The sequence below is a fragment of the Cyprinodon tularosa genome, unplaced genomic scaffold (genome assembly GCF_016077235.1).
Source record: "Cyprinodon tularosa strain WSP-4 unplaced genomic scaffold, ASM1607723v1 ctg399, whole genome shotgun sequence".
NCBI lineage: Eukaryota > Metazoa > Chordata > Actinopteri > Cyprinodontiformes > Cyprinodontidae > Cyprinodon > Cyprinodon tularosa.
Window position 1 is genome coordinate 568,363 of NW_024039117.1, and position 144,179 is coordinate 712,541.

The 144,179-nt window shown below is 43.0% G+C and overlaps 4 protein-coding genes across 7 annotated transcripts; 2 read left to right on the plus strand and 2 right to left on the minus strand.

Moving 5' to 3' along the window:
* The first annotated feature begins 529 nt into the window (after positions 1–529).
* On the plus strand, positions 530–35,798 carry fez1 (fasciculation and elongation protein zeta 1 (zygin I)). Of its 3 annotated transcripts, none has more exons than XM_038297834.1 (10): positions 530–721; positions 2,664–3,015; positions 18,477–18,564; positions 19,900–19,986; positions 21,266–21,431; positions 27,358–27,641; positions 28,935–29,015; positions 32,165–32,240; positions 32,318–32,383; positions 34,902–35,798. In XM_038297834.1, exons 2-10 carry the CDS (start codon positions 2,693–2,695, stop codon positions 34,916–34,918), a joined length of 1,188 nt encoding a protein of 395 aa, XP_038153762.1. In that variant the 5' UTR covers positions 530–721; positions 2,664–2,692; the 3' UTR covers positions 34,919–35,798. The 3 variants fall into 3 exon arrangements, with proteins under 3 accessions (XP_038153762.1, XP_038153761.1, XP_038153763.1); XM_038297833.1 differs by having other exon boundaries at positions 34,920–35,798; XM_038297835.1 differs by lacking the exons at positions 530–721; positions 2,664–3,015 and adding an exon at positions 18,158–18,354 and having other exon boundaries at positions 34,920–35,798.
* On the plus strand, positions 29,328–32,152 carry LOC119791625 (spidroin-2-like). Of its 2 annotated transcripts, XM_038297831.1 has the most exons (6): positions 29,328–29,506; positions 29,653–30,432; positions 30,501–30,627; positions 30,774–31,085; positions 31,144–31,260; positions 31,933–32,152. In XM_038297831.1, exons 1-5 carry the CDS (start codon positions 29,335–29,337, stop codon positions 31,148–31,150), a joined length of 1,398 nt encoding a protein of 465 aa, XP_038153759.1. In that variant the 5' UTR covers positions 29,328–29,334; the 3' UTR covers positions 31,151–31,260; positions 31,933–32,152. The 2 variants fall into 2 exon arrangements, with proteins under 2 accessions (XP_038153759.1, XP_038153760.1); XM_038297832.1 differs by lacking the exons at positions 30,774–31,085; positions 31,144–31,260; positions 31,933–32,152 and having other exon boundaries at positions 29,653–30,471; positions 30,530–30,637.
* A 7,442-nt stretch (positions 35,799–43,240) lies between the features above and the next one.
* On the minus strand, positions 43,241–114,752 carry esama (endothelial cell adhesion molecule a). The gene is made up of 7 exons (XM_038297838.1): positions 114,570–114,752; positions 52,047–52,174; positions 48,272–48,473; positions 48,023–48,178; positions 45,519–45,641; positions 45,304–45,442; positions 43,241–44,393 (listed from the first exon to the last, which is right to left on the minus strand). The coding sequence occupies exons 1-7, from the start codon at positions 114,616–114,618 to the stop codon at positions 43,877–43,879; spliced, it is 1,314 nt and encodes a 437-aa protein (XP_038153766.1). The 5' UTR covers positions 114,619–114,752; the 3' UTR covers positions 43,241–43,876.
* Positions 114,753–123,199: 8,447 nt separating this feature from the next.
* Positions 123,200–129,328, minus strand: LOC119791629 (myb/SANT-like DNA-binding domain-containing protein 2). The gene is made up of 4 exons (XM_038297837.1): positions 128,882–129,328; positions 125,908–126,163; positions 125,753–125,816; positions 123,200–124,358 (listed from the first exon to the last, which is right to left on the minus strand). The coding sequence occupies exons 1-4, from the start codon at positions 129,308–129,310 to the stop codon at positions 123,488–123,490; spliced, it is 1,620 nt and encodes a 539-aa protein (XP_038153765.1). The 5' UTR covers positions 129,311–129,328; the 3' UTR covers positions 123,200–123,487.
* Between the last annotated feature and the right edge of the window lie 14,851 nt (positions 129,329–144,179).

Genomic DNA, 144,179 nt, shown 5'->3' on the forward strand with positions numbered 1-144,179 from the left:
CGACATGCTGCTGATTTATTTGATCCCATTGAACTGAATAGAAAGATAGCTAAGGAGGCGAGCACGTAGGACGGCCTTACGTAAACATATCCCCAGAATGATTGACAGTTAGGAGGACCACTGATTGAGATGATCCACCCGGAAATAAAAGATCCTCCACTGAAACCTTTAACATGTAAAATTATGGCTGCGAATGAGCAGATTCAGGTCTAAGGGGAACCTTTCTGTCTCCCAGCAATCTTTGTATCTGAGGAGGAGCTCCTCACTCTAAACACACACATCTTCAGAGAATATGCTGCCAACATCATCTCCCCCCTTCTTCCTTCATGAATCTTAGACTGAATCAGGAACAAAGGGAGGAAGGGGGAGAGAAAGTGGGGAGGGAGGGAGGGATGGGGGACTGATGTCGTCAGAGGCCCAGCAGTGCGCAGGCTCTGTTGGAGCGGGGCTGGCTGCCTATTGACTGGAAAACAACGGGCTGTGGGAGGACGGATCAGGGCGGTTGTGGACTAACGGGTTAGAGAAGGAGCACAGATCCAGCCTCTCCACGCCGCTGTCTTTCCATCAGATTTTCTCCTTCTCTTTCTTTCACACTGGAATGAATGTGACGGCTGCCTCTCATCACTGGCTGTTACTGCGAGGAGAAGAAGGGATCCTCCTGGTCTGAGAGGACCTCTCTCAAACACAAAGCCAGGATAACTAGCGGCTCACCAGAGTTCAGGTAATCAGAGTTTTTCCTGAACCTCATCCATCACCCTGCTGTGCCTTCATCCAGCCCTGACCTCTGTGTGCATCCTTTTTGTCGTCATCATTGTGTTGTAACCATGGTTGCCTTCCTCTCTCCTCACTGCTCCTTTTTCCCTCCCCCACTGCCTCCTTCTCTCCTGTGAGCTAGACATGCTCCTGCTTCTGTCTAATTTCTGTCTCTGCTTTGAGAATGAGAGCCAACCGGGTCGATTCTTTAGACAGGAGCTCTGAGCATTAAAAGGCCGCTGCTTTAGGAAATTAAAGCAAATTTTTTAAAGGTCAAATTAAAAATTCAAATTAAAAACAAAAATTCCTTCAGCCTTTCAGCTCCCAATTAAAGAAAATGTTAAAATCTTGCAAGTTTAAGCAATGAAGTTGAATACAGATAGAAATCAGAGGATGGAAATAGAAAAGGTTTCTTTGTGAAAACAGGGAAAGAAGAAGCTGCTGCAGAGCAAATGGTTCGAAGCCTAAAGCTGTCGATCATACCTGCAGGCTGAGACACACCTGAGATCGTCACTCTTTACCCAAAACCCCCAGAAATCCTCCTAAATATGTTGCATCATGGTGGAGGAACATCATGGATGCTCAGCCTGACTGAAGAGGAAATAAAGAAATGACAGCAAAACCACAGAGAAAGGCCTTTAGGATTCTTTCTTTCATATCAACTATGCAACATGAATGAAAAAGCATTAGAATCTCGTAGAACCAGTTTATTGTTCAGAAACAGAAACTAAAACCTGAACTTCATTGTTTATCCTTATCTGAACAAATTTCCCAAACTGGTTGAACCAGCAGTCAGATTTCTTTATACTTCATCTGCGGTTAAACTATTTGGTTTGAGGTAAAAATTAGGAAATAAACAATTCTTAGCCAAACGTGAACGATTTTTTGACTATCGGACACAAACAAACCAGCAGCGCAGCGTGAAGCAGCCAGGGAGACGCTGTAAGACGATATCTGGCTGCTGGCGGAGCAGCACTTTGCTGAGTGGGGTGATGAGGAAGAGGAGGCTTGCACCAGCTTGTTTTTAAATGGACTGCCCTGCGCTCAGCCACTTAGGCCAGGCCACGGTCCAGGCCTTTCTACTGACACTGCGTCAAACAAACCGGCCAAGCCTCACAGTCTGAGTCTCTTCTAATGGACTTAAAAAAGATTTAAATACGTCTTCTTTAAATGGTTTTATCTCTAATAATGATCTAACATCTATGCCACGCTTTGGCTGAAACTGAGGAGGAACACTGGATCCTGAATAATGCACGGTTTGCCATTTGACTATAATTTATGGTGGACCTTTGATAAAATCGTATAATTTATCGCCCCAGTATCTTTGACACCTTATCAGTTAATTCCCAGTTGGAGGACTTAATTAGCTGTATTTTGCCAGTAAAGCCAACTGGTTCATGTCCCTTTGGGACCTGGTCCCCTTCTGGCACACCTACATCCATCTTTCTTTGTCCGGGCATCATGGTGCCAGCCCAGATGAGGCAAGGCAGACATGATTTAGGAGACAGAGAATAAATCCTCAGGGAGTCATGGATAACCTTCAAGCTCTGCTTGATCTTCTCTTTTGTCCCGAAGGCTCCTTAAGGTCTCCAATTGAACCCCAGTCGGCCTCAGTAGATGGCCGCTCACACTGAGCCTGGTTCTGCTGGAGGTTTCTTCCTGTTCAAAGGGAGTTTTTCCTCTCCACTGTCGCTACAAGCATGCTATCAGCTGGTTTTCCTTAGATAGAAAACTTTGAATCAATCTGACTGGATGATCTGGTGAACTGGAAAGTGACCTGAGATGACATGATGTGAATTGGAGCCATAGAACTAAACTGAATTGAATTAAATCAGGGACTGGAACCAAATAGGAGCTAATTTCTGACAATTCTGAGCAATAAACTTTATTTTACGTCTGTTTGTTGTTAGGAAAACCCACCAACCTACCGGGGGACACCATGGAAGCCCCTCTTGTGTGTTTGGATGAAGAGTTTGAAGACCTCCGGCCCTGCCGGTTGGAAGAGCAGGACCATTTAGGTCTGAACCACTCCTCCTACTCCACCACCACCGTCCCGCTGGCGTCCATCACCCGCGAGGACTTTTCTGAGCTGGAGAACTTCTCTGAGATGATGAGCTTCAAGTCAATGGAGGACCTGGTCAATGAGTTTGATGAGAAACTCAACGTCTGCTTCCACAACTACAACACAAAAACCGAAGGCTTGGCGCCGATTCGTAACCAGTCCCACAACCAGGAGGATGAGGAACGGCTGCAGGATGAAGAGTAAGTTACTGACACTAAACGTCCAGCCAGTGGTCCACCTCTGATGTTTCTCTAAGTTTTTGCTGGTGAATTTTAAAATCTGCTGTCAGTGATGAAGGTTTGCTTGAAGGAAAGTTGAAAAAACAAAATAAAGGAAAAAATACAACATAAATGAAATAAAAGGGGCTGTTAGAGCTCCTATATCTATCCAGATAAATTATCTACCATAAATGTCTTAACTCATAATGGATGGAAAATGACAGAATGACAACATTATAAAAACAGACCACATCTTTATAAAAATATGAATATAAAAATATACATTTATTATATATTATATATATTTTATAACTACGCTGGACCAGCTCTACAACCTCAGCAGGGTCCTGGAGGGTGCATGAGAGTTCGCCCAACCAGTCTACATGTGCTTTGTGGACTTGGAGAAGGCGTTCGACCGTCTCCCTCGGGGGGCCCTGTGGGGGGTTCTCCGGGAGTACGGGGTGCCGGGCCCTTTGATACGGGCTGTCAGGTCCCTGTATGACCGATGTCAGAGTCTGGTCCGCATTGCCGGCAGTAAGTCGGGCTCGTTTCCAGTGAGAGTTGGACTCCGCCAGGGCTGACCTTTGTCACCGATTCTGTTCATTACCTTCACCCACAGAATTTCTAGGCGCAGCCAAGGTGTTGAGGGGATCCGTTTTGGTGGCCTTAGGATTGCGTCTCTGCTTTTTGCAGATGATGTGGTCCTGTTGGCTTCATCAGGTCGTGATCTGCAGCTCTCGCTGGATCGGTTTGCAGCCAAGTGTGAAGCGGCCGGGATGAGGATCAGTGCCTCCAATCCGAGGCCATGGTCTTGAGCCGGAAAAGGGTAGAGTGCCTTCTCTGGGTCGGGGGGGTGTCCTGCCCCAAGTGGAGGAGTTTAAGTATCTCGGGATCTTGTTCACGAATGAGGGACGAAGGGAGCGGGAGATCGACAGGCGGATTGGCGCAGCGTCTGCCGTGAAGCGGGCACTGTACCGGTCCGTCGTGGTGAAGAGAGAGCTGAGTCAAAAAGCGAAGCTCTCGATGCTTATCTGTTCTCCATTTTTCATTTGGATGAAATAATAGCTGCATGAATCATGACAGCAGACAAGATAGAGGAGAGCAGGAGGCGGGGTTACCAATCTACTCGCTCTGGAGAGCAGAGTTCGCTGCTTTTAGATGTTGTCTCCAAAGTCTCCAGTAGCAGAAAAAAGTCTCTAGATTTGGCGCTAGGAGCTTTTTAGAAATCAAAGTGCTAGAGGGGTCTGAAAAGTGGCTAAATATAGCGACTAAAGCGCTAAGTTGGCAACACTGCATGATGGCATTTTAGCCAAAGGATTTTTATCAAAAACATAATTAATGTGCACAAACAAGGAATAGTTGCATTAACCATACATGTAAACAGAGTTTTATGAGGCCCTAGGCAACCACCTGGTATTGCCTAATGGTAAATCCCCCCCTGGCCTTAGGAACTGATCATCGCATCACCTGCTCTGGATGCTCTAGATCTATGCCAACAGGACCAACAGCTGGGGTGGGGTGGAGAGGTGGGGTGGATGGGGGTTTTGGATGAATGATGGTGGAGGGGAGGATGTGGATGGAGGATGGATGGATTGATGGAAATGATAAAGGATGGAGGAAGGGGGAAAGGGGAAAATGGTGGTGGATGGTGGAGAATGGTGTTGGATAGGGGATGGATGGGATGGTGGAAAGGGGTAAAGGGGATGGTTTGGAATGGAGGGAAAGGAAGGAAGGAAGGTGGGGGGGGGGGGGAAGGGTGGAAAGGAAATGGAAGGGATGGATGGTGGAGAGGAGGGAGGAGGAGGTTTGGGAGGTGGTGGGAGGATGGTGTGGGTGGAGGGAATGGATTGAGGGAGATATGGAGGGATAGATTATGGAGAAAATGGAGGATGGATTTGGGTGGAGGAGGGGTGGAGGGGGAATGGAGGATGGAGAATGGTGGGGGGGAGGATGGAAAAAGTGGAAAAGGAGGGGATGGATTTTGGGGAATAAAAATATAGGGAAAAAGATGGAAAAAGGGAGGATGGAATGGAAAAGGATGAAGGAAATGGTAGGAGGGGGTATAAAATTATGGAGGATATGGAAAGGATGATATAAAATAGGAGGAAATGGGATGGAGAGGGATTAGGATATAATGGGGAAATGGAAAGGTTTTGGTGGGAAAAATATGGGGGAAAGGATGATGGATAAAAATTTTGGGGGATGTGAAATATGGGAATTTTTATGGAAGGGGGAAAGGGGGAAATAAAGGATATGGAAAATGGATAAAGGAGGATGGTTTTGGGATGGAAAGGGAATATAGGGGGGGATAGGGATGGGGGAGGGGAAAAGGGAGGAGAAAAGGGGAAAGAGGAGGGGAAAAGGTGGGTGGAGGATGGATAAAGGATAAGGATAAAGGGGGGGGGAAAGGATTTTAATTTATGGATGGGGTGGTGGATTTGGATAAGGAATGGATGGAATGGATAAGGGTTTTGGAAAAGGAAATAGGAAGATGGAGAGGAGGAGGGGAGGGAGGAGGAGGAGGTGGAAGGATGGATGGGGGGATGGATGATGGATGGATGGGGGAAAGGGGAAGGAGGAGGAGGATGGAGGGATGGATGGAGGGAAGATGGATGGATGGATGGAGGGAGGATGATGGGAAGGAGGAAGGATGGGGGGAGGAGAGGATGGGGGGAAAAGGATGGGGGAGGAGGAGGGGAAAGGAAAAAAGGGGATGGGGATGGAGGAGGGAGGGGGGGGTTGGATGGATGGATGAGGAGGGAGGATGGATGGGAGGAAAGGAAGGATGGAGGGAGGTGGAGGGATGGATGAGGATGGGGGATGGAGATGGATGGAGGATGGAGGAGGGATGGGGAGGAGGATGGAGGAAAGGGGGAGGGAAAAGGGGGGGAGGATGGAGGGGAAAGGGATGGAGGAGGAAATGATGGAAGGAGGAGGAGGAGGAGGATGGTGGAGGAAAGGATGGAGGAGGATGGATGGAAGGGTTTGGAGGGAGGAGGGATGAGGAGGGTTTGGATGGGGAGGAGGATGGATGGAGGATGGAGGGAATGGATGGATGGGGGAAGGATGGATGGGGGGATAAGGATGGATGGTGGAAAAAGGGGGAATGGATGGTGGGGAGGATGGAGGGATAAAAGGAGGGATGGATGGATAATGGATGAGGATGATGGATGGAAGGGGGGGGATGGATGGATGGAGGGTGGAGGATGAATGGATGGATGATGATGATGGGGATGGTGGATGGATAAAAGGAGGGGAGGGAAAATTTGGATGGAGGGGAAAAATGGGGGATGGATGGATGGGGGGATGGATGGAAGGAAAATGGGGAAGGATGGAGGAAAGGATGGAGGAGGATGGATGGGGGAATGGAAGGAAGGATGGGAGGAAAGGGATGGGAGGAAGGGATGGATGGGGATGGATGAGGGATAAAATGATGAAGGATGGAGGGAAATTGGGGTTTGGAGGGAATGGTGGATGAAAATGGAGGATGAGGGTTGAAGGAAAGGAAAAGATGGAAGAGGGAGGGGGATGAAGGGATGGGGGTGGAGGGGAAAGGGGATGGTGGTGGAGGGATGGAGGGGGTGGAGGAAGATTGGTTGGAGGGTGGGGGATTTTTGGGTGATGGAGGGGGGGGATGGATGGAAAGGGGGGGAGGGAAGGGGGTTAAGGGATGGGGATGGAGTTGGGTGAGGGAAGGGGAAAGGTGTTTTTGGAATGGTTGGGGAAAGGAAGGGGGTTGGGTTGGTTGGAAAATGGGGATGGATGAAGGGGGGGGAAATGGGGAGGAGGATTAATTTTGGGGAAAGGGATTGGAGGGTTTTGGGGGGGTGGATGGATGGTTGGTGGTGGGGAAATTGATTTATGGGGTAGGTGAATTGGTTAAGGGGGATTATAGGAAATTGGGGATGGTTGTTTGGGGTGGAGGGTTGTTTGGGGGTGGAAAAGGTGGGGGGGTTGGGGGGGGTGGGGGGTGGGGATGGTTGGATGGGGGGAATGGTTGGTGGGGTGGTGGGTGGGGGGGGTGGGTTGTGGAGGGGTGGGTTTTGGGGGGATTGGTGGTTGATGGTTTGGTGGTTTATAGGGGGGTTTGGGGGTTTGGTGGGGGGGAGGTTTTTTATGGATTGATGGAATGGAGGGTTTTAAGGGGGAAGGAATGGGGAATGTGGGGATTGGTTGGGGGGAAGGTGGTGGAGGGTGGTTGGATTAAAGGATGGGGATGGATGGAGGGATTATTGGGGGGAAATTTGGGGTTTGGGGGGTGGTGGGGGGGGGGGGAAGGGGGGGGGGAGGGGGGTTTTGGGGGGGAGGGGGGGGTTTTGGGGGGTGGTGGTTGGGGGTTTTGGGGTTGGGGAGGTGGTTGGAGGGGGTGGGGGGGTTTTGGTGGGGGGGTGGTTTGGGGGTGGGGGAATGGTTGGTGGGGGGTGGATGGTGGGTTGGGGGGTGGTGGGTTGGGGGGGTGGGGGTGGGGGTTTTGGTGGGGGGTTTGGAGGGGGATGGAAGGTAGGGTAAGGAGGGAAAGGAAATGGAAGGATGGATGGATGGTGGAATGGTTTAAGGGAAGGGGTGGTTTTTGAAGGTTGGGGGGAGGTTGGTGGATAGGTGGGGAGTTGGTGGATTTTTTTGTTGGTGTGAGGGGGGGGGTTTGGGGGGGGGGATGGTTTGGGAGGGGGGTTTTTGGATGGAAGGATGGTTGAGGGAATGGTGGGGTGGAAGGATGGGGGGGATTGGATAATGGTGGTGGTGGAGGAGGGTGGGGGAATGGAGGATGGAGGATTAAATGGAGGGAATGGATGGGATGGATGGATGGATGGTGGATGGGATGGAAGGAGGAGGGATGGGGGAATGGTTGGATGGAGGGAAAGGATGGTGGATGATGTTGATGGGGAGGGATGGATGGGGGTGGAGGAAAGGGGTGGGGGTTAAGGAGGAAGGATGGGGTTGTTATTAGGTGGGTAAAGGGGGGGTGAAGGGGGGGGATGTTATGGAGGAGGAGGGGGGGGAAAGGGGGGGTTTTTTGGGGAGGTGTTGGGGGATTATGTGAGGTTTTGGGGGGGAAGGGAGGAGGGGAAATGGGGGGGTTTTTGGGGGAATTTGAATTTTGGAGGAAAATTGGGGGTGTGGATGGTTTTAAAGGAAAGGAAGGAGGATGGATGGGGGATGGAGGATGTGGAGGATGATGGATGATGATGAGGGAAGGGGGAAGGAAGGATGGATGATGGAAAGGGAGAATGGATGGGATGGATGATAGGTATGGAGGGAAATGAATGGAGGTTTGGGGAGGATGGAAAAGGTGGAGGGAGGGGTTGGATGAGGGATGAGGGGAAGGGATGGAGGAAGGTAAGGGATGGTGAGGAGTGGATGGGAAGGGGTAAATGGGGGGATGGTTTTTTTGGGGAGGGAAAAGGATGGGAAAAATGGTGGATGTGGGTGGATGGTGGTGTGGGGGAAAGGGGGGTTGGAGGTAAAGGGTGGTGGGGTGGGATGGGGTGGTTGGATGGGGGGGGGGGGGGAGTGTGGAGGAAGGTTGGATGGGTGGAGGATGGATGGGGGATGGATGAATTTGTGGATGTTGAGGAGTGGTGGGTGGTGGTGGGGGATTGGTGGTGGTGTGGGGGGTGGTGTGGGGGATTTGTGGGGGATGGTGTGGGAGGTGTATGGATGGTGGTGGTGGGGGGTGTGGTTGTGGGGTGGATGATGGATGGATGGTGAGGATGGAGGGATGATGGTGGATGGTGGAGGGAGGATGGAGGGATGGATGGGGATGGATGGTGGCTGAGGATGAAGGAGGGATGATGGAGGATGGATGGATGGGGGAAATGGAGGGATGGAATGGATGGTTTGTGATGGAGGATGGAGGGATGATGGTTTGGTGGATGGATGGATGGGGGGGATGGAGGGTGGTGAGGGGATGAATCATGGGCGTAGGTTTGGATGGGGACCATGGGGACAGTCCCACCAAAATTTTGAACCGACCAAAATTGCCCCACCAAAAATTGGATTGACAACATGTTTATAATTTACACATAGTTTTTGCAGCAGTGGCTTCTTTCCTCTCGCAGCTCTCTGCCTGCCCTCCCCGTCCCTTAATGTAGCAGCGCATGGGAAATTGCTGCGCTGTTTAACTCCACCTCATTGTTTTCGCCTTAGGTCCCGCCTTCTCTCCCTTGATAGGCTGTTTTCTAGTCCGTCTGTGCTTGGAGCACAAAATTGAAAATGTATTCACACTAGAATGCTGCGGTTACTACAATTAATATTAGGTTGCAAAACTAGTCCCAATAAAAAAAGGAATATTATGTACACTAAAAAACAAAAACCTTTTTTTTTTTTCTTTTTTAAAACGAAATATTCTGAGTCAGCCAGGAGTTCTGAAGACTGCTGGAAAAATTGGCAAATAAAGGCTGTAAGCCATCAACATTTCTGATTCTTAGCCACAGCCAACTAAGAAAGAAAATGTGAGGGTTTCCTTTTTACCGATATTTAGTTGCTATTACTGTTTTCATTTTTTGATGACTCTTTCAGGTATAATTATTAGCAGGTGTTATTTCTTTTATAGAGTAGCCTATAACAACAAGAAATGGAGCCTAAACATCTGCTATTTTTTGTTTAAAAAGCATAATTAGGGTTCCACATAATAATAATAATTTAATTGACTATTTATACTTCTAGAAATAGGATAAAGACAAGAACAAACAGAGGAAGAATATTAACATTGATTTTATCTTACATAGATTTCCACAGTCTATAAGTAAATTAGTACAAACATTAATGTCTGGTAAAAATGCTTGAATCTGACTGTTTATTTTGGATATTATTGAATTACAGATAAGATAGTGTTATATTGTCTTTTATAATTGTTAAAAGTGATTTTATATTTTAATAAACTTAGGCTCATGCTCAGTGTTGTGTTTGTAGATGATGCCACTAAAAAAGAAAATAGACATAAGGAGCTATTTAAACAGTCAGACAGTAAGCAATATAGGACAATGATAAAAGGTTGTGTTACATTTAATCCTTTACTATTAAAAATGCACTTATACATTATATGATTATAGGAAACACAGATATCCAGTAATAATGATCCAGGGCAGCTTGTAGGTGAAGCAGCTGCCCTTCAGTGCTTCAGGTGATGTCTAAATAAACCAGGTGATACTAAAATATTTCCTCTTGATGAGTTCTGGATGGAGAATATTGACAGACAAAAACATTTTTTTTAAATCTTATATATTATATATATATATATGTTGTATTTTAAAAATTTTGGTATAATTACTGATCTAAGTGGGTTGCTCTGTCGGAGAAAGGCATATTTTACATTTTTATTATGTTTTAGAGTCTCTATTCTTCAGTTAATGATGAATCACTCACTAAATTAGTTGACGATTATTGAAATAATCAATGAATACGATTCATTTTTTCAGTCCCAGATAAAATACATGAAATGGGCGACACAGAGTAACTACAGCCCAGATGTTCCACTTTTATAGTGAAGTTAATATTTTAATGAATGTATTATTTTGCTTGATACAGAGAGAGCATAGTAGGTAAAAAAATATAAGAGTGGGGTTTAACTCTGCACAATTCTATATCTTCAGAAGACCTTCTCTCTTAGTCGTTCAAATGAAACCATTTTCAAAGTGGAAAACAGTCCTAATTTCACATTGATCAGAGCCGGTGATACTTCAAACATTGATAAACAGCATCTAATGAGTGTAGAGCTTATAACATTTTTATTAATGTAGCAAAATGATGCTTTTCTCTTTTAACAATGAATTCCTCTTATCAGTACGGATGCTCACACCGTGCATAAAAAAGGACATGCATATTGCATAGCACCAATGACAACCGACTGATAGTGTCCCTACCAAAGTTCAAATCAAACCTACGCCCTTGGGATGAATGGATGGATGGATGGATGGATGATGGATGGATGGATGATGGATGGATGGATGGATGGTGGATGGATGGATGGATGGAAGGATGGTGGATGATGGATGGATGGATGGATGGATGGATGGATGGATGGATGGATGATGGATGGATGGTGGATGGATGGATGGATGGATGGATGGATGATGGATGGATGGTGGATGGATGGATGAATGGATGGATGGATGGATGGATGATGGATGGATGGATGGTGGCTGGATGGATGAATGGATGGATGGATGGATGGATGATGGATGGATGGATGGATGGATGGATGGATGGTGGATGGATGGATGGATGGATGGATGGTGGATGGATGGATGCATGGATGGATGGTGGATGGATGGATGAATGGATGGTGGATGGATGGATGGATGGATGGATGGTGGATGGATGGATGGATGGATGAATGGATGGATGGATGGATGGATGAATGGATGGATGGATGGATGGTGGATGGATGGATGGATGGATGGTGGATGATGGATGGATGGATGGATGGATGGATGATGGATGGATGGTGGATGGATGGATGAATGGATGGATGGATGGATGGATGGATGGATGGATGGATGATGGATGAATGGATGGATGGATGGATGGATGGATGGTGGATGGATGGATGGATGGATGGATGGATGGATGGTGGATGGATGGATGGATGGATGAATGGACGGTGGATGGATGGATGGATGGATGGTGGATGGATGGATGGATGGATGGATGATGGATGATGGATGGATGGATGGATGGATGGATGGTGGATGGATGGATGGATGGATGGTTGATGGATGGATGGATGAATGGATGGATGGATGGATGGATGGATGGATGGATGGTGGATGGATGGATGGATGGATGGATGGATGGATGGATGAGGTTGGTTTAAAATAATAATTTATAAACCAAACTTGTATTTCTTAAATTAATGAATATCTGATATAAAAACTCGTCTGTTTTTCTCTGAGGGGAAAACTGAGACGGTTCCTCCAGATCATCCTGCCAGTCTGACCCAGGGAGCTCTGAGCGGGTCTCTGCCTTTAAACAGGGAATCATCTGAACATTTCCATGTATTACATGATGAAATATGGATAAATCACACACTCAGTGATAGCAATAGAGATCCATTCCTGTCTTTTTGAGGCTAATCACTTAGCAACGCACAGACCAAGCTGCTATCCAGTCCTTTCATTCCCTGCAGAGGACTGAAGCAGTGGCTCAGAGGCATCGAACAAAGACCACCATGTACCCAAACAATCAGTCAGTCAGCTCCAAACGCCTTCCGCCACCTTCTTTGGCTGCATGTTGAATTATTCAGCGAGCGCTTTCCTACGCCTCGGTTAACTTTGGCTCTGCTTCAGTCACGGCCTCTCCACCAGCTGACTGCCACATCCTCCTGCGTGGAGTGTGAGCTTTCTGAGGCACAAACACAGACGCCGCTGCTCTCCCTGGAGCCAGAGACGACTAAAAATAGACTGACTTTCATGTTAGAAGGAGAGACTCAGGAAATGAAAAAAAATAACCAGGAGGAGATGAATGTTCATCGACAAACGCATAACAATGTGAATAATAAATCTGCCTGATTACATTACATTTATGATAAAGAGAGAAGGAAGGACTGGTGGGAGACCCAGACACTGGGCAGAGTCACAATTTGATATTTTTATGAAACCACAGTTTATGCAGCAGAGTAAAGCATTAAAAACTCTCCATCGGTTGTGTATTTAGTCCCATCCGTGGTACTTGGAGACAGGAAACAAGCATTTATTAACAGAAACGGAGGCAGGATGGTATGACATACAGGAAACATTTCCAGTTTGTCTGATTCAACAGAATATCAGCAGGTACTCAGAGCAGCAGGAATCTTTTGCATCAATCTGCAGCTTGGCTCAGAACCCAGCCTGGCACTTTCTGACCTAATCCATGCAGTTTCTGCCTGGTACAGGATAAAGCAGAGTCCAACATGCTGATGGAGAGGAGAGTATTAAACAGAATGATTACTCTTCGGTGGCAACTAGCCAATAGACACATAACATGGAGCTCCAAACCCTGCAGGATTGACCACAGCATCCCAGTGCTGTCATCAAAGCTCCTACAGTTTTGGATTAGCTAAAGGCTGTTACCTGCAGCTTTGGGCTTCAGATAGTAGAGAATTTAAAAAGGAATCAAGCCTTTGCATAACCTGTGAATAGTTTTTGAGCATCAATCTGAGAGAGGGTGTTTTTTATATTAATATTATGAAGGTGAGAGAATGAAGTTGAAAATTCCTGTTTGATTTGGGGTTTAAATTACACATCCTGCTCTACGATAACATCAAGGTTCTTTACTTTACTACTGACTCTAATTAAAGGCAAAATTAAGAGACTAACTAAACAGTTTTCTTACCTATTTAAAATTAAAAGCTAACATTGTAGAGTTTTTAGACACACCTGTTACAACCTTATGTTTGGATTCCCTAAGATCTACAGTATAGACATATATAGGTGAGTATCATCAGCGTAACAGTGGACATTTATCCTATGCTGTGTGATGATTTCAGCAAGTAAAATGATGCATTTGGCTGCTAACGATAACTGGCCTGCACACTAAACCCTGTGGTTCCACAGTTCATATAGAGCCAACTGGACCCGGTCAGACAGAAAGGATCTGAACCGGCGTTATAGAGAACATTTCAATCAGTTTTGCTGCAGTTTTTATACCGTTGTGCCAGAGGTCTAGCCAGAATATTTTAATAAGGGTGTCCATGCAATAACCAATGTTCACTGAGGGGTGGCAGAATCAATCTACACTGTTCCAACATGAAAATGAACGAGCAAAACATCCATGTTTTTTGAATAAAGAACAACTTTCCTTCAGCCTTTGCTAACAAACAGACGCATGTATTTAAACATCCATTTTGTCTACATTAAAGTGGACAAAATTCTTTTAGGTTTTAGTTTTGGGGGAAATATCTTATTCATTGTCATTACTTACCTTTTTTATCAATAACCATTCTGCATAAAATTAATATTTACCTGTACTAATATCTACATTAAATGGATTATTTATTATTAAAGTAGTTATTTATCTCTGATTTCACTGAAGACTCAGAGATGACTTGCAGAGACGTAATTTTCTCTTTACCCCACATTAGACAAAATCTAGTTCTGAAAAGAGCAGGAATTCTGTGTTTATCATCTTTATTGTTAGTATATTGATGAGCATAATTAACCACAGAGGTTTTGTTGTCAAGTCATTGTTAATATATGAAGAATTAAAATGTTAAATAAGTTACAACATTTCACTTAAGAGTATTTCTGCTGCCACCATCTGTATTAGAGGGAAAAAACAGTAGGGGTGGCCAATGATTGGCAGGGCGGGCCATGGCCACCCCTGGCCCCCCATCTAGCTCCGCCCCTGAGTTGTGCCACTAAGGTCTTAACAGAATCATGTTCTGCAGCTATATTTTTTGGTTTATGAATATTTATTAATTAAATTAAAAATCCATATTTTGTTATCTAATAAAAATAAATCCTCGACAAACATATTTTAGATAATTGTGATCAAGCCTACCAGCTTTTATGGTTTTAATTGACAATTTGGATTATCAGTGAAAAAAATTTACTCAATTAACCAAATGTGGATTTTCAGCCAGCTGGGAACATGGGTTTTATTTCACCACAGTGAAATGTTAACAATTCTGATTTATAACTCCAGTTATTAATCATTATTCATTAACTTCAAACTCTAAATTCAGAAGAATGATTCTAGCCTGAAGAGACAGCGGATCGCTTATATAAAAGCACCACAGAGACATCCACTTTATCTGTGCTGGAATGGATTAAATCCACTAATTCACTGAAACAAGTTCTGAAAGTATTCTGTTTATTACTACAAAACAACAATTACCAAAGAAGAAACTACTGCAAAGAAAGAAATGGATCTTAGCCAATTAATCAAGCTTAAACTTAATAACTCTACTCTTGTTTTCCCAGGATTCTACATTCTTTTAAAAGGTTTATTTTTTCTGTAAATATACAAAAAAAGCATTCTTTAACTTTAACAAGTGCATTTCTTAGCACCACCACTGACTATTTGTCCAAACCATCTAGGTTTTCATTTGTGTATTTGACCCTATTGTGCAGTTTCAGATACATTTCTATGATTGTTTAGAATTATGTGATAAAATGCTCCTACCAGATGCAGCAACTTCAGGATATTCTAATAAGGCCCAAAAAAGCTGACACAGGAAGTAAGAGTGGAAAGACATAAAACATAGGAACAGGAAGTGACTGTGAATGTGGGGAGCAGAACAGGCATGAGAACATTTAGTGATGTTGATCTGGAGGATCTGGATTTTAGATTAATCTTGAGGGTGCTATACAGCGCTAAAGCTAGCAGGGTTGTCATAGTCAGTCCAGGGGTCATGCACATAGAGACAGTCCACGGGGCAGAAGGGCTAGACGAGAGGGGAATCTCAAATCTAGATCTGGTAACAGGAGGCACACTAAGCAGTCAGAGGTTTCCAGAGGCAGGAGGCAAAGCTGAGGTCCAGGCTTGGATCCTACGTGATTGACAGAACAATTCATAAGAGAGCAGAGGCAAACAGACTCGATTGAGAGGCAAGGCAGGTCAATCTCAAAACTAGGGATGCTGGATGATGTATTAACAGGAATGGCTTTCAATAATCTGGCGACTGCCTACTGGGAAAGACAGGAATAAATAGTTCCTTCCCGGTGCAGCAACTTTAGGATATTCAATTCAATTCAGTTCAATTCAGTTTATCTATATAGCATTAATTCACAACACATGTCATCTCAAGGCACTTTACTGTTCAACCAGATCATACAGTCATATATATATATATATATAGGAGGATATAGGAGCTGCCTCAGGTGTGCTGCTCACCTGATTATCAGTGCAGCAGAGGAAGAAGGAAGTGACGCTGTGAGACTGAAAACTTCAGCTTCTCAGGCAGAAAAACAGGAATCATTACAGATGAGCTTCCTATGAGTGGTCAGTGGAACTGGAGAAGAACTCTATAAATTAGTCCATCTACTGTTTGCTGTATTTCGGTCACATTGCTGCTTATAAAGCTGAATTCTTTTCTAATGCTGCAAGAATCTTTGACCTCCAGGTGGTCCCTATCGTTACCCTGTTTTAAATGTAATACTTATTGAATATTTCTTTCTCCTTTTAATTGTACTATTTTGACCCATTTGGCCTTCTGTATGGCTTTCCCTCACTATGCATTGCTGCAGTTGATTAGCTGGACCTTTAAAGTCCTTCTCACTCCTGATTCACATCCAGCACGCTAGTCTTAGTTTCATCGCTTTAATTCTACCTTTGATTACTCATGCCCTGCTGTTAATTTCAGCAAAAAGCTAAAAAAAAACATATGTAAGCATCTACTTCTGGATTACAGTGAGGGTCACATGTGACTAATACGTTCCCAAAATGGTCAGTATGAAAGTTAGTTTTGTTTCAATTAAGCTGATTTTTCATTCTGGCCTCTTGGTATTTAAAAAAATAATCAGTTTCATCCAGACAATTAATTTCTTTGTGGTTGGACTCAGTGCTGCCCCAACTTGTTGCTCACCACAAACCAAAATAAATAGTTTTTAAGATGATGCAAAGTTAAATGTGACGCTGTTAGCATTAATTATAAAACTAAGAAAATTAAGTCTAAGGAAGTTATCATCCAGAATAGTAGAAAAATGTTCCTTTAATAGGGTAGAGCAGTAAAGCTTCTGTTCTTAATTTTTCCTGCATTACTTTTACTTTTATATTTTAAGTAGTTTTTAAAATGGTACTTTTACACTTTTACTGAAGTAAAAGGCTGAAGTTGATCCGCTAACTTCTAAAAAGTGTTTTTAAACAGCAGGATTTAAACTTATACTGCAGTAATAAACATGAATTATTTAGACAGCTCTGTTAACATAATAACATAATAAAGGATGTTTTATTTAGATATTTTACATGTCTAAAAAAAAAAAAAACAGACCAGGGAAGAAGGACAATTACGAGCACATATACCTAAAGACTTTAAACCTATAGCCCTGCAAACATATTCAACTTATATTACAAAATGAATGTAAAGCATAAAGAATGATATATGTGCTTTAAACTGTCTTCTTTTAATGAATGCTTGCCCATTAGCTTTGTTTCTGCTTGTTATATAACTGATCTTCAACACTTTATAATCATCAAAACTGGCCAGTATGAAATCAAACCAGTTGTGGAACCAATTCACACTTCATCTCAGGTGATTTTCCAGAGACAATTCAACACGATCATCCAGTCAGGTTAAAGGTTTCTATCTGAGGATAACCTGCTGATTGCATCCATTCATCGACTTTGCTGGATTCTCTCCTCCTGGATGAGCAGGTAGAGACAGTAGATATTGGCTCTGCAGCAATCCCTCACACCAAGCATGCATGCAGCAACAGTGGAGAGGAAAACAGTCCTTTTTTCCCAGGAGGGAACCTCTAGCAGAGCCAGAAACAAAACCATGCTCAGTGTGAGCAGCCATCTGCCCATGACACACTGAGGTTTGTCCACCCTTCCACTCTGAGGTCCAATAGTGACAGCTTTGGTCTTCCTCTGCAAATGTTCCACAATCTCCTGAAAATGTACAGATTGAACTGACACGCGTTGTGACAAACCGAAAGGCGTTTAATTGAACTGGATGAACTGGCCTATCAGCACAAGTGTAACTTTCTGAAGGACTGGTGGGGACAGCGCCCACCAATAATTTCCTCTCTGTTTTCCTCTTTCCGCTTATTTATTTTAGCCAAATGTATCTGAGTTGGGTGCGGCTAACTGTGTTCAGAGTGTTTTAAGTCCATGTTTTTTTTCCTCTCTCCCGATGGTAACATCGTCGGATCTGTTGCTTTGAGACATCTGATTTGTTGCATTTCACTGACGTACAGAGTCGCTACATGGTTGGAGGAGAGACACACGGCAGCACCATCCTTAGAGCGCCCCCACCATCTTTCATCACAAAGTTACACGCTTGCCTATCAGGCCCATTAGGATCCGGACCATTTATCTGGAGTGATAAGAAGAAGAACATGCATGGCTCTGGCAACATCTAAAGCATGGACCCAGTGACATCCTCATCATCATCATGGTTAAACTACAAAAACATTTTTTCTAAAGCAAAAGGCAAATAAAAAGATAAGAATAACTTGCACCCTTTTTGTTGAATGCAGAGTATAGAATGTGGGCAGGAATGAGTGGTGAGGTAATCTGCTGGCTGAAAGGACCCACTGTGCTCTGTGTGCCAGTGGGAGCAGAGCAGCAGGCCCACAGCATCGTCTGTAGGCACGGCCCAAACAAAAACACTAAAACGTTTTCTCCCAGTTCTATTGTTCCTCCTCCAGGCTGCAGACGCTGGCTGCTCTGCACAATGCTGTGAGAAGCTTTACCTCAGAGACAACCTTTGGGTTGTTTGCACTGAAATACTTTTATACGGTTGTTTTTTTTTTTTTTTTCAATCTTACCACGGCTGAAAGTTTGTGTGTTTTGCGTTGCAGCGTGTGGGACGCTCTAACTGACAACTACATCTCCAGCTGGGACGGCCCAAACTCAGAGGGGCTGAACGGAAACCTCTCTGACCACGAGGTACCTGCCTTTTCTCTTCACTTTATATCTATGTCACTGCTGGAAGGGATTCCTATCAGATCTCTACTCGTGTTTATTTTTTCTAACTTCTTTGGGATGTACTTAGCCGTAAATGTACATAAATATGAGAAAGGTTGTGGGAAACCCAGAGCAGCATTTTAACAACCAGAGGCATCAGGTTACAAAGTAAAGTACAAACTTTTTACTTCTACTCCTTACATTTCAAAAATAGACTCGTTAGTTTAGTTTTATTTAAGCTCATTTTCATTATGGCCTGAAACGTTTTGTTCACCACAAACCAAAATAAATAGTTTCCAAGATGATGCAAAGTTAACTTTCACAACTTTTACCATTAGTTATAAAATCAAGAAATGAAGCATAAGGAAGTTATCATCCAGAATTATAGAAAAATGTTCCTTTAATCGGGTAGAGCAGTAAAGCTTCTGGCCTTTATATTTTTTCCTGCATTACTTTTACTTTAATACTTTTATGTAGTTTTAAAAATGGTACTTTTACACTTTTACTGCAATAAAAATCTTGTTGATCCTCTAACTTCTACAAAAGTGTTATTAAACAGCAGGATTTATAGTTCTACTTAATAAATATTAATACTTTGGACCCGTCTGTTAATATCCCACATAATGTGGAGATGCAAACCAAAAATTAAGGGTGTTTTAATAGATAATTTCATACAATTTATTCATTTGTGCAGGTTTCTTTACGATAAGAAAGCTGCGTATTATAAACCTGAAATAAGATAATTGAATCAAATGTTCCTTTTTTTAAGTAAATCATCTTATTCAATTTGAAAATTATAATTCTGTCTTTAATAAATGGAAAATAAACTTATTTCAAAAGTAGTTGATTTAGTTATATTTCATTTTTTACAGCGATCTTCCAGTAAAATCAACATTTTGCCCCCAAAAAGATAATTATATAAACTGGACTTTAATAACACAATGGAGGGTAAATAACATAACTGTCAGATTATTTTACTAACCTTCTTAAATCATATGCAAACACACTTATTTAAAGGAAAAATATTTCTTAATTTGTTCCCTTTTTACAGTGTGTCCATTTAACTGTTACTGGACGCGCAGTGAGAATGCATTAATCGTTTCCAGAGGTCATTAAATCTGTTTTCTGGCTTCATTTGAATCCAGCATCAGTGAATGAATGGAAGTCAGAACTGATTCTGTTTGGAAACCAACATGGCGGAGCATTTTCCCAACCTGGAACACAATCCTTGGATTAGTGGTTCTGTATTAATCCTGACGTTCTACAGAAATGTGGAAAAGCCTTTAATCGTTGGAGCATTTTTCTCCTGATCTTCAGATCCATGAAAAAGAGGAGGAGGAAATGAATGAGAAGAACGAGAACGCCAACTGCTTGAATGAGGAGCCTCTGATTACTGCAGATCAGGTCAGGGATGCATTTCTTTCTTTCTGATTTAAATTTTTTTTGGTTTATTTACTTGTTGTTTGCATAACTAATGAGGAGAAAACATGTATGCAGTTTTTCTCCAAAGCATGAAAATGATTTCTGAGGTTAGACTGATCCAAATGCTGTGACTTCATTAGACGTGTCCATTTGCAGCAGAGCTGGGCAGACCAGAACATTTGGATTCATGGTGAGCTTTTCATTCAGAGGGAGCTGCTGAGTCAGGTCCAGGTTCAGCACTTAGCAAAGCGCCCATTTCTCCTCGTGCACACTCTGTTTAAAATGTGCTGTTCTCATCATTCCACAGCGGGGAATATATAGTGAACTTTATGGTGAACTCAGTTAACTGACCGTTCAGACAGATGATCACTGCTTTTTGCTCCATTGGTCACGTAAATCCTCCTCTACCGCGCAGTGCCTGCGCCATCTTTGTTATTAAACAACGCTGTCGCTACCCGACAGCGGGTCGCTGTGACGGCAAATCCTATAATGCTTTGTGTGCAAAGCATTCTGGGATATATCTGCCTCTTCTGAGGCTATTCTTTTCTTCTTATCCACTTCGTAGACTCTTTTCACTTCCGACCCTCGGCTTTTTAAAGAACCGCGGTGAGAAAGGTGAGCTCACCACAGATATACGTCTGAAAGAAAAAGATAGCTAACGGGACAAGCACGTAAGACGACCTATGTAAACACATCACCAGAATGATTGACAGTTAGGAGGACCAATGATTTAGATGATCCACCTGGAAATAAGATCTTCCTCTATACCTGTACATTAAGTGTATTTACCCTTAATTTGAGCAGGTTTGATGATCTGCCAATGGAATTAATATTTTTACCCTTAAAATAAGATAAATAGATATGCACTTGAAATGAGACAATACAATTATTTATTCACATTTTAAATGTAAATTGTCTTGTTCCAGTGTCTCACTTTCCTCCTCAAATCAAGAAAAATTTGTTTAGATTAGTTATTTAGATGTAGATGTTTTGCAGTGCTCTGGCTGCAGAGTGCTCAGCATCAGACATCCCAATTAAAAGCAGGCAGGGTGGAGCGTCAGGCTGCTCAGTAAGCTGTCCATCCATCTAACACCGCAGCGTTCTTCCTGGCTGCAGTCCATTAATAATGGACAACATTCATGCATACAGAGGAGACGTTTGGCTCCTAAATGGAAACCATAAAGCCGTGTGCACTTAACCGTGTCCAAATCTCCTTCCTCACCCGTCTCCCCCCCCCCACCTTCTTCTTTCCGTCTCTCAGGTAATCGAGGAAATCGTTGAGATGATGGAGAACTCTCCAGATCCTGGTGAAACGGAGGAGGAGGATGAGGAGGAGAGCAGCCTCTGCTCCTCCAGGACCAACCCCTCCCTGCTGGAGGAGATCAGGCAGCTGTCTCTGGCCTCCAACAGCAACTGCTCCTATGAAGGTAGAGTAGAAACTGATCCAGGATCCTGATGGTGGAGAGATTTCTCTTTTAGGTCAAAGCTTTAATGTATAAATCAGGTAATTTAAATAATCACTGATTTATTATCAATTTAACAAAAAGGAAAAGTCTGTAAAAAGCTTCAAATCTCTTGTTTTACTAAAGCTGTAGATTATCTACATGAACCGAACTGTCAGCTGCTCTAATAAGCTAATTTATTGTTTTTATGACGAATGAATTAACTTTCCAAAACTATTTCTATTAAAATCCTTCAAGGCCGAATCATTCTCTGTTCTGGAACATTTCAGAGTTTCAGAAGAATCAATAAACTTTTATTATCACTAAAAAATGTGTAAACTGTGTGTAAATTATGAGAACATTCAGAGCAGCTGCCAAAAATAATCTGAAATCTTCCAAAAAAGTTAAAATCAATCCACTGGACTTTTTTTCCAAGTTTGAAGACGTTTCTCTTCCATCCAGGAAGCTTTTTCAATTCAAAATGTCAGAAATAGCGTTGAGTTCCAGGTTTTATCCAGCAGCCCAACAAAGCCTGGTTTTTGTTCAGAAAACATGCAAATAGAAACGGATGAACGGGTCCCCCCCTTTAGAATGGGGGTCGTTTGGCTTCCTTGTTTGCCTGCAATGCCCCATACCTGTCTATGTCTCTGAAAGGGGGTCGTTAGAGGGAATTACTGGCCTCACTGAATAGGCGAGGTCTTTTTTTCCCCCTGTAAAGGGGTTGAGGTTGCAATGATAGCACTATCATTCGTTCATCCGTTTCAATTTCTGACATTTTGAATTGAAAAAGCTTCCTGGATGGGAAGAGAAACATCTTCAAACTTGGAAACAAAGTTTAGTGGATTGCTTAACATCTCACAAAATTAGCATATCATGATATCATGAAAAAGGTCTCTAAAGGAGCTATGCACCTAATCATCTGGAAAAACTAATTAACTCTAAACACCTGCAGAGGATTCCTGAGGCCTTTAAAACTCCCAGCCTGGTTCATCACTCAGAACCCCAATCATGGGTCAGACTGCCGACCTGACTGCGTCCAGAAGGCCATCATTGACCCCCTCAAGCCAGAGGCTATGACACAGAAAGATGTTTCTGAACCAATAGGCTGTTCCCAGAGTGCTGCTGCATCAAGGCGCCTCAGTGGGAAGGAAAAAGTGGCAGAAAACGCTGCACAACCAGAAGAGGTGACCGGACCCTGAGGAAGACTGGGGAGAAGGTTCGATTCCAGAGCTTGAGGGACCTGAAGCAGTGGACTGAGTCTGGAGTAGAAACATCCAGAGCCACCGTGAACAGGCGTGTGCAGGAAATGGGCTACAGGTGCCGCATTCCCCAGGTCAGCCACTTTAGAACTAGAAACAGCAGCAGAGGCACCTGACCTGGGCTACAGAGAAGCAGCGCTGGACTGTTGCTCAGTTTTTCATGTCATCTGGAAATCAAGGTGCCAGAGTCTGGAGGAAGACTGGGGAGAAGGAAATGCCAAAATGCCAGAAGTCCAGTGACAAGTCCCCACAGTCAGTGATGGTCTGGGGCGCCATGTCAGCTGCTGGTGTTGGTCCACTGGGTTTTATCAAGGCCAGGGTCAATGCAGCTACCAGGAGATTTTGGAGCACTTCATGCTTCCATTTGCTGAAAAGCTTTATGGAGATGAAGATTTCATGTTTCAGCACCACCTGGCAGCTGCTCACAGAGCCAAAACCACTGGTAAATGGTCTACTGACCATCATTGGGCTCATTGGCCTGCCAACCTCCTGACCTGAACCCCATAGAGGATCTGTGGGATATTGTGAAGAGAAAGTAGAGAGACTCAAGACCCAACACTGTGGATGAGCTAAAGGCTAAACGCTATGGAAGCATCCTGGGCCTCCATGACACCTCAGCAGACTGATAGCCTCCATGCCACGCCGCACTGAAGCAGTCATTGAGTGCATAACTGTACATAATTATTTGAAGGATGACTTTTTTTTTATTGGTTGGATGAAATCTGCTAATTTTGTGAGATAGGAATTTTGGGTTTTCATGAGGTGTGTGCCAAAATAATCTGTATTAAAACAATAAAAGACCTGAAATATTTCAGTTAGCCTGCAATGAATCTAAAATATATGAATGTTCGTTTTATCATTACATTATGGAAAATAACGAACTTTATCACAATATGCTAATATTTTGAGAAGGACCTGTAAGTGCAGATCAGTAATGTGGACGTTTCTATAACCAAACTGTTGCTTCTATCTTCAGGGACACATTTATGTCATTTCCATTTAGAAACAAATTAGAACTGGCTGAAAACCAGTTTGCATGTAAATCCGCCCAGTGTATGAAAACATTTCCATCAGTATAACTGGTTATAACTTAGTTCCAGCTGAAATAAATGAGTGCAGACACATATTAATCTGTAGATCACCGCTGCATGAGGTCATTGGATCTCTACCGTTACATTGATAAGATCCAGTGGTTGTTATGGCGACCGCAGGACATCCTGCTCTCTGGGCTGCTGTGCCACATGACACCGCAGGAAAACAAAGATTTCAAAGTTTCAATTAACTCTGATCAAAGCAGACCAATAATAAAAAAATCTTCTCTCTTCCATTTAGAATAAATGGAATAAACATTTAATATTGTTTAAAATAGACATTTCTTTCATTTATCTCCTGTTTCAATTAATGTCCTTGAATTAAATATATGATGTTCTCCCTGTGATGATCATTTCTGTCACAGTTTATTTAGTTAAAGGACCCAATATGGCAGACAGTGGTACTTTAATGAAGAGATTTAATGAAGGTTTAAACAACAGAAGCATAAATCCAGGAACAACAAACCAGGAAAAACAGGAACCAGAGCAGAGAGCGACACATGAGGAACTTACAGAAGGGAATGGAGACAAACCCGCAATGACCAGCTGCAGAAAAGAATGAAGAGAGTGATAAGCTAACTGGGAGCAGGTGTGGACAGAAAGAGCTGAATGGGATCTGAGGAGTATTTGCACAATGAAGAGCAACCGAAAATACCATGGGCGTAGGTTTGGATAGGGACCATAGGGACATGTCCCTACCAAAATTTTGAACCGACCTAATTGTCCCTACCAATAATTGGATGTGAGCAACATGTTTATAATTTACAGCAGTAGTTGTTGCAGCAGTGGCTTCTTTTCCTCTCGCAGCTCCTCTGCCTGCTCTCTCCTGTCCCTTTAATGTAGCAGCGCATGGAACTGTGCTGCGCTGTTTAACTCCACTCTCATTGGTTGTTCTGCCTTAGGTCCCGCCTTCTCTCCCTTGATAGGCTGTTTTCTAGTCCGTCTGTGCTTGGAGCACAAAATTGAAAATGTATTCACACTAGAATGCTGCGGTTACTACAATTAATATTAGGTTGCAAAACTAGTCCCAATAAAAAAAGGAATATTATGTACACTAAAAAACAAAAACCTTTTTTTTTTTTCTTTTTTAAAACGAAATATTCTGAGTCAGCCAGGAGTTCTGAAGACTGCTGGAAAAATTGGCAAATAAAGGCTGTAAGCCATCAACATTTCTGATTCTTAGCCACAGCCAATTAAGAAAGAAAATGTGAGGGTTTCCTTTTTACCGATATTTAGTTGCTATTACTGTTTTCATTTTTTGATGACTCTTTCAGGTATAATTATTAGCAGGTGTTATTTCTTTTATAGAGTAGCCTATAACAACAAGAAATGGAGCCTAAACATCTGCTATTTTTTGTTTAAAAAGCATAATTAGGGTTCCACATAATAATAATAATTTAATTGACTATTTATACTTCTAGAAATAGGATAAAGACAAGAACAAACAGAGGAAGAATATTAACATTGATTTTATCTTACATAGATTTCCACAGTCTATAAGTAAATTATTACAAACATTAATGTCTGGTAAAAATGCTTGAATCTGACTGTTTATTTTGGATATTATTGAATTACAGATAAGATAGTGTTATATTGTCTTTTATAATTGTTAAAAGTGATTTTATATTTTAATAAACTTAGGCTCATGCTCAGTGTTGTGTTTGTAGATGATGCCACTAAAAAAGAAAATAGACATAAGGAGCTATTTAAACAGTCAGACAGTAAGCAATATAGGACAATGATAAAAGGTTGTGTTACATTTAATCCTTTACTATTAAAAATGCACTTATACATTATATGATTATAGGAAACACAGATATCCAGTAATAATGATCCAGGGCAGCTTGTAGGTGAAGCAGCTGCCCTTCAGTGCTTCAGGTGATGTCTAAATAAACCAGGTGATACTAAAATATTTCCTCTTGATGAGTTCTGGATGGAGAATATTGACAGACAAAAACATTTTTTTTAAATCTTATATATTATATATATATATGTTGTATTTTAAAAATTTTGGTATAATTACTGATCTAAGTGGGTTGCTCTGTCGGAGAAAGGCATATTTTACATTTTTATTATGTTTTAGAGTCTCTATTCTTCAGTTAATGATGAATCACTCACTAAATTAGTTGACGATTATTGAAATAATCAATGAATACGATTCATTTTTTCAGTCCCAGATAAAATACATGAAATGGGCGACACAGAGTAACTACAGCCCAGATGTTCCACTTTTATAGTGAAGTTAATATTTTAATGAATGTATTATTTTGCTTGATACAGAGAGAGCATAGTAGGTAAAAAAATATAAGAGTGGGGTTTAACTCTGCACAATTCTATATCTTCAGAAGACCTTCTCTCTTAGTCGTTCAAATGAAACCATTTTCAAAGTGGAAAACAGTCCTAATTTCACATTGATCAGAGCCGGTGATACTTCAAACATTGATAAACAGCATCTAATGAGTGTAGAGCTTATAACATTTTTATTAATGTAGCAAAATGATGCTTTTCTCTTTTAACAATGAATTCCTCTTATCAGTACGGATGCTCACACCGTGCATAAAAAAGGACATGCATATTGCATAGCACCAATGACAACCGACTGATAGTGTCCCTACCAAAGTTCAAATCAAACCTACGCCCTTGGAAAATACAACAGGCCCTAGAATTGAGAGAACAGAAAAAGGAAAGGATACTAATGAGTTAGAACCACAACTGCTGAGTTATAATCCAGCCGCTGTGTCCTCTAAAGACCAGATTCGTTAACTGGCTACGTCATAGCGCGACGCCGAGGCCTGTTCTGATTGGAAGACTCCTCATTATGCAGCTGACAAATGCAGCCTTATTTTTGAGAGGGGAAGGGTCCGCTGTATCCTCTGTAGCCTTGGGTATCCCATAATTCATTGCGACTCCAAGCAACCCAGAATAAACATCTTCCAGGATTAACTTAAAATTAAACAAATACAAAAAGAAAATCTCCAAAACGGAGCAGAAAGTGGCCAAACAAGTTTCAGCGCAGGATAATAAATGAAAACACAGGATAACATTAAACACCAAAAGTAAAACATAAAAGTCCAGATCAGAGGGCCATGATAAAATCACAGCTTTTCATTCCTCTTTAGGGGCATTGCAAAAAAAATTCTCTACATCTGAACTGAGCTAGACCTTTTCCTCTTGTAGCAAACTTTGCATCTTTTATTGCATCGATGAATCTTCTTCTCAGCTCCTGGTTGATCATGTAGAGGCAGAGCAGAACCAGAACCAGGCTCAGTGTGAACAGCCTCCTGCAGCGGCTTCATCTAGCAGAGAAACGGCTTCAGAGTCAAATCTGCTGCCAGTAAATCTCAGCCGACAGCTAAAGGAGATAGACAGAGTTAATTACTGAGACAGAACCAGGTGGATCCTCTCTGGAAGAGCAGGACGTCCATCAGCAGCTCCCTCCTGAAGCGCAGTTCTGTTCGCACAGCTGTCAGAGTTCTGGTTCTCCCTGTAACTTGGTGTGTGTAGTTTGCGGACATGTCCTTCCTGGTAGAATCCAGCCTCACCCTTCATTTTCTGCCGCAGGCCTCAGCTGCATGCCGAGCTCCGCTCTTGTTGAACTGCTGCACCGCGTGGAAGCCGCCATCCGCGAGTTCTCCGAGGAGCTGGTCAACCAGCTGGCTCGGCGGGATGAGCTGGAGTTTGAGAAGGAGGTGAAGAATACGTTCATCACGGCTCTGATGGAGGTGCAGAACCGGCAGAAGGAGCAGCGGGACAACAGCAAACGCAAACGCCGTGACAAGGCCCTGAGTCTGCAGGGGGGGGCGGTGTCCTCCAACGGGGGGAACACCGGCACCATGCCGGCCAAGGTCAGTGGTTAGGATTATTGACAGGAAGGAAAAACGATCAATCTGTTACCGAGGACAGAAACTGAAAATTTATAAAAACCAGATAAATAAAATATAGAATTTATATTATTATTGAAGTTATTGAAAAAATGACATTTAAGATTAATTCAATTCAACTTATTTCTATAGTGCCAATCCACAACACATTTAATCTCAAGGCACTTTACTTTACAGTCAGATTGATTCAAAGTTTTCTATTGAAGTAAAACCAGTTAATTGCATTGACTCACTAAGCATGCATGTAGCGACAGTGGAGAGGAAAAACTCCCTTTGAATAGGAAGAAACCTCCAGCAGAACCAGGCTCAGTGTGAGCGGCCATCTGCTGAGGCCCACTGGGGTTCAAGGAGACAGAAGCAGACATAGAAAAAGAAGCATAGATACAAAAGGCAACTGTCAACCAGCTCCACAGGCGGCCCCGTCCAGGAAACACACAGCCAGGCAGACGAGCTCCGAGCCAGCTCCCATGTCAGAGGATGAAGAGAGCACATCCAGTTAGTCACAGTCAGAGAAACAGGACTACACTGGAAAACAGGCCAAGCTCCAACATCTAGAAACAAAGGTGTTGATGGCAGCAGCACAGCTGATATTTCTCTCCAGGATGGAGTCACAGCCAAACAGGAACAGACCAGATGAAGCTACTATGAGAAAAAGCAGAGAGAGCAGAACGTTAGAGATTGAACTAACAGATTCTGCAGAGTGGGAGAATAGAGATAGAATGAAGCAGAATGATGAAAAAGGGGTCCCTATGTCCTCCAGCAGTCTAAGCCTATAGCAGCAGAACTATAGAGATAGCTCAGGATAATTTTAATTCAGGATGATTTTAAATTCTATTCTGGATTTAACAGGAAGCCAATGAAGAGAAGCCAGGATAGGAGAGATATGTCACTAGATTAGAATGAGGACAACAGGCCCCTCATTCATGATTCAAAATATGGGAAATATGTTTTTCTCTTACCTTCTAAAAGGTTGTTCTGTTCAATTATACTGTATTATAACAGAAAGGTGACATCACAGCTTCCAGCAGCTCTTCCTCTTCCCATCATGGATCTGTAGTCCATTAGACCAAATTATCTGCGTCCAGTAACAGCCCAGTTCAGTCCGCTCCAGTAACAGCCTAATGGATTTCACTGCATCAGTTTATCTGGGCTACCTGATGATGTCAGGTCAAAATGCAAAGTGGTGTTTATGATGAACATCAGCTGCTCGCTCAGTTGGTCTCTAACAGTCCCTCGCTCTGTGTGTGTGTCCTGCAGCGGTTCAGCATGGAGGGCCTTTCCAACATCCTGCAGACGGGCATCAGACAGACGTTTGGAAGCACAGGAAATGAGAAGCAGGTAAAACTGGTCATGTTTGATCTGCTGAATCTCTTCAGCTTCATGCTTAAAGAACGCCACCCTGAGGAACTCCTTAAAGCAAACTGATCATCTTTTACTCCCATGTTTATGAAATAATCAATATACCTTAAAAAGAAAAAAGAAAATATGAACCAAAGATGTCAAAGGTTTTAGCTCCAGACCAGGAGCTTTAGAAGCATCACTGGTCCAGCAGCCCTCAGTGAGATGGTTCCTCAGCAGACAGGAGGTCCTGAAAGGTCCTGGAAGGTTCCTCAGCAGACAGGAGGTCCTGAAAGGTCCTGAAAGGTTCCTCAGCAGAATGGAGGTTCTGAAAGGTCCTGGAAGGTTCCTCAGCAGACAGGAGGTTCTGAAAGGTCCTGGAAGGTTCCTCAGCAGACAGGAGGTCCTGAAAGGTCCTGGAAGGTTCCTCAGCAGACAGGAGGTCCTGAAAGGTCCTGGAAGGTTCCTCAGCAGACAGGAGGTTCTGAAAGGTCCTGGAAGGTTCCTCAGCAGACAGGAGGTCCTGAAAGGTCCTGAAAGGTTCCTCAGTAGACAGGAGGTCCTGAAAGGTCCTGGAAGGTTCCTCAGCAGACAGAAGGTCCTGAAAGGTTCCTCAGCAGACAGGAGGTCCTGAAAGGTCCTGGAAGGTTCCTCAGCAGACAGGAGGTCCTGAAAGGTCCTGGAAGGTTCCTCAGCAGACAGGAGGTCCTGAAAGGTCCTGAAAGGTTCCTCAGCAGACAGGAGGTCCTGAAAGGTCCTGGAAGGTTCCTCAGCAGACAGGAGGTCCTGAAAGGTCCTGAAAGGTTCCTCAGCAGACAGGAGGTCCTGAAAGGTCCTGGAAGGTTCCTCAGCAGACAGGAGGTCCTGAAAGGTCCTGAAAGGTTCCTCAGCAGACAGGAGGTCCTGAAAGGTCCTGAAAGGTTCCTCAGCAGACAGGAGGTCCTGAAAGGTCCTGGAAGGTTCCTCAGCAGACAGGAGGTCCTGAAAGGTCCTGGAAGGTTCCTCAGCAGACAGGAGGTCCTGAAAGGTCCTGAAAGGTTCCTCAGCAGACAGGAGGTCCTGAAAGGTCCTGAAAGGTTCCTCAGCAGACAGGAGGTCCTGAAAGGTCCTGAAAGGTTCCTCAGCAGACAGGAGGTCCTGAAAGGTCCTGAAAGGTTCCTCAGCAGACAGGAGGTCCTGAAAGGTCCTGAAAGGTTCCTCAGCAGACAGGAGGTCCTGAAAGGTCCTGGAAGGTTCCTCAGCAGACAGGAGGTCCTGAAAGGTCCTGAAAGGTTCCTCAGCAGACAGGAGGTCCTGAAAGGTCCTGGAAGGTTCCTCAGCAGACAGGAGGTCCTGAAAGGTCCTGGAAGGTTCCTCAGCAGACAGGAGGTCCTGAAAGGTCCTGGAAGGTTCCTCAGCAGACAGGAGGTTCTGAAAGGTCCTGAAAGGTTCCTCAGCAGACAGGAGGTCCTGAAAGGTCCTGGAAGGTTCCTCAGCAGACAGAAGGTCCTGAAAGGTTCCTCAGCAGACAGGAGGTCCTGAAAGGTCCTGGAAGGTTCCTCAGCAGACAGGAGGTTCTGAAAGGTCCTGGAAGGTTCCTCAGCAGACAGGAGGTCCTGAAAGGTCCTGAAAGGTTCCTCAGCAGACAGAAGGTCCTGAAAGGTTCCTCAGCAGACAGGAGGTCCTGAAAGGTCCTGGAAGGTTCCTCAGCAGACAGGAGGTCCTGAAAGGTCCTGGAAGGTTCCTCAGCAGACAGGAGGTCCTGAAAGGTCCTGGAAGGTTCCTCAGCAGACAGGAGGTCCTGAAAGGTCCTGAAAGGTTCCTCAGCAGACAGGAGGTCCTGAAAGGTCCTGGAAGGTTCCTCAGCAGACAGGGGGTCCTGAAAGGTCCTGAAAGGTTCCTCAGCAGACTGGAGGTCCTGAAAGGTCCTGGAAGGTTCCTCAGCAGACAGGAGGTCCTGAAAGGTCCTGGAAGGTTCCTCAGCAGACAGGAGGTCCTGAAAGGTCCTGGAAGGTTCCTCAGCAGACAGGAGGTCCTGAAAGGTCCTGGAAGGTTCCTCAGCAGACAGGAGGTCCTGAAAGGTCCTGAAAGGTTCCTCAGTAGACAGGAGGTCCTGAAAGGTCCTGGAAGGTTCCTCAGCAGACAGAAGGTCCTGAAAGGTTCCTCAGCAGACAGGAGGTCCTGAAAGGTCCTGGAAGGTTCCTCAGCAGACAGGAGGTCCTGAAAGGTCCTGGAAGGTTCCTCAGCAGACAGGAGGTCCTGAAAGGTCCTGAAAGGTTCCTCAGTAGACAGGAGGTCCTGAAAGGTCCTGAAAGGTTCCTCAGCAGACAGGAGGTCCTGAAAGGTCCTGAAAGGTTCCTCAGCAGACAGGAGGTCCTGAAAGGTCCTGAAAGGTTCCTCAGCAGACAGGAGGTCCTGAAAGGTCCTGAAAGGTTCCTCAGCAGACAGGAGGTCCTGAAAGGTCCTGGAAGGTTCCTCAGCAGACAGGAGGTCCTGAAAGGTCCTGGAAGGTTCCTCAGCAGACAGGAGGTCCTGAAAGGTCCTGAAAGGTTCCTCAGCAGACAGGAGGTCCTGAAAGGTCCTGGAAGGTTCCTCAGCAGACAGGAGGTCCTGAAAGGTCCTGGAAGGTTCCTCAGCAGACAGGAGGTCCTGAAAGGTCCTGAAAGGTTCCTCAGCAGACAGGAGGTCCTGAAAGGTCCTGAAAGGTTCCTCAGCAGACAGAAGGTCCTGAAAGGTTCCTCAGCAGACAGGAGGTCCTGAAAGGTTCCTCAGCAGACAGGAGGTTCTGAAAGGTCCTGGAAGGTTCCTCAGCAGACAGGAGGTCCTGAAAGGTCCTGGAAGGTTCCTCAGCAGACAGGAGGTCCTGAAAGGTCCTGAAAGGTTCCTCAGCAGACAGGAGGTTCTGAAAGGTCCTGGAAGGTTCCTCAGCAGACAGGAGGTCCTGAAAGGTTCCTCAGCAGACAGGAGGTCCTGAAAGGTCCTGGAAGGTTCCTCAGCAGACAGGAGGTTCTAAAAGGCGCGGTACTGAGAGGTTTGGCTGCATCATTTGGCCTTTTCTGCATTAATAAGAATGATGAACAAAAGGTTCTGATCTGAAGCTCCAGTTTTCCTCAGCTGCTGTTGTTCTGTGATGGGACTGATAAATCCTCTGATCTTCTCCTTGGCTTCAGTATCTGAACACCGTGATTCCGTATGAGAAGAAGACCACCCCTCCATCTGTGGACGACCTCCAGATGCTCACAAAGAGTAAGCATCCTAGCAGCTGATGATGAGGATGATTCAGAAAGCTCTAAATGATGAAGGACTCTCATCTTTTCCCACAGTTCTCTACGCCATGAAGGAGGACAGTGAGAAGGTACCGACTCTCCTCACTGACTACATACTGAAAGGTAAATACACCTGAATTCCAGTGGCGGCTGGTGGAGTTTTCTCCAGGGGGGGGGGCTATAAATTCAAAATAGACATTTACCAAAAACCAATCAAACATATACCAAGTTATCACACCAGTATATTTATATGGATGCCAATAAACTAAAACATTATATAAAAACAGGACATAATTTCACAAACAAGTTTACTTTTTGCACGTAAATCTTGCCCTTCTGACTCTTTCTGAGGGTAAATCTGTGTTTTGGTCCAATATTGTGTCACAAACCTAAGATAATAATGTACCAGTTTAATAATAAAAACTTTCTATTAGTCAGCTTTATATTTTTTTTAATATAAAACATCTATTTATTTTTTGAGAATGTGTTTATTTATGAGCAACTATGCAAATGATCAAACATCTAGAAAAAGTAGATTATATTCTATTTTTTTCCATGTGAATCCCAGATTGTTCATTCTTCTTTACCTTTTCTACAAACTGCTTTGAATCACTCCTAGCTGTCTTTATCCATGCTGGGTCAGATCCTGATGTTTGAAAAAGGAGGCAGAAAAGCAGGATAAAGCCCTAGCCTCGCTGCATGCAGTTAGCCTCGCTGCATGCAGTTAGCCTCGCTGCATGCAGTTAGCCTAGCTGCATGCAGTTAGCCTAGCTGTATGCAGTTAGCCTCGCTGCATGCAGTTAGCCTCGCTGCATGCAGTTAGCTTCGCTGTATGCAGTTAGCCTCGCTGTACGCAGTTAGCCTAGCTGTATGCAGTTAGCCTCGATGTACGCAGTTAGCCTAGCTGTATGCAGTTAGCCTCGCTGCATGCAGTTAGCCTAGCTGCATGCAGTTAGCCTAGCTGTATGCAGTTAGCTTCGCTGTATGCAGTTAGCCTCGCTGCATGCAGTTAGCTTCGCTGTATGCAGTTAGCCTCGCTGCATGCAGTTAGCTTCGCTGTATGCAGTTAGCCTCGCTGCATGCAGTTAGCCTTGCTGCATGCAGTTAGCCTCGCTGCATGCAGTTAGCTTCGCTGTATGCAGTTAGCCTCGCTGTACGCAGTTAGCCTAGCTGTATGCAGTTAGCCTCGATGTACGCAGTTAGCCTAGCTGTATGCAGTTATCCTCGCTGCATGCAGTTAGCCGCGCTGCATGCAGTTAGCCTAGCTGTATGCAGTTAGCTTTGCTGTATGCAGTTAGCCTCGCTGTATGCAGTTAGCTTTGCTGTATGCAGTTAGCCTTGCTGCATGCAGTTAGCCTAGCTGCATGCAGTTAGCCTCGCTGTACGCAGTTAGCCTAGCTGTATGCAGTTAGCCTCGCTGCATGCAGTTAGCTTCGCTGCATGCAGTTAGCCTAGCTGTATGCAGTTAGCCTCGCTGTACGCAGTTAGCTTCGCTGCATGCAGTTATCCTAGCTGTATGCAGTTAGCCTCGCTGCACGTAGTTAGCCTTGCTGCATGGAGTTAACCTCGCTGCATGCGGTTAGCCTCGCTGCATGCAGTTAGCCTAGCTGTATGCAGTTAGCCTCGCTGCATGCAGCAAAGCTAACTGCATACAGCTAAGCAGTAAGCCTAGCCTTCTTGCTGAATATATTTTTTCTTGCACCATTTCTCTCTCTCTCCAATGCGTCTCCAACTCCCGCATCACATGCTGTCAATCACTCGCAAATTGTCTGTTGCTGATGCGCAAGTACACTTCCTGTCACTTTAGGTCGCTGCTTAGCTGCGCTTGTCACTACCCGATCCGTCCTGCGTGAACAGAATAACTTCCTGCTAGGCAATACTTTGTTTTTCTTACTTTTAAACTCTTTTCTATTTTTCTGGTGGGGGGTTCCTTTTGACTTTCATTTGTGTAAATATCGCATATTCTAAAAATGAAAAAAAGCATAACCGTTAAATAGCCTTTGGAACGTTACCGTGACTCCTCTGAGCGTGTCCCATGATGAAGTCACGCAATACAATAGAGAGAATGGAAAACGTATCCATTTCTTCAAGAAAAGTCTTCAATATTTTCTATATGATGTAGTTTAGCATCATTTAATGTTTTAATTATATAAATAAGTATTGTCAGTACCGTTATTACGTAGTTTTTCTGCGATCCAGATCTTATTATTCTGTTTGCGTAGGACGGATGGTGCTTCCGGGACGAATCAGGAAGGTACATGCGCCCTGGGCCGTCCTCTCCTTCTGTATTGCAGAGGAGCTGCTGCGCATGTACAACTTTAACGAGTCAATGTGTAAACATTTCTGTGCCCTATGGCGGAAATACGTCACCAATCCATCAAAAAGTGACGCTTTACTCGATATTGAAGATTGAATATTTATCTTGCACATCTAAAATATATATATATTAAAATGTGAATTTTTTATTTAAAATTAAATCTTAAAAAAATATATTTTTTATTATGCCCTAATCAGAGTCATTGGTTGGGTGGGTCAGCGCTCTAGCGCCCTCTATTGGCCAGCCGCCACTGATAGATTTCCGTTGGACAGTCTTTAGCTGCTTCAGAGAATGCATCAGTGTTGGTTTTATCATCCGTTTCAGTCCTCTGTCCCACCTAAGGAACCATCCATCCAGGCACCATGGTGTGACCCGGAAATCAGCCCCAGAACCTTCCTCCCGTCTGGCCCAGTCTGCATGAGCTCCCCTCGTTTTCAGCCATGGATCGCCACCATCCTCATTATCGCCTCCATCTAAACTACAACTACTGCCTCCTGCTGAGCTCACCTCCTCCTTTCCTGCACATTGTTTTCCGGCCGGACACCAAGATGGCCGCCGCCTGGCTAGCAGCTGGGATGGCCTAATCCCACTTTTACAGGACTTCACTAACGGAGCATGACGTTCTGGTTAACGATCACAAAGATCACTTTGGTGCAGGGATCCAGCTCCAGATTTCACTTGTCTTAACTTCATATCTAGTATTTTATTTATTATGTGTTGATAGTTTTTCACTGACTTCATTAACAAGCAATGATTGTTCTGTTGGCCACAGATCTTCTGTCATCCGTATGAAACTCAGTGTAAAAGTGATTCATAAGAATCTGAAAGCCATGCACCTCCTTCTGCCAGCTCAGTACTGTAGGATGAGAAGAACACACTACTATTACGGGTGCAGTGCATTACTAGGCTTCTGTCTCAATGAATATCCAGTGCTCTTCAAACCTTTTTTTATTGTATTTATTTCATTTATTTTGAAATATTAATATATCTATTCTGTTGTACATGTTTTTCTTTTGTTCACTGTAACATCAGAGCGTGTTGTTTCCGCTCTCCACAGGGACGAGTAAATCTGTGATTCTTTTTTTATTTTGTTGACTGAAGAAAACAATTTTAATAACACTGTATGGATTTACATATTGGCCTATTTCTTACTTCTATTGCCCCCATGTAGATGAATGTTACATTGCTTAATTGCTAATTCTAATAAACTTCTACCCTTAATCTGTTTTACTCCTTTTATGTTACAGAAATGCACCTGAAAGAAGGTCAGTTAACAAATGAAATCAATGAAAATAATCACGGTTACAGTTTGATTATTGATCCTATAAGAATGAGAACAAACAGAGAAACATTCAGTTCCCATGTTTCGGCCGGCCTGTTATTGTCTGACAGTGATGTGCTGACTTTTTCTACCTATTTTCACAGCTGAAGGTTCAATTCTATTCAGTTTATTTCTATAGCGCCAATTCACCTCATGTAATCTCAAGGCACTTTAAGGAGACAATTCAACCAGATTATCAAGTCAGATTGGTTCAAAGTTTTCTATCTAAGGTAAACGACAGTGGAGCTGAAAGACTTATTTTTAACAGGAAGAAACCTCCAGCAGAACCAGGCTCAGTGTGAGCGGCCATCTCCTAAGGCTGACTGGAGTTCAAGGAGACAGAAGCAGACATAGAAAAAGAAGCATAGATACAAAAAGCAACTGTCAACCAGCTCCACAGGCGGCCCCGTCCAGGAAACACACAGCCAGGCAGATGAGCTCCGAGCCAGCTCCCATGTCAGAGGATGAAGAGAGCACATCCAGTTAGTCCCGGTCAGAGAAACAGGACCACACTGGAAAACAGGCCAAGCTCCAACATCTAGAAACAAAGGTGTTGATGGCAGCAGCACAGCTGATATTTCTCTCCAGGATGGAGTCACAGCCAAACAGGAACAGACCAGATGAAGCTACTATGAGAAAAAGCAGAGAGAGCATAACGTTAGAGATTGAACTAACAGATTCTGCAGAGTGGGAGAATAGAGATAGAATGAAGCAGAATGATGAAAAGGGGTCCCTATGTCCTCCAGCAGTCTAAGCCTATAGCAGCAGAACTATAGAGATAGCTCAGGATAACCTGAGTCACTCTAACTAGAAGCTTTATCAAAAAGGAAAGTTTTAAGCCTAGCCTTAAAAGTAGACAGGGTGTCTGCCTCACGGACTAAAACTGGTAGTTGGTTCCACAGGAGAGGAGCCTGAGAACTAAAAGATCTGCCTCCCATTCTACTTTTAGAAATTCTAGGAACCACTAGTAAACCTGCAGATTGAGAGCGAAGTGCTCTGTTAGGAACATAAGGAACAATCAGATCTCTGATATCAGATGGAGCTTGGCCATTTAAGGCTTTATATGTGAGAAGGAGGATTTTAAATTCTATTCTTGATTTAACAGGAAGCCAATGAAGAGAAGCCAGGATAGGAGAGATATGATCTCTCTTTTTCATTTTCATCAGAACTCTGGCTGCAGCATTTTGGATCAGCTGGAGGCTTTTAACTACAGTTTGTGGACTTCCTGATAGTAAAGAATTACAATAGTCCAGCCTTGAAGTAACAAATGCATGGACTAGTTTCTCAGCATTACCCCCTATGGTGTTTTCTAAGAATTGGATGCTGTTTAGTGTGTCTCTGTGTGGTGGACTCCCAAACTCTCCAGCATACAGGACTCTAAGTGCTGGACACATGTACCAGCCGTGACATAGATGGAGGCAGGGAGACGCATAGAGCTTAAAACTAAATCACAAACCGAAAACATTGTAGAAATATGAGGGTCTGTCATTTGGTGACACTCAAGAAAAATTTAAGCATACCGGTGCAGAAATAGATATATAAATACATATATGTTTTTTAATTTCTTTCATTCTGATTTTTGTGGTCCAATTGATTTACTACTGTTTTTCTTGTATATTTTCTCTGTTTTATTATCTAATTTATGTAAAGCCCTTTGAAATGCCCGTGTAAATTGACTCCCCATAAATACAGGTCCTTTTCAAAATATTAGCATATTGTTTGGGTTTTCATGAGCTGTATGTCAAAATCATCCATATTAAGACAATAAAAGACCTGAAATATTTCAGTTAGTGTGCAGTGAATCTAAAATATATGGATTTTCAAGTTTTATCATTACATTATGGAAAACAATTAACTTTATCACATTATGCTAATATTTTGAGAAGGACCTGAAGTTTTTCATCTCATTCTTAAATTCTCGTTTAGAAATTGAGCTGCTTTGTCGCCATCTGGTGGCCATCTGCAGCTTGGATTGTACATTTTCTCTTTGTCCAAAAACCTGCAGCATGTTTCATCCATTCAAACATGTTTGTTTTATGTTGAAATCAACTCATATTTTCTCACTTATACCTTCAGCCTTTATCTAAGTAAAACTCACACAGTTATAACAGTTTAATACTTTTTTGAGAATCTTCATCAGCAACAGTTTAATACAATGCTCTGTGTGTCTGGATATAACTTAAACGATACGTATAAGAAAAACATTAAAAACATTAACCAAGCAGTTTGTTTGCATTTTATTTTAAAATCAGATGAACTTAAATATGAAGTATAGAAGAGCACGTTGATGTCAGCAGTTTAGGCTCTCTGCATAAATATAATGTTCCTGGTGTAAAAACGATCATTCAGTAAAATCACTGTATAAAGAAACTCTGTTTCTGTGCTCTTAGATTTGCTGTATAAAAATAAAGGCTTGTCTTAATAATACATTAAAATCATCAATGTACACATTAAAATGACTCATTCATACTTAAAGGCTGATAACTAAGAAATTTAAACATTTTCCAGTTTATGTGCTATTAATATTGCAATGCTTTGCTGTAAAGCTAAAAAACAAACATTTCCATCAGATTATCTCAGAACAGAGTTTTTTTTACATAAATGTTCCCAGTGTATGAAAGTACAGCAGAAAAGGGACATTTTATCACCACGTTTGTAAAACTTAGAAAAGACAAATATAAAAAGAAAGAAATCTAAATATCTCATTAAAAAAGAAGAGTATACATGGGGTCACGTGGCAGGTTTGTAAAGAGGAGCTTTTATCTCGATCAACATGGCGTTTTAAACTCTTTATAATTTTAAGCTAAACTCTGGAGTTAAAGGTTGCTTCTGTAAACCAACAAATTTTCCGTCAGTTTCTGATTTGTTACGTTTGCCACGGTGTTGATGAATCAGCTCAGCGTGTTTCAGAACGCTTGGTCCTGATTCTGGTTCCGTGCAGAGGAGCAAAGGTGGCCTTTCAGGGTCATCCACTCAGCAGGATCAGAGATTTAAGGTGGAAACAGGAAGCAGACGCTCATCTCACTGCTTGGATTTTTTATTTAGTTGTAGGATTAGTTTTGTTTTTTCTGTTTCTACTGTTTTCTACCAGATCACTTTGAACACAAGAGGAACATAAACTGCTTTTCATTTCTTTTGAACTGCGGCTCCAAAATGAAGACTTTTTTTGGAAATATGTTCATGTGTTCCTACTAACATAAATTATCCTAACATGAGCTCACTGCAAAAAAGAATCTAAAATTAGTCAACATTTCTTAGATTAAGCGTATTAACTCTTAATTTGAGCAGGTAAATAAGATGATCTGCCAATGGAATCAGTATGTATACTCTTAGAATAAAATAATTTTATAATATGCACTTAAAATAAAACAATGAAATTGTTTTTTTCTTATTTTAAATGTAAATGGTCTTCTTCCATTAGCAAAGTGTCTTTCTTATGCACTTATTTAGACAAAAATGACTTATTTAGATTCCAGGTTTTTGCAGTGAGATCATACTTTTTCTATTAATTGTTAAAAATAAAAATATGAATACACTTTAGTTTCCTCCTGTCAGATGTAATGACACCTCGCCCCAAACAGGCAGGAACCTCGTAGCTTTCCTTACTGACTGTTTTGGAGCGTCTGCAGCTCTGAGGTCATTCAGCAGTTTTCCTTCAGCCTCAACAGACCCAGAGAGAATTTCTGATTAAAACTGAGCAGATTTAGAATGAAGCAGAAGCTCTGCAGGAATGATTCATTTTACTTAAAGTTTCCATATAAATGGAGCAAACAGGAAGAGGTTTGCATTTTGACTTTCAAAATAAAATGCCTTCCATAATAACAGGTTGGAATACTTAAAACTTACAAAGTCGTTGTGCTTGAAATAATGATTGAATGCATTAATTGTGAATGTATTATCTTATTTCTTGTGCATTAATATCTAATTCTCTCACTTTAGTAGTAAAAATATTCATTGTATTGCAGATCACCTTGTTAACATGCTCAAAATAAGGGGTAATACACTTAATTTGAGAAATTGTTACTTATTTCTCGTTGGTTTTTGCAGTGTTAACGGGTTATGGAAACTTTTAACTTAAAATATGATTGAATGAAATAATAAGTGAAGCCAAGCCTTCAACATCGCTGTGATTCCTGCAGCGTTGGTCTGCTGTGATCGCTGATAGAAAAGCTGAGGTGGATAAATTTCTGGAACAATCAGCTTTAACAGCGTTTATAGAGGAGGCCAATATAATCTGATACTAGTTTATAGCGGATATTGAACTGATATCTGATATCAGATTAGGGCATCATTTGTTCTTGATGTTCTGTTAATCCAACAATAAAGGTAATTCTGTGTCTGAACGTCATCACTCACCTACTGAAAGCATCCTAACCAGCTGCATGATGGGGCGGAAGCTGCACGGACTTTAGCAGCTTATTGAGAAAACAGACACCCGCCCTGCGAAACATAAACACGCCTCACCCACTAAGCAATCACCCTCCTGTCCTCTGGGGGGAGCTACAGGAGCCTCTGTTCCTGCACCAGCAGCTGTGAGGAAGATGAATTCTGTCCCATCAGAGCTGTCAGGAAGCTAAGAAAACCCTCCAGCATAGAGGCTTCACTATCTGCACTATTGTCACTTTGTCCTGTTATCACTGTGGGACGGTGAGGAACGTAACTTTGATCCCTTTGTATGTCTGGTAAAGAAATCTACAAATACTTTTTTTAACTTTAAACTTAGTTATGTAAAAATATATGAAAAGACTTAAAAAATAAAAAAAAATAAAAGCAAAGCTGAATGCAGTCTGGAAGACATTTCACAGCCGACAAACGTCACATGTAGAAATTGGTCCTGAAGGAAACCTGATGATGTTCATGAAGGAAAATAAGCACAATGAAGAAAAAAACAGAATCAGTTTAACTTTGACTCCAATCAGGACCTCAGTCAGGCCCCCACTGGTTCAACACCTGTTCACTAGAACACAATTACGGACCTGTGTTCTCACCAAGTCCGTTCTAGAAAAGAACCTAGGACTCTGGGAGAACGGGAGCACGCAGCATGAATCTGGGTCAATTGGAACAGATGCGTACTGATGACATCATCACACGCTCAGCTTGTTTGGAGATGCATTTCACCTGGCTAGCCTTGGCTGCCACAGACGGGCTAATGTTAGCTCCGGCTGCAACAGACGGGCAAACGTTAGCTCCATCTGTCGCAGACAGGCTAACGTTAGATCCGGCTGCCGCAGACGGGCTAATGTTAGCTCCGGCTGCCGCAGACCGTCTAACGTTAGCTCCAGCTGCTGCAGACGGGCTAACGTTAGCTCCGGCTGCCGGAGACGGGCTAACGTTAGCTCCGGCTGCCGCAGACGGGCTAACGTTAGCTCCGGCTGCCGCAGACGGGCTAACGTTAGCTCCGGCTGCCGCAGACCGTCTAACGTTAGCTCCGGCTGCTGCAGACGGGCTAATGTTAGCTCCAGCTGCCGCAGACCGTCTAACGTTAGCTCCGGCTGCAACAGACGGGCAAACGTTAGCTCCATCTGTCGCAGACAGGCTAACGTTAGATCCGGCTGCCGCAGACGGGCTAATGTTAGCTCCGGCTGCCGCAGACGGGCTAACGTTAGCTCCGGCTGCCGCAGACCGTCTAACGTTAGCTCCAGCTGCTGCAGACGGGCTAACGTTAGCTCCGGCTGCCGGAGACGGGCTAACGTTAGCTCCGGCTGCCGGAGATGGGCTAATGTTAGCTCCGGCTGCCGCAGACCGTCTAACGTTAGCTCCGGCTGCCGCAGACCGTCTAACGTTAGCTCCGGCTGCCGCAGACCGTCTAACGTTAGCTCCAGCTGCTGCAGACGGGCTAATGTTAGCTCCAGCTGCCGCAGACCGTCTAACGTTAGCTCCGGCTGCCGCAGACCGTCTAACGTTAGCTCCAGCTGCTGCAGACGGGCTAACGTTAGATCCGGCTGCCGCAGACGGGCTAATGTTAGCTCCGGCTGCCGCAGACGGGCTAATGTTAGCTCCGGCTGCCGCAGACCGTCTAACGTTAGCTCCAGCTGCTGCAGACGGGCTAACGTTAGCTCCGGCTGCCGGAGACGGGCTAACGTTAGCTCCGGCTGCCGGAGATGGGCTAATGTTAGCTCCGGCTGCCGCAGACCGTCTAACGTTAGCTCCAGCTGCTGCAGACGGGCTAACGTTAGCTCCGGCTGCCGCAGCCGGAGCTAACGTTAGCTCCGGCTGCCGCAGACCGTCTAACGTTAGCTCCAGCTGCTGCAGACGGGCTAACGTTAGCTCCGGCTGCCGGAGACGGGCTAACGTTAGCTCCGGCTGCCGGAGATGGGCTAATGTTAGCTCCGGCTGCCGCAGACCGTCTAACGTTAGCTCCGGCTGCCGCAGACCGTCTAACGTTAGCTCCGGCTGCCGCAGACCGTCTAACGTTAGCTCCAGCTGCTGCAGACGGGCTAACGTTAGCTCCGGCTGCCGGAGACGGGCTAACGTTAGCTCCGGCTGCCGGAGATGGGCTAATGTTAGCTCCGGCTGCCACAGACCGTCTAACGTTAGCTCCAGCTGCTGCAGACGGGCTAATGTTAGCTCCAGCTGCCGCAGACCGTCTAACGTTAGCTCCAGCTGCTGCAGACGGGCTAATGTTAGCTCCAGCTGCCGCAGACCGTCTAACGTTAGCTCCGGCTGCCGCAGACCGTCTAACGTTAGCTCCAGCTGCTGCAGACGGGCTAACGTTAGCTCCGGCTGCCGGAGACGGGCTAACGTTAGCTCCGGCTGCCGGAGATGGGCTAATGTTAGCTCCGGCTGCCACAGACCGTCTAACGTTAGCTCCAGCTGCCGCAGACCGTCTAACGTTAGCTCCAGCTGCTGCAGACGGGCTAATGTTAGCTCCAGCTGCCGCAGACCGTCTAACGTTAGCTCCAGCTGCTGCAGACCGTCTAACGTTAGCTCCAGCTGCTGCAGACGGGCTAATGTTAGCTCCGGCTGCCGGAGATGGGCTAATGTTAGCTCCGGCTGCCGGAGATGGGCTAATGTTAGCTCCGGCTGCCGCAGACCGTCTAACGTTAGCTCCAGCTGCCGCAGACGGGCTAATGTTAGCTCCAGCTGCCGCAGACGGGCTAACGTTAGCTCCAGCTGCCGCAGACGGGCTAATGTTAGCTCCAGCTGCCGCAGACGGGCTAATGTTAGCTCCAGCTGCCGCAGATGGGCTAACATTAGATCCAGCTGCCGCAGACGTGCTAACGTTAGCTCCAGCTGCCGCAGACGGGCTAATGTTAGCTCCAGCTGCCGCAGACGGGCTAATGTTAGCTCCAGCTGCCGCAGATGGGCTAACATTAGATCCAGCTGCCGCAGACGTGCTAACGTTAGCTCCAGCTGCCGCAGACGGGCTAACGTTAGCTCCAGCTGCCGCAGACGGGCTAATGTTAGCTCCGGCTGCCGCAGATGGCCTTAGATGATGAGACTCACTGTTCAATCAGTTTCCCTTCCTTCTCAGCACCGAAGAAGATTCTTCCCCTAAGAAGAATTTCTTCTATTGAGAAAAAACCTGCTTTGTGGCTCAGGAGTTTCTCCACCCCTCCCCAGCAGGGGGCATCGTTCCAGCAGGAGCCAAGCTTCAACCAATCCAGACCCTGCAGGGATGATTCATAACCATCCTCTTTTTTAAGGTTGCATCAGGTGACGGCGGTCGGTGGAGTCTCTCCACTTCCTGTTTCATCTTTAAGGAGATTTGGAAAAAATAAACTCTTCTAAAAAACAACATGGCTGCTGTTTGAAGAAAGCAGAAAACTTATAGAATCATAATAAAAAAAGTAAAAAAAGGATCATATCAAAATAATTAGTGGGAACAGAATATATAAAAGAGTGAAACCAAAGCGAGTAAACAGCGCATCAGGGCAGCCTGCTGTTCTTCTTCTTCTCCTCCTATCTGCTAATTCATTAAAACATAAAGAGTCCAGCGCAGAGCGACTGTAACAGTCCAACATTTATGGCACTTCTTCTAGACCAGAGAGCCGGCTTGGTTTTGTGCAGGCACCATAATGGGCACCCCTCCCATGCGGTTGATGTTGGAGGCTGTGATGGTGGAGGTGGGCAGCGGTGGGGGGGACGGAGCGGGCTGGAACTGCCTCTGCAGCTGGCTGTAGGCCTGCGCCAGCTCCTGGGCCTGGGGCAGATGGCCGTAGCGCTCCTGAACCCCGTTGGCGGCCTGGGAGGAGGTGGGCTGTCCGTGGGGCAGCGTGCTGCTGTGGTTGTAGCTGAAATGAGTGGGAGTGGCCGCCCCCTGGTGGCGGGGCGGCCTGTAGCCGGCCGCGCTGCCTGTAGCGGTGATGATGGAGGCGGTGTCTGAGGCAGGGTGCTGGGGGTATTGCTGCAGGTGGTGGTTGTTCAGGTGGGCGGAGGGCTCCCTGTGGCGGGAGCTGGAGGCGATGGAGGACAGCGTGCCGTTCTTGGAGATGACATCAGAGCCGATGCCGCTCTTTGCCCAGGAAACTCGTTTGGGAGCCTGAGCGTCTTCCCTGCAGGGGGTTTTAAAAAAAAAAACGTGAAAAACACTGAAGCATTTCATCTTCCTTGGTTCTTCCTCCTGCTTCCCTGCTGACTTCATCTTATGTTTCATTTTTTCGTCTGTTTCAGACGCTTTCATCTTCATGTTTCTGCAAATCCATGAACAGGCCAGCTGACAGCTTTGCTAGGACCAGGGACAACACAGTTTGTTGCAAAAGATCAAGTATTTCTATAAAATAAAATGTGTCTTTGCCCCTACACCAGCTAGCAGATGCTATATATTAAAATCCCATTGATAAACAAATTACTTATTTGGCTCTGGCTCTGAATGGGCATCATTGTTCTGCAGTTCTGTTCCTGGACCTGTTCCTGACTCATCCTCAGTTTATTTTTAATATTTGCTCATAAAATCCCTGCAGCCTTTGGTGTCATCTTTCCTTTTTCTCTTTTTTTCTGTGCGCCGGACTTCTGTAAACCTGAAGCTTTTTTATTCAGCAAAACAAACTTTAAAAGTTGCAGCCCGTTGTCCTGGTCAAACCATTTTATGTTGGGGTGGGGGGAGTTCTAATGGCCCCTTATTTAAAGAAAGCATATTATATAATCCTAATGTGTATATATATATATACATATATATATATATGTATATATATATATAGCTATGTAATAGCTAACTGTTTCTTTTTCAGAGCAGATTCAAATCCTCATCATAGAGAAGTAGAAGAAATTTAAAGTCCCTCAGTGTTTTTGATCAAAGCCCTTTAAACCCAGAGGCCTCACTGTCTCCTCCCCTCAGTCCTGCTAATCTTTACTGACCTTCAACAGCAAATGTTTCATCTGACCTGATGTAATAAATGTGCTTTATTACCTAAACTCTGATAAATTGGTGAAATGTAACGTTGGGCTGTTTCTCCATGAACTCACTTGATGTCGTTGGCCATGTCGTCCTCTCTGTCTCTTCTCCTCTTGAAGACGAACAGAAACCCGGCGCAGACACAGAGGAGGAAGATGAACCCGAGGACGGATCCAACTGTGGCGCCAACGATCACTCCAACCTTATTGTCTGAAATGGATGCAGAAGGATGTCAGCTTTGCTTCCAGAGTGGCAGCAGAGGGAAAGAGATTTCAGAGCTACGTACTGTCAATGATGTCCAGGCTGATGGAGCAGTTCTCGCTGCCTGCCGAGTTGCTGGCGACGCACACGTACTTCCCCGACATGTTGCCGCTCAGGTTGCTCAGCTTCAGAGTCCCAGTGTTCTCATCTACGACATCAGCCAAAGGTTAAAAAGGTTAAAAACAGGATCTCAGCAGTGGTTTACATCCTGTACAACCACCCAGTTAGTCTAAATAAATCCCAGTTCACCAGTTTGTAATTTTATTAATACCAGAAAGAAAGCAATGAATGAAAACCTGGAGATGTTTATATAAACAACTAAATGATTTAAATTAACTTTTTAAACCTGTAAATTCCTTCCTAAAACTTTTACATTTTCATTATACTGCAAATATAATTAATTGCCATACAAAACAATCTAGAAATTAGTATAATAACTCTTAATTTTAGAAGGTAAATCAGATGATTTGCCAATGGGAATGATTAGCTTTACTCCTAAAATAAGATAGTTAGAGAGCATGCAGGTTTTTTTTTCATTCTTAATGTAAATTGTCTTGTTCCATTGGCAAAATGTCTCACTTACCTCCTCAACTTAAGAAAAGATGCACTTAATCTAAAGCTCCTGTCACACCTTGATGATTTAGACCAGCGTATGTCTGATGTATGTTGCTATGGTTATGGGTAAGTTATGAGCACGCTGAAACACGTCGACATACAGCAAACATCAAGACATTTTCAGCAAGCTCAAAATGTCCCGCCCTATGCCAGCGTCTGCCATCAGTTCCAGGTCAGTTATCTGATGGTTGACATCCGTTCAGTCTGAGTTCCTCATCAGTCGTGGCGTCTAGCTGATCCTAAACCTCTGAGTAACTTCTGCGTAACTTATCCAGAACTTCTCTCAAAGCATATCAAAGTATCTGACGTGTTCCAGACGAGCGCTGAACGTGTTTCTAACTTCCAGCTACTGTATAATGGCGTATTGGCACACTGGAAAAAATCGAAATCTAGATAAGTAATTTTTTCTTAAAATAAGTGAATTTGTTCTCGAATTGAGGAGGTGAAAGATACATTTTGCCAATGGAACCATACAATTTACACTCAAAATTAGAAAACACTATTGCATTGTCTTATTTCAAGTGCCTTTTGTGTAAATAGTTAATTTTAAGAGTAAAAATACTCATTCCATTGTCAAATCATCTCATTTACCTACTCAAATTAAGGGTAAATACACTTAATTCAAGAACTTTTTACTTATTTCTAGGTCGATTTTCCAGTTTTGGTATAAAGGGGGTTCACAGGAGGAAACCGTCAGTTTTCCTCCAGACTTCATCCCCATCATAGGGTGAGCCAGAAGGTGAGTGATGGATCCTCCCTGCGTTCACGCCCACCACCAACAAACTTCCCAGCAGACATGACGTTCAATCTGCTGCCACCAAAAACCGTCCTTCTTTCTTTTCGTTTTTTTGGGAGGGCGGTAAACAGCAGCTAGGTTAATACTGTGATCAAAGAAATCTTTTGAAATTTTCTGCAGGCGGGCGCATCCGGGTGCACTGCTGCTCCCCTCAGGACACTGGCTTGTGCATCACTTCCTGGGCATTACGCTGCCGTGCATTATGCAGAAGTTAGGCTGTCATTGGACAGAAGTTCTGGACTCGTTATGAATGCTCTATGTTTACGCCCAGAATAGAAAGAATCCATAGAGAGTTGAGCGTATGCCAGAGTTTAGGAGATTCTGGGACGTCAGGCAGATGCTGGATAAATCAGCAAGGTGTGAAAGGACCCTAAGCAAAAATCACTTATTGGGATTTAATTTTTTTGCAGTGTGCACTGCCCCACAGCCAGAGGCTTTAATTGGAACCTGTCGCTGCTTTTAATGAGGTTGAGGGTTTCACGCTTAAAGGCAGCACTTGTCCCTGATGAATGAGACGTCCCGCTGAGGTGTTCCAGGCACGTCCCACAGGGACGCGGCCCAGGGGACGACCCAGGACACCATGGAGGGACTATGTCTCTCTGCTGGCCTGGAGCGCCTCAAGCTTTTCTGCAGAGAGGGAAGTCTGGTCAGTCCCAGATGAAGCGGGAGAAGACGAGGAAGCTTCTGCTAGTGTGAACAAGTCAACCAAAGGCTTTACAAGGAGTCATTTCAATCTAATCATTCAGACAGTTTGGTTCAAAATGTTCAGTTTTTATCATAAGGAAACCCAGCAGATTAAGGTTGAATCATTGATGAGCAGAATAAGCTCCTCCTGGCCAGTAGTGGACAGATGTGTGCACGCTGCATTTTTGTTCACTTCTCTGGAATGCACTCTTTGTGCGGCGAGATGTTTTGGTTCTCTCTGCACCTCGGCTTCAGATAAAGGATCCAGAAGTTAAACTAGAGAGAACCTGGCGATATGTCTGAAATGATGTCATGGTTTCATCACAGGCTCGCGTTTTAGTAGTATTGTGGAGATGTTTTTTTTTTTTTATTCACTCTTCCTGCAGAGTTAGATCAAAGGCATCTGTTTTAAGGTTTGATTCGGCTCTACTCACTGAGCATCGGTGCAAAGAAGACTTCAGAGGTTGGACTGGTTCTCCTCCACTTGTACAGTGGGACTGGCTTCCCAGCACTCGACTTGCAGGTCAGAGTCACATTTCCTTTCAGCACAGGCTTCCCAGAGAGGGAGCAGGTGGGAACAGCGGGGGGGACTGGGGAGAAACAGAAAATTTCAGACGTCTGGCTATGTAGCCATCTCCATAGATGTCTCCATTTAGACTTTACTAATGAGAGGTTCTCCTCACCTTTCACATCCAGCAAGATCTCAGCAGGCTTAGCAGAACCACCGGGACTGATGACCTGACACACAAAGCGCCCGGAGTCAGACTCCCGGGTGTTGTTGATGAACAGCGACACATCACTTGAGGGCATGTCCTTGACAAAGCCAACGCGGCCCCTGAACTGGTCACTGCCCTCATTGATAGAGCCTTTGGTGTAGCTGATGACCTGAGGAGCAGGACAGACAAAAACATAACAAGAATGTCTTTATCCCGCTGGAAACACAGCCCTACAGACGGCTTAAAACAGGTCTGCCTCCACTGTCCGAGGCAGAGAGGCAGACTGACCAACCGGCGGGCTCCTGTGGGGTCAGAGGACTGCTGATAATCCCTAAATCTTTGGCTCATGAAAATGAAAATGTGGGGGATTTCTTATAATCATGTTACAGTTACAAGAATGAAGATTTGTTTGTGTTGATAAAGCCTCCCTGCAGGTACTGAGTCACGTCAAACAATCCCGGGTTGGAAAAGCTTGGCTCTCACCCAAAAAACAAACAGCAATAACAAAAGACAAGATTTATCCTCTGGTTTGTGGATTTCAGTTTGAAACATGATCGAATCTCTAAGATGATCAACAGATGAGCCAAAAAAAAAAACCAATAGTTTTCCTGGTCTTCGTTTCTCACCTCTTCTCAATAAGTGTACTTGTGCGTTTTTGTGTCGTTGTGAAATGTCATGAGCCTCAGCACAGTTCCAGTTCACAAGAACAGCAGACAGAGGACGGAAACAGTCCCCGGATACTGTTCTGGCCCCTCCCTCTTTACCCAGCATGCATCAGAGCAGACTTGTGCTTCCTCCAGATTGACAGCTGTCCCAGCATGCACTGCGGCAGCAGCAGCTTCCAGGTTAGCGCTCACAGAGTATTAAGTTAAAAGTTCTCTTTTCTGTTGTTGTTATTCTAGAAAACTGCATTTTAAGATAATTTGAGGCAAGAACATTATACTTTAAGTGTCATTATATATGGCCCATTTACTGATTTAGAGAGTAATTTAGAAAAAGCTCTGATGTTGAGAGGACCGTGTCAACCAGTGGAACTCCGAAGCTAACCACAGCCAGGGCTAACGTTAGCCCGTCTGCAGCAGCTGCCAGGGCTAACGTTAGCCTGTCTGCAGCAGGCAGGGCTAACTTTAGCCGTCTGCGGCAGCCAGGGCTAACATTAGCCCGTCTGCAGCAGGCAGGGCTAACATTAGCCCGTCTGCAGCAGCAGCCAGGGCTAACTTTAGCCGTCTGCAGCAGGCAGGGCTAACATTAGCCCGTCTGCAGCAGGCAGGGCTAACATTAGCCCGTCTGCAGCAGCTGCCAGGGCTAACATTAGCCCGTCTGCAGCAGCAGCCAGGGCTAACTTTAGCCGTCTGCGGCAGCCAGGGCTAACATTAGCCCGTCTGCAGCAGCTGCCAGGGCTAACATTAGCCCGTCTGCAGCAGCAGCCAGGTCTAACTTTAGCCATCTGCGGCAGCCAGGGCTAACATTAGCCCGTCTGCAGCAGGCAGGGCTAACATTAGCCCGTCTGCAGCAGCTGCCAGGGCTAACATTAGCCCGTCTGCAGCAGCAGCCAGGTCTAACTTTAGCCATCTGCGGCAGCCAGGGCTAACATTAGCCCGTCTGCAGCAGCTGCCAGGGCTAACGTTAGCCTGTCTGCAGCAGGCAGGGCTAACATTAGCCCGTCTGCAGCAGCTGCCAGGGCTAACTTTAGCCGTCTGCAGCAGGCAGGGCTAACATTAGCCCGTCTGCATCAGCAGCCAGGGCTAACTTTAGCCGTCTGCGGAAGCCAGGGCTAACGTTAGACCGTCTTTTATTGATCTGTGTGTAATGCATAATTCATAGTAGATCAGGAAGTGTTTGCTTTTGGATGGAAAGTATGTCTAAAACCATTCCTTTATTTAACATTTTGTTAGCTTGTCTGTCTGTTGTGCCATTTGCTATGATCATGGTTTTTGGACCAGTGTCCGTATTTCATTTTGACATGATGACCAGAGAAGAAGATAAAAGTTTGGTGTGACCAACCGCCCCCCTCTGTGTGAGGACAGAATAAACCATCGAAAACACAGGATTCTCTCTTTTCCCTTCTTTCTTTCCCATGAAGCTACCTGGGTGCGAGCCAAGGAGGCAGCAAAAATGGAAATCCAGGCCCAAAAAGACCCACATCTCCAGGATGATGAAGGATAAGTCATCATGGTGACCATTCAGAAACAGACTGCTGCAAAAAAGGACCTTTTGCAACACATTTCGCTTGAGTTTCAGAACTAACAGAGCCAGACTGGAGGAGAAGACCGCCCTGCTGGGAGCCTGAGACAAAGCCGCCGCTGCCTTGCTATAACCTGACTGCAAAGCTGCTGCTGGATGAAACTCAACCTTTCCAAATGAACATTGAAAACAAAAAGGTTTGCAGGTCTGGCACAATTAGGGACAGAACAAACATTATGCCTTTTAGTGATATTGATCATTTCACTCATCATTACTGATGAGTAAAGTCAAGCTAACAGGATGGACTGCATGCTACGCTATGCTACAGTAATATGTGTTGAGCTGTTGCTAAAGCTTAGACAAGCTTTATTCACTAAGGGTTAAACACTGATATAACATTAGTATTCATGTGTTCCTCAGATGCTCATTACATTTCCATTACCAAGTCTGACCAAGAGTCATTTAGTGGAATCCTGATGTCTATTTGCTGCTAGCTATTTCAAAGATGGTAAAGAATCATTAACTAAAGGTTATTGGTTCTTGATTAAGCAAATCATTTAATAAAACATTATTTGGCCAAATAATCAGAAATATAAATTTCCAGCTGGCTGGGAATAGAATAGAATATAAATCCACAACATTAATATGGCATTAATATGGATGGGCATTGAACATAAAATCACAACATTGCTATATTAACCAACATGATGTGTTGAACTAGATATGCTATCTTCACAAATTTTCTGAGACACTTTTTTATAAACTAGGGCATTAATTCATAAAAATGTTTATTTTAATTCTATAAAATAAAGTTTTCTGTCCAACAGCAATAATGAACTGCACGGCAGCATTCTATACCTATAGCTATTGTAGCATCTAGGATAGAGCTGTCAGTCTGGGAAAGAATCTGTTGTTATTCCAAATTATAAAGGTTAGCTTTTTTTTTGCAACATAGAACTAGACTAAAACCTTTTTAAGGGTTAGTTGACTCAAACCAACTAAAACCTTCACATATCATAATGACTAAAATGCAACTAAAACTAATAATAGTTAAGCTTAAACTAAATCTAAGATGCCTGCCAGAAATAATCCTGTTGTTGCTGATTAACATGTTGTGTTAAACCAGAGAGAATCTTATCAATAGTTAACCCCCGGTAGCTGAAACTAAAGATAAATTATTAGCAATGATGAGAATCTTTTTCACATTCATTAGGGTGATGACTTTTTTAACAACCTCATATCCCTGTATTGTAATTTGATGAACCTTTATTAAAGTTTACATAAAATCTTACTTTTAAGATTATTTTTAATGATAGAAAAACCTCATGCACAAAATGATATAAACATTTTTATAATTATCAGCTTTTTTGGCAAGTTCAATGGAAGATTAGTAAAAATTTAACCCAATTTTAAGAGTCACGTGTATAACATTAAAAGGGTTAGAAAACACTAAAGTCAGTTGGCAATGCTGATGTCATTGGATGAATCTCAGTGGGAGGTCGTCTTTGTTTCGGCAGGACTCATTTAAATATTGCATAACTTTGATCCGCCCTCTTACCGTATCGATGCTGTCCGTCATAAAGTTCCAGACCACAGTACCATCGGTCAGGTCTTCATTGTAGGAGGCCTGTAGCGTCACCAGCTTCCCTTTGACCACCTCCATGTTCTGAGTCTGAGCCCATGTGCCTGAAGGGAGGAAACAAAGGAGGATGATGAGGAAGACTTCCTGTTTTTGTCTTGTGTCTGGAAGCGGCTCTGAACCTATAGCTCTACAAAAAGAAAACAGAGGCAATCATCCCCATGCTTTGTTTTTAACTTAAATAGAAATTGAGAGTTCAATTCAATTCTATTCAGTTCACATGCCATCTCAAGGCACTTTCCAGTTCACCAGATCATCCAGTCAGATTGATCCAAAGTTTCAATCTAAGGAAAACCAGTTGATTGCATCGACTCATTGACTCTTCAGCAATCCCTCACACTAAGCATGCTTGTAGTGACAGTGGAGAGGAAAAACTCCCTTTGAACAGGAAGAAACCTCCAGCAGAACCAGGCTCAGTGTGAGCGGCCATCTGCTGAGGCCCACTGGGGTTCAAGGAGACAGAAGCAGACATAGAAAAAGAAGCATAGATACAAAAAGCAGCTGTAAAAGGTGGCCCCGTCCAGGAAAGACACAGCCAGGCAGACGAGCTCCGAGCCAGCTCCCATGTCAGAGGATGGAGAGAGCACATCCAGTTAGTCACAGTCAGAGAAACAGGACTACACTGGAAAACAGGCCAAGCTCCAACATCTAGAAACAAAGGTGTTGATGGCAGCAGCACAGCTGATATTTCTCTCCAGGATGGAGTCACAGCCAAACAGGAACAGACCAGATGAAGCTACTATGAGAAAAAGCAGAGAGAGCAGAACGTTAGAGATTGAACTAACAGATTCTGCAGAGTGGGAGAATAGAGATAGAATGAAGCAGAATGATGAAAAAGGACATCGCTAAAAAAGGCTGCTGCTGATCAGCAGGAGAACCAGATATTTAGACGCTCTGCGTAAAAACAGACTTTTTATTTTTAAATTCTGGCAGAAAGACCGCAGAGGGACATGAACCGGTGCTGCACCCACCTGTGGAACCGTTCATTCTGTAAATAACAAAATAATGAGGGATTTTCTCTAGATTTTTATGTAAATTAATGTTTCAGGAGGAGATCTGATTCCTGATTTATTTCTCAATAATTCAGCTTCTCCCAGTAATCCCAGCCTGATCTAAAGCCGACCATTCAGCCGGTCAGAGGTCACTGACAGGCTGAACTGTAGCGAAGAGCAACAACCAGATGAGGGCAGCAGAGAGCTAAGGCCCAAAGCACAGTTCTCCTTCCGTCTAACAGAGTCGGCCTCCTATGTGGCTCTAGAAGGAAAAGAAGTGTCTGTTTGTCCCAAACAGAGACAGCGGCTGACTTCATCATCTGTTTACTGTAATCAGAGGATTCCTCCAAACTTTGGCCTCTTTCATGTCGCTGCTCCCTCTTGCAGCCACGGCAGAGAGCAGAGCAAACAAGATCAGCATCAACACACAATGGATCCTTTCTTCTTCCCTCCCATTCTCTCCACCTTACCCTCCTCAAACCAAACTAGCAGGTTCTTCTGACAGCGCCGGGTCCCTGGAGGTCATCCTTTCTGCCCCCTGCATGAATAAACCCAACGGCAGCAAATCAGAACCTGAGCTGTTCTGGAGCTCCAGGCGTCTCTGCACATAGGGAGACATAGAAACTGAAAGGATGCATCCCCCGCTTTGACCTGGTGCAGGTTCCAACATGGGAGTGGTCGGAAATAAAACCCAGAAGACTCAAAAATATCCAACAGAACCTCTTAATCCACATCAAACTGGGACACTTAATAACTGTGACCTACTGCAGCCGTTTTTTTTGTGCAGAAACAGGCGACTTACATGAGATCCAAACCCAACAGAAACAAAACTCCACTTAAGTCCAACCTGCACTGCAAAAACCATCAAGAAATAAGTAAAAATGTCCCCTTAATTTGAGCTGGTAAATCTGACGAGGTTTTATACACTTAAAATAAGATAATTAGATATTATGTAGGGTGACCAAACGTCCGTATTATGTTCATATTTCACGTCCTGTCCTGGGCGTCCCGGGTTTTTTTTAGAAAGTGAGGAAATGTCCTGTTTTTCTAAATTACCTTCATTGGACCATTAAATTTACAGATGCTAGGGCACTGTGCACGACGCTGCGTGTGACGTTACCCCTGAGCCGCGCCAGTGCGGGCAGCCTTGTTCTTAATCAGAATATAGATAGCGTGGCTGTCAGTACGCCAATAAAAACATGCAAAGGCACAAATGTATGTTTACCAACGATTTACAAAAGAGTTTCCCCGCTTTCAGACCGGATCGAGACAAATGGGAGGCCTTGTGCACAGTGTGCAAAGCAGGCACATATGTCTCGGTGTCCAATGGAGGTGCAAGGGATCTGAAAAGCCACCTGGACTCCGAAAGTCAAGATATTCTATTGATATGTTTTTTCGTTTTTGGTACATTTTGAGTTACTTTTGCTACAAAAGAGGTATTTTTTGTTAATTAGCTCATTTGTTTATTTTTTCAAATAACCTAAAGAACAGACATTATTTCGTTCATTGCTGAGGCTGAGTATCATCATATTGGGTTATTGTTAACTTTTATTGTTAAGTGAGGGATGTTTAGATTAGACATTATTTCTTTCATTGTGCTATTCATTCATTACAGGAATTGTTAAGCATTTTTAATGAATACATTTTGAATAAAATTATCGTTTGTTATTGGAGTTATTGCTGTTGACTTTTACTGAAAAGCATTTTTAATAAATCAACTGTTAATATCATGTTATTGTAGGATTACCTAGGCCTATGGATGGGAAGAGATCCCCCGCCGCCGCCCCCCCGCTCCAAGGTGTCCTGGTTTTTCAAAATGAAAATATGGTCACCCTATATTATGACCCTATAATAAGACAATGCAGGCGTTTTTTTTTATTCTAAATGTAAATTCACATGGATTCAAATCTGAGGCCAGAGCCAACAGGAACTGTGCAGTCAGAGTAAATTAAGTCACGCTATTTTATTTTAAGTATATTTTTTCTTGAAATGAGGAAGAACGTGAGACAATTTACCAACAAGTTAGTTATAGTTAGAGTCTCTATAGTTCTGCTGCTATAGGCTTAGACTGCTGGAGGACATAGGGACCCCTTTTTCATCATTCTGCTTCATTCTATCTCTATTCTCCCACTCTGCAGAATCTGTTAGTTCAATCTCTAACGTTCTGCTCTCTCTGCTTTTTCTCATAGTAGCTTCATCTGGTCTGTTCCTGTTTGGCTGTGACTCCATCCTGGAGAGAAATATCAGCTGTGCTGCTGCCATCAACACCTTTGTTTCTAGATGTTGGAGCTTGGCCTGTTTTCCAGTGTAGTCCTGTTTCTCTGACTGTGACTAACTGGATGTGCTCTCTTCATCCTCTGACATGGGAGCTGGCTCGGAGCTCGTCTGCCTGGCTGTGTGTTTCCTGGACGGGGCCGCCTGTGGAGCTGGTTGACAGTTGACTTTTGTATCTATGCTTCTTTTTCTATGTCTGCTTCTGTCTCCTTGAACCCCAGTGGGCCTCAGCAGATGGCCGCTCACACTGAGCCTGGTTCTGCTGGAGGTTTCTTCCTGTTCAAAGGGAGTTTTTCCTCTCCACTGTCGCTACAAGCATGCTTAGTGTGAGGGATTGCTGAAGAGTCAATGAGTCGATGCAATCAGCTGGTTTTCCTTAGATAGAAAACTGAATCAATCTGACTGGATGATCTGGTGAACTGGAAAGTGACCTGAGATGACATGATGTGAATTGAAGCTATAGAAATAAACTGAATTGAATTAAGTTAATTATCATATTTTAAGAGTAAAAAATACTCATTCCATCTTATTTACCTAATCAAATTAAGGCTAAATGCAGTTATTTTAAGACTTTTTGACTCATTTGATGGTTGTTTTTGCAGTGTGGAAAGGTTTTCCTTTTCAGCTTCTGGCAGTAAAGCAGAAAACTGGACTAAATGTGGCTCAGAGCAGATCTTGGTTTGTAGGAAACTGTTTTTGTTTTTAATCTCAGGTGGTAATATTTGGCTTCCTGGCTTTGACTTTAACTGTACAGTTGAAATTGGAGCTACGGGAGACCCACTGCATCAAGGTCTGAGCTGGATGGTATCAGTTTCTCTGTCGCCAAGGCAACAGCGGGAAAACAAGTGACAGAGGCGATGAAAGAAAGTGTGTAGGCCTCTTTTCCTCGGGAGCATAACTTCAATGAGGTCTAATTAAGCCACCAAAGACTACATAAAAGAGGAAGTCCACTTTTAGAGAAACATCAAAGGTTCTGGAGAAGGTGGGAGGAGAAACCGAGGAACAGCAAGCAGGGAGGAATCCTTCAGTCCTGAAATTTTCAGGCTCTAAGAAGATGTTCAGAAGTGAGAAAAGATCCCTAACCTACAGGGACTGATGGCGATCCAATGAGATGGAACCACTGCTAGATGCTTCGGTCTGCTTAGCTCCTGCAGAGAGACGCTCACTCAGGGACACATGCCAGAGGATGTGGGCGGAGCTGCACTGCAAACACCAGCTAGAAATAAACTTTTCTTAAATTAAGTTTATTCACCATTAATTTGAGCAGAATAATGAGATGATTTCAATGGAGTCATTATTTTCTCTTAAAACAAGATAATCAGATAAATAGGAGACTGCAGGTTTTTATTTTTATTTTAAATATATATTGTCTTGTTCCATTGGCAAAGTGTCTCATTTACCTCCTCATTTCAAGAATAAATGCAATTAATTTAAGCAAAATTATTAGTTTTTCATTTTTTTGCAGTGTGATGGACCAGGTCTGCTGCTCTGCCGCTCATCTTCTGAACCATTCTGACCCGTTGGTCCCAGATTTAGAACTAAACACATAAAAATCAGCATTTATTCCTCAGCTGCCTTAAAGCAAAGCTTAAATGCACCAGGAAGCGTTATCACAGATCCTTCCTCCCAGCAGCTGGAAGACTCTAGAACCACCACTGTTCCCAACAACCTCAATCAGTTCTTCCATTCATGCTGATTTTATAGTCTCTACCTCAGTCAGTTAAATAACCTGCTGCTGGTGAACATTCAGCACATCTCTGTTGATGCTGCTATTTTTCACTACAGCAATCATGTCCAGAGCTGTATGTGGAAAATGTATTCCTCTGGTGAGTGAACAGTATTTATATTTGTTGTTTATTTTTCACGTTGGTCACTTATTCTATATTTTTATACACTTATAAAGTCCACATTTGTGTGACAATTTTTACTGTAACACGACAATTACCCCATAGTGGGACAGTAATGGGAATCACTACTCCTACTCCTCCTCCTACTACCCATACTCCTAAAGAGGTAAAATAAAGTTTAACTGGTTTGAATCATGGATGAATATCAGGTTTTCTTCTCTTCCTGTGGATTGAAATGATGCCGCGTTGCTTTGCAGAGCTGGAGGCCTTTTCTCCCTCTGAGCTGCGTCTCGGTTAATGAGCGTCAGAAAAGCAGCAAAGGACGCATCATGGAGGGTTTCCCCACAGTCGGCACCCAGACATCAACATTTAATCGGGAGTTAAGTGCTCCACAGCCTCGGTGTCTCATCAGGCTGGATGACTCTTTGAGATTCAGCCTGATCGCCTCGTCCTACTTTTCCCCTTAAAAATGTTGCCAAGTGCTGCTTTAAGAAGATTTCCTGACAGAAATCCTCCCTGATTCCAGAGAGAGAGAGAGAGAATGTGGAGAGATGACGGAGAGAAATGAAGGAGGGCATGGAGATCACATTCATCACATCCAGACTCTGTTGCTAATTTGGTCAGTGGAGCTTAATCCTGTCCACCGTGGCGGGCCTGAAATCTGCTCAGCAGTGATTGGCCCCAAATATTCCAGGATGATTGATGGGAGGACGCTCAGCGTTCAGAGTAATAAGGTCAGGATAAGCCTCGCCTCACATAATGAGGAAACTTTTTAAATTAGATGTAAGGAAATGTCTCCTGGGCGGCTGGACGGATCCTCGGTTCAAAGCAGCTGTCCAAAATCATGGCAGCCATGTTGTTTTGTGACAACATCAGAGCTTCTAAAGGACGTTACTCTGAGAAAACTGGAGCCATGAACACTTTAGATTTTCACATGAATTCAATATTTATACGTCCTTAAAATGTCAACTCTGCTCTACAAACACATCGATTCAGACCAGAGATAGAAACAATAACATCTACATTTTTAACCATTAGATTTATAACGATTGGTTGAAACCAAAACTCTGTTAAATACATGATAAGACAAAATCATTTTTAATGAATTAAAGATCATTGATGTTTTCCTTTCTTTCCTTTATAATGTGACACTAAGCCTTCCTCTCCCAAGTCAATGAAAATAACGTAATATTATGTTAAATACCAAAACAAAAAAGAAAGATTTTGACAACAAACGATGGGACTAAACTTTTCATCAGCTTCTGACATTAGCTTTGCTGGAACCTTGGTCCCTCCTTCCAGACAGGGCAGGTCCACAGTTTGATTTGTTTTCCTGGAGACTGAGGGTTAAAGTACGGAAGCCCAGAGGGGTCGTGTCCCTCCGATATTTTTTCACAGTGTTCATCTTGAGAAAACAAGTTAATTTTCTCATTATCTAAAGATAACGAATCCCCCTCCTATTCCACAACAGCAGGAGAGGATTCATAAGTCATGAATGTGTGATTCTGTAAATAATCCAGTGTTTAACTTTTAGGTAACGAGATGACGTTGTTGGTTTGATGATTTGCTTCCACTTCTAATTATCTCCACTAAAATGAGTCCAGATTAAAGATTTTCATTAAGAAACAGTCAGATCTGTTTCTACTGCAATCCAATCATCCGCCACCGCCTGAAAATGAGTGAAAAGAAAACTAAAATAACAGATTATTTTTGCGGTTCCATGACTGCACAACCAGGGCCCCGCAGGCATGGATTGACTGGGAATCCAGGACCCCGCAGGCATGGATGGACTGGGAATCCAGGGCTGTTGTCCAGCCTCATTCATTACTCACACAGGAACCTATAACTGAAAGGAAGCTGCGGACACACCCTGCAAAAATGTTCTGAAAACTGTAATAGTTTAAAAAAATTTCAAAAATTAAGACTAATATTAGACTGATATAATTCGACATTTGTTAGCAATTAGCAATTAGCCTGGTATTAGACTAAGCAGTTAGCTTAGATTATACTGAGATATAATCCCTAATAGCTACATCACTTTCAGTGACCAGATGTCCCCTGATTTCCAGGGACAGTCCCCGTTTTGGACCATATGTCCCCAGCTAAAGCTGTCCCTGGAAATGTCCCCGATTTTATCGTTTTATGAATGGGGGGGTGAAGACTGTAGCGTGGGAGCATGTTGCATGCAGAAACAGCTATTAGCTAGCTAGGTTTGTAGCTGTTGTGTATAGATGAGGAGCAGATCGCACCACTTCTAAAACAGGCGAGGAACTTCGTTATCACAACCGATCTCAGCTGCCCTGCACTACAAAAAAATAAAACCTAAATAAGGCATTTTATCTTAAAATAAATACATTGTCTCTTGAATTGAGGAGGTACGTGAGACACTTTGCCAATGGAACAATACGATTTACATTTAAAATAATAAAAATAATTCCATTGTCTTAATTCAAGTGGATGTTATCCAATTATGGTAGTTTAAAGTAGTACGGAAGTCATATTTAAATGTGAAATCATTCTGGCTTAAACATGTATATAAATTTACTCTTTATCAGAACATATTGTGCCAAAGGTTAGAAATTTTCTATTTCTAAAAAAATCCTGTCTTAAAATCTGTTTTTTTTCCCCGTTATCTTCTGCAGGTCAGTTAGTTCTACCACAGCCTGAACACCTAAATTCCTCCAATCATATATCAACGCTCATCTGTCAATCACATTTTTTTGGTCATAGCATCTTGATTCATGTGTCGCAGCTAATATACGCAATGGTTGAAATCAGAATCCTTTCCTTTCCCATTCAGTTGCGTCCCAGTGTTCACGGGGATGGACGTCTGTGTCTTCAGCAGGCGTAGAGCTAACAGAACTAGCAGCGTTGCGAGGCAAGGGCTCAAACATGTACGGCTGGAAGCCTTCTACACCAAACCAAGCTTCTGCCGCCCTGGCGTCCTCTTCCACAACATCTTCATCCCCGCTTTCCTCCTCTACATAAAAAATGGATGACGGAGGAGACTCATCCAAAAAGGGCTTTGATGTGTTCAATAAAAAGTCAGACAGACGGTTGGCTACAGCTGGCAGGAGGAAATAGACGCAGATAAAATGAAACAGGATGATTGAAAACTCCTTATAAGGAGCTAATCTGGTTCAGTGGTTCTCCAGGGATCAACAAGGGTTCACCTGAAGATGTTTTAGATCTGATTGGTGACCTTTACTTTATATCATATATCTTTAGGTTTCACACCATATACCATAATTAAGGTTCCAAACCGTCCCTTGAAAAACGGAATTGTTCCATATTTAGAAATAGAAGTCCCGTATTTAGTGGAAAAGAAACGCACTTTTTCCCGTATTGCTGTGGGATAAAAAAAAAATGGTCAGTAAAAAGCTGATGGAAAATGAAGGGCACGTTAGATACAAAACTTACGGTAAACTTGTTCTCGTCCCTGTCCTGCGTTGTGACCAATGAGCTGACAACATATTTGTAATGATCAAGAATCCCCTCATCCTATTGGTCGAGCCAAGAGTTGCTCACGGAGAAGATAGCGGGAGATAACATAGCAGCATGGGGGGAAAATGGAGGAATTTAAACGCTGACGCTGCTATTGGAGGCGGACAACTCCTCACTGCTGCAAGAGCTCAGAGGAAATACAATCGGATAAAGTCGACTATCGCCACATAATGTGGCATTAAGCTAATGATTTTTTTATTCTGTTTCATAACTGTAGCCTACAGTCATTGCCTTTAAGACACAAATATGTTTACAAGTTTACACAAGTTTCCTGTTGCACCAAAAATGTGCAAAATTCATTTATTTATATTAATTTTTACAGTTTGAAGTTAAGCAGGACAGGTCTATGTTTAAGATACTTGTTTTATTCAACAAAGTTGTTATTTTATATTAAAGGTTTTCCATGTCTTCATGTCACTCAATAATATGCATCTAATTCAATGCAGATTTGAGTCAAATAGTTAAAATAATAATTTCACACACAAAGGGGGGCTAAAAAATAGTCACCACGCCAGGAGGGGTGAAGGCAACCATGTCAGCTGGGACGCACATGAGGTGACCCTTTTCTTTTTTCAGGGAGTTGGAAACCCTGTCGATGATGATCGGATGGTACGGATCTTGTGGTTAGGGCATTTCACCTGGAGGGACAGATGTCGCCGGGTCACATGGTCCAGGTCATGTCAGGTGGTGTTCAGAGCGTCCACAGTTTGGATTTGTTGGTCTCAGAATTACAGGAAGCTCTGGGATGGAGGCTTCCTGCAAACAGGCTGAAAGGCTTTGCTGATGGTTAGCCTGTTTGATGCTACATGCAGGGTGGAGCAGGTCTGCTGCTTCCTGCCTTTTATCAGCAGCTCTCAGTAAACTTCTGCTTTTCCTGCTCTTTGCTTTGATTGTGTTCAAACTGGACTGGGAGATGATCTGCTCACCATCTCCTTTGATTGCTAATAATCATAAAAACACATCTATAAGTGGCCAGAATGAGTATTAAAGATGATACCATCTGGGTGAAGAGTAGGAAGGGACTGGGTGGGACGTGGTGCCACGCTCTGCTGAGCAGAACCCGGCCCAAGGCCTCCTGGGCCGGTTTCCCGGGATCAGGCTTTGAACTGGCTGCTTTCTGTCCTTACTGGGAGCAAACGTTACCGTCCCTGAACTTTGCACGGCAACAAGTTCACGGTTAGTTTTTAAAGCAGCAGCATCTGGTGCTCCTGTGGGACACGAAGGGAAGGAAACCAACGGCAGCGAGACGAGCTGTCAGCATGTCAGCTCTCTCTGGGTTGGTTTCATGCACCAGATAGCGTACAGCGTTGGCTGGAGGCGACGCGCCATTCATCCCCGCTTTCTGTCTCCACAGGGACAGATTTTATTGGGAATATTTGGAGGTGGACTAAGAAAAAAGATCAGACTGCTAAAATATTCGAGTCTGAGAGGAAAAGGCTGTAATGAGCCACAGTAGAGTTCAGAAACTGGCTCTTAAAAAAACACCAACGATTCTACAGCCTGATTATTAAACTAGGAAGAAACCAAAATGCAAAAGTTGGGAATGAAGACTGCAGCACCTCCTTGGTGCCTCCAGTGGATCTAAACACCAACCAGGAGCCATTTGGCTGAAGTTGGGGCTCAGAAAGTCCAGTTTAATATCAGCAGAAACCATTAAAACCAGCCGCAGAATACGGCTGCAGTGACTGATCAAAATGATCAACAATGAAACAGACTGGATGGGAAATTTATCACAGAAACATTTCAGAATTGATTTTCCACCTGGAAACCAGAAGAAGAATTATGGTTGACACAAACCATATAGAAAAATGCGTATATCTATGTATCCATGTACAGCATTGTTAGGCCAGAGATCTAAAGAGATAAAAGCAAATCTACAGCAGAAAGACAAACCAAAACAATATGTGGCGATGGCCTAGTCAAAGTCCAGGGGTTGATCTAATTAGGGTCTAGGCCTAATCTATTAATCCCCACAGTAATGAGTTTAAATATAAAAAAAGAGGAATCGAGAGAAACATCTAGTAAACCGATCATATGCTCCAGCTTACACCACCTGACCAGTCAACATACTGGGGATGGCACTGGTTGACCAGTTAAACCAGTGCTCTCTCCACCTGTTCATGCAGGAACAACTGATCAGTCTTCATCCTGGAACTTTCCCTCACATTCACCTTAGGCAGAGTTTAACTGGAGGCCAACATTTAGAAAGGAACCTGCAGGAAACTAACCTGACAACAGCCAGATGCATGTCTCACTCCGCCTAGCTCCGCTCACATACATCTGGGAACCCGCCATAGGAATTGCCTTTACTGAAGGCTGGGCCTTATCAAAACTCCTTGCATATGATTGGATAAGCCACTTGTCTGTCATCTTTATTGACGTGCTATTTCAACCACTCACACCGAAGCTAACCCGTGACGCTGTGAGAGGAGGAGCCGTTTGGTAGATCAAGCTCTTGCCAAATCCGGTCGGGAGAAAGGCGAAAACATCGTTTCCACCAACAAAAGCCTTCAAAGCCGTTCTCTGATGTTCTTTTAATTAAACAATATCAGATAGATTGGACAACACAGAAGAAATAGCAGCATCAATGCTAACGCTTGCTTCCTCAATGCGAGCCGCCATTGTTGTTGGAATCTCACTGTCGCTTCTCCACTCCAGGACACACCCGCCCTGCGTCCTGATTGGCCAGACCATAAATTCGGTTGGGGAAATCACTTTCAATGAGCGGGTTCCCAGATGTATGTGAGTGGAGCTGGGCGGAGCGAGACATGCATCTGGCTGTTGTCAGGTTAGCAGGAAACCAAGAGGAAGCAGGAACTTTCATTTTTACACCAAAACTGGGAAACGTTTGAACCAGAGGTCACAGATTAGTGGACGGCGTTCCGGATCCCGACCCAAGCTGATTTAAAATATTTATAAATTACTGCATGTTGTCTGACGACAGTGTCTAACTTCACTTGCGCCGCTTCTCCTGTTAATACGGTAAAGCCCTGCGGAGCGTCCGGCTCCGGGTTGCATGTGATCCAAATGAGCCAATGAGCTGTCAGTCTGGGTTGCTGCTGCTGCTACTTTTAGACACAGCAGGCAAACCTGTGGCAAGCCGGGCGATGGGAAAGAAGGAGAAGACCATGAGAAAAAGAGAGCAGAGAAAGGGTGGACTGCTGGAAGGACTGCAGTGAACTGGTAAAAGAAAAAGTGAAATGGCGTGCTCAAAGATGACCCTGCACATTTAGAGGATGTTTGGCTCAACCTGCTGCTGTGAAGCAGGATTCTCCACCATGAACAGAATCAACAATAAATCTGGATCCAGGCTCAGAATGAGCTCCTTGATATGTGCTTGAGAATGGCTTAGTCTCCGGTTAAACCCAGGTTTAAAGCCTTGCAGGGCAGCCTAAAGCCCACTGCCAACATTAAGACAGAAAAAAAGAAGAAAAATAACAAACGCTCAGTTCAGGGGTTTGAGAAAATATGGGAATCAGGAATTTGTCTATATACCAAACTGATCGATTGTTGTTCTCTACTTTAAAAAACACTTTAGATTTAACAAAGGAACATTTTTCTTTTCTCTTTTCTCTATTTTTTTATTTTATTCTAAAAAGTCAATGTATAACATAGAAGCATAAACATGTTAAATTCTGTTTAAAGTAACAGATTAAAAATGTCTCTGGGCCTTTACTGGTTGATGATTTTATTTATTCGGACCCGCTGATTTGTAACTGGTTACCCCTGATTTAGAGGATTGTTTATTCTCCATTAGCTCAGTGCTACAGAACCAACCCTGATAACCAGAACCTCCGAGGGAATCTGAAAGGTGCGGCTTGCATAAATGGTCAATATACTAAAGATTTGACTGGACTCCCCCATTGGTATCAAGCTAATCCAGATTTGAACTTTTTTTAATTTTAGCAAAAACAGGTTTTTTGATGAAGAGGATGGATCTAACTGGTCCTGTAGAAGGAAACTCGTAGTTTTTCCAGCCGCTGAAATACCCTACAACAGTACTTCAGTAAAAGTATTAGTACTCATAATCAGATCTTACTCAGCTACAACTAAGTTACTCAGTAAAACATCTACTCAAGTTAAAGTATTAAAGTACAAATTTTTGATGTATTGATGCATAGAACCACCTGCTACTCTGAAAAAAAAATCAAAATCTAGCTAAGTTATTTTTTCTTAAAATAAGAGCATTTGTTCTTGGATTGAAGAGGTAAACAAGACATTTACACTTAAAATGAGAAAACACAATTGCATTGTCTTACCTCAAGTGCATATTATCTAATTATCTTATTTTAAGACCTCATTAACTACTCAAAGTAAGAGTAAATACATTTAATTTAAGACATTTTTACTTATTTCTAGATCATTTTTTCCAGTGTATAGATTCTAAACAACCTGGAAAGAACTTCCGCATAAAAAGCCACAAAAAATATATTTAGATTATTATTTAATTTAACAACAAACCAGAAATAACACAGGAGAGTCTGGATTCTCCTCATTCTTTCACTGAGGAATAGAGGTTAAAGGTTGAATCTATTAGAAACTATCTCTCTGATCTGAGACTGGTCCTATTGAATAACTTGGCCTCATGGCAACAACTAACACCTTCATAAAATGATAAACTACTAATAATATCTGCTCTGAGTTTCTCTCATCGGGGGAACGTCATTAAATCTGTAAATCAGTGGCGTCCAGGTTCAGTCCTAAACGCTGCTATCCGCCATGATGGATGAAAAACAGAACAACTTATACTGCATGATTGCAACATATATATTTAATGCTCTGAACCTCTATCAATGCGTTTTTTTGCACCATGTTTTTTCTCCCACACTGTTTACATCTGATCACTGCTGCACTTTATGGAATGAAATGTTCATTTACTGCCTGAAAGCTGTGCTAAAGTAAACTCTGTGTATAAGCTGAGTGAAGCTGAGCCAGAAGGAAGAAGGAACTAGCAGCTTCCTGGAAATGGAGTGAAAGTTATAAGTTACCCCCCACAAAAAAAAGGACTCAAGTAAAGTAAACATACTTAAGTACAGTAGTCAAGTAAATGCAGTCTGTTCCACCACTGGTCCTGCATCATAAAGGATTCTCCTGGAATGAAGGATCTTTGGCTCATTATCGATCAGCTGTTTTCCTGCTTTCCTTTGGATCACAAGCAGCTCTGAATTATTCAGTCCCACCACAGCTCACACACACGTCGCCCGTCTCCTATATGAATATTTAATGCTTTACAAACAAATGAAACCAAGAACAGCCTGCTGTCACACAGCAGCGGGAATGAGGAATCAGAGGCGTCACACTGGAAAAAACATCAAAAATAAGTAAAAATGTCTTAAATTAAGTGTTTTTACCCTTATCTTGAGTAGGCAGCTGAGGTGAATTGCAATGGAATGAGTAGTTTTACTCTTAAAATAAGATATTTAGATAAAATGCACTTGAAATAAGACTTATTTTTCTTATTTTAAATGTAAATCGTCTTGTTCCACAGGCAAAGTGTTTCCTTTACCGCCTAAATTCAAGAACAAATGCACTTATTTCAAGAAAAAAAAAAGAGTCTTCTAGATATAGATTTTTTCAGTGCAGATTTTATGATCCAAGTTTGGAAAAACAGGCTCTGCATTAAAGAGTTGTATTGAAGTAAAACGATAATTAATGAAGTGCAACATTAGCAGCTCGTTCACACAGAGATGCAACTAAAAGACGTCATGAATAATAGATGAGAGGAAACAGGGAGGACAGCAACAAAAAGCACGGAGCAGTAATCTGCTTTAAACTCAGAAACTAAAAAGGAGAATAAAATGTTCTAATCTATCCTTTCCAAGTATTAGCAGACACAGCAGCAGCAGTACGGAGAATTTAAACCTTCCCAAACAACCAGTTTAACCAGGAGAGGAGAAAATCAGAGCCCTCTGATGTTGTTCTGGTCCTCAAAGAGATAGGATAACACATGCACACGGTGGGTCAGAGCAGCAGACCGAGGCAGAGCTCCTCATCTGATAAGTCTGGGTGTGTGTGTGTGTGTGTGTGCGGGCTAATTAAAGCAGAGAAACAGCGGAGGGACTGCAGAAAGAGAAGATGTCAGCCATGTCCTCCAGCTGCTAAACTACCAGCCGCTCATCGGCAGCATCCTGCAGGCAAACAGCTGCCTAATTGGCAGAATGGAGGCCAGGAAGGTCACAGGTTGGCGTGTGAGCGTCTTCATATCTTCCACTACGCCTTCAAACCCACCTGTGATACGAATCTTTAATACCGGACTCTCGGCAGCGGCTGATGTGTTCAGGATGCAGCCTGAATACCTAATCTGTGAGTTATCCTGCTGAAAGCTGCAGCCGCTGCTCCGCTGTCACTGAACGTCTCCCTTTGGAGCATTAATCACCTTCACTGCCGTTAAAACATTTATCATCCTGTCTGCAAACGTCAACTTAAAGCAAACTATGTTTGCATAATTGAAAATAAGAATCTGAAACGGTTTGAATATTTCTTGATAAGTTGTGTTCATTAAACCCTGAAATGGTTGGAGGGAGCGGTGAGATCCGACTCTTCATTTAGGGACAACATCATCAAATCACACTTCTTTAAACAGGACGCTTAGAAAATGTTGACCTATCCTTTGTCTCAGCGGATCAGAAAACATCGTTCTCATTATGGCTGAAATAAAACGCATTAAAAACATGAATTTAGTGCGGTCCTGCCCCATTCTGTCCGCTTCTACCATAAATAGAGCTGAACTCCAGTATTTTCACACCTCTGCTTCTTTCCAGCTCTCTTTAAAACGTCAGCAATCCAAATTAGATCAATTCTCCTGTAATTTCATTAGGATGTTCACCCTGTTAGTTCAGCTGCTTCCCTAATCTAATCTGGATTATGAGGAAATGAACCCATTGCATTTGCTTTGGCAACAACTGGATGAAATGCATTAAGATATTCCAGGTTTTTATGCTGGGAAAGTTGAAATATTTCCAAAGTGAAGCACGTAGAAAGTGAACAAACCAGTTTGGTCATTTCCTGTGAGACCAGAGGACCACATATTCTGCCGTTCATCAGACCGGACGACCGGAACGTTTGGTCACCAGAGGCACCGGAGAAATAAGTGTCTGAGAGTTTAAAATGTTTTCATACCATCAGTTCATGATGACAGCTGCATTCAGACATGAAGTCTGCAGACATTAGTGTGAAAATTAAACATTAGTAGATAATAAAGGATGATGATGTGAGTCAGAAGAACAACAGCTCAGAGGTTTGATGGACCAAAGCTGAGCTATTGAATAGGACATGACCTTTGACCCCCATGTCTGTCTGTGTGTTCTTAATAAAACAATCCAGCAGTAAATTAAAAATGGATAAAACCGTAGACTCTGGTTTTATGTTGTAAATCACTGTAACTCAGAGAGGCAGCCGCTGCATTAAAGATGCATCAGACTCCTGATCACGCCATCACTATGAAAAGTTTAACATTTTAAGCTGTTAAAGGAGATTACTTCTATATGACAAACATCAAATGTTCACATATGCATAAATAAGGATAAAAAAATAGTTTGAAAAAGTTATTTGGAAGAAGTTTAGACACATTTATAAGGACAGAAATCCTTCAGTTAGACACAAAATACATTTACCATTTACTACAATTTGACAAAAAGTCTTGACAATGACAAAAAAATAAAAATAAAAATGACGTGTGAGGAGACTCAAGACTCTCCTGTTTTCTTTTTGGTTTGTTTTAAAAAAAAGAGATAATAATAAAGTATCAGTCCTTATTTTTTTGTGGCTTTATGCAGAATTTCTTTCCAGATTGTGTAGAATCTATACCAAGTGGATCTACGCTTCAATTCAGCAGAAGGTTTCTGAAAGTTACAGGTTCTTTAAAATTAGACAGAAATGTCCTGATATCAGAACATTTAATTAGTATTTTTGAATACTTAAGTATTTTCAAAAGCGAGTACTTAATTCAATTCAATTCAATTCAATTCAGTTTATTTATATAGCGCCAAATTCACAACACATGTCATCTCAAGGCACTTTACAGTTCAACCAGATCATACAGTCAAATTGATACAAAGTTTTCTATCTAAGGAAAACCAGTTGATTGCATTGACTCATTGACTCAAATACAATCCCCCACACTAAGCATGCTTGTAGCGACAGTGGAGAGGAAAAACTCCCTTTTAACAGGAAGAAACCTCCAGCAGAACCAGGCTCAGTGTGAGCGGCCATCTGCTGAGGCCGACTGGGGTTCAAGGAGACAGAAGCAGAGATACAAAAAGCAGCTGTAAAAGGCGGCCCCGTCCAGGAAACACACAGCCAGGCAGACGAGCTCCAAGGCAGCACTTAAGTACTTTTACTTGAGTTTTGACTATAAGTACCAATACTTTTACTGAAGTACTACTGAGTACTTCATCCACTACTGTGAGTCAGACATGCAGGGCGTCCGTTATTCATCACGGGGCTCAGAGTTACGGACCGACTGGATAAACGTCACTTTGGGGAATTTCCTGTTCTGGTCTGAGCTAGAAGGAATAAAACATCTTCTGCTGGAGGTTTACAGCCTATTATGATACCAACATGGTGCTGGGACTAGTATTTAATCCTCAAACCAATTAAAATAACATCCCCACTGATTGTTTATTATTTGAATAGCCTGTTGTTCTTTGGGTTGCCCTGTATGTGTGTCCTAAAGCAGAATATTAGCGGAGGATCAGGTGTTCATGGCCCTCCAACACATGCAGCCCTGCTAACTTCCTCTGCATTGTCTGGATGATGGCAGGCAGGCAGGAAAAAGCTGGGCTTCCTGATAGCGCCGCAGTCCCAGATTAGCCAGTTTGTGTTGGGAGACAGTGGTGCAGCGAGGTCCAGGAGTCCAGCTCAGACAGGAAGTGACTTCTTGTCCGCTGGCTGCTGCTTCCAGCCGTAAATAACGGCTCTGATGCTTTCAGCTGAACTTCCATAGAAGTTGAAAGCATCCAATGACTTCATCGTTTCCTGACATTTTTACATTCATACCAAATTCAGCTGAACTATAGAAGGTCACTGCAGTGAGTTATGCTCCATGATGGAGCTCACTTAAAGAATCCTTTCAGGAAGATGGGAGAGCCAGCGATGCTTTTCTGGGTACCGCCACAAACCGAGCTGATGTCCACATTCTTTAATGAAGAAAAATTATTTAATAACTTTTCATCCCCAATGCCTGAGGTCAATATAGAGTAAATTTAAAGTTTCTAATTCTAAAGCTGTAGGAGGAGTTCGCTCAAACGACCAAACTATGACATGGCAAACTAAACGTCCTTCAAAGTACGATGAACTGGATGTTCCTGCTGGAGTCTCTCTCTCCAACATATACACTGCAAAAAGGATTTAGAAATAAGTAAACATTCCTTAAAGTATCTGTATTAAACCTCAATTTGAGCAGCTAAGTAAGATGATTTCCCAACAAAATGAGTATTTCTATTCTTAAAATAAAATAATTACTGTATTTTCCAGACTATAGAGGCGCCTCACTATAAGCCCCGCCCACTAAATAAACCTGGAAATGTACATATAAAAGCCGCACTGCGCTATAAGCTGCGGATCACTGAACTGTCTTCCACCAAACCTGTAGTGGGCGCTCTACATAAAGCCTCTAGAGTAGGGAGGATGAAGAAGGCTAGCTCCTGTTAGCTCGTTAGCTCGCAGCAGTAAGAGCTTCTGCTGAAAGATGGAGCTTCATCAGCTCTTTATTTCAGCTCTGCAGGCAATGAGCTCAGTCTCTTCATTGGTTCAGAGGCTTTAATGGGGTCAATAAATGTTAAAATGTGTGAATTTCAGACATTTGTTCTCTGCTGCTAGCATGTTCTTGGGCCAAATGAAAATTAGCCCCTTATTCCTCCATTTCCACCTTTGAATTCCACCTCTGGCAAAAATCCAGAGAAAAGCCTAACCTTAGAGCAGCATGGTTCAAAGCGTGGGTAAAAAGTAGCGGCTTATAGTTAACTATGAATACAGGGAAACCTCCGGCGCTGTAGGAGACGGCAGCCTCTCCAGGAGCTCACAGTTTCTACTCAAGGAGACTGAAGTTGTTCAACATCATCAATAAGCTGTTAGAGATGTTCTGTCTGTGGTTGCCATGTCCTCTTCTACACCGTGGTGTTCTGAGGGAGCAGCACATCATGAAGGACGCCTCCAGACTGGACCCACTGGTGACGCCAGCCGGCTCTGTGATTGGCTAGAAGCTGGCCCCTCTGGGGCCGGTGGCAGAGACAGGGACAGTGCTGGACATTATGGACAACGCCAGCCACACTCTGCATACTGTCTTCACCTCTCAGAGGAGCCTGATCAGTGGGAGATTGCTGCTCCCCGAATGCAGGAGCAACAGACTGCTGAACTTCTTTGCTCTTCAGGCCCTCAAGCTGTACAACTCCTCACTGGGGGGAAGGAGGAGGTGATGGGAAGAGGGACCAGGATCAGTCCTCCTTGGACATCTTGTACAAAACATCTATTTTCTCTCATGTACAAAATTCTTCTCTCTCACTGTGCAGTTACACATGCTAACTACTATGTAGCCTGTGTAATATTTACTTATTTATAAGGTCAGTCTATCTCTGCAGTACAGGTACAATAACCCAGAAATTCCCTGAAGGAGAAATCCCAAGGCATAAATAAAGCTGAGTCCAAGTCTAGATAAGATGACCTTGAAATAAGACAATGCAGCTGCTTTTTCTTATTTTAAATGTACATTTTCTTGTTCCATTGGCAAAGTGTCTCACTGACTTCCTCAATTCAAGAAAAATGCTCTTATTTTCATAAAAAAAATACTTATTTAGATTTCAAATTTCTGCAGAGTATTTAACTTTCTTAAATAAGACTTTAACCAAGACTTTTCTATATGAAATCACTTCATTCTCACTAAAATATTTTCATCCCAAAGTCTGAAACTGAAACATGAAAGGCAGCGAAAAACAACTCTGCTCTGAAACCTTGGGAGACGACAGGAACGGCATTGAGACGAGGGTAAATCCACCATCCCCCTTCATCACAGCAACATGAGCGAAGCAGAGAAAAACAAGCAGAGCATCAGAGAAACACTCAGCTTTCAATCTAGGAAACAGGCAGCATTCCTCCTGTTCATTCAAATCTGACAGAGAGAAGCGGTTCCTGCTGAGATCTCACCAAGGAGGGGAGATCTCAGCGTTATTATCAAACCATCGGGATTCTACTGTGAATATTACACTGAACATCCTTAGAAATGCTTTCGTTTCCAGCCTCAGGTAGCAGGTTGGATGTTAGAGCTTGTGACGCCACATAGACTGAAGACGGCTGGGAGGTCAGGAGAGAGAACCTCCTGTCTGAAAAGAAACATGGCCGACAGCCTAGTTTTTCAAAGCTACATGCAAATGAACCGAACTAAAATGAGTAAATGAAAACCACAACCGAGGAAAAAAAACCCTGAGACCAACTATAGGGTGACCAAACGTCCGTATTTCCCGGGACATATCCGTATTTCACGTCCTGTCCCGGGCGTCCCGGGTTTTTTTTAGAAAGTGAGGAAATGTCCTGATTTTTTAAAATAATGCGCACGACGCTCCGTGTGACGTAATCCCTGAGCCGCGTCAGTGCGGGCAGCCCTGTTCTTAATCAGAGGCTCTGTTTGAAATCCTGGGCTGCATCCTCCAAGGACGCGGTCTACCTAGACTGGATCCTTCGAAGTCCTTGAAAATAAGGAGACCGGAAGAGTTTTGGCTGTGAATTCGAACAGGTCCTCCCTTCAGCGGGTTTTACCGGCGTATGCTCTGTTGCTTAGCAACCGTGAAAGTTGACACACAAAGCAGGAAAAGAATGAATACCGAGGTTTTCAAAACTGTTTGTTTATTTATTTATTTTTAAAAAAGTTAAAGTGAACAAAGACTACACTCACAAGAATCCAGAGTGGAATAAAGGTTCCAACCACCGGGAGCAGGAACTAATCAAATCAAATGTAATGATAGAAACCTTAGTCAGTTAAATAACCTGCTGCTGTCATTTTGCACATCTCTGATGTTGCTGCTATTTTCAAATATCCATTCCTGTAAAAATGTCCATAGCTGCATATTGGTTATTAATTCTCCGGTTTTATATTGTTAAAACACTTTACAGTATTTTATTGTTTATATTTTAACTCTTCCCTATTATGTTATTCTTATACATTTTTCTAAGGTCCTCATTTGTGTGACTATTTTCAATAATCTTTCTGCTGCTGTAAATTTGCCCATTGTGGGACAATAAAGGGATTTTCTATACTATAAAAGGGTTAGAAATACATACGTAAATCTAAACAATGTATGTATAAAAATATATGTGCAAAATCTCTAACATTCAACAACAAAAAATACTTAGTTAAGCATATTGTGCAAAACAACAATAAAAAAATTAAACTCCTATCAGATTTATAGTTCCCACTCTGCAGATCTATTAGAATCTGTCCTTAAATTACAGCCAAACTCATTTACACAATAACAGATAAAAACCTTTAGATAAATCATTACCGCCACATATCTGACTCTATAACCATTAAAACAACTATTTTCATTCATTTCAGACGGAACTATTCACAGAGTTGTATTATATTAAACTGAACCTCCAATTTTCACCACTGTTCTGCGCCAAGTAACCTTTCCTCTGAGCAAATCCCGATGATGACACATTTGTTCTTTCAATCACCCCCCCCGCCCCGTTCAAGGTGTTTCCCAAATGAAAATATGGTCACCCTAACCAACTATGAAACACGGTAGTGGAGGGATGATGGTTCCAACCATACATTGACTGCTGTAAGTGGTGTCTTTTAAACTGCTAATGCACAGGAGATGATCGGGAGAATGATCCTGAGTATTTTCAATTCTATTCAGTTTATTTCTATAGCGTCAATTCACATCATGTCATCTCAGCTGTAAGGTTTGTTTGTCTCTGCACAAAGCTAAAGGGTCACTATGAGGTCAAAGGGAACCGAAAGTGCACATAAAAGCTGCAAACATTCCATGCTTGCATGACCAGCTAAACTAAGGTGCAACTTCTGCTGTTAGAAACCGTTTTGAGAAGTGTTGTTGTCACGAGGAAGATCAGCAACACCTCAGCTATCTTGACTGTGTAAGATGTTTACTGCTTTACTAAAGGCTGACCTTGTAACCACTTCATGTTTTCTTTCTAATAAAAAGTGGATGCGGAGGGAGAGCTGCAGAGAGTGCCTAAGCAGAGAGTTCGTAAGCAGAGAGTTCCTAAGCAGAGAGTTTCTGAACGAGGTTCTTGTTTGCTCTCTCCCTTCTATTTAAAGTGTTCTTGTTAGGTTTATTCAATGATGACTATTAAAGTAAAGTGTGTTCATATGAAACATTGTAGAAGTGAGATGCTCCACTCCTGTCTCATTATCCAGTCAGGAGACCACCCTGCCTTGTCATTCATTCTAGTGGAGCATCCTGTCTTTATGAACTGATCAATTGTTCTGTCAGAACAATGCTCTGTTTGTAACCATGTGTCATGTTCTGTTAATAAAACGCTCTGCGGAGGAGGTCCTGTGGGAGACAGTTCGTTTGAGTCTGGGGTTCAACCGTCTCTACTTCTACAGAAGTTGTATGAAAATCCATTACTGTGTATTTCAGTTTTTCTTTTAAAAAACCTACATTTTTTAACCTAACATCAGCTCAATTTACAGTTCAACCAGATCATCCAGTAAGATTGACTCAAAGTTTCTATCTAAGGAAAACCAGCTGATTGCATCGAATCATTGACTCTTCAGCAATCCCTCACACTAAGCATGCTTGTAGCGACAGTGGAGAGGAAAAACTCCCTTTGAACAGGAAGAAACCTCCAGCTGAACCTGGTTCAGGGTTCAAGGAGACAGAAGCAGACATACTTCAGGAGATCTAGAGAGGTAAATGTCCAGAGAGCAGACCTCTCAGACCCACAGCACTGCTTCAGAGAGCAGAGCTAAGAAGAAAGATCTGAGGAGGACTAAATCATTCTGTGATTTTTAATTATATCCGAATATTTTACACCTAAACTTTTTCTCCTGTATTTGGAGGCTATACAGCATTTAATAGCTTCACTTTCTGTCTTTATTAAAACCCTGCCTAAAGAACATTCTGTTGTTTTCTTAGTGCTGCTTCTTTGCTTCCCTTTGATGCTTTTCCTGCTTTATGTTTCCGACCAGCAGATGAAACCAGCCGTTCATAGCGGCTCTTCCATTACAGATACGTGTTTGTTTCTGAACTAGCACCAGACCACAAACATTAATGTTAGCAGGGCTCTTTGCTGAGCCAGAGGTGAAAGGAAGCGGTTCAGAAAGCGAAATCTCTCAGAGGCTCAGATGTTTGTTTGGACAGAAATAATCCTTGGATGACAGAGAGCCGAGGAGCAGCGTCCCTGAACAGGCATGCGGGTGGAAAACGGGTTCATGTTGGAGAGATGAAAGCAGTTTTCAGGTCCGTAATGATGCGGTTTGGTGCTCTGCTCAGCCACCAGCAGATGCTAATGTTTGCGCACTTAGCCCATCAGTACGCGGATGTTCACCTCAGACGCTCCTCCAGGACCAGAAACACTTTCCCTCCTCTGACCTTGATTATGCAGAGTTTCTGACAGTTCTCTCTTATTAGGATTTCTGGCCTTCGTCTCATGTTGAGTGTTTTATTATGTTTGACACTCCTTTTAAAATCCACTCTCTGTGTTGGAAGTGGGTCTCTGTATAATTAAAAGCCTGGTCTTGTACACCCTTGGAAAGGTGAGGAAGGAGGGTGGATAACGCTTCCAATCAGAGATAAGGACTCAGGCATTCGTCTTGCTTTGACTCAGAGGCCGATAACGGGGAGCGGAGCTGCAGGCGGCGTGAGGATGCTAACTGGAGATGTCAAGGTATCGGATCTTAATTCAGCAGCGAGATAATCAGGCAGAGACTTTTTACCCAACAGTTAAAACAACCAATCAGGGTGGAGCACCATCAGAGGGAGGCTGACGGGCTGTAAGCTGAGAGGGACCCGCATACGACCTGAGGGGCCGAGCAGCTTTCACTGAACGCCAGCATCACTGAAGATCAGATTAGGCCCGCACCATCACCAAGTGGAAACCAGTATGACATCATCAGTTTCAACAGTAGAGTGGACCCGATTTATGGCGTCCACTAGGGGGAAACCAGTATGACATCATCAGTTTCACCAGTAGAATGGACCCGATTTATGGTGTCCACTAAAGGGAAACCAGTATGAAATCCTCCCTCATTTCATTCCTATTCAGATCAGGTTTTTACCTCATTGATTCTCAGCAGCGTCTTTACCATAACCCATAGGGCTCTGTGCCCAGGGTGCCACCATAACAGGGGCACAGAGACGGGTGTGGTCGGAAAATTTTGATTTCATTAGTTATGATTGACTAATAATGAAAGCCTGCTGTTGTTTTTTCGTATTTTAAATGTAAATTGTCTTATTCCATTGGTGTCTCACCAAGTGTCTCACATTGGAAGAAAAATGGACTTACTGGATGTACATTTTTTTGCAGTGTGATGATGTTGGTATCTGATACAAGAGGTACAAACATCATCATCATCATCATCATCATCATCACAAACATCATCACAAACATCATCATCATCATCACAAACATCATCATCATCATCATCACAAACATCATAACAAACATCATCATCATCATCACAAACATCATCACAAACATCATCATCATCATCACAAACATCATCATCACAAACATCATCACAAATATCATCATCATCATCACAAACATCATCACAAACATCATCATCATCATCACAAACATCATCACAAACATCATCACAAACATCATCATCACAAACATCATCATCACAAACATCATCACAAACATCATCACAAACATCATCATCACAAACATCATCACAAACATCATCATCACAAACATCATCACAAACATCATCACAAACATCATCATCACAAACATCATCACAAACATCATCACAAATATCATCATCATCATCACAAACATCATCACAAACATCATCATCACAAACATCATCACAAACATCATCACAAACATCATCATCACAAACATCATCACAAACATCATCACAAATATCATCATCATCATCACAAACATCATCACAAATATCATCATCATCATCACAAACATCATCACAAATATCATCATCATCATCACAAACATCATCATCATCATCATCATCATCATCATCACAAACATCATCACAAACATCATCATCATAATCACAAACATCATCACAAACATCATCACAAACATCATCACAAACATCATCACAAACATCATCACAAACATCATCATCACAAACATCATCACAAACATCATCACAAACATCATCACAAACATCATCATCACAAACATCATCACAAACATCATCACAAACATCATCACAAATATCATCACAAACATCATCACAAACATCATCACAAACATCATCACAAACATCATCATCACAAACATCATCACAAACATCATCACAAACATCATCACAAACATCATCACAAACATCATCATCACAAACATCATCACAAACATCATCACAAACATCATCACAAATATCATCATCATCATCACAAACATCATCACAAATATCATCACAAACATCATCACAAATATCATCATCATCATCACAAACATCATCACAAACATCATCACAAACATCATCATCACAAACATCATCACAAACATCATCACAAACATCATCACAAACATCATCACAAACATCATCACAAACATCATCACAAACATCATCACAAACATCATCATCACAAACATCATCACAAACATCATCACAAACATCATCACAAACATCATCACAAACATCATCATCACAAACATCATCACAAACATCATCACAAACATCATCACAAATATCATCATCATCATCACAAACATCATCACAAATATCATCATCATCATCACAAACATCATCACAAATATCATCATCATCATCACAAACATCATCATCATCATCATCATCATCATCACAAACATCATCACAAACATCATCATCATCATCACAAACATCATCACAAACATCATCACAAACATCATCACAAACATCATCACAAATATCATCATCATCATCACAAACATCATCACAAATATCATCATCATCATCACAAACATCATCATCATCATCATCATCATCCTCACCACAAACATCATCACAAATATCATCATCATCATCACAAACATCATCATCATCATCATCATCCTCACCACAAACATCATTAACATAATCATCAACATCATCATCATCAATATCATCACAAACATCATCATCATCACAAACATTATCATCATCATCACAAACATCATCATCATCATCACAAACATAATCACAAACATTATCATCATCACAAACATCACAAACACATCAACATCATCATCATAATCACAAACATCATCATCATCATAATCAAACATCATCATCATCATCATCACAAACATCATCATCATCATCACCACAAACATCATCAATATCATCATCATCACAAATATCATCATCATCATAATCACAAACATCATCATCATCATAATCACAAACATCATCATCATCATAATCACAAACATCATCACAAACATCATCACAAACATCATCACAAACATCATCATCACAAACATCATCACAAACATCATCACAAACATCATCATCACAAACATCATCACAAACATCATCACAAATATCATCATCATCATCACAAACATCATCACAAATATCATCATCATCATCACAAACATCATCACAAATATCATCATCATCATCACAAACATCATCATCATCATCATCATCATCATCACAAACATCATCACAAACATCATCATCATCATCACAAACATCATCACAAACATCATCACAAACATCATCATCATCATCACAAACATCATCACAAACATCATAACAAATATCATCATCATCATCACAAACATCATCACAAATATCATCATCATCATCACAAACATCATCATCATCATAATCAAACATCATCATCATCATCACCACAAACATCATCATCATCATAATCACAAACATCATCATCATCATAATCAAACATCATCATCATCATCACCACAAACATCATCAATATCATCATCATCACAAATATCATCATCATCATAATCACAAACATCATCATCATCATAATCACAAACATCATCATCATCATAATCACAAACATCATCACAAACATCATCACAAACATCATCACAAACATCATCATCACAAACATCATCACAAACATCATCACAAACATCATCATCACAAACATCATCACAAACATCATCACAAACATCATCATCATCATCACAAACATCATCACAAATATCATCATCATCATCACAAACATCATCACAAATATCATCATCATCATCACAAACATCATCATCATCATCATCATCATCATCACAAACATCATCACAAACATCATCATCATCATCACAAACATCATCACAAACATCATCACAAACATCATCATCATCATCACAAACATCATCACAAACATCATAACAAATATCATCATCATCATCACAAACATCATCACAAATATCATCATCATCATCACAAACATCATCATCATCATCATCATCATCCTCACCACAAACATCATCACAAATATCATCATCATCATCACAAACATTATCATCATCATCACAAACATCATCATCATCATCACAAACATAATCACAAACATTATCATCATCACAAACATCACAAACACATCAACATCATCATCATAATCACAAACATCATCATCATCATAATCAAACATCATCATCATCATCATCACAAACATCATCATCATCATCACCACAAACATCATCAATATCATCATCATCACAAATATCATCATCATCATAATCACAAACATCATCATCATCATAATCACAAACATCATCATCATCATAATCACAAACATCATCACAAACATCATCACAAACATCATCACAAACATCATCATCACAAACATCATCACAAACATCATCACAAACATCATCATCACAAACATCATCACAAACATCATCACAAACATCATCATCATCATCACAAACATCATCACAAATATCATCATCATCATCACAAACATCATCACAAATATCATCATCATCATCACAAACATCATCATCATCATCATCATCATCATCACAAACATCATCACAAACATCATCATCATCATCACAAACATCATCACAAACATCATCACAAACATCATCATCATCATCACAAACATCATCACAAACATCATCACAAATATCATCATCATCATCACAAACATCATCACAAATATCATCATCATCATCACAAACATCATCATCATCATCATCATCATCCTCACCACAAACATCATCACAAATATCATCATCATCATCACAAACATCATCATCATCATCATCCTCACCACAAACATCATTAACATAATCATCAACATCATCATCATCAATATCATCACAAACATCATCATCATCACAAACATTATCATCATCATCACAAACATCATCATCATCATCACAAACATAATCACAAACATTATCATCATCACAAACATCACAAACACATCAACATCATCATCATAATCACAAACATCATCATCATCATAATCAAACATCATCATCATCATCATCACAAACATCATCATCATCATCACCACAAACATCATCAATATCATCATCATCACAAATATCATCATCATCATAATCACAAACATCATCATCATCATCATAATCACAAACATCATCATCATCATAATCACAAACATCATCATCATCATCACAAACATCATCATCATCACCACCACAAACATCATCAATATCATCATCATCACAAATATCATCATCATCATAATCACAAACATCAACATCATCATCACAAACATCAACATCATCATCACAAACATCATCATCATCATCACAAACATAATCACAAACATTATCATCATCATCACAAACATCATCATCATCATCATCACAAACATAATCACAAACATTATCATCATCATAATCACAAACATCATCACAAACATCATCATCACCACAAACATCATCAATATCATCATCATCACAAATATCATCATCATCATAATCACAAACATCATCATCACTACCATCATCATCACCACAAACATCATCATCATCATAATCACAAACATCATCATCATCATAATCACAAACATCATCATCACTACCATCATCATCACCACAAACATCATCATCATCATAATCACAAACATCATCATCATCACCACAAACATCATCATGATAGTAGTGATGATGATGGTAGTGATGATGATGTTTGTGATGATGATGTTTGTGATGATGATGATGGTGATATTAATAGTGATGATGATGATGGTATTGATGATGATGATGGTAATGATGATGGTATTGATGATGATGGTAGTGATGATGATGTTTGTGATGATGATGTTTGTGATGATGATGATGGTGATATTAATAGTGATGATGATGATGGTATTGATGATGATGATGGTAATGATGATGGTATTGATGATGATGGTAGTGATGATGATGTTTGTGATGATGATGTTTGTGATGATGATGTTTGTGATGATGGTGGTGATATTAATAGTGATGATGATGATTGTGATGATGATGGTATTGATGATGATGGTAGTGATGATGATGTTTGTGATGATGATGTTTGTGATGATGATGGTGATATTAATAGTGATGATGATGTTTGTGATGATGATGGTATTGATGATGATGATGGTAGTGATGATGGTAGTGATGATGATGTTTGTGATGATGATGGTATTGATGATGATGATGGTAGTGATGATGGTATTGATGATGATGGTAGTGATGATGATGTTTGTGATGATGATGTTTGTGATGATGATGGTATTGATGATGATGATGGTAGTGATGATGGTAGTGATGATGATGTTTGTGATGATGATGGTATTGATGATGATGATGGTAGTGATGATGGTAGTGATGATGATGTTTGTGATGATGATGGTATTGATGATGATGATGGTAGTGATGATGGTGTTTGTGATGATGATGGTATTGATGATGATGATGGTAGTGATGATGGTATTGATGATGATGGTAGTGATGATGATGTTTGTGATGATGATGTTTGTGATGATGATGGTATTGATGATGATGATGGTAGTGATGATGATGTTTGTGATGATGATGGTAGTGATGATGATGATGGTAGTGATGATGATGTTTGTGATGATGATGGTATTGATGATGATGATGGTAGTGATGATGGTAGTGATGATGATGTTTGTGATGATGATGGTATTGATGATGATGATGGTAGTGATGATGATGTTTGTGATGATGATGGTGATATTAATAGTGATGATGATGATGGTAGTGATGATGATGTTTGTGATGATGATGTTTGTTATGTTGATGGTGATATTCATAGTGATGATGATGATGGTAGTGATGATGATGATGTTTGTGATGATGATGTTTGTGATGATGATGATGGTGATATTAATAGTGATGATGATGATGGTAGTGATGATGATGATGGTATTGATGATGATGTTTGTGATGATGATGATGGTAGTGATGATGATGTTTGTGATGATGATGGTATTGATGATGATGTTTGTGATGATGATGTTTGTGATAATGATGGTGATATTAATAGTGATGATGATGATGGTAGTGATGATGATGTTTGTGATGATGATGGTGATATTAATAGTGATGATGATGATGGTATTGATGATGATGTTTGTGATGATGATGTTTGTTGATGAGTAGGTATATTATAAAGGATATGATATGTATATGATGCATGATTATTGTGATTGGATGAGGTAGGATTTATTCTTGATGATAGTTTGTATGATGATGTTGTGATGAGGTGGTGCATATTAATATATGATGATGTGTGATGATTGATTTGATTCAGATGATGATATGTTTGTAGGAGATTGATGATGGGTATATTATATGCTGATATGGTTGTGATGATGATAGATGGGTTGATGGTTAGGATGTGATGTGGCGTATGGTTTTTGACTATTGATATTAAAGTGACATGTATTTGTGATGTATGGTATGATATGCTTGGAGATGATTCTGTTGATGATTGTGGTGATGTTTGATGATGATGATGATGGAATGATGATGGTATGATTTGATGGTATATGAGATGTGTGATGATTTAGTGTTGTAGTATGATGTGATGATGTAGTGTGATAGTGTTGATGTTGTGAGATGATGTTATTGACGATGATGGTTGTATGAGTGGTGGTAGAGGTATTGATGATGATGATGGTGGAGATGGGTGTATTGGGGTATTGATGTGTGATGGGGGTTATCGATATTGTAGGATGATGATTTGTTGATGATTTTGATGATGGGGGGATGTAGTAGGTATGATGGAATTTGATAGATCGAGTGATGATGATTATGGTAGTGGAATATGGTGAGAGATGGTATTATGATGTGGATAGTGGTCATAATGTTGTGAGATGATGAAGATGTGGATGGTTAAAGATGTTTGTGATGAGAGGAGTATGATGAGTATCGAGATGGTATGATGATGAGGTAGTGATGAGATGTTGTTGATGAGTTGTATGTTATGGTGTATATCATATTGATATTATGATGTAGATGATGAGATGTTTGGATGATATGGGATAGATAGATGGGATTGGTGATGATGATGTAGTATGATATGATGGTTTGAATATGTTGGATGAGATAGGTAGTGCATGAGATGTTTGATGAAGATTATATGTGGATGTTTGTGATGATGATGTTTTATATGTGATATTATAGGAGAATATGGTGTATGGATACTATATGTATTGGATGATGATATGATTAATATGATGATGATGATGGTATTGCATGATGATGTTTGGGATGAGTTGTTGATGATGAGTGATATGTAATCGGAGAAGAGTAGTGATGATGAGTTTGTGATGATGATAGGTAGATGATGATGTTTTGATGATGATGGTATTATGATGATGGTAGTGATGATGAGTGATATGATCATGGTATATAATGATGATGATATGGTATTGATGATGATGTTTGTGATGATGAGTTGTGAAGATATGATGTGATATTAATAGGATGATGATGGTATGATGATGATGGGAATATGAGATATGTGTTTGTGATGAAGATGATATGATGTTTGTGATCATGATGTTTGTGATGATGATGGTGATTTTAATAGTGATGATGATGATGATTGCTCTTTAAAGGTTTGTCTGCTGCTTTCATTAAAGCCGTTTTCATTTAGCAGTTGAAGATTGTTGAATCTTTCATAATTCGTCCTCATGCAGCATCCACAATTGTCCTCTCCCCACTCTGGAGCAGATCTCCCTGGTTTGGCCTTTAGAGCTTCACCCAGCCACCCACCACCTCTGCCCAGCTCTGCTGCCCTATCTGCTGGTCATCTGACTCCCGTCTATCGCCGTCCTCCCCTGAACTCCTACTGTTAGCTCTCTTTGCTCTACAGCAGGGTACGGTCCACAGAGCAGGATCTTATAGCCTTTCAATATACTCAGGTTTCCATGGCAACGCTGGGAAGGACCAGGTTATGTAATGTCTTATCTATCTGGTCATGCCATTACACACACGCCTCAGGCCTCCACGGTAACGTCTGTCCACTGAACAGATTACGGCACATCCTAATTGGTCAGTTTAAAGTGAACACCAGAGACAGGAAGTGATTGTTTGACAGACTTTCATCCCATTCAGCCTCACTAACATGCAGTTAGCCAGTTCTCCATCTCACACGCAAACTGGGAACCAGTAGAAGTCCTAAAGACATCTAACATGAAGACATTTGCAGAGAGCAGAGCTAGAAAGAGAGACAGATGTGGCCCCTTTTGAGTTTATGACAGGCGATCAGAGAGGAACGTCTTCAGAGACATCAGAGCGACGGATCTAAATACCAGATCTGAGCTCAGAGGAAGAGACCAGTTTGCTGCAGGTCAACTCTCTGTTGGCAGAACACCAGGAGTAATTAGCTTGGGAAGGAAAAGGCCACAAGAAGCAGCTTTTCCTGGAGCGTCTTTTAGGAAAACAGCACAGCTAATTCAGCTCATTATGACGATCATTTCTGAGAAGGAATAAATGTTCTTTATTTAAACCTCATGGGGACTTAGTATGTGTTAGATTGTTTCCCACGAAAACGGTTTCAGTATCAAAAAGGTTTGTTGTCAGAATCAGATCCTAGCTGGTTCTATAGAGGCGCAGCGAGGACCAGGTTCTATCCACCGACTGGGCGGACTCAGTGCCTGAAGAAGGCTAGAAACTCTAATCGGTTCTCCCTAGAGATGATGCTCTGACAAACTGCAGCATATTGGGAGAAACGATATGGGTGGTAATACTACACTACACCAGGGGTCCTCATGTTTTTATGTCCGGGTCCCTCACGCTGATAAAGGGATGCAGAAAGGACCCGTCGCCATGTGGGGGTTCCAGCCCTCTGTTCTATATTGGTTATAATAAAGGTTTCTGAAAACTTAAAAAGTCAAAGAAAAACAAACTGAAGAAAAACTTTTCTTTAGATCGGAGATGTTTGATTTTTGTTCAAAGTCCATAAATCTCCAGTCTGGACTCCTCTGGGTCTCACTAGGAAAACTGTTGGTCCCTTTAAGTGAAGGAATGTAGCATAAATATGATGTTGGACTAACAGAGTAATAATAGCAGTTGTGGTATATAATTATGGTGTCAGAGTGTAGGGGGTGGGGTTGGGTTACACTTAGCATCCTTCACTACATTACAGAATAATCCCAGCAGACAGGAGCCTGTATTTATCTATAATTGTTGTTGCTGCAGCAAAGATTGCAATAATTATCCCTGATTGGTGCCGCTGGATGGATGGTATGAAGCCGACATTAGCAGGACGACTGAGACACCAAAAGAATCTACATCTGAGATACAGGAGCCACGCCACAGTGGCTCACAGGGGCACCCCACAGGGGCCACCCCACAATGGGTCACCCCACAATGGGCCACCCCACTATGGGCCACAGGGGCCACCCTACAGTGGCTCACAGGGGCCACCCAACAGGGGCCACAGGGGCCACCCTACAGTGGCTCACAGGGGCACCCCACTATGGGCCACAGGGGCCACCCTACAGTGGCTCACAGGGACCACCCAACAGGGGCCACATTGGAGTCTTCCAAGCTCATCCTGATCAGTCTCTGGGTCGCCCCAGCCTTCTCAATGGTACCGTGCGGTATTATTAAGTACTGTGCGGTATTATTAAGTACTGTGCGGTACTATTAAGTACTGTGCGGTACTATAAGGTACCGTGCGGTACTACAAGCTACTGTGCGGTACCATAAGGTACCGTGCGGTACTATTAAGTACCGTGCGGTACTACAAGCTACTGTGCGGTACCATAAGGTACTGTGCGGTACTATTAAGTACTGTGCGGTACTATAAGGTACCGTGCGGTACTACAAGCTACTGTGCGGTACCATAAGGTACCGTGCGGTACTATTAAGTACCGTGCGGTACTACAAGCTACTGTGCGGTACCATAAGGTACTGTGCGGTACTATTAAGTACCGTGCGGTACTATAAGGTACTGTGCGCTACTATTAGGTACCGTGCGCTACTATTAAGTACCGTGCACTACTATTAGGTACCGTGCGCTACTATTAAGTACCGTGCGGTACCATAAGGTACCGTGCGGTACTATTAAGTACCGTGCGGTAGTACAAGCTACTGTGCGGTATCATAAGGTACTGTGCGGTACTATTAAGTACCGTGCGGTACTATAAGGTACCGTGCGCTACTATTAGGTACCGTGCGCTACTATTAAGTACCGTGCGGTACTATTAAGTACCGTGCGGTACTATTATGTATCGTGCGGTACTATTAAGTATCGTGCGGTACTATTAGGTACCGTGCGGTACTATTAGGTACCGTGCGGTACTATAAGGTACCGTGCGGTATTATTAAGTACTGTGCGGTACTATTAAGTACTGTGCGGTACTATAAGGTACCGTGCGGTACTACAAGCTACTGTGCGGTACCATAAGGTACCGTGCGGTACTATTAAGTACCGTGCGGTACTACAAGCTACTGTGCGGTACCATAAGGTACTGTGCGGTACTATTAAGTACTGTGCGGTACTATAAGGTACCGTGCGGTACTACAAGCTACTGTGCGGTACCATAAGGTACCGTGCGGTACTATTAAGTACCGTGCGGTACTACAAGCTACTGTGCGGTACCATAAGGTACTGTGCGGTACTATTAAGTACCGTGCGGTACTATAAGGTACCGTGCGCTACTATTAGGTACCGTGCGCTACTATTAAGTACCGTGCGCTACTATTAGGTACCGTGCGCTACTATTAAGTACCGTGCGGTACCATAAGGTACCGTGCGGTACTATTAAGTACCGTGCGGTACTACAAGCTACTGTGCGGTACCATAAGGTACTGTGCGGTACTATTAGGTACCGTGCGCTACTATTAAGTACCGTGCGCTACTATTAGGTACCGTGCGCTACTATTAGGTACCGTGCGCTACTATTAAGTACCGTGCGCTACTATTAGGTACCGTGCGCTACTATTAAGTACCGTGCGGTACCATAAGGTACTGTGCGGTACTATTAAGTACCGTGCGGTACTATAAGGTACCGTGCGCTACTATTAGGTACCGTGCGCTACTATTAAGTACCGTGCGGTACTATTAAGTACCGTGCGGTACTATTAAGTATCGTGCGGTACTATTAAGTATCGTGCGGTACTATTAGGTACCGTGCGGTACTATTAGGTACCGTGCGGTACTATTAAGTATCGTGCGGTACTATTAGGTACCGTGCGCTACTATTAAGTACCGTGCGCTACTATAAGGTACCGTGCGCTACTATTAGGTACCGTGCGCTACTATTAAGTACCGTGCGCTACTATTAGGTACCGTGCGCTACTATTAAGTACCGTGCGGTACCATAAGGTACTGTGCGGTACTATTAAGTACCGTGCGGTACTATAAGGTACCGTGCGCTACTATTAGGTACCGTGCGCTACTATTAAGTACCGTGCGGTACTATTAAGTACCGTGCGGTACTATTAAGTATCGTGCGGTACTATTAAGTATCGTGCGGTACTATTAGGTACCGTGCGGTACTATTAGGTACCGTGCGGTACTATAAGGTACTGTGCGTTACTATAAGGTACCGTGCGGTACTGTTATGTACCGTGCAGTACTATAAGGTACCGTGCGTTACTATAAGGTACCGTGCGTTACTATTATGTACCGTGCGTTACTATTATGTACCGTGCGGTACTATAAGGTACCGTGCGGTACTGTTATGTACCGTGCAGTACTATAAGGTACCGTGCGTTACTATTATGTACCGTGCGTTACTATTATGTACCGTGCGGTACTATAAGGTACCGTGCGCTACTATTATGTACAGTGCGGTACTATAAGGTACCGTGCGGTACTATTATGTACAGTGCGGTACTATAAGGTACCGTGCGTTACTATTAGGTACCATGCGGTACTATAAGGTACCGTGCGTTACTATAAGGTACCGTGCGTTACTATTAGGTACCATGCGGTACTATAAGGTACCGTGCGGTACTATAAGGTACCGTGCGTTACTATAAGGTACCAAGCGTTACCATTAGGCAGCATGTGGTAGCAGATTTTCTAACTGAGGCTCCTCCTCTGACCCTTAATTCTGCATTAAAACTATAAACTCAAAGCAAACAAAGACTGAAGAAACAGCAGGTTCTGCTAGATGGGAAGTTCTACGACATTTTATTTTCTGACCAGTTGCTGAAATGGAGGAATCTAAAACGTTCATCGTCTTCTGTAAAGTTCAGCAGAAAGCACTGCAGGACATGGCTGTAGGACCATGAAGGCTCTGCCAGATGGAGCCCAGGTTCTGTCAGCTGTAATCCAAACACTCAGACAGCCAGCCACTGTGGGAACATGAGAAAGGCTGTAACCTCACTGCTACATGTTTGTGTTCAGGCTGATAAAACCTCCTAAATCGTGACGGAGCTGCTGACCAATCGCTGGATCCTGTTTACGTTCTGCTGATTAAAGCAGCAAAGAAACAGAACCAGACTGAAGCTGTTTACAGGATCAGAATAATTAATAAATCCAACAAACAGCTATAAATGGAGGCATTCAATAATAAACTGGAGCTTGAAACATCAACTGGCAGCAGGTGTCTTAAGCCTGGTCCTCAGGGGCCACCATGCTATGCTCAGGAGCCAAGAACCTGGAGCCACCAGGAAGTCATTCAGATATTTGACCCAGGTGTGCAGAGCTGGGGCCCGAGGTGCGGCTCCATGACCAGGAAACGTCCTATCGGGTTTAAAATGTCTTTTCTTTTAGAAAATACAATAAAATATATTCAGATACTGTAATTCTATGAAGAATAAAAGAGAACAGATAAATGAAATGTTGAGTAGAAACTCAGCAGCTGCTCCCACTTTAGCATTTTGGATCAACGATGTTCTCTAGCAGAGGTTCACAGAATTCACCTGGGGTCACGACCCGCATCCCAGACCTGCTAAAAATAATACATTCTTCACATAAAACCACTTATTTTTACTTTAAAGTAGTAAATTCATGTACTTATGGACAATAAAAGAGTCTGTGCTGCTGCCGGGATCTGATGGACATTTCAGTGGCCTGGTAACACCCACAGCCTTCTAACATCTGATGCTGCGCCATGATGACATCACAGGCTAAAACGCTAAACAGGAGGGCAGTGGAGGACCCCAGGAAGCTGGACTCAGACATCATCTATTCCTCACATGGTGCTGCTTCAGAGAGAAGACGCCGCTGGAAGGTCGACACACTCGGAGTGAGCGTTTATTCACTCGGTGATACTCTGACGACCTAAAGGCTTCAGAAAATCCAACCCAGACTGCGTGACTTATTCAGTCACCAGGCATGGCGCTCTACTAACCTGCAAACCTCCAGACTGAGATCTATTGGGAAATGGAAACATAGAGTTGGAGCTCTAAACCTCACAGAGACAAAAACCAGGCAGCAGACTCTGTAGTCACTGATAGAAATGGAATAAATAGATGGGCTTGTTTTTCTTCCTGCAAAGGAGGGTCAGCGACATTTAGCCCCCATGAGTTGCAGTAGATCATCTGAGATGGAGCAGCTGGAGCAGCGCTGGGCTCTCTGACCTCATTTCATCCTGTTTCCCAAACATCAAGCCTTTGGATTAAAGCTTTAAATCATTGATTCAATTCAGTTTATTTCTATAGCGCCAATTCACATCATTTTCATTTCAGGTCACTTTATAGAGACAATTTAACCAGATCATCCAGTCACATTGGTTCAAAGTTTTCTATCTAAGGAAAACCAGCCGATTGCATCGACTCATTGACTCTTCAGCAATCCCTCACACTAAGCATGCTTGTAGCGACAGTGGAGATGAAAAACTTCCTTTGAACAAGAAGAACCAGGCTCAGTGTGAGCGGCCATCTGCTGAGGCCCACTGGGGTTCAAGGAGACAGAAGCAGACATAGAAAAAGAAGCATAGATACAAAAGACAACCGTCAACCAGCTCCACAGGCGGCCCCGTCCAGGAAACACACAGCCAGGCAGACGAGCTCCGAGCCAGCTCCCATGTCAGAGGATGAAGAGAGCACATCCAGTTAGTCACAGTCAGAGAAACAGGACTACACTGGAAAACAGGCCAAGCTCCAACATCTAGAAACAAAGGTGTTGATGGCAGCAGCACAGCTGATATTTCTTTCCAGGATGGAGTCACAGCCAAACAGGAACAGACCAGATGAAGCTACTATGAGAAAAAGCAGAGAGAGCAGAACGTTAGAGATTGAACTAACAGATTCTGCAGAGTGGGAGAATAGAGATAGAATGAAGCAGAATGATGAAATGAGGGTCCCTATGTCCTCCAGCAGTCTAAGCCTATAGCAGCAGAACTATAGAGATAGCTCAGGATACAACATCTAATGTTGAAACATGACATTGATACCAAGGAAACTATTCAATACACTTTATCACTTTCGATACCATGGGAATAGAAAAATAAAACCCTATTAAAGGCATAAAAACAAACTTTTATCTAAATCAACAAGAACTATCTTCAGTGTTGTATCCAGATACAGCATTGATACCCTTGCCATTGCCACTGCCAGCATCACATCCTGTCTTCCTACCTGTTTCTGCTCCAATGAGACGGGAGAGAGCGAACTGCTCTGGGGTCTGAATGAGCGGCCGGCCATGGTTTCTGGATCGTGTTCAAACCAGATCCAAACCAGAAAACTGAGTGAAAACAGTGAGGATGGGTGTGGCTCCAGCTTTAATAAGCCCTGCTCCATTAACACAGGTTTATTAGAAGCTTTGCCACATCCCCATTAGACCAAAGTTATATAGATCAGGGCCTGCTGTGCCAATTTCAGCTCACTTGTCTATTTCATTTTTTTTCTCCTCCAGAAGCGCCAAGAAAAGCTGCTTTCTGACACAAAGTGTATTAAGATGGGGGCCTTATTTATTTTGGTAGCAAACGCTTATCAGTTTATTGATCGCTGTGGGCTGGAATTGCTGCTGGATGGAGACGGGAGCATCAACAGGAAGGTGAAATGTACTGGAAGGCCTTATCTAGGAGCGCCAGGCGGCTGTGACGGGAAGTGGAATGTCAGGGGGGGAAAGAGGAAGTAGGACAGGAAGCAACGTGCAAACACACACACATATAGAAAGACACACATCTGCAGAGACCAACACAGACTTTCCGGAATAATCTGTAACACAGAGAACTCTGCTCAGTGATTTTTCAGTCTTTAATCTCAGTTCTCTCTTCCTCTCAGTCTTCTAAGCCTTTCAGGTTTTTACTGTTAAACTGGCAGAAGAAACAGGGAAGTAAAGATAGAACCTGACAAATCTGCATAACAAGCAACATTGGGAATTTCATTACACAGTGGTGACAATGTTGGGCACAAAAATCTAACAACTAATAAAAAGAACATTAACATTGAAGAACGTTCCACCCGTTTCATTTTGATTAGCAAGTTGTCTGACTGCAACCCCCTCTGGTAGAGGCGTGCAGACCGGAGGCTAACGTCAGACCTTCCGCACCAGTGATGCTGCCCATCCTCTTCAGATTGTGGAGACTGTGGAGACATCACTGTGGGCAGACCTGATCTTGTGGTCGGTTCCATGCAAGACCATCCTCCTGGTGGAGCTCACCGTCCCATTAGAGTAGCGCAAGGAGGCTGCCTATTCGTGCAAGCGCACCAAGTATTGAGATCTGGCAGCTGAGTGCAGAGAGGCTGGCTGGACAGCCATCACATGCCCCAACGAGGTGAGCTGTAGGGAATTTGTCGGGTCCTCAATGGTTCGTCTGCTCTGCAACTACGGAGGCAGAGGAGGCAAAGAAGGGCAGTGTTTGGCTGTGGCTAAGGAGGAGATATAGAGGTTGGTGGTCCAACACCTAGGGCAACAGCAAGTGGTGGCGGGGAGAGATCCCCCTCATCGCTCCGCCACCAAGAGATGTCCTGGGGTTAAAGGAGCGAAACCTCCATGACTGGTGGTCCCCAGTTGATGACCTGATCAAGCGGTGTACATGGCGCACTTGTTCAAGGCCCTGGTGGAGGTGCGTCAGGCAGCAATGCCCAGCAGCTAGAAAATCACCCTGTATTTTCAAAACAAAGGTACACTCAGGACATTCTGTCAGCGTTTTATTCTTTAAACATTGTTTTGATGAAAAGGTTGGAGCTATTTGTTACCATGATCTTTAATTACTTCTTATGCGAAGAGCAGCCATCTAGAAGTCGGGTACAGCCATGTTGCCCCGACGTTGGGGCTGAATCCCAAACCGCCACCTGTCCACTAACCCTTTACTGAAGTCTCACTCGCAGCTGTGGAGGGCGCCTGGATTGAAAGTAGGCGATATAAAAGAGAATGGGACGCTTCTTCCCTCCAACGGAAAAGGAAAGCAGCCGTTGCTATGGCGACACAATGCACCTCATGCAGCTCTGTGGCGCAGGGTGACTTAAAATCAAACATTTGCCCCTTTTTTAAAACAAATGTATACGGTCATATAAAACTATGTACAAGAGGATCTACATTTTAGAATCATTTACATGTTTTCTTCTTCCCAACTTGTGATTTTCTGTCAGCGTGATAAAGACGCAGCAAACCGGGGGAACCTCCATTTGTACGTGTTTCTGCCATTAGGTTGCAGTTACACCAGTGAGCCTGTGCCGATGCAGACTCGCTATTTAAGGGCTGAACTGTCCACTGGTCCTACGCACTATGTAGTCTGGGAGGGCCCTTAATGTGGCGGACCCTCTGTGGGAACTCCCAAACAGAGGGTTAGTGCTCAGAGTTGGTGCCTAGGGGCCGGTTTTTTGGATTAGGCCATGGTCTTAGATTGCAGTTCCTACCTGGAGGTCAGATATTTAAACTCTGAATACAAAGGGTGGAAGTATCCATCTTATTGACCTGAAAAGGCCCTTTTTTAACTGACACACTCACATTCTCGTCTGACTGCAGGTAGCGAGGACTTCCATTGGTTTTCAGTCATTTTTAACCCTTTCTATGCTCTAACACCAACAATTAACCTTAACATAACCATTACCAGTTCATGCATCACCCTAAACTGAACCTTATTCCTACCATAGACCTAAAGCTAACTTTTAGCAAAAAAGGACCAGGACCCCCCCACCCCCCCTCGACACTCTACTGTTTGCTCTCGTTTGCTGGGCCGTCACTTGGAGTATGAAATAATGCATGTGTTGAAGCGCTTCCCTCACTTATCCGCTCCTGTCCTCCCGAGTTTAGCCGACAGTGAGGGCCACCTTAGAAAAATAGATCCTCACCACTCTGGAGATGGGGCCAGTTAATGGAGCCCACTGGGACCACCCAACCCATTTCCATGTCCCAACAGCATTAAGCACGGTGAGACCAGCACAGGAAGCGTGTAAGTGGGACGAACCAGAAACAGTTTCTGCAGACCCAGCATAAAGGACAATGACGCCTGGCAGCAGCATGTGATGAAAATAACAACCAGCATGCATTATGCAAGACGCTCTACCTTCCACTGAACTCCTGTGGACTCCAGGAAAACTTCCCTGTCCTCACTCCGTCCCTCCCTGTTGGACTGGGTGGTGGTCATGGTGAGTCGCTCACACTTGATCTGCCTGGTGCGTCCCCAGGGCAGCACTAATCACTCTGTTTAAATGTTGGATAAACAAGTTATCTGAGGAAGACCCTGAATCAGAGCAAACCAAGGTCTGATTTCTGTTCTGATTTGGATCAGCAGCTCCTGCTCTTATCACCGTGTCTCACGTCAGCATCATCCCTCCAACTCCACTGGGAGACGAGTCTCACAAACATTTGGTTCCTGTGGGATCCGTATTTAGCATCACTTGATCTGGTATTTGATCCGCAGCACATTCTTCTCACTGGAATGCTCCGTTGCTGACCCTGAACCCTGAATGTGAATCCAGAGACGCTTCGACCAAGCGTTAGTCGTGTTTCTGCACATTGATGCGGCAGCTTTAAAGCAGCTTCTTTATATTCAGACCTCGAATAAAGAAGCTGAATCCATGACTGCTGTGGTTTTGGTTCCGACTGTTTCTAACATCTCAGCATTGATGCAGGCAGAGGCCTCAAAGAACAAAGTAGAAATACTTTGTTCCTTTACTTAAGTAGAAATATTAGGTATCTATACTTTACTAGTCATTATTTTTACTTTCTACTCCTTACATTTTAAAAATAGACTCTTTAGTTTTGTTTCATTTAAGCTAATTTTGCTAATCAGCGGGTATAAAGGCCTCCCTCACAAGGCTGCTTCTGCCTCCATGAGCGGCTGGCCTACCTGCATGGATCGGGTTTCATCAGGCTGAAACCGCTGCCTTCAGTTCTGGGCCCGCCTGGATGGCGGCTCCTGCTGTCAGACACATTTCCAGCTCAGCTCAGAGGAGGAGAGGAGACCTTAAAATACAGAGTTAGAGCCCCTCTGGTTTCCAGTCTGATCCGAACTTTTTGGATTATTCTGCCCAGTATCGTTTGAAAACGCTGTTTCAGATGATCGTAGGATTTTATCACCACTGTGAACCAGATAAAAATAGATCCGTTTGTGTCTTTTCTTCCCCATCTAGCAGAGAATATCCACCATGAATAAAATGACTGGTGCATCACAGCACCACGTCCTGCTTTCTGGTCAAGTGTTGAGGCTGCGGCCGCTCCACAGATTAAAGCTACCAGGCTAATTTGCTGCTGTGTCACAATTCCTCCATAATCCGGTTCTAATCCTCGGCGACTCGATTAAACAGACAAATCCCCAGCGGGGTATCGGGCCTATCTCTCTGCCCCACCCCCCCTCCACCTCTGGCTTAAACAAAGCCTCCTACTATCTGGCTTTGCCTCACTTTGCTTTCCTCCGACACCTCTCTCGTTTTCAGCTCCTTCTTTCTCATGAAGTAAGAAGAACTCCAAAAAAGTGGCCTGCAGAGTTGCCTTCATGTTGCAGGTGTTTTTATAACCTGTCATTTCTGCAGATTTACACCCCGCTGAGCAGATCCCTGCTTGTAATCCTGTGAACAGAAGGAGGAAGGAAGAACAAGCCCTGCTAATGCTAAAGCTAACGGCTCCCGGAGTTTTACATGCTGTCAGATGACAGCCACAGAGGTCAGTGTGTGCTGCACTGGAAGGTGAAGCATAGAGGTGAAAAAAATGCTTTATTTGGTTCATTCCTCTCAGGAAATAATGGAAGGTGGTTTTTGGAGAAAATCCCTCCATTCCTGCCACTCCTTCTCTATTAGGTTTAGGTCTGGACTTTGACTGGACCACTGGTTCATTGTTGGAGGTTTGGGCTCATCTCCATGCTGGGCACAGAGGCTCCGCCCCTTTTACTGCTTATGGTGTTCAGGGTGGAGCTCTTTGTTAGTTTGCAAACACCATGGGCCTTTTTAGAGTTTTATTTCTTTAGTCTCTCTTCAAGATCATCGATGATCGTTTTGTGTTCAAGTAATCCATCTATCAGAAACTGATAACAAGATAAACAACCTTCTCAGTCATCAATCAATATAAAGACTAAAGAAGCTAGAATCCAACTACATGCAGAAATAGAAGGAAGATGAGGAAGAGGATGGAGAGCATGTGCTTTCTGTTCAGCATCCAGAACTAAAATGATCATCCAGGAGTTCTGCTGGAGGTTTCTTCAGGGACTGCTGAAGAGTCAATGAGTCGATGCAATCTACTGGTTTTTATGGTGGCCCAGAAGTCTCAGGTAAAAAAAAAAAAACATTTGTGGCTGCGTTCTGCAAAATATAAACACCGTATAATAAAGCTGCTGTCACACCTCGATGATTTAGAACAGAGATGCCCAACGTACGAAAAATCTGGCAAAAACGCTGACATACGTTGGATAAGTTATTGGTATGTTTTGTATAAGTTATGAGTACGATGAAACACGCTGAAACATATCGACATACGGCGAGTACGTATGCCAGCGTCTGCCATCAGTGGGCCGTCAGTTCCAGGTCAGTTATCTGATAGTTGACATCCGTTCAGCATCAGTTCCTCATCAGTCATGGCGTCTAGCTGATCCTAAACCTCTGAGTAACTTCTGCGTAACTTATCCAGAACTTCTCTCCAACGCACATCAAGGTATCTGCCGTGTTTCAGACGAGCGCTGAACGTTTTTCTAACTTCCAGCTACTGTATAATGGCGTATTGGCAGGGTTTTGGTATAAAGGGGGAAACCGTCAGTTCTCCTCCAGACTTCATCCCCATCATAGGGTGAGCCAGAAGGTGAGGATGGACCCTCCCTGCGTTCACGCCCACCACCAACACACTTCCTAGCAGACATGACGCTCCATAAACCTTCTTTCTTTTTATTCTTTTCTTTTTTTTGGGCGGGCGGTAAACAGCAGCTAGGTTAATAAAGAAAGAAAAAGAAATCCTTTTCTGCAGGCCGGGCGCATCGCTGCCTCCCTCAGGACACTGTGCATCACTTCATGGGCATTACGCTGCCGTGCGTTATGCAGAAGTTAGGCTGTCATTGGACAGAAGTTCTGGACCCATTATGAATGCTCTATGTTTACGCCCAGAATAGAAAGAATCCATAGAGAGTTGGGCGTATGCCAGCGTTTAGCCTGGGACATCAGGCTAAATCATCCAGGTGTGACAGGGTCATAAAATTCACTGAACCACGTTATCAGAGCCGTATTTATAAGATTATAGCACAAATCCGTGAAATAGCTGGTATCCAACAAGTTACGATTGATTAAATATGCTGATATTTGATTGATCCCTTTATATAGAATTACACAGAGGAGCGGTCGACCGGACCAAGATGGCGGCACCGCTTCTCGCCAGCGGCAGGCAATAGGGGTCAATGGGGGGGGGGGTTATTTATATCAGACCACTCATTACAGTAACGCTGCTGAGTACGATCTTTGGGTCCTTAAGTTGAGCAGCAGAACTGTTGCAGGTTGTGAAGGGACTCCTCTGGGCCACCGTAGGTCAGTCAGATGGCGTTGAGCACATCGGAACCAGACAGGAATGATCAGCTGATCCGCCACCTAAACAGTGGAGGAAACGATGACATCCACTCTGCAGGCACAGAGGGAAGATGAGGAAAAGGAGGGAGAGTGTTTGCTGTGTGCTTCAGCATCCAGAACCTAAATGATCATCCAGTCGTTCTGCTGAGCTGCTGCCATGTCCTTCATCTCTGAACGTCCATCAGTTCCCTCCCAGGGAAAGAAGCCCCGACGCAGGTTCTGCTTCACTAGATGAACATTATGGCCAGCCCTGAGCATCCTTTTCATCAGTCAGAGGCTTTTCTATAACCGCTGGGGTCAGACCTCTACAGCAGATCTTTCCTGCCTTCATCAACATCAGCAGCTTTGAATAAAAGACGTTAGCAGGCGATGCTAATGAAGCTTCTGGTTGTTTCTGTTACCTGAGTGACGGGTCAGGCCTGGTTCTGTCATCCCCTCTGCAGTGATGAAGGTGAGGGGGAAGGGGGGGGGGGGGGGGGCATCCAGACAGCGCGGTTCTATTTTTACTGTGGGGGTGCAGCAGGAGACTGATGAGCAACAAGGTTCTGATGTTCTGATCGTTCGCCGAGTGACGTCTGACAGGTGGTGTCAGGAGAGGAAATGAGACGGAGAGCGGCGTTCCTCATCCTGTTCCCTGCTTAGGGAGGAACATGTGGGGGGGTGGGGGTTCTGGGGGGCGAATACCAATCAGAGGCTTTTCTTTCCACCCTCCCTCAGGCAGGCGGGCGGGCGGGGGGGGTTATGGATCTGCCATCATGATGAAAGTGTTTTCATCCAGAGAAGCAGCATCAGCCCTGCGGCCATGTGGGGAGGGGGGAACATTACTGCGGGGGGGTCAGAAAGCATGTTGGCTGCAGAATGAGGATTTTCATGTAATGTGACAGAATGATGAGGAGCTCTGATGAGGCTGTGGGGTCTGCATCCACTGGCACACGACTCCACTTTGTCATCACTTCCTCCCGTTCATTTTCACGCTTGGCTCCAGCAATTCTACTTTCTTGGAGAAGAAACAAAAATTGAGCATCAAGAGTTGAGCTGGCAACTAAATATGGAGCCGTAATAAAAATAACTTGTCTGGATAAACGTTGTGTGTGAAAATATCAGCACAGAAAGCGGCGCTTTGCCTAATTACTCCTAATGCTGCGGGTTAATGGGCTCTAACGGATGGCTGGCCTCAGGAAATCACTGAACATAATGACCGGTCACTAATGAAGGCTGCAAACATCGATGACGATGCTCGGCTGAAAGGCTTTCTGTCTGTAAGGGAGGAACAAACGGCCCGCTCTGACATACGCGTCGCCTGGCGGAGCGCGTGGCGAGCATTTTTAAAATCCCGGTTGTGAAACTCCGTCAGCAATAAGCTTTGCTGCCTGAAACTCAGAATTAATCCCGATAGATCCTGTTTAGCATTCCGCTGAGAGGTTTCCACCTCTTCAAACACATAAGCAGAGGAGATTAGCAGGACTCTGCTGTACTTTCACCCCACTGTAGCAGCAGCGGATGCTTCTCTGGGGCCTCTGGCTTTAGGGGCCCCTGGCTTTAGGGGCCTCTGGCTTTAGGGGCCCCTGGCTTTAGGAGCCTCGGCAGCGCCGCCCATGACATTCTGAGGAGGAGACGGCGGACTGCATACCATCACAGCACCTTCCTGTTCCCTTCTCAAGCAGCGCTCGCCATGCCATTGTTCTGGAGCGCACAATCAGAACACAGACAGGAAGTGGTTCTGATGGTGAACAATGGTTGTTTGCACACAGCTGGACCTCTGCAGAGAATCTCAAAGCCTGCTGAGAGGATTTATTACTGTAGAGTGAACAAAGCCACAATGATGAAAGACAGTAAATGAATCAGCCCCACCTAAACCACACTTCTATGGCGGTTTCTAGATGAACAGTAGCTGACGAGTCAGAAGATTCTCAAATCTTACGCTCCCTGCTTCATTTTCCTGTGAAGCTCAGCTTCTGACCAGCGCAGCCTGCAGCCTCGGCCTGTTCTTCACCGAGGAAAGCCCACCTGTTCTGAACGGAGGACCTGTTGGTCTCAGAGGTAGCCGTCACAGAGAAGGTGTTCAATTATTTATCCGCTCCAGCTGTCGACCAGAGCTGTATGACGGCTCATGCCTCCCTCACTGTGTGCTGCAGCCTGACCTGGAGCTCGGTACGGCAACGACTCGGACTCTGACAGTCTGACACATCCCAGTTCAACCAGTAGAAAACACCACCCCAGCCGTCCACCGTAAAGACGGTCAACATCTCCCTGGATGTGAAAGAACAAAGGGTTGGAAAACATCTGGACGTCCTGCTGCTCTCTACATCCAGCTGCTCACTTTCTACCTTTGACTTCCCTCCATTCAGGAACATTATCCAGACGCTTAAATAAACTGGAAACCTGACTTCTTCGAGTAAAACCTTTGTGTTGGGCTTCAGTTAAAACCTGATGGTTAATCAGTTGTGTGACGTGAGGTCAGAGTTTAAACCAGAAAAACCCACATGGGCCCACTCCTGGTACTAATAATAATAAATATGGAACTTTATTGATCTCACATTGGAGAAATTCCCTCTCTGCATTTAACCCATCTCCTTGGGGAGCAGTGGGCTACCATTGTGCACCGCCCGGGGAGCAGAGTGGGGTTAAGGGTCTAACTCAGGGAGCCAGAGTGGAGGCAGTGGGGATCAAACCGGGTACTGGCAACCTTCTCAGAGCACAGCGCTCTGCTCTAACCACTAGGCCAACACTCCCCGATCATCCTGGGAGGGTATTAACATCAGCCCACTTTGCTGCCTTAGGCTGCCTTGCTTTTATCATGCTAACATTAGCCCACCTTACCATGGTAACATTAGCATGCCTTGCTAGCAACATGCTAGCATTAGGCCACCTTACCATGGTAACATTAGCATGCCTTGCTATTACCATCCTTGCACTACCCCACCTTACCATCCTAACATTAGCCCACCTTACCATGCTAACATTAGCCCACCTTACCATGGTAACATTAGCATGCCTTGCTAGCAACATGCTAGCATTAGGCCACCTTACCATGCTAACATTAGCCCACCTTGCTATTACCATCCTAGCATTAGCCCACCTCACCATGGTAACATTAGCATGCCTTGCTAGCAACATGCTAGCATTAGGCCACCTTACCATGCTAACATTAGCCCACCTTGCTATTACCATCCTAGCATTAGCCCACCTCACTATCCTAGCATTAGCCCACCTCACAATGCTAACATTAGCCCACCTTCCTATTACCATCCTTGCACTACCCCACCTTACCATGCTAACATTAGCCCACCTTGCTATTACCATCCTAGCATTAGCCCCATCTTATCATGCTAACATTAGCCTGCCATGCTATCACCATGCTAACATTAGCCTGCCACTATATGATGGTACACCAACCATGGCTAACTGACCAATGATGCTAACGCTACATCCACATGAATGAGCCTGATTAAAATGTTTTTCTCTACATAAAAATGATTAAACATGAATTTGAAGACATGTTCAGAGGATTGTTCAGGTAAAACAGCAGGTTCCTCTCCGCTGTTCTGGAAGGAACCTCCAAGGAAATCCACTGGCTTTCCTCAAAATTTCCTTCCTCTGATGTTTGAGTGAAGGTCAGAGGAACATCATTAAGCCCCCACCCAACCCCCACCCCGTTACTATGATGAGTGACTTCAGAAAAGAAAACATCTGCGTGTGACAGGATAAAACATTAAAGATGGTGTAATGAAGAACGCTAGCAGCGCTGTTTTTACATTGTGTTATAATGACAGCCAACATGTTCTCTCTGAGGGCGGCTGCCATGAATCCTACGATGACATCACTGGATGGAATGAGGATAACAGCTCTGCATATTAGCAGCACATTAAAACATCACGGCTATCTGTAAGAGGAGCTGCAGTGGGGGGGACAGCGATGCAGGAGATACTTTTAATAAACACCAATTAGATTCCAGTGTTTGGAGAAGGATGAGGAGGCCGCATGGCGCCGCGTCACCTCAGAGTCATTATTAGAGATAATGACACCAGCCGAGCTTTCTGCAGGGCGGAGATGTGTGACAGCAGAATAATTAAGTGCTTCTAATTACATGTCAACCGGGGGGGGGGGGGGGGGGGGGGGGGGGGTTCAGGCTGAGAGAGAGCAAAAAGAACCAAAAAGAAAGACTAGAAACATAGAAAAATAACAGACATATAAACTAGCCTCCAGCTGACCCCAGACTCTGATGCTGATGAGATGTTAGAGCTGAAGCCCTCCGGACATGAAGAAGATGAAGGAGCGGGGTGGACTGGGCGATAAGATGAAGAAAGGGGAAAAGGGCGAGGAGGAAGAGGAGGGCGTGGGGGGGGGGGGCAGTAGATGTAATCCTACTGATAAAAGGCTGCTTTAATGTCAGCACTGGCCTGTTTGCAGATAAAAGCTTCTCCATGTTTCAGAGGTCCGTCCTACAGCTGGTGGGAAGAGCAAAACCCATGGTCGCTATGGTTACCTCCACCGGACAGAAACCAGAAACCAGTTTATATCTAAGAACTGGTTTCATGCCTCCTGTTCTCGGTGGACCAGTGACTTTATAGCAGTGAGGAAGCTCCAACAGAACTGATCTCAGACTGGATCGATGGTCAGAACTTAGAGACAGAAGTTATTGAGAGAAAGGCCACGTTTGGGTTTCCATCATGAAGCCGGAGGCCGACTGAGGCGCCCTGTCTGGAACTTGGTTCATAACTGGTTTAACTGACGGAATCTACTGATAGTAGCATTCAAAATGGCCGCTCCCAGTCAAATGCCAGCCGAATGGCAGCCCACTCACCAGCAACTTCCAGCCGCTGGCTTCTCCTGGGCTTTCCTTGTGTTACTCTGACTAAACCCTTTCACTGAATTACAGGGTCTGACCAGGAGATGGCGCTTCTCTTTAGATCTAAACGTCCACAAATCATGACAGAAAGAATATTTTAGTACAAAGATTGATGTGTAAAAAGGACTAGCCAAAAACTTGCCAAGGACCAGTCAAGGACCAGCCAAGGACTAGCCAAGGACTAGCCAAGGACCAGCCAAGGACTAGCCAAGGACTAGCCAAGGACTAGCCAAGGGCCAACCAAGGACCAGCCAAGGACCAACCAAGGACCAACAAAGGACCAACCAAGGACCAGCCAAGAACCAACCAAGGACTAGCCAAGGGCCAACCAAGGACCAGCCATGGACCAACCAAGGACCAACAAAGGACCAACCAAGGACCAGCCAAGGAGCCAAGGACCAGCCAAGGACCAGCCAAGGACCAGCCAAGGACCAGTCAAGGACTAGCCAAGGACCAGTCAAGGACCAGCCAAGGACTAGCCAAGGACTAGCCAAGGACTAGCCAAGAACCAACCAAGGACTAGCCAAGGACTAGCCAAGGACCAGCCAAGGACTAGCCAAGGACTAGCCAAGGACTAGCCAAGGACCAGCCAAGGACTAGCCAAGGACCAGCCAAGGACTAGCCAAGGACTAGCCAAGGACTAGCCAAGGACCAACCAAGGACTAGCCAAGGACTAGCCAAGGACCAGCCAAGGACTAGCCAAGGACTAGCCAAGGACTAGCCAAGGACCAGCCAAGGACTAGCCAAGAACCAACCAAGGACCAGCCAAGGACCAACCAAGGACTAGCCAAGGACCAGCCAAGGACTAGCCAAGGGCCAACCAAGGACCAGCCAAGGACCAGCCAAGGGCCAACCAAGGACCAGCCAAGGACCAGCCAAGGACCAGCCAAGGACCAGCCAAGGGCCAAGTAAAATTGTGAACGGCTCCTACTTAGTAATTCAGCCCATGTAGAGAAATATCAGTTTCCATCTCTGTTTCTGAGGAAGGAGCAGTAAACCACCCCACCTGCTCGTGTCTTTCAGACGCTTCAGCCTCTGTGAGGACAACAGGACGGGTGGTGCCGCCCTGAAGGCTCAATGCTTCCTCCACAGCGACTCTATTACTCCATTTCCGTTTCTGCAAACCTGCTAGGATTCTGTTCTGATGACGACAGACGAACCTCCAAAGGTGTCAGCGCAGAGCGAATGATCCAATCCAATTCATCAGTAGATATTTTGTCTAATTTTAATTCAAACTAAATAAAAAACTAAAGTAGACTGAGGAAAGGTGTCTGTGCAAACTTTTGTAAAAAAATTTAGCTAAGGCTATAAAACTCCTCTGATAACATTTCAGAAATATATAAAAAAGAAATTGTAATTCAACCCGGTCTCTACCTCCTCATCTTTCTGTCCATGGCTACTTTTCTCTTTCACTTTCACGCACTGACTTTTTACTGTTTCCTGATTAACCTTCATGTCCAAAGAGACAAACATGCAAGACTGAAAGTTTTTGTTCACAAATGACTAAAATGATTTAGCCAAACTACTCGAACTAGCTCTAGAAAATGTTCCCCATCGTTCTAAGGTCTGGTCCACATGGAGACGGACGCGGTACCTTCTGACGAACGGCTGAGAGTAAAGCTGTAATATCAGACAAACAAAGAGGAGCCTGAAGGTAGCAGTGGGAGGCGGAGCTTCAGCGTCACCGTTAGGAAAAGATGCGTCTGGCATGAACACTGAAAGATGAAACTGCTGCTATCTGATCTTTCCACTCTGGGAGTTTGTTTTCTTATTCCATTCTTTACTTATGTCACCTTTCTCTTTTGTCTCTCTGCTAATTAAGCTCACTCCCTTTTCTCTCATATCTGCCTGAAAATGCAAACTATCAGACTGACCCAGATGCTCTGGTTCACCTGCAGCTGCAGTTAGGCAGCTCTGCATCGCAGCAGTGCTGCACTTTATTGGGGAGGAAAAGAACCATCTGATGCCACCATCTCTTCTTCTACTCTGACTCTTCAGCTCTTTCTGTTTGGCTGAAATCATCGGCGCCCTGATTGGTCAAAATCCTGGATTATTAAAAATTACATCACAGTTTCTGAGATAGCCTATATATTGACCTTAAATTATTGTAAAGTTGATGCATCTGTCCTGCTTGTGCCTCTCTGAGGGCCTGAAAGCACGTCTGACATATGATCAAAGGTGTAACATCGACTCCTGGCATCATTTTAAAACTACAGTGAAACTAAAAAACCCTTTTCTAGATTTTATTAATGTTTTTATAAAGGTTTCAAACCACAGAAGATGCAAATGATCCAGAGCAGACTGGTCCGTACTGCCTTCATGTTTTAATGACGTTATGATCAAAACAAAGGGATGAAATGAATCTCAAACTGTTTTAAAGGACCTGTGTTCAGCTCAGACGCTAAGAATGAAAGCGTCCAACGAGTTTGCATCTAGTGATCGTCTCTCTAAAGGCTTCAGCTTAGCAATACTGAAGGACCAGGATGGGAGGCCGTTCGAACCAGTCCACTCTGAAACCAAACCTCTACATTCACCTTCTGAAACAAACATAAAGTTCAGATTAAAATAAAAAGGAGCCAGAAGCTTTTATTTTTTAGGTTCACACTAATAGCTCACAGAAATAAGAGCAGATGACATCTGGCAGTAACAGAAAATGGAAATGGGAACAAGCAGGACTTTTAAATACCAGAGGAAGAGGAGGAGGAGGAGGAGGAGGAGGAGGAGGAGGAGGAGGCTGGACATGATCAGAGCTACTTCAGCCACTCAAACAGTCCCTCTGGGATCTGATGAAAAGACACCAGTTTAGACTAAACTGGTGAGAAAGTCCGTTTCTGTCCTAGGCGGCACCCTGGACTCAGCGACTGAGAGGGGGGTGCTGTCCAAGCTTCCACCCATCATGGACACCACCTTCCACCCTCTGCAGCAGACTGGAGAGCAGCTGAGCAGCTCCTTTAGTCAAAGACTTTTACAGCCTGTTTGTATTAAGGACTGCAGGTCATTCATCCCTGCTGCAACCAGACTCTACAATGAGACACTACAACCGCAATAACTGCTGCAATGGAGAATGAGCAATTGCTATTTGATACCCTGTGCAATAACTATATGTATAGATATCCATCTATATAAATACAGATGTAAACACCCTGTGCAATAACCCTGTATAATGAAAAACAAAGCTGTCATATGTGGATGCACTACATACTGTACATACTCCCAAATACATTTTTCTTCCTTTGGCACCTTCTTCTTTTTCTTCTCCTTTGACTATATGAGCTGATCTAACAAGTAAATTTCTCCACTGTGAGATCAGCAAAGTCAATCAATCAATCAATCAATCAATCAATCAATCAATCAATCAGTGGAGGAGTTTAACTGTGTTCAGCAGATTTGAACCAACAGGGTTCCTACAGCATAAGGCGAGTTAAATTCAAGACTTTTTAAGACTTTTTAATGCCACTTGAAATAAGAATTTAAGACCAAATTCACAAGAAACAAGAAAAACCAACTTAACCCAAAGGTTTATTATAACATAAAGCACTGCACTAATGTTTCAAAGCTTCCCAAACAGGAAGAAAGCTAAAAACACACAAATGACAGATATATTTGAACAATTATTTAACTGAATTCACAAACTTTGTTTTAGCAGGGAACAAAACAAATCAGTTTTAAAGCCCCAACATAACCAGTGCTAAGTCTTTTTAGCAGCTATTTTTCTTTGTATGGTTTTCTTAGTATGTTTGATTTGGTGATAAGTGGAGGCGTTGCAGAGACAAGGGTGGAACTAAACTGAGAAATACCGGCTGTTTCTCGGTAACTCCATTTTGACGCTTTGTGTTTCGTGCTTCGCATGTGTGACTCCACTGCCTTCATTCCCATCGTTCCCAGCGTGAATGACTTCTTGCACTAAATCCACTGAGCCTCATGTATGTTCCCTGGTTTTAGCCATGGAGAAAACTCTTTTGGTTACTTTTACACTTGATCATATTTTCCAGACAAAAAGTTCATGGAGCATCTCCCAAATGTCCCGGCCGCAACAACGCTTTTATTGGTTCCGCTATCGGGACAGAACCAATAATGGCGAGCCGTTATTTTTTTTAAATAAAAAAAAATATTTTCAATTTTAATGTTTTATTTAGATTACAAAAATAAATCGTAATAAAAATAATCCTATTTATGATGTTTTAAAAAATAAGACCTACGAAAGACTGATTTAAGATATTTTAATACCAATTAAGGCCTTAGTTTTATTTTGAAGAATTCAATGCCTTTTAAGACTTTTTAAGGAGAACGACTTCATCCAACAGAGGAAGTCTGAGGCGTCCAGGAAAGAGAGAAAAGACGTTTTCTGATTTATAATGTTGTTGTTTCATAAGATGGAGCAGATAGCGGGGAGAGGATGGTTGAAGAAGAGGATGATATCAGCCGTCCTTCCTCCTCATCTAGTCTGAATGGGCGCCCTGAACTCCCATCTGTCTAAAGCTTTATTAAACTCTCTAATCATGTCTCTCCTCGTGGAAGGGCAGCTCTGAAGGAGATGCTGCTGCTGCTGAAACATCTGTCAGCGGCACTGCGAGCAGTCTCACAGGAGACCAGGCTTCTGGCCAATCAGAGCTCAGAAGCTTGTGTCTGTGGCGCCGGTCTTCCCGCGTGGTTTAAGGGAAATCTGACAAACTTTGGCCCTGGGAAATCCTTTGAAGAGCCATTAGATAACTGCTGTGACAAGACGGAGCAGAAGGAGCCCAGCCGCTTCGCCTTTTTTCTTTCCTTTGTTCTGGAAACAGAGAACTTTCGGCCTTCTTCCTGCTCTCCCGAGGCCTCGGCTTCAGCTGCAGAATCAAGACAATTTACACGCCGACATCTTTGAAATAAAAACGGGTCTGATGCAGCTTTTGTTCAGCGGTCTGAAAGCTGAGAGGGATCAGACCGACGCTGAGAACATGATGGCTGATATTACCGTCACATTAAATCCATGACCTTTCAGAAAGCGCTCTGTTTGTTTACAGCTACATGTGAGGGCAGAGACATGGAGGATCAGGGAGCAACCATCCGCTGCCTCCATAACCGCCGTCTCACTCACATGCTTCTGCCGTTAAAAAGGAAACAAGTTTCCCAGCAGCAGTAACAGTTCAGTCAGGATGGAGCTACAATCCAGACTAAGGTGACCAGATTTCTGAAATCAAATCTGGGGACATTTTCAGCTCGTAGATAAAAAAAAAAAAAAACATCTCATCAAGATGAAATTAGGAAATGGGGACAATAAAGGTTTCATTTATTTTTACAAGTGCTTTAAATATTTAAACATGAATATATCTATAGTGTTTTCTTTATAGAAAACTAGAACTGTGTCTCTGGGTTGGGACAGAGAGTGAAGGGGTCAAAGGTCGTTAGCAGGGCTTTCTGATTTTTAATGGGAGAGGGACATGAGGGAAAGAAACGTTTTTCTTTTTTTTTTCCACCTTTCATTGTCATTACACTGAGAGGAACAGAATGAACTCTGCGTTTAACCATCCCTTTGGCAGCAGTGGGCCGCCATTGTGCGGCGCCCAGATTGTTCTTCCTTCTCTTCAGCTCTTCTTCCCATCAGTGTTCCAGTTTTCCTCTCATTCAACCTTCTCTCTCTCCTCTTCTATCAGTCTGACACTATTCTAAAACAGACGTTCATCAAAATCACTTCCAAAAACAGCAGGAAACATAGTATCTCATCTGATTAAATACTAAAAATGCTAATTAATATCTATTTTGGATAATATTTGGAGCTGGAAACAAAAGCAGCCAAATAAATGAACATTAGAGAGGTAGTCATCTCTGAGTTTTCCTCTTACTAACTCCTGTTTTCATGAGAAATGTTCTTAGAAAAGCAAAACTAACCCTTGAAGTCTATGATCATAAAACATAACTATAAATCAGAAAAAACTACTTATTATAATTAACTTTCTTAAATAAAAAGTAAAGATCACCAATCAGTTCTAAAAACATCTTTAAATGAACGCTTGTTGATCCTGGAGAACCACTGAACCAGATTAGCTCCTTATAAGGAGTTTTTAATCCCAGTTTATTTTACTTTCCAGCAGTAAAAACTGGTATTTTTTTTATTTATTTATTTATTACGTTTTAAAACACAAATAAAAAAAAAGATTGCACCACTTTTTAAACAGACGAAGAAGTAAAAGCAGAAGTTCGTTATGACATCCCAACATGGTGGGGGTGTTAATCGATTCGTTTTGTTTGGATTGTTTGGATCCCCTGATGTCCAGAAGCGCTGCACTATTTTAATCATCTTTATGTTAACAGCAGCCTAACAGCTGTTTCTGCCTAACACGCTCACGCACCTTTCTACCGTAATAACACTCTACACACAACATTTTCCCCTCATTCATAAAAGTTAAAAACGGGGACATTTCCAGGGACAGGTTTAGCCCGAAAAGGTGGTCCAAAACGGGGAATGTCCCTGGAAATTGGGGACGTCTGGTCACCTTGGTCCAGATGTTATTCCAGGCGGTTAGCTGAGAAGCAACACGTGAGCCTTCATCATTTTACCTGTAAGGTTTTCATCAGTTCTGCTCGTCTCTATTGAACCTGGACCTGGACCCATCCCCCGACCAGAAACCAACAAGCTGGCGTTAGGCAGGAGGCTCTGATGGTCAGAGCTGGAACCTCAAGCTGCTGAGGTCAGAGTTCAAGTCAGGAAGGAGAGGGAAACATAAGAACGCTGAAGGCGAGGGAAGAAGAGACGCGACTCTGGGCTTAAAGATTTCTCCAACCGCCATTAAAGGTCATGTTGAGGCAGAAGCAGCCTACTTTGGCCGAGTCCAAGGCCTTCTCCGTCTCCAAGCTGCTTCAGGCAGCATACTGACTACTACCAACCTCTCCAGAGAACCGTGGACGTCAGAAACTCCAGACTCACGTCACCATGCTTTGCTTTTTATTTTACAGTCCAGAAAAACAAAGAGAGAAGCTGTTAAACCTCCAGGCCAGCAGGTGGCATAGCGCGGGAGTCCTTCACACACCTCCTGGGTTGAAACCTTTATCCCTACCCGTTCCCACCCATCCGTCTGCCTCTTTCAGCTCATCTGATCTATAGATCAGGACTGTGAGGGCCAACCAGCGGCAGGCGGAGCGCTCTGAGGGATCCTGCTCATTCAGCAGAACCACCTGACAGACTGCCTGTGGTGCTTCTGCTGTAAACAGTCATTAGCTGCTGAGCAGAAACAGCCAAGCCTGAATTAGGAGCTCAGCGAGGCTGACGCTCCCGTCTGGATTGTTTGTGCTCCAGCAGCACGTCACCCTTACAGCCAGAGACAGGCCCTACAGAGAGGAGCCCTATAAATAAACTATTCTGCTCCGCTGCTGCTCAGCTCCCAGCGTCTGGAGGCAAACATCAGCTCAGAGTAACTTAAACCTAAACCCAGAATAAGTTCTGATCACAGAAGAGTCACAGCCGTTCTGTCCGGGTTCAGAGCGGCTCCGGCTTCTCTTCCAGGCTGGATGATCACAGATTAAAAAAAAAACCATCAAGCTTTGGGTGTCTGCGCCTTTAAGAGCCTCCAGGCCAGAGGAGCAAGTTGGGAAAGTCGCCAAGTGCTTTTCTCATGACCCCTGAGAGGAAGCCTGACTCCGTCAGAGTCCAGGGATGGAGGCGAGGAGAAGGCCCGGCGGCCGGACCTCTCTGTGGTCACCTGCTCCGCTCCTCCGTCCCGCTGACAGCCACATCAGCGCTCAACTTTCCCACAGTTTATCCGTCCCCTGTTGGACCTAAAAATATGAGTGTTTGTCGACATAAATATAGAAGCAGTCAGTGAATTTGGGTCAGAGCAACGGGCAGAACTTTAGGACATTGATCAGAGCTCTGCAGGATTTAATCACTGCATTAATCCTCTGAATGGGACTTTAATTAAGCTGATGTAATTAGATTAAAGATGGTGGCGTGGCTTCTGCTCCAGTTCATAGAATAATAATGAGTTCAACAATAAAAGCAAACGGTTCTGCTCCAAGAAAACGCCGAAAAATGGACCGAGAAGTTTCCATTCAATCGGCTGATTGGACATAAAAACACTCCTCTAAGTGGATGCTGCTACAGAGGGAAGAAAGAGTTACAGCTTCCTGTTTTCAGGATCAGAGGCTTCTTCCCAGGAAACACATCAGCCAATGAGCACCATCCTGAACAAAGGGCCTCGAAACAAGAAACCGGACCAAGCAGGAAGTGACAAGGAGAGGTTGAGCTCGATTTCAGAGGCTGCGTCCTCCAAGGACCTGCTCTACCTGGACTGGGTTCTTCCAGGTCCGTGAAAATAAGGAGACTAGAAGAATTTGCCTTTGGATTCAAACAAGTCCAGCCTTCCATCGCCTAGCAACCGTAAAGTTTACACAAAAAGCAGGCAAAGAATGGATAGTGAACGTCTCACTGCTGATCTGGGTGTTAATAATATTTCTGAGGAGCTTCAGCAGCAGTACCTACATGTCGGATATCAGATTTATAGTCTCCACCCTGCAGAGATGTTGGAATCTCAGTTTAAATGTCAGCCAAACCCATTTACATAAAACCTTTCAATAAATGAAACATTACCGCCACATATCTGACTCAATAACCATTAAAACAACTATTTTCATTCATTTCAGACGGAACTATTCCCTGACTGCATTATATTAAACTGTACTTCCAATGTCCACCACTGTTTGGCGCCATTTCCCTTTTTCCTCAGAGCAGCCGGCTTGCTTGGACTAGCAATGAATCCTGGGTTACCCAAGGCTACGGAGGATACAGCGGATGGATAAAAAGCACGCATCTGTCGGCCGCATAACGAGGAGTCTTCCAATCAGAACAGACCTCGGCGCCGCGTTATGACGTAATCAACCGACAAATCCGGCCCTCAGAGGACGAAGCCGCTGGATTAGAACTCAGCAGAGACGAAAGACAAGAAGTAGCAGATAAATACAGGAAGTGACGGTAGGATCCATGGCAGAGACGCCGTTCTCTAATTCTACCCTCAGACAGAGACCCAGACTCCTTAGGTTCCCGGTGAATCTGAACATACAGTGAGAGGACAGGAAGTGACATGCTATCACAGACTGTCGATTATTCCCCCCCCCCAAACAACTGTAGCGGTCATTGCTGACCCAGACTGCTGAGCTGTAATCCAAGATGAAAGAGGAGAGACTTTGCTGCCATCCTTCTATGGGAAAGGCAATTAAAGATAAGAATGTTACTGCTGGTCCAAATGTCTCTAAAGTCTCATTTCTGTAATCTGAAGATTCATTCAGCAGTTAGCCGCTACTGCAAAGCTTCATCACTATGGTGGAGGGGGGGGGGGGCTTAGACAATAATATGCTACTAAAAATAAGCCTTCCAACAGTCTGATGACTATAAATCCCTGACAGTCAGGACAGGAGCACAGACAGACCATCCATCGCCGTTTGAGGCTTCCTCAGATTGACCTCGTTAAGCAGGTGAAGCTTATGGGAAACAAATGAAGACGCCATGTCCAAAACGGGGCGGTTAGCGGGCAGAAACAGCAGGGCTGGCTTTAAAAGGCTCCTGCAGATGTTCCCCAACACAGGTCTAAGGCTTCTACCATCGCAGAACTACATCCTGACCAAGGTCCAACGATGGAGCCAAAGACATGCAGGCCGCTCTCCATCTTTACAAAGACACGGCAGCCTCGGGGTTCAGACAAACAGCGCTGGGACGGTTTTTCCATCAGAGCAATTCACCGTGGTGATGGCAGCATTATGCTGAGGGAAGTCTTGATTAGAGGTTAAAGTTAGTGGGAAGATGGATGGAGCTCAACGTGAGGAAATCCTGAGAGAAAAAGACTTTAGGGGAGGTTCAAGTTCAGCTGGACGACGTCCAAAACAAACATCCTGAGCTGCAGCAACGGCTTTAGATCAGAGCAGGTTTAATAGTTAGACTGGCCTAGTCAAAGGCCTCACCCAGATGGGCTTCCATCTGATCTAGTCCCAAGAGATTAAGAAGAAACATAGATGTCACCATATTGTCCACCATATTGGATCAGTCCATTTGCTGCACATGTTCAGAAAGGTCCAAACAGACAGCAGCAAACCATTTGAAAACAAACCATGCAAAGAGCAGTGTTGCTAACTTAGCGCTTTAGTCGCTATATTTAGCCACTTTTCAGACCCCTCTAGCACTTTGATTTCTAAAAAGCTCCTAGCGCCAAATCTAGAGACTTTTTTCTGCTACTGGAGACTTTGGAGACAACATCTAAAAGCAGCGAACTCTGCTCTCCAGAGCAAGTAGATTGGTAACCCCGCCTCCTGCTCTCCTCTATCTTGTCTGCTGTCATGATTCATGCAGCTATTATTTCATCCAAATGAAAAATGGAGAACAGATAAGCAGATCATGGCTTGTCTACAGTGAAAAGAAGGACTGGGTTATTTACTTTGGCCTTTTTGGAAACACAGGAAGGAGCAATCAGCTAAGTGAGCTTAGTGCTTGGAAAAAATCTTTCATTCCTTTAGAGACAGCATGAAAAGTCAGCTGAGTACAAAACATAGAGAGGAAAACAAGAAGAAAAGGGACAAGAAGAGAGGGACACAACCTAGAACAGATAATGGATGTCTATTCTATTAACATTTCTCTATCTGTAGAATGGGTCTGTTCTATGTGTTGTCCTCTCCATTCAGAGGGCCCCCTGCCTGTCTTTGCCTAGGGCCCCACATTTCTTTAATCCGCCCCTGCTCAGCGCCACGCTGACGTTTCCATGCAGCTCGGAGCAGCAGCTGCTGCATGTGGCCGCAGACATGATTCAATCAAAAACATGTTGATCAGAAACGTATTTATTCAAAACCAGAAATCCTTTTAATCTATAATCAGTGATCCGCCTCAGCAGCAGAGACGAGTCGGGGGCTCCAGGTCCTCTCCACCTTCTAAATCAGCCACACTGGAGCTTTTCAACATGAACAACCTTGCTTCCTTAGCGATTCAGCTCAGGACTTTGACTAGGCCACTCATTTTGGTGTGTTTAGGATCCTGCTGCTGAACCCAGGCTGGTTTCATCTGAGGTCACATGTTCTCCTCCATGCTTCCTTTATCCACAGCAGCCCCTAAAGCAGCCAATCATCCTACCGTGTCCGATTCCCCGGCCACTGTTTCCTAAGGACGCTGCGCCGTCATACATGTGGCTGATGGTTCTATGTAAACACTTAGCATCGAAGAAAAATGTGTCAATCAGATCAAAATTTAAAAAAAGTCTAAATTTTCTGCTAATAGATCAAACTGAGTGGAGCAGGTGACCTTCCTAAGATGGCGTCCCAACAGCACATCATCAGCTGGTTACTCCATCTACAGCGGCTACTGCCTAGAGCACAACTAAACACGCCACCTAGTGGACTGGAGGGAAACAGGAGGTAGGCAGAGGAACAGATCGGTGGTGGCTGTATGGTGCTGTGGGCCGTCTCAGGCATCAGACCTCTTCCTGCTCTCTACTCTTCCTCCCACTGAGCTATTAATCTCAGGTGGAGACCAAACATCCTTCTACTTTCATTAAACGCAGCTTCATCCAAACCTCTCTAAAGTTCACAGGGAGTGAAAACTTTGGTTCTCCTCAGCAGCCAATCAGAACCTGGCATGCAGAGAGAAGGGGGGCTGATTTAAAGTTGGTTTAAAGTAAAAAAGGTTTCTTCAAACTAACTTCGTATGTTCTGAGTCTGTCAGCAGGACCTTTCCCCGTCAGCAGAGGATGTGCGTCCACTTCCTGCTCCACTTCCTGCTCCAAGCTCAGCTCCATCAGGGACTTCCTCTGCCTGCTATTCATGGCCACTTCCTGCCTGGATCTCCTCACCTCACTAAGTTTCAGGACACACCTGCAGGTTTGGATTAACGTCCTGCAAACTCCAGAGCAGTGAGGAGGAGAAGAGCCCAGGGAGGCAGCCAGTGATGGACTGGGTGCTGAAGCAGAGCTGCCTGCCATGTTTCCCCCCCCAGGAGGAACAGGCTGCGGCTGTCAGCTCATCTGATTGTTTTGGCAACAACTCAGATCCAGACTGAGGCTCAGAGTTCATGCATCACAGGCTGTGAGAAAGTCACGCGCCTACAGACTCACCTGAAGCAGCTCTGCCCCAAACTGAGGGGGACAGGAGGACAAACTGTCCCAATCTGGACCCTGTCCCTTCATGGGTCCACTTCCTGCTGAGGAGCAGCACAGCTATCACAGTGGGAGGTTAATGCTGGTGGAGCAGGAATAAGGAGATTATTCCCAATCATGTCCAACACACTGCTTTTAATCCAGAGGAGACAAACAGGTATAATCCCAGCCTATAATCCCAGCCCATCACACTGGTTCTGATCTGAACTCAACTCAGTTCTGGAAGAAAAGGAAGAAATCAGCAAATAGGCTAAAATAATCTTATTTTGGTTTTACTGGATTAGCTTAATCCGGCGGATTAAAATGCGCTCTAGTTGTCAAACTAAAGGAAAGTCCGGCGGACCGAGCGGAACCGATCCTGATCCAGAACCAGAGGATCCAGGAGGAACCATCAGATCACTGACCTGAGATCCAGAGCAGGAAGCAGAGCCGCGGAAGGTTCCTCTCCATCATGGTGTCAGCAGCTCCGTCTGTCCTCCGCCTGGGCTGCTGCTGCTGGATCCAGCTGCTTTCTGGAGGAGGGCTGGATCCTCCTGGATCACCTCCTCCGACTCCTGCTCTCCCCCCTCCTCCCCTGCTCCCCTCCTCCCTCCCTCCTTCCGGCAACGAGAACAAAACAGAACAGAGAGACAGCAAAGTGATTATCACCGGGGGGGGGGGGGGGGACCCGGTCCGGAGGGAGGGACTGACCCACCTGACAGTCATTCCTCGGAGTCCAAACAACTTCCTGCTGTGACCCTTCAAAATAAAGCGCATCTATTATACGAGAGGAGCAGCTGCTTTTATTCTGACAGCAAAGATGAGGAACTTCCGCCCTGCTGGTCCTCACAGAGCCGCAATTTACAGGCAGCACCTGTTCTGTACTTCTGCGCCAAGAACAGGTGAAAACATTTAAACAAAAAACAGTTAAAAAACTAGAAATGATCCTAGTTAATCCGAACCGAACATCTCTGACAAGAAAGAAAGAAAGAAAGAAAGAAAGAAAGAAAGAAAGAAAGAAAGAAAGAAAGAAAGAAAGAAAGAAAGAAAGAAAGAAAGAAAGAAAGAAAGAAAGAAAGAACCTTCCTTATAATGGGTTTGGTGATTTCAGAAACTATGGAAGAAATATGAACAAATTACGAATAGAAATAATAAAACATTTAGAATACTCAACTTTCTATTCAATTCAGTCAGATTGATTCAAAGTTTCTATCTGAGGAAAACCAGCTGATTGCATCGACTCATTGACTCTTCAGCAATCCCTCACACTAAGCATGCTTGTAGCGACAGTGGAGAGGAAAAACTCCCTTTGAACAGGAAGAAACCTCTAGCAGAACCAGGCTATACATTCTATGTTATGATAGATAGATAGATAGATAGATAGATAGATAGATAGATAGATAGATAGATAGATAGATAGATAGATAGATAGATAGATAGATAGATAGATAGATAGATAGATAGATAGATAGAGGTGAACGTTTCTCTGCATCTCTGACCTCCAAGTCTATAAATAAAGTTTCAGACGGAATGTGTTCATTGCACTGCTGATTGTGTCTAACTTGCTCAATCAGATGCATGCATGGAGGAATGATCAAGGTTTGAATTGCTAATAGCCGTTAGCCTGGTCCTTCAGAACTTTTGGGATGTTGCCATGCCTGAGGCGCTGAAACGCTGCAGACATGCTGCTCATCACAGGAATCCCATATGAGCAGAGTGCTGATAGATTAGATCATGTTTGTGGCAAATTGAAATCTTAACAGTTTACTCTCATGTTAAATGTGTTTATTTTCTAAAGCAAAGGACATTATTTTATCAGAGGATGATAAGCATCCGTTGTAAGTTTAACCTCCGTGCATCTTATTTTCATTTAAAGGTAGACCAATAAAAGTTGCAGCAAAACTAAGAGGTTTGTTGGAGAATAAAGGAAAAGTTAAATTAGCTGAAAATGAAGAAAAGCGTGTTCATGTTAACACGGTAAACGTTACACACAACAAATAAAATATACCAGAAACTACTCACAGAATGAGCTTCAATAATCCTGCTTTAAATACTGATTTTAATGGTTTTAATTGCAAAGGCTTTGCATTTACAGCTTAGAACCTTTGTTTGGATAAATTGTAAAAATGACCTAAAACATAAGATAATCTACTATTTTTTTTATGTTCCTATAGTTCCTGTCAGGTACAGATTTGAGCTTTTCTGCTGAATTGCTTTGACCCAAATTGGCTGCAGAAAAGGGAGAGAAATAAAATGCTGTTATGGCAAAACTAGACAGGCATATTTGCACGCTCCTCATCTAGTTTAAACACCATGTCACAAGCTTTTTTAACACTAAGCCTATTTTCCAAAACCTCACAACTAAATCCTGATCCTCTCCCTCATCTCTCCTGAAAATGTTCAGCTCCTGTTCCATCATGTTTGAAGAGGTTTAGGCTTAAAGGCAGAGGAAGCAGCCTGGATGTGAATTCCCTGGGTGAGCTCACCTCCCTGATAGGAAAATACAGACTGACCTGTGCTCGGCCAGCTGGTCACTCCTCCTTATTTCATTTTTTTAAGCTTACTCTGTTGCCGCAGCAACAAGGCTGAGGCTAACGCAGGTGGATTGCTTATTTATACGAGGTCAACATGGGTTATTCTGTGAATAAATCCACAGAAGCAGAGACCTGTTCATGTGGGAATGAGGTTCTGTTGTTGTTAACGGCCTCTCTGCCCCGTCAGAAATCTGCAGGTTTTAATCTGGAAGAACTGTCTGTTGATTGGATGATGAGAAACACTGAAAACTGAGAAATACTGATTTTAAACAGAACTAATGAGTGAAAAACTGAACAATCCTGACACCTGGAGGACACATACTGTCCTCTCAGCTGGGTTTTACAGATTATTACCATGCTCTCATCATTACTTTGATTTACCTGCTGTTTAAAGAGTCTAATATAAACGGTTTCAGAATGTGGAGGAATGTCTGAGGGAAATCTAAAGGAAACCTGAAGGAGATCTGATGGAAATCTGAAGGAAATCTGAGGGAAGGATAGTTAGTAGAGTAAAGATTTTTAAGTTATTACAATGTTACATTAAAAGTTAGTTCAACTTACAGTTGAGTTCACAAAAAAATAGAATTTAAAGTTGAGCAAACTCAAACGCAAAAATTAGGATATTTAGTTTAATTCCCCAACTTAAAATTTTATCGAAGTTTGTTGCCTTGAAATTTTAATTTCATCCATTTTTTTTTTTTTTTTGCAGTGTATTCTATGTTATTCTTATCTGTGTTTCAAATTAACTTCTTTTATTCTGTTTTTTTCCTCTCCAGTTTTATAATAGTATCATTTATGGATAAATATGTTTTATTTTGTTTTGGTGCAGCTTCTATGTTGCTCTATAAATACATTTATATGGTATATCTACATTCTCTATGCAGAGGAGTTCTGTCTCTAATAGGATAATTTGTTCACAGTAAAGTTACTCAGCAGAGGCTACGCAGTGCCATCTTCTGGCCAAAAGGAGGAATTGCACCTTCTCTCTGAAAGTCTTAACAGCTGCAGTAGTTCTCAGTTATTGCAATGTTTTTGTAACAGATTCATCAGGTGGAAATCATCAGCCTTATTCAGCTGAGCCGTCCATCTTTTAACGACCAACAGTAACAACACCACAGCTATAGAAATAAAATAAGTTGGCAGTTGTGGCCTACCGGTTAGAGCAGTTTGAGCTCTGAGAAGGTTGCAAGTACCCGGTTCAATCCCCACAGCCTGCATTCTGGGTTCCTGAGCAAGACCTTTAACCTCTGGTTACTCGCTGGGCGCCGCATCATGGCAGCCCACTGAGAATAAAGAAATAGCCAAAGTTTCCTCCATGTTTTCTGAAAGGAGAACCTGAAGGTGGAGGGATAACAGTAAGGTTTTGATTGTCTATGATTGCTGCCTGCTCCTCCTGCAGGGCTGTCATCAGACTCCTTCCTTCAGATGCTTTCTTTTCTAACATCCTCAGACTCTGAGGCTTCATAGAACCAATTAACTCTCACAGCCTGGCCCTATGAAACACTGAGGCAGGCCTTGTTTCCAGATTTAGGGGTAATGCAGTAAAAGGGGCCTAACTAAATGTGCTCAATATTCCTTTCAATCTCTTCCACTAAATTTTTTAGTGGAAGTCCAAGCGCTTCTGGGCCCTTTGGACCAGTGAGGTGGTGTTTCCAGTCCAGGTGAGGGTGTCTGTGATGAATGTGGTGCTGCTGACTACCTCTACAGCTGAGCTGTTGATGAGCAGTGGAGCGTGGTTAGGCCGCTTCTTCCTGAAGTCCACCATGATCTCCTTGGTCTTCTCCACCTTCAGGATCAGGCTGTTATCTCTGCTCCACCAGCTGCTCCACCTCCTCTCTGTAGTCCAGGTCGTTGTCGTCTCTGATGAGGCCCACCACCGTGGTGTCGTCTGCAAACTTCACCATGTGATTGGTGGTGAACCTGGGGACGTAGTCGTGCGTCATCAGGGTGAACGGCAGGGGACTCAGGATGCAGCCCTGAGGGGAGGGGCTTAGACTGATGACATCAGAGGTTTTCTGTCCGACCCGGACTGACTGAGGGTCTGTTGGTGAGGAAGTCTAGCAGCCAATAGCAGAGGGGTGTATTGAAGCCCAGCTGTTCCAGTTTGCTCATCAGATGCTGTGGGATGATGGTGCTGAAAGCTGAAATGAAGTCCAGGAACAGCATCCGCACCTGGCTGTTCTTCTCCTCCAGGTGTGCCAGGCTCAGGAGGAGAGCAGCAGAGATGGCGTCCTCAGTGGAGCGGTTCCATCGGTAGGCGAACTGGAACGGGTCGAATGTTGGCGGCAGACTGGAGACGATGTGTTCTTTAACCAGCCTTTACCTGCATAGATGAGAGAGCTGGGCCTGTTTTTCACTGTTCAGTCCTGTTTCTCTCCTAGACAGAGCAATGGCTTGACCTCTGACATGAAAACGGTCTCTGTCATCTGATTCTTTCCCACAGAGCTAGCTTACTGTTAGCCTTGGCTGGTCCCCTACAATTCCTTTTTAAACATCCATCTTTGTAATAAAATAATCTTTCTTTCATGATTTAGGGACATTAACATCTAAAGAGAAGCGTCATCTCCTGGTCAGACCAAAGGGGCCATAAAAAAAAAAAAAAAGTTTCAAGAAAGTCTCATGACTGATACAGGAGCTGTTTCAGACTGACGCCATAAACGGCGTTTATTATCGCATCTGCCAAAAATAAACAACTGATCTCTGATCTTTTGCAGTTTATGTTCAAATGAATCAATAAATATAAATCAGCCTGAAGGCAAAGAGAGCTGTTAGTTCCAGTGGGACCGTTTTGATCTCTTATTTGTTTTAACCTACTGTTCCTTTCAGTTATCAGTCAACTTATCTGAATTCAAATTGATTTCAGATTGACTCTCAGTTTTCTGTTCTATCTGTAGTTATTATTTTTAAATAAATGAATTCTTAATGGATTACAACTAAAAACATCAAACATATTTCAATTTAAATGAAGATATAAAATAAAACCTTATAGAAAACAAGTCTTAAATCATATTACAGGTCATCCCATCACTGTCAGTTTGGTCTGTCAGAGGCTGCCTGTAGTGGTTTTAAATGTCCAGCAGGTGTCAGTGTCGATACCACTGATCTCTATTTATTCACTGGATTGCTGATTGCCCGAAAAAAGTGAAGCCACCGTCCGCCATGTTGGTACTCCCCACTCCCACGCAGTAAAAATGCCTCAATGTGAAGCATTTGGCTGCAAAAACTAGGGAGTACCAACATGGCGGCTGGTAGCTTCACGTCAACCCCATACTACCAATAGGCAATCAGGGAATAAACAGAGATCAGTGATTGATACCGTTTGTCCTCATGAAGGCATCACTACTGTGGTCAGCTTTACTGGGACCAGAGGAGTCCAAAGTGTTCATGTTTATTCCTCCAGTATAATTCCTCCTAAAAACACTTCTATAGAAATTAAAGGATCATTTTTTTCCAGTAAAAGTGTAAAAGTTCGATTTTTAAAACTACTTAAAGTATAAAAGTAAACGTAATTCAGGAAAAACTGTTAAGGCCAGAAGCTTTACTGCATTAAAGGAACGTTTTTCTATAATTCTGGATGATAACTTCCTTAGACTTCATTTTCTTAGTTTTATAACTAATAGTAACAGTGTCACATTTAACTTTGCATCATCTGGAAAACTATTTATTTTGGTTTGTGATGAGTAACAAGTTGGGGCAGCAAAGTGTTCAACCACAAAGAAATTAATTGTCTGGATGAAACTAATTATTTTGATTTTGTTAAAAATACCAACAGGTCATAATGAAAATTAGCTTAAATGGAAATAAATAATGAGTCTATTTATAAAATGTAGGAGTAGAAAGTAAAAAGTTGTGTAAAGCATAATTACTCCAGTAAAGTATAGATATCCAACATTTCCACTTAATTAAGGAAGCAAAGTATTTCTGCTTCTACTGTTAATGGAGCCTCAGTCTGGGACTAACTGGATCTTTCTCTCTTTCATCCTCTGACATGAAAACTGGCTCAGATTGTCTGATTAACCGTTTCTCTCCCACAGAGCAGTGATGCATTAACAGCCATGCATGGAGTCCATAGAGCCAATCACTGCATCAGTGCTCCTGTCATTTCCAGAACGTCATGTGACCGATCCAGACGTTTCTAACTGACTCACTAAACTGTGTTTAAAAATGTATTTGTCAACATGATGCATCTGCTACAAAAAATCATTAAAAAGACAAAGAATGTTGGAGCAGCCTAAAAGAAATAGGAACGTTTCAGCCGCTGCGGTAATCTAATTTTCTCCTTGTTTCATCCTTTTCCTCTGTTATCACTCAACTTATCTGAATTACAGTTAATTTCAAATTGACTCTTAGTTTATTTACTGTTTTTACTGTATTTATTGTTTTAAATATACAATTTAAAATCCTAGTCCAGCAGCATCCTTATTCACATTTCCCCCTAAATTTTCACGTTATGATAAATGTTTACATTATTTATTGGCTGCATCTAAAATATCAAAGATATTTTCCATTTAAACATAGATATGAAATAATACAATATAAGCTCCAATAACTTCAATGATATCATTGAAAAAGGTCATCAGATCCATTCAGTTTATTCTGTCCCATCAGCTGCCTGTAGTGTCTTTAAATGTCCAGCAGGGGTCAGTGTTCTGTGAGACAGAATCAATGCAGTTTGGCTTCAAAATGCCTCATTAACCATCACTAGCACAGAGCCACCTGTGGGGCTAGTTTACCCTTAGCCTTTATAACATAGAAAGTCTTAACAGATCACTGCTTCTATGTTTCTTTTTCTATGTCTGCTTGTGTCTCCTTGAACCCCAGTCGGCCTCAGCAGATGGCCGCTCACACTGAGCCTGGTTTCCTCTCAGGTAGTCCAGGTGGATCATCTTACTGGAGCTGCATCCAGTCAGCTCATCAGTTTTGATGTTTTTTGATCAGATCAACCTTCTGCTGCTCGTTCCAGACCCCCCCCCCATTAAATGACCCCTGACTCATTCTCTCCTTGTGTTTAACCACAGAGTTCCACTTTTATTGTCGTTCAAACATGTAAACAAAGAGATGGCGACTCTGAAACAAGCACAGACAGTACATGGCATCCATCAATGAGGTAAAATATTATCTCCACCAACGAAACTCACTAACGCTGGAATGCTCAAGAACACAGATGTTCATAAATAGATATCATAGAAGCTATATGGTAGATTTCACATTACATAGATTGACATGGACACACCCACCGTCCTCTACTGGAACGTTGCAGCAGATCCAGGCTGCTGCCGGTCGGCTTTGGACCTCTGAGCGAACAGCTTCCTGAATAGAACAGACTTCCTGTCTGCATGGAAACATCTGCACTGAGGAGCGGCTTCACACCACGGCAGGTACTTAGAGCCAGGAGGAGGCGCTGTCCTGATGAGAGGGAACCCACTGTGTCTTTGTCCCTCAGAGGGACAGAAGGCTCTGCTGTCTAAGCAAACCGCGCCTCCTGGTGGACAGGATGGGGATTGATTCAAGGATCTGAGGTTTCTGAAAAAGGCAGAACCATAGCAGAGGAGCAAATACAAACCCATCTACCTCACTAGATCTACATCTGCTGGTGCCTGAGGAGGAACTAGAAAACCAGGTGTGTCTGTGTGTGACAGTTAACGCAGACATGCCCCGCCCCCTTCCACAGACGCTCTGGTGCACCTCTGCCAAATGTAGGTGACCGCAGACAGGAGGCCTCTGATTGGTCTAATCTACATCCGCTCTGCACTATAGTTATTTCCTGTTTGGTTCCTTAGCGGACATATTCAAGCATTAATGGAGGGAGATAGCGATAAATGTGGCCCTAGATACACCCTAAGGAAGTGGGGGCAAGATTGTCCGACAATGGAGGGAAAAAGTTGTGAAAAAGAGCGGGGATCCAGGATGAAAAAGTCTCCCAGCGTTCTATATCTTCATGTCCTGGCTGGACAAGTTCCTGATTGGCCCTCTGGCGTTGTGGCGTGGAATAACATAGCGCAGAGCACGCTTCAATATTGGGCATAAATCAATAATATCTGTGACACGCTGCAGCGGGAGGATACCCAGGCCTGTAAACATTCGGACCTGAGGCAGTGAGAGGAGCTGCTTCTGGTCTGTAGATCAGCTGTTATCCTGCTGGATGTTCTGATGTTTAGCTGATGGTGGAAACATCTCCTCCAGCTGCTGCTCCCGGCGGTGAATAACTGATCCGGCGCCAGAAAACTCTTCCTTTCATAATCTGCTGCCTGATCAGAGCATCGATCACCAGAGAAACATAGAATCTCCTTAAATATAAAAAATGGGACATTTCTATATAAATACTAATAATCGCTCTCTGGTTCCAGTGTCTGGGACCCAGGATCCTAAAGGTTCTCGGTTGTATAACGGCTCAGCTGAGCGTGTTTCTACAGGAAGTGGTTAGTGGTTGTAACCCCTGCTCACTCATCAGGACCCCCCCCCACCTGTGCAACCAGACATACATCCGGGTCGTGTAGCGACACGCCCAGATCCGCCAACCCATTCCCTGCTTAGCCCCACCCCCTGAGGTAGACAGTACTGTCCCCGTCCCCCCCGCCTTCGGCCCGCTCCGCGTGGCGGTTCTACTTCTGCCTTTTTGTTCCACTGAGGCAGAAGATTCAGTTCATCACAAACTGATTAAGTGCTGCGTGAAAACGGAATGGCGTCTGGAATAAGACGAGCTTATAATGGCGGCAGCTTGATCTGCTCATAAAGAAATAAATACATTAAATATAAAGGTCTGTTTCCATGACAATCAGAGATCCTCCCACAGCATGGCGCCGCCGGCGTTACGAGTCTGCGTGGTTGAACTTTAAGGCGTAACCCACGGCCGTCTCCAGGCACTCCACCAGGGAGCCTGCAGACAGGAAGTCCAGCTCCACCTCGATGAACTTCACGTAAACAGCGTGGCGTTGAGGCGAGTCCTCGCTGTCATGGCTGTCCGCGCCGCTTCCGGCAGCGCCACAGTTTTTTTGCAGGAAGCGCGTCACGCCGGAAGGCTCCCCGTAGGCTGACTGTTTCCCAGGTCCCTGAAAGTGCTGGAAGAGGCACTGCTGGATGGTCCTGTCCTCAGCTACGCCCAGGTAGCAGTAGGTGACGGCAGGCCTGGTCCGGACGCCATCGCACCGCCCTGACCCGTTCTCCTCCCCACGCTGAGCCAGGCTGCCACCGTCCTCCTCGTTGTGGGCCGGCGGCGCCTCGTAGCCGATGGCGTACAGCCCGTGAGTCTTAGGGATGTACACAGGAAGGAGGTAGTGGGAGGAGCCCCTGCTGCCGCTGGTGGCGTGTGACGGAGACACGGCGGTCCAGTCCACCTCCATGTGCAGCTCCAGGCAGCGAGCCTCACTGATGGTGATGTCCAGGAACTTGTAGTAGACGGTCTTCCAGTTCATCTTCTGAACCTTGGTCATGATGACCCGGCCCTCCGGCTTCTCCGGGTTGAAGTACTCGCGGAGCCTCTTCCCCAGCGGCACCTGTGAGCTGATCTCGGCGTAGTGGTAGCGTATGTCCTTGCGCCAGCGCGTGTTGTAGCCCACGCCGAAGATGGCCAGCTTGTTGGACAGGTGGAGCCGGGAGAACTCGGTCCAGGTCTGGAAGTGCTCCCAGTTTAGCTGCACCGACTCCAGGATCCGGATCACCGTCTGCATCGTCTCCTTCTTTCTGCACAGGAACAGAAAGAAGGATTTAATCTGAGCAATCCATCCTAATCTACAAACCAGTGCTGAGATTAAGATGCAGTCAACAACTGAGATCCTTCTTTCATCTGAGGAATATTGCTAAAATTAGAAATATCCTGTCCAGGGGTGATGCTGAGAAACTAGTCCATGCATTTCTTACTTCAAGGCTGGACTATTGTAATTCTTTACTATCAGGAAGTCCACAAACTGTAGTTAAAAGCCTTCAGCTGATCCAAAATGCTGCAGCCAGAGTTCTGATGAAAATGAAAAAGAGAGATCATATCTCTCCTATCCTGGCTTCTCTTCATTGGCTTCCTGTTAAATCCAGAATAGAATTTAAAATCCTCCTTCTCACATATAAAGCCTTAAATGGCCAAGCTCCATCTGATATCAGAGATCTGATTGTTCCTTATGTTCCTAACAGAGCACTTCGCTCTCAATCTGCAGGTTTACTAGTGGTTCCTAGAATTTCTAAAAGTAGAATGGGAGGCAGATCTTTTAGTTATCAGGCTCCTCTCCTGTGGAACCAACTACCAGTTTTAGTCCGTGAGGCAGACACCCTGTCTACTTTTAAGGCTAGGCTTAAAACTTTCCTTTTTGATAAAGCTTATAGTTAGGGTGGCTCAGGTTATCCTGAGCTATCTCTATAGTTATGCTGCTATAGGCTTAGACTGCTGGAGGACATAGGGACCCCTTTTTCATCATTCTGCTTCATTCTATCTCTATTCTCCCACTCTGCAGAATCTGTTTTTCTCAGAGTAGCTTCATCTGGTCTGTTCCTGTTTGGCTGTGACTCCATCCTGGAGAGAAATATCAGCTTTTCTGCTGCCATCAACACCTTTGTTTCTAGATGTTGGAGCTTGGCCTGTTTTCCAGTGTAGTCCTGTTTCTCTGACTGTGACTAACTGGATGTGCTCTCTTCATCCTCTGACATGGGAGCTGGCTCGGAGCTCGTCTGCCTGGCTGTGTGTTTCCTGGACGGGGCCGCCTGTGGAGCTGGTTGACAGTTGCCTTTGTATCTATGCTTCTTTTTCTATGTCTGCTTCTGTCTCCTTGAACCCCAGTCGGCCTCAGCAGATGGCCGCTCACACTGAGCCTGGTTCTGCTGGACGTTTCTTCCTGTTCAAAGGGAGTTTTTCCTCTCCACTGTCACTACAAACGAGCTGTAAAGTGCCTTGAGACGACACGTGTTGTGAATTGTCGCTATAGAAATAAACTGAATAGAATTTTCCTTTTCTTCAGCTGTTTTCTACTTGGAGTTTCTCTACTGAACTAAATTCAGAGGGTGTGAATACTTTCAAACGGTAGGAAAGCTTTGATCAAAGTGGACCAGAAGCAGTGTGTTGTTTTAATCCCAGTAAAACTGGATGGACTTACTGGTTTAGTTCAGTCAGTTCTGCTTGGATCTGTAGAGCTCTAGTTTTAGGAACCTGAACGTCCTCTGAGCCACACGGAGCAGGAAGAGAAGGAATCACAGGATTAGTTCAGTTTTTCTTAAAGGTTACCGTCCAGCCAATCAGACCAGAACCCACCAGTGTCCATGTCTGCCTCCTGAAAAGCTGAATCCAGCACCTGGTTGCACCAGTCCTCCTGGGAGAAGTCCTCCAGGGCGCTGCCGTCAGACTCCATCTCCTGGTACAAGCCGCTGCTGTTGATCAGCACCGGGGCGCAGCTCTGAGAGTCCCAGCCTCCCTGACCAAACACCTTCTCCAGCTGCTCCATGGTGTAGCTGCTCTTCCTCTTCCCGATGCCGTGTTCCTTCACGCGGCTGTAGCAGCGCCTCAGCGTCTGTAGGAAAGAGGAGGAGGGCAGGAGGATGCAGCCAGAGCTTCATTACTCAGCACTGACAGCAGGGATGATGATGATGATGATGAAGGTGCTCCTGGATCAGAGAAAAACAGCCTGAAGTTCTCTGAGCTCAGGATTTATTAGATAGTAAAGCTGCTTCTCAAGACACAGAACCACAGAACATGAACAGAACCATGAGGGGGGGATTTACCATTAGGAAATAAAAGGCGGCTGCCTAGGGCCTCAAGTTCCTGGGGGCCCCATAAACTCTGTTTCCATGTATGGTTAATACAACTGTTCCTTATTTGTGCACATTAATTATGTTTTTAATAAAAATGTCATCATAACGCTGATAATATTAAGTGTGTCTCAGCCCCCCCCCTTCAGTGTCCACCGTATTGGATCAGTCCATTTGCTGCACATGTTCAGAAAGGTCCAAACAGACAGCAGCAAACCATTTGAAAACAAACGATGCAAAGAGCAGTGTTGCCAACTTAGCGCTTTAGTCGCTATATTTAGCCACTTTTCAGACCCCTCTAGCACTTTGATTTCTAAAAAGCTCCTAGCGCCAAATCTAGAGACTTTTTCTGCTACTGGAGACTTTGGAGACAACATCTAAAAGCAGCGAACTCTGCTCTCCAGAGCGAGTAGATTGGTAACCCCGCCTCCTGCTCTCCTCTATCTTGTCTGCTGTCATGATTCATGCAGCTATTATTTCATCCAAATGAAAAATGGAGAACAGATAAGCAGATCATGGCTTGTCTACAGTGAAAAGAAGGACTGGGTTATTTACTTTGGCCTTTTTGGAAACACAGGAAGGAGCAATCAGCTAGAGCCAGGACTAATAGACAAAAAAAAAGTTGTTTTTATTTCGAGAATAAAGTCAGAATATTACAGTCAGAATATTAAGAGAATAAAGTTGTAAAATTACAAAAATAGAATCGCAACATTACATAAAGTCGTAATATAATGAGAATAAAGTTGTATTTTATGAAAACTCTTAACACTAGAAGTCCTAGAGATAGGAGAATTATCGTCAGCCTGCAGTCCCCCCCCCGCAGCACTTATCAACTCCTGAATCCCTTTTCAGATGTAAATGCCCCATTAGCGCTTTGGCTGGAGAACAAATCCACCCCCTTCACTTTCGGTTTTAGCTCAAGTCTCTCTCTTTGAGTGTTTTACCTGATAGCAGGGGGGAAAAATCATCGTTGTAATTAAATATAACTATGTCTACGTCATCAGTGTCGACAACAGCGCAATGATTTCAGCGCAGCGATCAGATGATAACTGATCTGTACAATGAAAATAGCTGCATGAGCTGGAACGCTGTAGAAAGCAACAATATTTATACAATAATGAGCATTATTTATTTGGGGGGAAATATAACTCAAGCGATCCCTCCTCTCTCTCCTCCGCTGCAGACATGCAGACAGCATCGTGAGACTGCAGTAAAGTTGGCAAAAATATTCACAGATTCTGCTTTTAACGGATTAATAACTCGTTGGCGGATTATTTATTCTACAAAACAGACACCTCTCTCCAACCACAGCAAGGCAGAAAGTGAGCTACAACCGTAGTTTCCTCAAAGCGAGTCTCCTATTGCAAGTTGCAAAATAATCAGAGAGAAATATTCAAAAGCATCACCAAGGAGAGGTGGATTATTATCACATTCATTGCATGTGATCTCATGTCTTTCATACCACATTTATTGGATTTGAAAATAATACTTTGAGGAATTTCCCAAAGTCTGAATGACAAATGGCACCTCTATTTTATTATTAGAATAAGTATAAAATGAGCAATGATTACACTATAGATCACTGTACTGCCTCCAAACTTATAGGATACACAGATAACCTCATCTGGATCATAATACAACTCATACTTTGGAAAAATAGGCCAAACTGTATTTTTGGAGATTTTTTCAATGTTATTATAAGCATATAATAGCCAATAATTACACCATAGATCATTGTAGTGCCAGCAAACATAGATAACCTCATCTAGTTCAGGCTATAACTCTTACTTTCAGAATATGTTTTAAACTCTATTTTTTGAGAAGCACTTTCTTCTATAAAATGAGGAATGTGGAGCATCATGTGAGGTTATACTTTGGCATTAGTTCGACAAATCAGGAAATTTTTCAGTTCCAGCATCAAACTGGGCAGGAGGTCAAAGTGGACTCAGGTTGCTGATTGGTGGAGCTGGTCGTCATTCATTTGCTGGTCGGAGCGCCAAGATTTCTTTCTGAAACGCGCTGTTCTTGTTATTTTTCAGCTTTATTTTCATAACATTAAGAATTTATTCTAATAATTCTATGGCTTTATTCTCATAATATTGCAACTTTATTCTCAAAATAAAATAAAAAAATCTCTAGCCTGGCCCTAATGCTCTATCATAAGTGAGCTTAGTGTTTGGAAAAATCTTTCATTCCTTTAGAGACAGCATGAAAAGTCAGCTGAGTACAAAACATGGAGAGGAAAACAGGAAGAAAAGGGACAAGAAGAGAGGGACACAACCTAGAACAGATAATGGATGTCTATTCTATTAACATTTCTCTATCTGAATAATGGGGCTGTTCTATGTGTTGTCTTCTCCATTCAGAGGGCCCATGCCTGTGTTTGCCTAGGGCCCCACATTTCCTACATCCGGCCCTGGCAGCATGCTACCTGCTCTGACAGGCTTCTGCAGGTGTACCGGTTCATCATGGCTCCTCACCTTCATCCTCTCCCTGCACTGGGATGGAGTCCTCTCATAGCCCAGGTCTGACAGGGCTCTGGATACCCGCTCATACATGGCCGGGCCCGGCGGCTTCCCGGAGAACACGGTACCGGCGACCTCCAGCTGCTGCATCCGCGCCTCCGTCAGCCGCTCGTTGCCCCACACCGCGATGAGGGCGTTCGTCTCGGACGGCGTCCAGGACATCCCCCGGCAGGCGGTGAAGCTGTTGGAGGATGAGGCCGCCGTCCGGCCCGCGGGGCCACAGCCGACGTTCAGAGGCGAGAATCGGTTCGGCGTCGAGGCGTCGGAGTGGTACTGAACACCGTCACTCAAATCCTCGGACTCGGGAGATGGCACCTCGGTTTTCGGTATCTTTAACGGTTTCATTATCTCAGGAGGGGGCTCCGCGTTACCGGACGCCGCCATGTTTCCTCTGTTGCTAAGGGGAGGGGGCGGGAAGAAGATGTGACGTTAGAGGGGCTCGGAGAAAACGATGCTACCGCGAAAAAAACACAGAGCATCCCTATTATTAAAGGAAGAATATAATCAAAATGGTCCCGGTATGAGCCCAGAGACCGAACCAGTTAACGGGCCCAGTATGAGTCCAGAGACCGAACCAGTTCAAACCAGATCCTCAAAGACAAACGCAATTTCCCCACTGTTTTAACATTTAATCAAAATAAACTTCTGTGTCTGGATTAGGTTAAGGTAACCACATTCATAAGTCATAATTATGAGTTACATAGTCACAATTATCAGAAAAAAAGTAATAATTTCGAATTTTAAAGTCACAATATGAGTTACAAAGTCATAATTCCAGCTTTCAAAGTCATAGCTTACAAAGTCATAATAATCAGTTAAAAAGTCATAATTTCGACTTTTAAAGTCACAAATATGAGTTACAAAGTCATAATTATGAGTTACAAAGTCATAATTATGAGTTACAAAGTCATAGTTATGAGTTACAAAGTCATAGTTTTGGCTTTTAAAGTCATACTTATGAGTTAAAGAGTCACAATTTACTAGTTACAGTCAGTTTCCACTTTCGAAGTCATAATTTCAACCTTTAAAGTCATAATTATAAGTTACAAAGTCACAATTATGAGTTAATAAATCATACTTATAAGTTACAAAGTCATCATTTCTACTTTCAAAGTCATAATTTTGACCTTTAAAGTCATAATTATGAGTTACAAAGTCACAGTTATGAGTTACAATGTCATATTTATAAGTAACAAAGTCATTTCCACTTTCAAAGTCATAATTATGAGTTACAAAATTAAACTTATAACTTACAAAGTCATAATTGCCACTTCACTTTCAAAGTCATAATTATAAGGTACAAAGTCACAATTATGAGTTACAAAGTCATACTTATAAGTTACAAAGTCATCATTTCCACTTTCAAAGTCATCTTTTTGACTTTTAAAGTCACAATTATGAGTTAAAGTCACAATTTACTAGTTACAGTCAGTTTCCACTTTCAAAGTCACAATTATGAGCTAATATGTCATACTTATAAGTTACAAAGTCATACTTATAAGATACAAAGTCATCATTTCCCCTTTTAAAGTCATAATTTTTACCTTTAAAGTCATAATTATGAGTTACAATGTCATACTTGTGAGTTACAAAGTCATAATTCCAACTTGCAAAGTCATACTTATAAATTACAAAGTCATAATTTCCACTTTCAAAGTCATGATTTCAACTTTTTAAAGTCACAGTTATGAGTTAGTCACAATTTACTAGTTACAGTCAGTTTCCACTTTCAAAGTCACAATTATGAGTTACAATGTCATACTTATAAATTACAGTCATAATTTCAACTTTCAAAGTCATAATTTCGAATTTTAAAGTCATAATTATGAGTTACAAAGTCACAATTGAGTTACAAAATCATAATTATGAGTTACAAAGTCATAATTTCCACTTTCAAAGTCATAATTTCGATCTTTAAAGTCATAATTATGAGTTACAAAGTCATAATTATGAGTTACAAAGTCGTAATTTCAACTTTTAAAGTCACAATTATGAGTTACAAAGTCATAATTTCAACTTTGTAGTCATAATTATGAGTTACAAAGTCTGAATTAGGAGTTAGAAAGTCATAATTGTGACCTTTAAAGTCATAATTATGAGCTACAATGTACTTATGAGTTTCAAAGTTATAATTCCCACTTTTAAAGTCACAATTATAAGTTACAAAGTCATAATTAGACATCCATCCATCCATCCATCCATCCATCCATCCATCCATCCATCCATCCATCCATCCATCCATCCATCCATCCATCCATCCATCCATCCATCCATCCATCTTCTGCCGCTTATCCAGGGTCGGGTCGCGGGGGTAGCAGCTTCAGTAAGGAGGCCCAGACGTCCCTCTCCCAGTCACTTGGTCCAGCTCCTCCGGGGGACTTCCAAGGTGCTCCCAGGCCAGCCGAGTAACATAGTCCCTCACAATGTGTCCTGGGTCTCCCCCTGGGCCTCCTCCCGTTAGGACATGCCTCGAACACCTCATCAGGGAGGCGCCCAGGAGGCATCCTAATCAGATGCCCGAGCCACCTCAACTGGCTCCTCTTGATGTGGAGGAGCCGCGGCTCTACTCTGAGTCCTCCCCGGATGACTGAGCTCCTCACCCCTATCTCTAAGAGAGAGCCCAGACACACTACTGAGAAAACTCATTTCAGCCGCTTGTATCCGGGATCTCGTTCTTTCGGTCATGACCCAAAACACATGACCATAGATCAGGGTAAGAACGTAGATCGACCGGTAAATCGAGAACTTTGCTTTTTGGCTCACCTCTCTCTTCACCACAACAGAACGGTACAGGACACGCTTCACAGCAGACACCGCACCAATCTGCCTGTCGATCTCCTGCTCCATCTTCCCCTCATTCGTGAACCAGACCCCAAGATACTTAAAACTCCTCCACTAGGGGCAGTACATCCTCCCCAACCTGGAGAAGGCACTCTTTTCTGGCTGAAGACCATGGTCTCAGATTTGGAGGCATTGATCCTCATCCCCGGCTCCTTCACACTCGGCAGCAAACCGCTCCAGTGAGAGCTGCAGATTCACGCCCTGATGAAGCCAACAGAACCACATCATCTGCAAATAACAGAGATGCAATCCTACGGCCACCAACACGGATCCCCTCAACACCTTGGCTGCTCCTACAAATTCTGTCCATAAAAGTTATGAACAGAATCGGTGACAAAGGGCAACCTTGGCGGAGTCCAACCCTCATTGGAAACGAGTCCGACTTACTGCCGGCAATGCGGACCAGGCTCTGAGACCGGTCATACAGAGACCTATCAGCCCCTATTAAAGGGCCTGGTACTCCATACTCCCGGAGAACCCCCCAAAGGACCCCCCCGAGGGACACGGTCGAATGCCTTCTCCAGATCCACAAAACACATGTAGACTGGTTGGGCAAACTCCCATGCACCCCATAATTAGACCTTTAAAGTCATAATTATGAGCTACAAAGTCACAGTTATGAGTTACAAAGTCATAATTTCGACTTTTTTAGTCACAACTATGAGTTACAATGTAATAATTTCGACCTTTAAAGTCATAATTATGAGTTACAAAGTTTGAAAGTAAATCTTATATCTCATCATTATGACTTTAAAAGTCGAAATTATGACTTTCTCTTCAGTGAATAATTATGACTATAGCATTTTTTTTATTTTCATGTGGTGGAAACAGGCTTCCATAGGTATTAGGGCCAGGCTAGAGATTTTTATTTTTAATACGAGAATAAAGTCTTAACATAACATTATGAAAATAATCTAACATTTTTAAGTCGTAGTATTAGGAGAATAAAGTCGTCATACTACAACCCATTTCAGAAAGAAAGCGTTGAGCTCATAGTCGTTTGCACAATCGTTTCAGAGTCTGATACTGATAACCAATGTTAAAAGACTTTATATTTCCCTATTTGTCAAACCGATGCCAAAATATAACTTCACAAGATGTTTGACATTCCTCACTTTAGGGCAGACGGTGCCTCTTTTAAGACTTATCATAAAATACAAGTTTATTCTCGTAGTATTATTACTTTATTTTCCTAATGTTGCAGCCTTATTTTCGTATATATATAAATATATAAATCCTACAGTGTATGCCTAGCTTTAAGGTGAGAGTGAGGCGAGGAAAAGAAAAACCAGAAAGTAAATCCAAACATTTATCCAACATTTAGCCTGTGGCTGTCTTCAAATAAGTGCAGCAAATACTCATCTGTTCACATCTACATACCTATGAAAATTTGGTTTTTCAGCGTCAACTTTGATCAAAACAAGACAATCTGATTAATCCGGGTATGTCTGGCTGGTTACTGAGGTCCTTTTCTTTCTAGCGCTATTTTGACTTCTGCCTGCTCTCCACTTTACTCTTGTAAGCAGATTTATCTCTCCTCTCTTCAACTGTTCCCTCTGTTCTCATTTAATCTTCTATCAGTCTGTCCATCTTCTTCCTTTCTCCTGTTCTATCAGTCTTATACTATTCTAAAACAGATACATAATATAATCACAATCCCTTCTAAAAGAATTTAAATGTACGACATGAAAACTTACAATTTAATAAGATTTTGTTTCAAACACCTGTTGGAAATTGGTTATGTTTAGATGAGACACGGGTTAATCTGAAATAATGTCTTCATTCATATTATTATTATTGTATTATTATTATTATTATTAGGTCTTATTATTAGTATTTTATCTCACCTGATTAAATATCGAAGATACTAATGATAACATAATAAATGAAAATTGAACAGTGATTATCTCTTCCACAGCTAAGCCTGGAAGTCTATGCACATAACTCACAACCATATCTCAGTAAAACAACTATAATATCTCTTCTTATAGTAACTGACTACTGAAAATATAAAGTAAAGCTCACCAATCAATTTTCTCCCTCATTTTTGAAACAGGGACATTTCCGGGACAGCTTTAGCCAGGGACAGGCTTAAGCTATCCCTGGAATGTCCCCGGAAAGTCTTTTGTTATCGTAGGTTATGATATTTAGATTATGGGAATTATTTTCATTTTTTTCTCCAAATGCTTCAGGGACTGTTTATAATGACTTTCTTCAACTGGAAGAATGAGTTACTGTCATGATCTTGGCGATGATGGCCTAATTACTCATTTCATTCACCTGTCTAACTCCGCCCAGTTTCTTGTTGCTGTTCATGAGATCCACCTGCTCCTGCTTCTATTTGAACAGCTGTCTAACCAGTCATCAGTGGCAGATTATTCTCGCGTCAGTGGGAAGATTGCGTTACCTTAGTGTTTCTGATTTCCTGACCTGTTCTGCCTCTTAACCACTGAGCCTGCCTGTTCCCATCTGATCTGTTTTCCTGACCTGTCTTTGGACTCCTGCTGGATTCTGCCTGTTTTCTGAACTTGGATCTGCTTCCTGACACCGACATGGGTTACCTCCTGGGACTTCTCATGGTTTTGAATCCTGAGCACATCCTCACCTTTAGCTTTGCCCCCTGGATTATCCTGCCTCCTTTATTTGCCAGGATCTGATCTCCTGCCGCAACTTGTTGGCGTCTCACTGGCTGGATCCTGCCTCTTTCTCTGGGCTTGGACTGAAGTATTAAACCAGGATAGTGACTGGAGTTCATTATCTTCCTCCTCCAGATTAACGTGGTCACTAACCTGTGTTTCCTTTCTGCAGAGGTTCCTCCCTTAGACGCCTTAATTCAATTCAATTCAATTCAGTTTATTTATATAGCGCCAAATTCACAACACATGTCATCTCAAGGCACTTTACAGTTCAACCAGATCATACAGTCAAATTGATACAAAGTTTTCTATCTAAGGAAAACCAGTTGATTGCATTGACTCATTGACTCAAATACAATCCCCCACACTAAGCATGCTTGTAGCGACAGTGGAGAGGAAAAACTCCCTTTTAACAGGAAGAAACCTCCAGCAGAACCAGGCTCAGTGTGAGCGGCCATCTGCCGAGGCCGACTGGGGTTCAAGGAGACAGAAGCAGAGATACAAAAAGCAGCTGTAAAAGGCGGCCCCGTCCAGGAAACACACAGCCAGGCAGACGAGCTCCAAGGCAGCTCCCATGCCAGAGGACGAAGAGAGCACATCCACTCAGTCACGGTCAGAGAAACAGGACCACACTGGAAAACCGGCCGATCTCCAACATCTATAAACAAGGGTGTTGATAGAAGCAGCACAGCTGATGTTTCTTTCCAGGATGACGTCACAGCCAAACAGGAACAGACGAGGCAAAGCTACTGAGGAAAAGCAGAGAGAGCAGAAGGTTAGAGATTGAACTAACAGATTCTGCAGAATAGGAGAACAGAGATAGAATGAAGCAGAATGATGAAAAAGGGGTCCCTATGTCCTCCAGCAGTCTAAGCCTATAGCAGCAGAACTATAGAGATAGCTCAGGATAACCTGAGCCACCCTAACTATAAGCTTTATCAAAAAGGAAAGTTTTAAGCCTAGCCTTAAAAGTAGACAGGGTGTCTGCCTCACGGACTAAAACTGGTAGTTGGTTCCACAGGAGAGGAGCCTGATAACTAAAAGATCTGCCTCCCATTCTACTTTTAGAAATTCTAGGAACGATTAGTAAACCTGCAGATTGAGAGCGAAGTGCTCTGTTAGGAACATAAGGAACAATCAGATCTCTGATATAAGATGGAGCTTGGCCATTTAAGGCTTTATATGTGAGAAGGAGGATTTTAAATTCTATTCTTGATTTAACAGGAAGCCAATGAAGAGAAGCCAGGATAGGAGAGATATGATCTCTCTTTTTAATTTTCATTAGAACTCTGGCTGCAGCATTTTGGATCAGCTGAAGGCTTTTAACTACAGTTTGTGGACTTCCTGATAGTAAAGAATTACAATAGTCCAGCCTTGAAGTAACAAATGCATGGACTAGTTTCTCAGCATCACCCCTGGACAGGATATTTCTAATTTTTGTAATGTTCCTCAGATGAAAGAAGGAAATTCTAGAAACCTCTTTGATGTGGGATTTAAATGACAGGTCCTGATCAAAAATAACACCAAGATTTTTTACTTTATTATCTGAAATCAGTTTAATCCCATCCAAATGAAGTGACTGGCTAATCAGTTTCTTTTTCAGAGACTCTGGTCCAAAGACTATAACTTCTGTTTTGTCTGCATTCAGGAGCAGAAAGTTAAGAGTCATCCAGGTTTTTATGTCTTCAAGACATGCCTGTAATCTATGTAATGGGTTAGCTTCATCTGGATTTATAGACAGATATAGCTGGGTATCATCAGCGTAACAGTGGAAATTAATCCCATGCTGTCTAATAATTCTACCAATTGGGAGCATGTATAAAGTAAAGAGAATTGGTCCTAGCACTGATCCCTGTGGTACTCCACAGGTAACCTTTGAGCGTGTTGAAGATCTATCATTAACATGAACAAACTGAATTCGATCAGATAGATAAGATTTAAACCAGTCTAGTGCTGTTCCTTTAATTCCAACAAAATATTCAAGTCTTTCTAAAAGAATATTATGGTCAACTGTATCAAATGCAGCACTAAGATCCAACAGGACGAGCACAGATACAAGTCCATTATCTGAGGCCATGAGAATATCATTAGTGACTTTCACCAGAGCTGTTTCAGTGCTATGATGAGCTCTAAAGCCAGACTGAAACTCTTCAAAAAGTTCATTATGGTGGAAGTGATCGCAAACTTGTTTGGCAACTACTTTCTCAAGAATTTTGGATAAGAAAGGAAGATTGGATATAGGTCTATAATTGACCAAGTCATCTGGGTCAAGAGACGGTTTCTTAAGCAGAGGTTTAATTACAGCAACCTTAAAAGCTTTAGGTACATATCCCTGTAACAGAGATAGATTAATCACATCTAAAATGGAGGAGGAGATCAAAGGGAATACCTCCTTAAATAATCTGGTTGGAACTGGATCTAACATACAAGTTGAAGGCTTAGATGAAGACAATAATTTTGCTAATTCAGAGAGTTCAGCTGGATCAAAGCAGTCTAAACCCGGTTCAGATTCCATGACTACCTCAGGTACAATCGCGGATAGAGGAGTGCTTATGATCTTATTTTTAATAAGATCAATCTTATTTATAAAGAATCCCATAAAATCATTGCTGCTAAGAGCAGGTGGAATGGACGGTTCAACAGAGCTATGGCTCTGGGTGAGTTTGGCAACTGTATTAAAAAGAAATCTAGGATTATTCTTATTCTCCTCTATTAATGAGGAGAAGTATGCTGCTCTTGCTTTACAAAGAGTCCTCTTATACAGCAGTAAACCATTTTTCCAGACTAGGAAGGACTCTCGCAGGCCTGTGGAGCGATATTTTCTCTCCAGTTTCCTAGCATTTTGCTTCAAAGTGCCTTAGCCACTGCTACTGCAGATCAGTGTTTAAATAAACTCTTTTGAATAATCTGTCTGCCTTGAATACTGGTTCCTCCGTTCTGAGCCTTGACAGTTATACTAAGATGGTGCCTTTAAATTTTGGAAAAAATGAATTTGGCTACGGAAGCTTCCAAAATCAGTGTCTTCATTTACATCTAGAGATGCACTGATATGAAAATATCATCTAAAATTTGAAATTACCACACACACAAAATAAAAAAAACAGACACAACCCATGCGGGGAAAAAGATCTATATCATTTTAGTTAAAAATGACTAATATCAGCCAACTGTTAATGCCAATAGATCATGCATCACTTTTTTTTATTTCTTCTTCTTTTTGTTATAACATTGACTTAATTTCATGGAGACGTGCAGAACAGTTTAGAGCAGAGCTGGATGATTTGGCCAAAATTGATCCCAATCATTTTGGTCAAGACAAAATAATTTTAACACATTGCACTAGTGACATATGCTCTCTTCATAGACTGTAATGCATATTCATTTATCAAAAAAATGTGCTTAAGAATATTCTCATCAATATTGAATTAAATTACATTAAATTATATATTGATATTGAAATATTTTCCAGGCCCATTTTAGAACACGACCAACAGACTGCCTCTATGTTGGTAATGATTAACAAAGGAAGATTAAACACATTTATTAGAATAAAGAACTGAGAATCTCTACAAATCTGGCTCATTCTGAGGTACAACAGTTATATTCATGATGTGTGCCTCAGAGATGAATGTGTTATTGTTTGAAATATCATTAAAAAGACAGTTTACATTTCATTTCAATTCAGTTTATTTCTATAGCACCAGTTCAAAAAACATGTAATCCCAAGGCACTTTACAGAAATAATCCAGTCAGATTGGCTCAAAGTTTTCTATTTGAGGAAAAACCAGTTGATTGCATCGACTCAATGACTCTTCAGCAATTCCTCACACCAAGCATGGTTGTAGCGACAGTGGAGAGAAAAAACTCCCTTTGAACAGGAGGAAACCTCCATCAGAACCAGGCTCAGTGTGAGCGGCCATCTGCTGAGGCCGAGTGAGGACTTCTCTTTTAGAAGCCATGAGTTTGGCAAAGAATACTCAGACCTGGGATTTCTTCTGATATGATTTAGGGGAAAAGGGACTATTTGAGATGCATAAAACTTTCCCCTTAATTACCTTCCACAGCCATTTGATTTTATGAAAATGTGTCCTAAGTTTTTTATATTTTCAGTTACCCAGAGACAAACTTTAGGACATCGAGTTATACTTTGCCTAACAAGTGCTGCTGCATCTAAAATTGATTTACAGTGATTATTAAAAGAGCCAAGAAGTGCAGAAAAATCCTTTTTATCATAAAAAATAACTCAAAACAGAGAATCTTTTACTATTGTCTTCATTGTTAATGTCTGCATTGATCTGAGGGATGGAGCCGAGTCCAAATCAGCTGACAGGTTAGAATATATACGACTGTGGTTCAATGCAAAATTCAGTAATATTCAACTCCAGAGAAAAAAAAACAGATCTAATGTGTCCTTCTACATGTTTGGAGTCTGGGACATGCCGTTTAAAACAGAAAACATTTATAATATCGATGAAATCGATGAAACAGGGTTTGTGTTATGAATAAAAACACAGGGTTATTATGGTATGTGACATTTAGAAATATTGACTTAGAAATATTATTATGTGTTTATTACTTACAGCAGTGTTTAAGTTCCTAGTATTTTTTTTTTTTTTTACAAAAGTAGAATTTCTAGTTTTTCTGTCACATGAAATCCAAAATAAATATAAATGCATATAAGACTGTTAATAAACAAAGGTTGAAAACCATTTAGAATAAGAAAACCTTTTTAAAACATTTCATCTCTGTGTTAAAAACCGTTTTGGCTGAAAACTTAAAGCATGTTAATGAATAACCCAGCGCGGGTCGACCCTCCACTTTCTCAGATGAGTGAAGCCCTTGGCACCATTGTGCAGGGAGCAGGACCTTTCATTGGATTTTAGTGTTTAATTGGTGCTTTGATGGCCAGATCAATAAACTTTGTCATTGTTTCCCTCATCTGACTGTGTTTGATAAGCTTCCTTTTGGGAGCCGGAGTCATTCAGGCCTGCTTTACCATCTGCTCCTGGTTGGACTCTGTGGTTGTCTCTGGGCAGAAAGGTCCTGACCCGTCCAGAGGACGAGGGAGATTCAGACCGAATACACTTGCTGTCCAATAAAGGTCAGGGATGGCGAGACGTGGACAATCTAACCTTTTCATGTCAAAACTGCAGCTGACACATCCTTGACATGTTTGCTGTCAGGAAGTTATGAAACGGACCAAAAACGAACGTCTTACAGCGGTTGGATTCCCGTTTGCAGTGAATCAAGTCATTTGAACCTGAGTAAAAAGCTAAAGGTTCCCTAAAATAATCTAATTTTGCGTCCAGTATAATGTTGATTAGATTGCAGAAAGAATTGGGTCTGTCCAGTTGGGTGTGACAAGTGCTCATCTAAGGACCTCACTGAGTGGCATTCATGGATGCTAGGAATAGTCTGCATCCATAAAAATGATTCTTAAACTTATCAGGCTCCTCTCCTGTGGAACCAACTACCAGTTTTAGTCCGTGAGGCAGACACCCTGTCTACTTTTAAGGCTAGGCTTAAAACTTTCCTTTTTGATAAAGCTTCTAGTTAGAGTGGCTCAGGTTATCCTGAGCTATCTCTATAGTTCTGCTGCTATAGGCTTAGACTGCTGGAGGACATAGGGACCCCTTTTTCATCATTCTGCTTCATTCTATCTCTGTTCTCCCACTCTGCACAATCTGTTAGTTCAATCTCTAACTTTCTGCTCTCTCTGCTTTTTCTCATAGTAGCTTCATCTGGTCTGTTCCTGTTTGGCTGTGACTTCATCCTGGAGAGAAATATTAGCTGTGCTGCTGCCATCAACACCTTTGTTTCTAGATGCTGGAGCTTGGCCTGTTTTCCAGTGTAGTCCTGTTTCTCTGACTGTGACTAACTGGATGTGCTCTCTTCATCCTCTGACATGGGAGCTGGCTCGGAGCTCGTCTGCCTGGCTGTGTGTTTCCTGGACGGGGCCGCCTGTGGAGCTGGTTGACAGTTGCCTTTTATATCTATGCTTCTTTTTCTATGTCTGCTTCTGTCTTCTTAAACCCCAGTGGGCCTCAGCAGATGGCCGCTCACACTGAGCCTGGTTCTGCTGGAGGTTTCTTCCTGTTCAAAGGGAGTTTTTCCTCTCCACTGTCGCTACCAGCATGCTTAGTGTGAGGGATTGCTGAAGAGTCAATGAGTCGATGCAATCAGCTGGTTTTCCTTAGATAGAAACTTTGAATCAATCTGACTGGATGATCTGGTGAACTGGAAAGTGACCTGAGATGACATGTTGTGAGTTGGCGCTATAGAAATAGAAATATAGAAAAATCTTCATTCTCAACTGTGCAATCAGGTAGACCAGTCCGCCCAATCCAAAGAGCAATATGTTGTTCCTGTGAGTCTGTCTTATATTTTGAAGGCTGCTGGAATAGATGAATGTGCCCTGTCCTTCTATCGACGGGGTGTTAGAAAAATGTAAATGTCATCATTTTATTTGTACTAAGTTAAAGGCATCTGGACTGCTAGGAATGTTAAATGTTGTTTTAACTTCAAATGGGGAGAGCAAATATTTCTCTCAGGGCCTGGTCTTATCCAGCTATGCTGCCATAGGTGACTGATAACTTCTGACCCCTCCTGTTACTCCTTTGAAGCCCGATAATAAAAACAGCAGAAAGAGAGGTCCCGGCAGAGTTGACCACAGGCTTCTCAGTGGGTCTCTTTTTGCTTTCCTTTTCTTCAGAAAAGTCACTTGTTTTGTGTCGGTTTCATTTTTAGGACAATAAGGGGTCATTATTATTAACCCTAACACCAGGTTTAGCTGTAGGAGTTCTGGTCTTTGGATCTGGATGATGAAAATAAAAAGGGGATACAGTTACTCTCTCTCTGTCTACAAAGTACACCTCCAGTAAAGTCTACAGATGAATACAAACAATCAAATGTGTGTGTGTGTATATATATATATATATATATATATATCTATATATATATATATAGATATATATATATATATAGATATATATATATATATATCTATATATATATATATATATCTATATATATATATATATAGATATATATATATAGATATATATATATAGATATGGGCATCCTGCTGGTTTAAGCTGTTCAGACGAAGGATGCCAAAGTCACCACCCTTGAACTCCAGAAGGGGAACACAAGAAAAAAGCTCTGCAAAACAGTCCTTTTTCAGGGCTTTTAGCTAATATTAGAGAGGTGTATATACATACACACATATATATACAGATACATATAAATATTTTTCATTTATTCTAAAATACTATGATACACATCATGTTTTTTTACTGGAAGAACAATTCCATATATAGTTTTAACTGTTTATGCCTTTATTGTTAAACACATACATTTATAGATCAGTAAATTAATTGTGATGAGGACAAGATGCGAATCTTATGTTCGCCATAACCTAAGATATAGTGTTGGAATCGCAAGATACATTTCAAGGTGTAAATACTTATGTTTTTAATTAAAGTGGAACATTATCTCTTAAGTTGTGAAGAAGGTTTTAATCAGTGATTAGAATTTTGCAACAATTTATTTAAAAACAAATGGTGTGGTGGAAATTACAATGAATGGACCATATAGACAACAAAGCTTTCTTTTTAAAAACTTTATGGAGCATAATAATAAATAATAATGATAAATAAATACATTATTAAATTATAATAAATTAATTGCAGTTGTGCATAGGTGGTACTAAGGGTGAGAGAGAGAGGGGTTGGCACCACCGCAAAATGCTTAGATTGTTAATTATAGTTAGAAACATGTCAAAAGTTGTCTAAAAGAATGTTATTTTATAATATAACAACATTGTTGTAATAATAAAATTAGATAAATAAAATGTGAGGGAGCAAGGGCCTTGTATGTGTATCTATGAATCACGGCCAATTTCCACCACGCCATTGTAATTTCAACCAAATGTGGTGGAAATTACTGTGGCGGAAATTACAATCTGACAGAAATTGGCAGGAAAATCTATGCTAGCATCACATACTAGCTAAGAAAGGGTCTCTAGCATTTTATGCTTACAAAATACTTCTATGTGTGTTAAAATAACAATTAATTTACAAACTGAGTTGATGTTATGGCATGTTTGGAAATTACATACCATGAAAATATTTTCACTTCAAGCCATATTTACCTTGGCTTTACTTCAAAAGTTGATGGATGAAGTCATAATTTCCACCATGTCAGACTTGTGCTGTGATGTCACTGTTGGTCTCCATGGCAACTACCCAAACAATCTTTCCTAGAAACTTTTTAAAGGGACATTACAGTGTTGTGGTGGAAATTACGACAATAGTTTGGGACAACTACAATTGGTTTAGAAAATCACATAAACGGGTGTATGACATTAAATACTCTCCAATTATAGTTTGATTATTTTACTGATATTTTATTCAATGATATTTTAAAACATTAGAAAAAATGTTTTTTTTACTATTCATTTTTATCACTGAAGATCAAAAGTCTGGGTGTGGGACAAGAACAAAACGTTAATATTTACATATACATGACGGTGAAAAAAAGGTGAATAAGTCATCACAGACTACTAAAACAAATGTCCTAAAACAGATTAATTATAAAGATAACTATATAGGTGTGAAATGTCCCTTTTTAAATGGAGGACATAAATTTGCCCGTAGTTAAAGAATCACCCATATATATACACAAAGGTTTGGGGTCACCCAAACAATTTAGTGTTTTCCTGAAAATTCACACTTATTCACCACCATACGTTGTGAAATAAATAGAAAATGGAAACAAGACATTGACAAGGTTAGAAATAATGATTTGTATTTAAAAAAAAGATTTTTTTTTACATCAAACTTTGCTTTCGTCAAAGAATCCTCCATTTGCAGCAATTCCAGCATTGCAGACCTTTGGCATTCTAGCTGTTAATTTGTTGAGGTAATCTGGAGAAATTGCACCCCACACTTCCAGAAGCAGCTCCCACAAGTTGGATTGGTTGGATGGGCACTTCTTGCGTCCCATACGGTCAAGCTGCTCCCACAGCAGCTCAATGGGGTTCAGATCTGGTGACTGCGCTGGCCACTCCATTACCGATAGAATACCAGCTGCCTGCTTCTGCTCTAAATAGTTCTTGCACAATTTGGAGGTGTGTTTAGGGTCATTGTCCTGCTGTAGGATGAAATTGGCTCCAATCAAGCGCTGTCCCCTGGGTATGGCATGGCGTTGCAAAATGGAGTGATAGCCTTCCTTATTCAGAATCCCTTTTACCCTGTACAAATCTCCCACCTTACCAGCACCAAAGCAACCCCAGACCATCACATCACCTCCACCATGCTTAACAGATGGCGTCAGGCATTCTTCCAGCATCTTTTCATGTGTTCTGCGTCTCACAAACGTTCTTCTTTGTGATCCAAACACCTCAAACTTGGATTCTTCCGTCCACAACACTTTATTCCAGTCTTCCTCTGTCCAATGTCTGTGTTCTTTTGCCCATCTTAATCTTTTTCTTTTATTGGCCAGTCTCAGATATGGCTTTTTCTTTGCCACTCTGCCCTGAGGCCCAGAATCCCGCAGCTGCCTCTTCACTGTAGATGTTGACACTGGTGTTTTGCGGGTACTATTTAATGAAGATGCCAGTTGGGGACCTGTGAGGCGTCTGTTTCTAAAACTAGAGACTCTAATGTACTTATCTTCTTGCTCAGTTGTGCAACACGGCCTCCCACTTCTTTTCCTACTCTGGTTAGAGCCTGTTTGTGCTGTCCTCTGAAGGGAGTATCACACACCGTTGTAGG

Excerpts from the sequence above, each read along its gene's own strand:
- LOC119791625 (XM_038297831.1), top strand. The coding sequence starts at position 29,335 with ATGGAGGTTCTGAAAGGTCCTGGAAGGTTCCTCAGCAGACAGGAGGTT. Across the intron at positions 29,507-29,652 it reads CAGACAGGAGGTTCTGAAAG|GTCCTGGAAGGTTCCTCAGC; the intron begins GTCCTGGAAGGT and ends AGGTCCTGAAAG. Across the intron at positions 30,433-30,500 it reads CAGACAGGAGGTTCTGAAAG|GTCCTGAAAGGTTCCTCAGC; the intron begins GTCCTGAAAGGT and ends AGCAGACAGAAG.
- esama (XM_038297838.1), bottom strand. The coding sequence starts at position 114,618 with ATGATGGAGAGGAACCTTCCGCGGCTCTGCTTCCTGCTCTGGATCTCA. Across the intron at positions 48,474-52,046 it reads TGACGGACAGCATCGATACG|GTCATCAGCTACACCAAAGG; the intron begins GTAAGAGGGCGG and ends CCTGCTCCTCAG. Across the intron at positions 45,443-45,518 it reads CAGCCTGGACATCATTGACA|ACAATAAGGTTGGAGTGATC; the intron begins GTACGTAGCTCT and ends CATCCATTTCAG.
- fez1 (XM_038297833.1), top strand. The coding sequence starts at position 2,693 with ATGGAAGCCCCTCTTGTGTGTTTGGATGAAGAGTTTGAAGACCTCCGG. Across the intron at positions 21,432-27,357 it reads CAGCAACTGCTCCTATGAAG|GCCTCAGCTGCATGCCGAGC; the intron begins GTAGAGTAGAAA and ends TTTCTGCCGCAG. Across the intron at positions 32,384-34,919 it reads CACTGACTACATACTGAAAG|GAACCATCCATCCAGGCACC; the intron begins GTAAATACACCT and ends GTCCCACCTAAG.
- LOC119791629 (XM_038297837.1), bottom strand. The coding sequence starts at position 129,310 with ATGGCGGCGTCCGGTAACGCGGAGCCCCCTCCTGAGATAATGAAACCG. Across the intron at positions 126,164-128,881 it reads AGTGCAGGGAGAGGATGAAG|ACGCTGAGGCGCTGCTACAG; the intron begins GTGAGGAGCCAT and ends TCTTTCCTACAG. Across the intron at positions 124,359-125,752 it reads GAACTGACTGAACTAAACCA|AAAGAAGGAGACGATGCAGA; the intron begins GTAAGTCCATCC and ends GTTCCTGTGCAG.